The following is a 121,647-nucleotide window of genomic DNA, read 5'->3' on the forward strand; positions in this document are numbered from 1 at the left end:
CTCCAACGTGGAACAAGTTTGTGGAGAAATGACAGGCCAAAGAAAGCAGTTCCGGCCGGAACTTGAAAGGCAGCACCCACTGGCGGGTGAACAAGGGTAGGAAAGCTGGTTAGGAGGGTTATGTACCTTCCTTCAGCCAACTCCACACTGAGGGTGTCTAACGTCCCCAGCCACTGACTCAGTCCTTCCGAGGGGAGGGCAGGGGACTCGAGTATCTGCTGCCTTCAGCCCAAATGATCCTATTGCCAAAGTGGGGTGTTTGGGGTGGAAAGTTCCTCTATCCTTCACCTGGTAACTAGAATGGGCTTAGGTAACACATGTCCACAGCACACCGTGAGTGCACTTTTCATACGTTTCTACCTGCTGAGCCAGGGAACACAGGGTAGCCCCACACTTCTAGGTGCAAGAGACCACAGTGAACACATGATCCTGCCCAGATAGTTAACAGTATAACAACACAGGTGTGTCAGCTCTAATAGTAGGCTTCTGCTACACTACCTACTGGTGGGTGTCTCCTACAACTAGCAGTGGGTGAGTCCCACGGTACACCCAGGCAGCCCCCTCAGGAGCAGATGATGAAAGTCTTGGAGAAAAGAAAGCTGGATGGACATAGAGCCAGGTGTGAGGATGTGGTCAGGCAAACCAGGCTTCCAAAACTCACCATCCATGGAGCCTGCTAGTTTCTTAAAATGCCCAGAAACTTTGCCCCCAGGTGGCACAGCCGCCCAGGGGAGAGGGAGGAAAGCAAGTGAAAAACTTAAGTGAGCATTCTGGGTGTGGTCAGCGCTATGAAGGAAATGCCAGACTGGCTTGGGGGAGAGCTCCGATGTGGTGTGTGGCTATTCTGATCCTTATAGCATAGTACATGTGGTTTAAGGAAAATCAAAAAATAAAGACAGCCCTACTGGGCCTGGGTGGGTGTCTCCGACGTCCCTTTTCCTTCCCCTCCCACACTCCCAGGCGTGTCATGTATCCACAAGGTTGTGCAAAAGACAGGGTCTTTCTTGTTTTTTCCCCCATTTCACACGTCTTACTAACAGCAAGTCTGTGCCTCCGCCCTGAACCAGCAGGAGAGGGGTAGGGCTGCCCCAACCGAGCTGGATTTTAAATGACTTCACCATCCGCTTTTCATGCCCCCACTTTACTCGTGGGAAACGGAAGATTCCGTGATTTAGGGAAACTCCCAGTCCAGACGCGTTGGACTCATGCCTGGCCCCGCTTCTGACGGGACCGCTTGGAGCCTGCAGCGAGTCCTGTACGTGGAATCCCCAGGGTCCGAAGTTCCGGAGGCCTACGCCCCAGCCGGCCCTTTCGGGGGGCGCTGCGGTGTTCCGCACCCGCTGCACGCGGACGCCTGGAGCTACGAGGTCTTCGTGGAGGACCAGCCCGTCCACCTGCACGGCGTGCGACCTCCCGCGTCGCCCCTCCCCCCCGCGACGCCCGCTTACATCCCGCCACCCTCCATCATCTCCGTATCCCGCGCTTCCCGCGCCTGCTCTGCCGTCCCCTGAAGCCCCCGTACCCTCCCTAAACCCGTGCCCCTCCACGTCCAGGCCCAATTACCTGCGTGCCCCACCTTCTGTGCTCCCTTCCCCCGTCCTTCCGTGCACCCCGTTCACCCCACACCCTCGGTACTCCTGTCCCCAACGTCTTGCGCCCCTCTGAGGCCAACCCCCACGCCCACCCCTCCCCCACGCCACGTCCCCGCCCCCAGCAACCCCCTCCTCCCTCTATCCGCGCCCTGCCTCACCCTCCCGGGCACCCGTATATCCCTGGCGAAGGCACCTGTGAGCCCACCGGACCCCTCTGCTCTGGTCGTGCACCGGAAGCCCACCCTGGACCTGCCCTGCCAGGACTTTCCTCTCCCCATCACTGTTATTTTGTGTAACAACTTTATTGTGATAGAATTTTCTCATCATAAAAGTACAGCTGTTTCAAGAGCACATTTCAGTGATTTTTTTTTATTACTAAATCCACCAACATTACAATCCAAGTTTAGAACATTTCCTGATGTTCTAGCTGATTTTCAAATGTTAAACCAAGCTGACATTCCTAGGATAGAGCCCATTTGATCCATTTAGTCTGTTGCTAGATTCCGTTGGTTCAGATTTTCTTCAGGATTTTCACATCCATACTTCCGAGGATGTCACTCTGGTTTTCGCATGAGGTCTTCGTTTTCTTCTGCACTGTTTTCTGACATGTTTGTGAAGAATTGCAGTTTTTCCTCCACCGTTTTGTGGAATTCTCCACTGAAGACACTGATTCCATGCTTTTCTTTATAAGATTTTCAAATACTATTTAAATTTCTTTAATTAGTATGGGTCTGTTTAAATTTTCCATTTCTTGTGTAATTTTTGTCATTCCAGGAATTTGCCTATTTCATTTAAGTTGTCTAATTTTCTGGCATAAAATTCAAAGTATTTCCTCACCATCCTTTTAATTATTAAAAGGTTGGTAGTGATGTCTCCTCTTTCATTTGTAATCATGGTAATCTGTGCCTTTCATTTTTTTTTTCTTGGTCAGTAAAACTAACATTTTGTCAAATTTACCATATTTGCCATGTATAATGTGCACTTTTTTGCCCAAATTTGTGAGGGAAAAATAAGGATGCACATTATACATGGGTAGTACTAATTCCATATCTATATAAATGTTTTTAATTCTTTTATTTATGCTTATGAGTTAAAAGTGTAACTCTAGAAATCAATAACGATATCCATATGCAAAATAATACCCTGGAACATGATCATCGGTTTTGTTGAACTTGTGACGAACTTGCAACAATGAAGAGTTCTTGCCCCTCTATGATGTGTAAATATCATTAATTTGTTACCAGTACATAAAATTTCTTGTACCTTGTATCTGTTCTTGTGTTTTGTAATTATTTGTTACATAAAGTGTCTTGTACCATAATGTTAAAAATAAATGCTAAAATTCCTTTATAATATAAAAAACAAGTACATAAATGTAAACAAATAAAAATTTGAATTGAAAAATTAAAACAAAATATTTTTTCCCTGAAAGTTTGGGCCAGAAATGTGGGTGTGCATTATACACAGCAAAATACGGTATTATGACCTTTTCAAACAAAATTTTTAAAATTTCATTTGCCATTTTCTATTTTTTTTTTTTTATTTCAATGAGTTCCACCCTCATCTTTATTATATCCTTCTGTTTGCTTGTTTTGGGTTCAGGTTGCTCTTTCTTTTTTATTTTTCTTAAAGTTGAAGCTTAAGTTATTGATTTCAGATCTTCCTTCTGTTCTAACACAGGTATTTGCAGCTTTAAATTTTCCTATTACTTTTTTTTCTTCATTGTATTTCTTTTTTTTCCTTTTTGTTTTTCTTTTTTTTTAGTTTCAGGTGTACAAAACAATGCAATAGTTAGACATTTCTCCCTTCACAAAGTGATAACCCCCTCCCCCAATCTATTGCCCCCTCTGACATCCTATATACCTATTACAATTCCATTGACTCTATTCCCTGTGCTATACTCCATATCCTGTGACTATATATATTAAATTACAGTTGACATGCAATATTATTCAACTTCAGCTTCCGGTGTGCAGTGCAGTGGTCAAGCCTCTACTCCGTCCATGAAGTGGTCTCCCTAATAAGACATGTTCCCATCTGACAACCTACAAAATCTTTATGACATTATTGATTATATTCTCCAAACTCTCTTTCATGTCCCCATGGCAATATTGTACATAGTTACCAATTTATGCTGTCTAATCCTTTCCCCTTCTTCCTCATCCCCACCACCCTCCTTTCTAGCAACCATAAAATTTTCCTCTATATCTCTCATATTATTTCTGTTTACTTTGCTCATTTATTCACATCTTTAGATTCCACATATAAGTCAGATCATATGGTATTTGTCTTTCTCCAACTGACTTATTTCACTTAACATAATGTTCTCTAGGTCCATCTATATCATTGCAAATGGTAAGATTTCATTCTTTATAGCCGAGTAATACTCCATTGTATACATGTAACACAGTTTCTTAATCCAGTCATCTACCGATGAGCATTTCAGTTGTTTCCAAGTTTTGGCGATTGTAAATAGTGCTGCAATAAACATAGGGGTGCATATATTTTTTCGAATTAGTATCTTGGATTTTTCTGGATAGATTCCTAAGAGTGGAATTGCTGGGTCATAAGGTAGTTCCAGTTCCAGTTTTTTGAGATACCTCCATACAGATTTCCATAGTGGTTACACCAATCTGCAATCCCACCAACAGTGCACCAGGGTTCCCTTTTCTCCACAACCACACCAGCACTTACTGTTTGTTGATTTATTGATGAGAGCCATTTTGACTGAGGTGAGGTGGTATCTCATTGTGATTTTTATTTGCATTTCTCTAATGATTAGTGAGGTTGAGCATTTTTTCATGTCTGTTGGCCATCTGAATCTCCTCTTTAGAGAAATGTGTCTTCATGTCCTCTGACCATTTTTTAACTGGGTTGCTTGTTTTTTTGGTGTTGAGCTGAATGAGTGTTTTATAACTTTTGGATATTAACCCCTTATCAGATGTATCATTGACAGTTATCTTCTTCCATTCAGTAGGCTGCCTTTTTGTTTTATTGATGGTTTCCTTTGCTGTGAAAACAACTTTTAAGTTTGATGTAATCCTATATGTTTATTTTTTCTTTTACTTCTCTTGTCCAAGGGGATATATCAGTAAAAATATTACTCAGAGTAATGTCTGCAAAGTTACTCCCTGTATTTTCTTCTAGGAGTTTTATGGTTTTGGGTCTTACATTTAAGTCTTTAATCCTTTTTGAATTTGTTCTCATGTATGGCATAAGGAGGTGGTCCAGTTTCTTTTTTTGTTTTTCTTTGCATGCGTCAGTCCAGTTTTCCCAGTACCATTTATTAAATAGACTATCTTTACCCCAGTGTAAATTCTTGCTTCCATTGTCATAGATTAAATGACCATATAGGAATGGATTTAGTTCTGGGCTCTCTACTCTGTTCCATTGATCTATGTATCTGTTTTTATGCCAGTACCATACTGTTTTGATTATTATAGACTTGTAGTATGATTTGATGTTGGGTAGCATGATACCTCCCACTTTGTTCTTATTTCTCAAGATTGCTGTGGCTATTTGGGGTCTTTTATGGTGCCTTATAAATTTTAGGATTATATTTTCTATTTCTGAGAAAAATGTCATTGGTAGTTTGATAGGAATTTCATTGAATCTACCTATATAGCCTTAGGTAGTATGAACATTTTAACTATACTAATTTTTCCTATCCATGAACATGGTATGTGTTTCCATTTATTTGTATATTCTTTGATTTCTCTCTTCATGTCTTATAATTTTATGAGTACAGGTCTTTTACTTCTTTGGTTAAATTTATTCCAAGGTATTTTATTGTTTTAGAAGCAATTATAAATGGGATTGATTTCTTGATTTCTTCTTCTCATAGTTTATTATTGGTGTATACAAATGCAACTGATTTCTGAATATTAATTTTGTATCCTGCTAATTTACTAAATTCGTTTATCAGTTCTAATAGTTTTCTGGTGGAGTCCTTGGGGTTCTTTATATATAGTATCATGTCATCTGCATATAAAGATAATTTTACTTCCTCCTTTCCAATTTGGATGCCTTTTATTTCTATTTCTTGTCTGATTGCTATGGCTAGCACTTGTAGAACTATGTTGAATAGAAGTGGAGAAAGTGGGCAACTTTGTCTTGTTCCTGATCTTAAGGAGAAATTTTAGCCTTTCCCTGTTGAGTAAGATGTTAGCTGTGGGTTTATCATATATGGCCTTTATTATGTTGAGATATGATCCTTCTATTCCCACTTTACTAAGAGTTTTTATATTTATTATTGAAGGATACTTTTGCTAGTTATAAAATTCTTAGCCAGTTTTATTTTTCTTTTAGCTCTTTAAGTTTGTTATCCCAATGTCTTCTGCCCTGTACTGTTTTTGATGAGAAGTCAGCTGTTACTCTTATTGAGTTTCACTTGTGTGTGATAAGTTGTTTTTCTCTTGCTGCTTTCAATATTTTCTTTGTTTTTGGCTTTCATTAGATTGACAATAATGTGTCTAGGTATGGATCTCTTTGTGTACATCCTTTTGGAGTTCATTGAGTTTATTGGATGTTTATGTTAATGTCTTTCATAAAGTTTGGGGAACTTTTCGCCATTATTTCTTCAAATATTTTCAAACTTTTTCACTTTCTAGGACTCCTATTTACACATACTGGAGATGCAAAAAAAATGTATACAAGTGGACACTTTGATCAACATTGCTCAAGCAATAGTTTGCTATAATCAGAAGTCTTTGGACGTTGATGATAACCACTTTGAGCACCTCTTGTAAATGCAGAAGTCAAATTTGACTTGTATTCATCTTTTGTTATGGGTACCCATATGGGTATATGGGTAATATTGAGTATTACAATTTTAATACAGTTTTCCTTCCTGAAAATGTGTGTACATTTTTTGGACATATATATACATATGTAAAAAAAACTATACAAATATATAACTCACAAAACACTGTAAATACATCAAGATGAAATCTGAAAAAAATATTGAAGTAACTCACACAAAGAAGAGAACAAAAAGAAGAAAGAACAGAAAACAAATAAAATGACAAAGTTAAAATTAACCTAGTAAAATTACTTTAAATGTATATGGTGTAAACATACCAAGTAAAAAACAATGCAAACATTAATTTAAAAAAATCAGGAGTGTATATATTATTATAAGCTAAATTATACTTCATACTAAAGAAAATTACTAGAGACCAAGAAAAGCATCATGTAATGATGAAAGAATAAATCCACCAGGAAGATATAATGATTCTAAGTGTGTATTCATCAAACAACAGAAACTCAAAACATATGAAGCAAAAACTGAGTGAGCTCAAAGAAGAAATGTACAAGTCCACAATTATACTTGAGGATTTCAACACCCCTCTCTCACCAACTGATAGAATAATTAGACAAAAAAATCAGCAAGGATATAATCTAAACAACACGTTTCTACCAGCAGGATAAAATAACATGGATAGAACTCTCCACCCAACACCATCAGTACATGAAACATTCACCAATACAGATTATATCTAGAGATATAAATCAAACTGCAACAAAGTTTTAAAAATTGAAATTACTTAGTATATACTCTGATCACAATGGTATCAAGCTAGGAATCATAACAGAAAGGGAAGAGAAAATTCTGTAAACAAGTGGAAATCAAACAACACAGTTCTAAGTAATGCACAGGTTAAAGAAAATCTCAAAGGAAATAAATATATAAAACTAAATAAAAATAAAAATACCTGTAAACTTGCAGGATGCAGCTAATGAGTGCTGAGAATGGACTTTGTAACACTGAATGCTCAGATTAGGCAAGAGAAAATGTCTCAAATAAATACTCTAAATAACAATCAAAACAGTACAAAGGGTCTGGCTGTCGGTGACAGGTTTGTTAAGGGAGTTTAACTGTGACTTTGCATGCTTCCTTGACATTTGGAATTTGACAGTGAATTTGCTAATTTATTTTCCATATAAAACATTTATCTCATCTTTATGAACTGTGGACTTCATTTCTTTCATGCTGGCCTCTTTGGGGATTTACAAACTGACAGTGATTTTGGTAGAGCCTTTCCACTGGCCAAGGTCTTGCTATTTTCAGAGAACTGAACACATAATGAAACTATCCAGCCCTATCACCTCTGTGATTGCTCAAAAGCAATTAAGTGGTGTTCCTACATTTAGGAAATATTTATTAGGAATGTACCACATGCAAAGCACCAGAGAGGATTCGAAAGAAATGTGTGAGAGAGGCCCTACGGTGGTCGTGAAAAGGAAAATAGTTCTGGAGCAGCAGCATGCAGTGAAAGGTATCATATTTCCCAGAAAATAAGACCTAACCAGAAAATAAGCCCTAGCATGATTTTCCAGGATGCTCATAATATAAGCCCTACCCCCAAAATAAGCCCCAGTTAAGATCGTCAGCCAGATGGATGCATCATTGCAACACACGATGGACGTATTGAATTATAAAATAACAATATTAATATATAATTAAATATAAGTAAATATTATTGACATAAATACTTAAAGTAAATGAGAATATAAATTAAAATTAAGTGTTTGTAAATACCCAAGCGGGCACCTTGGACGAGAGGTAAACGCCTATGAAACAGATGAACTCGAGACTTATTGCCGAATGACCAATCGGAGTACAGACACAACGCACGGATAACGTGCTCACTTAATAACGAACGGACGTGGTTGTGTCTAATATGAATCTTCATAATTCAATGCGTCGTGTGTTGTAATGGACGTACTTAATGCACTCATGTGAAATAAAGAAACATTTTCTGAATTTTGTGCCTGCAATTTTTCGTCGCTTTTGTGTGGACCATCATTCTTAACTGTCATCATTTTTGTTGCCACTCCAATCTTGTAAGTCTTCAATTAACACTTAATTTAATGGTAGATTTAAAGGGAATAATATTTTGACCCCCCGCCAAGATGAGTGCAAAAAGAAAGAGCTATTCCATCGAGTACAAGAAAGGAATCGTGGAGGACTCCCGGGGCAAGAATCTTACGGCTTTCTGCAAAGAGAAGAAGTTGGATCTCCGAATGGTCCGAAAATGGCGAGCAGAGTACGATAACCTCAGTCAACAGGTGGATGAGGGAAATGCTAAGATGTACTAATGTGGATCAGGTTTGCAACCATTGTTTCCTGAGCCGGAAGACATCCTCTGTGAATGGATTGCTGACAGGAGAGCAAAGGCTTTGGTTGTGCGCAGACCTGATATTCAAGCATTTGCCCTTGCAATGGCACCGCAGTTAGAAATATCCCCCAGAAGAATTCAAAGCATCACAACACTGGCTGGATGGCTTCCTTCAGCGACATGAACTGTCTCTAAGAAGATCGACAACACTGTTCAAGCTGGAAGATACTGAAGTTATTAAACGTGCACTTGCGTTCAAGTCCTTTGTTGATGGCATCGACTTTTCTAAATACCAACTCTCCAACGTGATTGCTATGGGTGAAACTGCAGTGTTTATGGGCCAAGGATCTCAAACGACAATTGATCAGAGGGGTGCCTCGTCAATCTACATTTCTTCCACTGGTTATGAAAGTGCACGTGTTACCTGTATTTTGGCAATTCGTCTGGATGGAAAGAAAGCCCCACCTCTAATCATCACTAAGGGCAAGAAAGATAAGGTTGAACGTGTTTCAGGCATTTATGTTCTTGAAACCGATAAAGCCTGGTGCACACAAGCTGTTATAAGGAAGTGGGTAGATTTAACGCTGCCACTTGTCTTGTGAGGTGGCCAAAGAGGTCTGCTAGTCTGGGATTCAGGCAACACTCACTGTGCTAAAGACATGAAGAACTTCCTTGCAGAGAGAAGAATAGATCAAATAATGATTCCCTTAGGATTGACTGCCTGTCTCCAGACTCTTGATATTGCAATTAATAAGCCATTCAAAGGACCATTTGCTCATGGAAATCAATGACTACATTGAAAATAGAACAGAGAGAAATCAGCGTGGGAAATTTGTGAAGCCTGGCCTGCAAGAAGTCATAACTTGGGTGAAGAATTCATGGGATAAAATCACTGTCAATTGTGTTGCCAATGCACTACGAGCAGGCGACATGGGCAGGAAGTACTCCTTTAAGGAGAGCTCTATTGCTGGACATGAGAGATTGGGGCCAATCGTTCTACAGGAAATAGAGTCACAAGAAATTCAAGCCAGAATTCAGGGTTTTGAGAGTTATGACGATGTCCCAGAAGAAGATGACATGACTGTATTTGAATAAATGTAGATTTTTGTACATGAATAAATGTAGATTGTTGTACATGAAAAAATAAGACATCCCCTGGAAATAAGCCCTAATGCATCTTTTGGAACAAAAATTAATATAAGACCTGGTCTTATTTTCAGGGAAATAAGGTAAGTGAACTCAGTAAGTGGGATAGGAGATAAACATACAAAGTTAATTGTGTACGTGTATGCTAGCAATGAACATGTTGACACTGAAATTTAAAATGCAACATCATTTACAATTACTCAAAAAAATTGACTCTAACAAAATTTGTGATCTCTGTGCTAAATATTACAAAATTCTAATGAAAGAAATCGAAGACCTAAATGAATGGAGAGAATGTACCATGTTCATTCAATGGAAGATTGAACATAATAAAAGTGTCAGTTCTGCCCAAATTGATATACAGGTTTAATGCAATTCTTATCAAAATTCCAGCAACATATTTTTGTACATAAGATTAATCTAAAATTTATATGGAAAGGCAAAGGAACTAGAATAGCTAAACAACTTTGAAAGAGAAGAATAAAATGGGAGGAACTCTACCTGATATTAAGGCTTAGTACGTAGCTAAAATAATCAAGATTATGTGATAGTTGTGGAGAGATTGACACACATAGATCAGTTGTACAGAACAGAGAACACACAAACAGACCCACACGAATATGTTCAACTAATTTTTGACAAAAGTGCAAAAGCAGTGGAAGAAAAGTGTCTTTCCAACAATTGTTGGAGCAATTAGATATACATCAGCAAAAAACAAAACAAATAAACAAAAAAAGACCAAACTCAAAGTGCATCGTGGAATTAAATGTTAAATGTACTACTATAAATATACAGCCATGTTTTTAAAAAAGAAATCATAGGAGGAAATCTTCAGGATCTAGGGCTAAGCACAGAGTTCTTAGACTTGACCACAAAAGCATAATCCATAAAGAAAAAGTTGGCAAATTTGACTTCATAAAACTTAAAAACTTTTCAGGGCAACAAAAGTAAATATAAATATTGGACTATATCAAAATTAAAAAAGAAGTTGATGAAAAGAGTTCCATCAAAGGACAAAACCAACAAAGTGAAAAGCTATCCTATGGAACGGGGATAGATTACATATTTGAGAAGGGGTTAATATCCAGAACAGATAAAGAACTCCTACAACTCCACAGAAATAACAAAAATAACCCAATTAGAAAATGGACAAAGGATTTGAATAGATATTTTTCCAAAGATATACAAAAGACCAACAAATATATGAAAAGGTGCTCAACATCACTAATCATTAGGGAAATGCAAATCAAAACCACAGTGAGATAGCACCTCACAACCATCAGGATGGCTACCATTAAAAAAAATAGAAAGTAATAAATGTTGATGGATGTGGAGAAATAGGAACCGTTATACTCTGTTAGTGAGAATGTAAAATGGTGCAGCCACTATAGAAAACAGGGTGGTAGTTTCTCAAAAAATTAAAAATAAAATTACCATGTTATCCAAAAATCCCACGTTTGGATATATACTCAAAAGAATTTAAAGCAGGACCTCAAAGAGATATCTGCACACCTATGTTCAGTGCAGCATTATTCACAATAGTTTCTTGAAGTGGAAGCATCCCAAATGTCCACTGACAGATGAATGGATAAACAAAATGTGGTCTACACATGCAATGGGGTATTACTCAGCTTGAGAAAGGAAGGCAATTTTCACACATGCCACAACATAGATGAACTTTGGGGACATTATGCTAAATGAAATAAGCCAGACACAAAAAGATACAGTGTGATTCCATTTATATGAGGTGCGTAGGGTAGACAAATTCATGGAAACAGAAAGTAGAATGGCCGTTGACAGGGGCTGGGGAGCAGGAGAAATGGGAAGTTGTCGTTTAATGGGCACAGAGTTTTAGTTTTGCAAGTTGAGAAAGTCCCAGAAATGGCTGGTGGTGATGGTTGCACAACAATGTGCATATAATGAACAATATTGAACTTTACACTTAAAAGTGATGAATTTTGTGTCATATGTGTTTTACTACAATTATAAATGCTTTTGAAAATTAAAACTTTTGCTCTTCAAAACACTCTGCTAAGAGGAGGAAAAGACAGGCACAAAATGGGGCAAAATATTTGTGAGCCACATATCTGACAAAGGACTAGTATCTAGAACATGTACAGAACTCTCAAAACTCACAGTAAGTGAACAAACCATCCAATTAGAAAATGGGCAAAGGCATTTCACCCAGAGGAGATACAGATGGCAAATGGAACTACAGCGTTTGGTAGCAGGTGCACACCCGGGCGTTTGTCCCAGAGTAACAAAGACTTACGTTCACACAGAGATCTGTGCATGACTGTTTAGAGCAGCCTTATCTGAAATAGCCCAAAACTGAGAATGACCCAAATGCCCTTCAGTGGCAAATCGTTGTGCACCCACACTGTGAATATTACACACCGATAAAAAGGCATGACCCATTGACATATGTAACCACATTCATGAATTACCAGAGGAGCATGCTGAGTGAAAAAAGCCAATCTCGAAACATTACATACAGGAGTACTCTATTTATATAACATTCTTAAAGTGACATAACTATATAAATGTGAGACAGATTGTTGTTTGCCAGGGTGAAAAAGTGTTAAGGGTGGGAAGGAAGTGGGTGTGGTTGTAAAACAAAAAGGCAGGGTGGATGAGGGTAACATGAGGGATCTGCATAATGAGACACATGTTCTGTAGCTTGACTCTGTTACTTGCTATCCTGGCTTTCATATCACACTAGAGTTTTGCAAAATATTACCGTTGGGGATAAGTGGTACCTGAGCTTTCTCTGTATTATTTCTTTCAATTGCATGTGATTCAACAATGATCTCAAAATAAAAGCTTAATTGAAAAACCATGTGATACAACTGTTAAAAAATGCAGTGCATTTGATTTGATCCTTAGAAACAAGTTATCAATAAAATACTCGTAACACATAATGGAGGGACTTTGGGGCTGAGCCGGTTTCTCAGGCAGGGAAGAGGGCCACCCGAGTGAGATGGGAGGAGAATCATGGCAGGGACGAGTGATGGTGTGGCGTGGACCACACTACACAGTGCCAGGAGGGCGAGTCCTAAGTCGGGCTGTGAGGAGGACGGTGCGTCATGAGAAGCACTTGCACAGAGCCAAGAGCAGAGCACACAAAGAGAGCTGGGCTTGCAGGAAAGCAAGGCCAGCCTCAGCACAGACCCAGGAAAGCAGGTCACTTGAGGATCTGGACAAGGCATTGCCTCTGTGCAGCCCCAGCAAGTGTCTCTCAATGTCAGAGGCGGAGCTCAGCCCAACCTGCAGAATTTGATCTCAACAGGTTTAGATAGGGCATGTCATCCCAGCACACAGCACAGAGGAGGTCACCAAAGAAATGCATCCTCCAAAGACGAGGAGCTGTCTCACCTGGTCCCAGTACACAGAGCCAGGCTTGCTGTGGACGTGGCCAGCTGGGGCTGGGCGAGCGTGCAATGGAGAGGAAGGAGTGGACTCAGGCACAGGTGCCACCACAGGGCCCCTCCAGGGCTGAGACTGGAGGTGTGCTCACTGCGTCTCAGTAGGAGTGGCCAGGGCTACAGGCAGGTGCCCTGTGGAAGTTCTCCTCAGCAGAGAGCTCAGAGATAGTTCCTGGGGATAGTGGACTGTCCCCAAAGGGGACAGTGTTGGCGGGAGACCATTCCCAACAACAGCTGGAGTGAGAGTTGGTCGAGATGAAACAAGGCAGCACGTGCTCATGCAACCTCAGGACCGGTCCCTCTTCCCAAACAGGATTTCCTTTGTGAGCACCAGGGACCTCCCGCAGGAACCAGGTGGGGGAGAAGTGACTGTGGCTCAGGCTCCGACACCTTCCCTAGCTCGGAGCCCACCTGTCACCTCCCTCTGGGTGGCCTGGCTGGTCATTCACCAGGCTCCTTCTGCCTCAGATCGAGAAAGGACTGCAGTAACCCTTCCTGGAAGTCTCCAGAGTACCGGGCCAGGAAGGTGACCATGGGGACCAGGCTAATGGCTTTCAATCTATGCACCTCAGAGCTCAGGAGCCCTGGTGGAGATGCCTCAGAAGGTGGCCGGTGGGGTGAGGCCGAGGGACCAACTGTGCTAGTTTGCCTGGAACAGAGGGGCTTCTGTTTGGAAGCTGGGCACTCCAAGTGAGGCTGTCCTGACTGGCTCCTCCGCTGCATGAGCCAGGAGCGTCACTTTCACCCAGTGCACAGGAAAGGGCAGTTCTATTGCCTGGACAGCTCCCCCCGCCCCCATACCCCAGGAAGGTGCAGGGCCCTCGCTTTCCTTCCCAAAACAAAACTGAAACAAACACAGGACGCCTCACACTGTTCTGGTTTTTATTGGCGTGTCCGTGCATAGACTGAGTCTCAGGCGGGAGGCCAGGGGTGCGGCCCAGCAGGGCAGCCCTGCACACACACCAGCCGCAAAGCCAGGCACTCAGCGCACCTGGGCCAGGCTGTGCTTCTTGTACAGCAGCGCCCGCCGCTTCTCACGCTCGCGCACGAAGGCGCGCAGCCGCGCAGTGGGGAAGGTCACGGCCGAGGGCTGGGAGCTAGCTGGGCCCTCCTCAGTCAGCCATGGGCACTGCAGGCAGCTGGACGCGCACGGCCGACCCCTGGAACATAGGGGGTGTGAGCCGCGCTCTGGGAGCCAGATTGGGTGGCAGGGCGGAAAGGGGCGGGCGGGGCGGAGGACCGGACCACCTTACCAGGGGTGCACGCACAGCGTGCTCTGAAGGAAGGCCACGGCGCCACCGGACAGCCCCGCGTAGCAGCGGCTCAGCAGGATTAGCCCCTTCTGTAGGCCTTTCTGCAGGTCGCGCGTCCCCTCGCTGCTCACCGGGTACTCGCCGCTCAGCCTGCGCGGGTGGGAGGGTTCAGGGGACCCAGGTCACCCTCGGGTGGATGGAGGACACAGGGACCTGGGGTCACCCTCATGGATCCCAGCCCGCCCTCCTGCCCCACCCCCACCCCCGCGTGGAGGACTCACATGATGAACGCTGTCACGCCGATGGCCCAGATGTCGGTCTGCGGGACAGCACCCTGGCCCTCCAGGAGCTCCGGGGCTGGGGGATGAGGGGACACAGGTGAGTGGCTGGGTGTCCGCAGTGGAGGGGGCGGGAGGCAGAACTGGGGGAGAGGCTTGCTCCTGGCCCATCCCTCCCCCAGCTCAGGCCGAGTGTCTGCGCCCAGCGCACCCATCGTCTCCAGGTAGTCCTTGAACCTCTCTGTGGGCAGGACTCTCTCCTGGGCAAGGCTCTGGGCGTTGCCTAAGTCGACCACCTTGAGCAGGTTGTACTCGGTGACGATCATGTTCTCCGACCTGAGGTCCAGGTGCAAGATTCGCTGGGCGTGCAGGTACTGGGCGGCGCTCAGCATTTGCCACAGGTAGTCCTTCACCTCGGACTCCGAGTAGGAGGCCCTGGGGCACATGGGGAAGAGCTCGGCTCTGCTGTCCCGGTCTCCGCTGGGACCCCCCTCAGGCTCAGGCCTGCCGGTGGAGGCAGGAGATGAACCGCCTGCCCCGCCCCCTCCACAGCCGCGCATCCAGGCCAGGAAGCCCCTCACCGTTCCGCCAGGCAGGGGAGCAGCTCCGGTCCAGAGCACAGCTCCAAAATGAGGACCAAATGCCTGGGGCTGAGGTAGGCGGCCTGCAGCTGGGCCAGATGCGGGTGGCGCAGGCCCTTGAGGGCCTCGTACTCGCGCAGCACGGCAGTCCTGTCCTCTGGGCGGTAGGGGACGATCTTGGCTGCCAGCACGCGCCCGCTGGCCTTCTCCCGGCACTGCCGCACCACGCTGAAGCGGCCCCTGGTGAGAAAGCACAAGCCAGGCTTGTGCGGGTCCCTCCGGCCCCGGCCCTCCAGACCCCTCCCCACCATGCGCTATCCTGCAGGCCCTTCCCGCTCTCAGAGCATCAGGAAGGAACCCTCTGGGGGAAGGAGGGGGCACAGATGCAGGTGAGCAGCGCAGTGAGGGCATGCAGAGTCCATTGTTGGAGGCAGCTAGGGCACCTTCGGATCTGGGTCTGGAAGGCGAAGGTCTGTGTGCTGGGGAGGGGCTGGGCAGGCCGTGCAGGGCCGCTCTCCTCCTCAGAGGCTGTGGGAAAGGAACCAGTGATTGGGGGGCTTCCTGCAGCCCCAGCTCCCCACACCTTGTCTCCCATCACCCCTTCCCTGGCACCCTGACAAGGGGCCACTCTTTGAACCCACACTTAGCCTCTCATTCCTTGGACCTGAACAAACCTCCCCAGTAAGTATATGTTTTGGTGACGTGGCAGGACAATTCTGGAAGGACCACAGCCACCCGCCAGACCCTGAAGAGGCTCACCCAGGTGGCTGGGCCCTCCCAGGAGGACCTGCTCCGAGGGTCTGCTGTAGGGGCCCATGCCCGCCTTGCTGACGCATGCAGTCCGAAAGGCGTACGTGCCACCCCTTGAAAGTTTGCTGACCCGGTAGCAGCAATCAAAGATGTCCGAGGCCAGCGTGCTCCAGCTGCCACCTAGCCACACACAGCAGGTGAGGGGCAGCCCCAGTCCTCCCCAATCCACAGTCAGGGGGTGGGGGTGGGGTAGAGAGATCCATTCTTGAGGGAGGCTGCCCAGGAGTGAAGAAAGGGCTTATACTTCCCCCAAAGGTGCTGGGGATGCAGTGGGGGCCAGGTGCTTCCTGGGTCCACACAGGAGGCGAGGGCACAGGGGCAGGCCTACCTTCCAGGCTGCACTGCACGATGTAGGTCACGGGGCCATAGGATTCCACAGGCTTCCAGACCAGCAGCACCCCATCTGCATACACCTCCCCGATGTCTGGGCGCGGGGAGGACGAGGGCCGCTCTACAGGACCCACAGTCGGCTCTAAGTTGGGCTCCCAGGGGCTACCCATGCAGGTCTGCCCCTACCCCTGCCCCTGCTGCCATGCCCTCCCTCCCTTGGTCCCGTTGACTCAGGGGTCCTGTTCCGGTGCTGCCTGGTAGAGGGACCCAGTGCCTCTCTTGGGAGGGGCTTGCTTGGCTGGTGCCCCGCGGCTGGTGCCTGCACAGAAACCACGTGGGGTGGCCCTTGCTCGAAGCCCCCACCCACCCAGAGCAGGTTGGCCACCTGGGAGCTGGCCCCCGCTGGGGATCAGACCAGAGGTCCAAGAGCCAGGCCTGCAGGCCCCATTGGAAACCTGGGAGGAGGCGATGGCCTGGCATGATCCCGCTTCCTGTTCCCACTGAGGGCCCGGAGAGGCCCACGCACCTGCCTTCCGTAGGACAGCTGTGGTGGCCGCCATGCCCAATGCATTGTGCACGCTGCACGTGTACATGCCGAGGTCCTCAGCGGTCACCACCAAGATGGTCAGAAGGTGGAAGTTCTTGAGCGTGGAGGAGATGAGGAGGCGGCCGCTGCTCTCCAGGAGGACCCCGTCTACGGCAGAACACAGCGGGCCAGGGGCGGCTCTGATCACCTAGGCCCCACTCCCTGCCTGGGCTTGTTTCTCTCTGTATGTTGAGAGCCATGCCCTCAAGGAGCATCCCCTGCTTTCCCATCTCCACTCCCCCAGCACCAGGATAGCTCCTTACCTTTATTCCAGGTGGCCTGTGCAGCTGGCTGGGCTGAAACCTGGCAGGTGAGAGTCACAGACTGGCCCAGAACCACTGTCTCATCAACAAGCTCCCTTAGGAAGGATGGTGCTGGGGAAGGGAGGTGGGGTGATCCTTCAGAGATAACCCCTGGCTTGAGAGCATGACCCAGAAGTAGGAATACTGGAGGGTAGCCCACCTGCGCAGGCTCATCTTCAACCCTAGCACCTCCTTCAGGAAGGCCTCCAGGACTGCTCAGTCCTGACAACCAGGGAGCCGGAGCTCCCCATCTGGGGAGCCCCTTTAGGTGTGAGCTTTACCCCCCTGCTGGTGTGGGCTCTGTGGAGGGGCTCCCCTTCCCCACAGCCAGGTCCCCTGGGTAGCAGGGCGTCCCAGCCCCAGGCAGTGTGCCCACCTTGATCTCTGCTCTTCAGGCCTGACAGCTGGAAGGACGGTAGGCCTGCTTTTTTCCTGGGGGGTCCCTCCTTCTCCGAACCTGCAGGGAAGACAGGGCCATGGGAGGTCATGCCAAGAGGCTGGATCCTCTAGGCAGCCAGCCGCCTGGCACTGCCGGGGGGGACAGGAGGATGACTCCAGGGCCACCTGCCACCCACTGCCCGATTCCCATGTGGCAGAAAAGCCTGGATCCCAGGGGGCTTTGTTGGAAATGAGCTAAATCTGCTGTGGAGACCATCCCCTCACCAGCCTCTCAGCATTGGCCCATCCTGATGAGGGGCACCTTGGACAGGTAAGGTCAGCAGCCTGTGGGCGCAGGTACCCAAGGAGGTCTGGCCAAGGTGTAGGGTCGGAGAGGGTCTGGGTCACAAAGGCTAGCTAGGACTGTTCAATCCTCTTCACAGGAGTGTAACTCCTGAAGCTTCTCCAGGTCCCAACACTAGGTCTTAGATGCACTCGGGGAGGGGATAAGGCTGCGGAGGTGACCTTGGGAACAGAGGGCCCTGTGTGCCTGGGGTATGGCAGTGGTGGTGGTGGCTTCCTGCTTTAGGTGGGCTCCTGAGCTGTGGTTCCTGAATGTGAGTGCAAGATGCCCCAAGGTGCAGAGGTGGGACACCTGGCTGAGCCTAGAAGCCTAGGTGGGTGGGGGAGTCACCTTCAGGCCTGCCCCTCAGGAGGCGGGAGATGTGGGCCACCGTCGCCCTCACCCTGTGGCGTAGCCCCAGCTCGGCAGGCTCCTCCAGCAGTGCCTGCCTCCTGGGGAAGCGCAGGAGGCCCCTGGAGGGGGGCGACCACTTGCGCTTTCTGCTGCCCCCTGCCTCCCCGAGCAGGGCCTCCATGTCCTCTGGCTCCTCCGTGATCTCCAGACCAGCAGGCAGGCCCAGCATGCCCGGCCAGGACCACGTGGTCTCTGGGAGCTCGGCCAGCTCCTCCCCAGCCTCTGATGCAGGGGAGGGTGGTGGCTCTGGCTTAGGGACCTTCCTGAAGATCATGAATTCAAAGGGCAGGTATTTGATGTCATACAGGTCTGAGAGGTTGAGGTAGGCGGGCTCCACCTCCGATATATCTAGGGACACAGTATCGGCGGCCTCTGTGTCCCCCGACAGGTCCTGGATCTGCACCAGGGACACTAGGGAGCCCCCACTGAAATCTTCCCACGAGGTCAACTCTGGGGAGGCCCCTGGGGGAACCCTGCTGCCCTTGGGCAGGGGCACCACACTGGCCTTGGTGGTTGAGATCTGGGCCTCGGCCTCGTCCTGTTCCTCCAATGACTCAGAGGTGGCCCAGGCCATCCTGGCCCACAGGGGCCCCTGTCCCAGCATGCCTCCTGCATCCCCACCGAAGGCAAAGGTGCCATAGCCAGCTACCCCTGCATAGCCCCCTCTGTGCCCCAGGGAGAACTTCCACGAGGTCGCCTGCTCCTGAGGTGGAGGCAGGCTGGACGCAGACTCAGATGGCCTCTCTGTCTCCTGGGCTAGGTCCTCAGTGTCCATGGAGGGGCTAGGCTCTGTGCCTGCCAGTGAGGCTGGCCTTGGGGAACTGGAGGGTCTGGGCCTCCTGGGGAGAGGACTGGCCTTCAGCCACCTCTCAGAGCCTGGCTGGAGACTTCCTTGGGCTTGTGAGGAGGAAGCCTGGAGCTCCCCAGAGAGCAAGAGATTTGGGGGTGCCAAGAGGGCCTCTGGGCAGTGTCCCGGAGGAAAGGAACCAGGAGCTTGGGGTGCAACAGCCACGGAAGGGGCATAGCCTTCCTGGGGGGCAGGTCCCGATTGGGGGTGACAGAAAGAAGCCTGCAGCTTCCCACAGCTGTCCTGGGACAACCTCTCTTGTTCAGCAAAGACTGGGTCACCACCAGTAGATGGAAATAGCCTCAGCTTCTTCCGGGACTCCTCTGCTTGCTCTGTCTCCATGGCACCTGAGACCTCTCTGGGCTTGCACTCCCCTGGGGCTGCCTGGAGGTCCAAGGGGGTATTGGTGGGACATTGCCCCTCATGGCAAGCCTCTGTGGAGGGGCTGGCTGAACGTGGCTGGTCGAGGTCCAAGGAGCGGCTTCTCCCAGGGCCTCCATGGGAGCTGGTGCCAGGCAGCCGAAGGGCGGTCTCGAAGGAGGGCACTTTGGCCATCAGAGTGGCCTGTTCCTCCCGGGCAGCCTCCTCCTCCAGCACACGATGTTCTAGCAGCGGCTCACGCAGACCTGGCAGGGCACCCGCGAAGTAGCCACCTTTGAGCAGGTGCCTCCGGCGCATCGGCTGCCGCCTGCTGCCTGTGGCAGGGCCCCCACGCTCCGGGCCCTCGCCTGCCTGCTGGTAGAACAAACTGCGGATGACACTCTGCCGGGGTACGCAGCCCGGGGAGGCTGGCAGCTCTGTGCCCCTGGGCAATGCGGGCAGAGGTGCGGCCTCAACTGGCAGATAGGACTCGGCTTCCTCTGGCAGGCTGGCCGATGGCCGCAGGAAGCCTCGGGGGTGCAGAAGCGGGGAGTGGGTCACTGGGGAGGACGGTAGCGACTTGGCCCGAGCAAAGGGTGCCAGTTCATTGTCAGAGGAGGAGGAGCTGCTGGACGAGGCACTGGTGTCGCGGTGCAGGTGGCGGGCCACTCCAAGGGATGGGCTGTTGGGCGGGCCCTGGAGCAGCTCTGGGATGGAGCGCATCACCAGGATGGACTTGTAACTCATCAAGGAGCGCTGGAGGTATGGGATATAGGGGGCATCAGCCGGGTGCCCAAAGGGGCTACCCAGGAGATGAAGGGCATTAAAGCCCCCATCCTCGTCCCAGCACCCCAGGGCCCTGTCCTTGTGTTCCCTCCCGGCTCAAACACTGCATGTTCCGTGCAGTCCCACCCTGTCCCGTCAGCCCCTGCTCTAATCTACCAGGTCGGCTGGCCACAGCCAGCCCACCCATGGGGGTGATGGTGGAGGGAGGGGGTATTGGCTCACCTGCCAGCGGCTGCGGGCCAGGAGGAACTTGAGCTGCTTAGTGTTGATGAAGTAAGCCTCCTCTGCCGGCACAGACTTCTGCAGGACCCAGGTGAGAAAGCCACGTGGGAGGGAGACCCTAGTTGCTCCCTGTGGCCAAACAAGTCCCACCCCTCTTGGTCTCAGTTTCCCTCCCTGTGTGCCAGGCCTACCTGATTCAGCCTACTCACCAGGAACCAGGGATGGGTGAGGCACTGGGCTGCGCTGGGACGGGCTCTGGTGGGAAAAAAGGCAAGCTCAAGCCAAGGGTCAGTTGGGAATGGGGTGGGGGAGGACGTATGCACTTACCCTGGGGCCCTCTGCAGGGCGGCCATAATAAAATCCTGGGCATCGTGGCTGACGTGCATGGCCATTGGGCTGCTCCAGGACACCCGCCCCTCCAACACATTGAGGAGGGTCGCGCGGTCACTCTCACCGGCAAACGGGGATGAGCAGGTCAGGCTGAAAAGCATAGGGGGCAGTCTGGCCCTCAGACATGGCCACCGGTTTCTGCGTCCATGGAGGCAGGTCACCAGGCCAGGGAGGCCTGGGCCTCATGGGGTAGGTAGGGAGAGCCCTGACCGGGGAGGATCCCAGTGCCACTCACACCCAGCCCTGAGAATCCCAGCAGATCCAAGCTCAGCCTGGAGTGGGGATCTGGGCTTAGACTGAGGTGAGGATCTGGGGCTCAGCCTGGAATAGAGATCAAAGGTCAGCTCAGGGTGGGCACTGGGCTTAGCCTGAAGTGGGGAGCAGGGCTCCACCTATAGAGGAGATCCAGGCTCAGTCTGTTCTAGCAGTGTCCTCAGGGCAGCAGTAACTGTTATGAGTGGCCCCTGGACAAACAAGCAGACCCTTTGGGGAAACAGTGCTGTGCCATGTGACACAAAGAGCTCCTCTGGGACAGTGTGTGTGTGAAAAGCACTTGGCAGAAACTTCTTATCAGAGCTGGTTGTCACCAAAATAGCTGTCCCCCAAAATAGCTGTCTCTGAGCTGGGGCAAGCCCGTGGTGTGTGTGGCCTCCCATGGACCTGCAGGGTTGGCTTCCGAGGAAGCAGCTGATGAGAATGGGGGTCTGCTCACCTGAGGTAGGTGATGACTCCCATGGCCCTGCGGGAACAAAACCAGCAGTGAGCCACCCCAATCCTGGCCCACAGGTGAGGGGCTCAAGGGGGCAGTCAAGAGAGGAGAGGAGACAGAGAGTGAGTAGGTAGGCTGGCGTGGGGGCTGCGTCCCTGGGGGCCCGTCACTCACCAGATGTCAGAGGCCTCGCTCACTGGCATCTGCTCAATGACCTCAGGGGACACAAACTCAGGGGACCCATACTTGCTGTACTGTGGCTCTGCCAGGGTTATATGTTGGGCAAAGCCGAAGTCGCAGATTTTAATGTCTTCCCGAGCAGGATGCACCATCAGGATGTTGGGGGGCTGTTGGGCAGTTGGGGAGTAGGTGAGGCTGTACCCTAAGGAAGGGGGGGTACCCTAAGGAAGGGCTGTACCCTGGGGCTGCCAAGCCTGGGGAGTACTCAGGGCTACCCCACGGAGATAGGGGGCAGTGGGCTGCCCTGGGAACAGGTTTTGGTACCATTTGGGGACAGCCTCCACTCTATCAGCCACACCCCAGAAAGGTAGTGAGCTCCCCATCCCCCAAAGTGAGCAAGTCCTGACAGGGAAGCTGGAAGTGGTGGGCCTGTACCTTCCCAGCCTGCAGGCTCCAAGCTGCCGCCTGCCCCTCCCTGGTATGGGGGGCAAGTACCTTTATATCCAGGTGGAGAATGCCATGGCTGTGCAGGTAGTGCAGCCCCTCCACCAGCTGCTGGGTGTAGACCTTGACCTGTGGTGGCAAAGGCCTGGTGCTCAGGTGAGACAGCCAGCCTCAACCTCCCCCTCCGCTTCCCTCCCTGCCCCATTACCACTTGTGCTTCCACTCCCTCCAGACCTGGGATGGTCCATGGGCGGGCTATGTACAAACCCTCCCACTACGCGCCCCAATACCAGGGATTCCTCTGGGCCCGAAGGTGGGGAGGGTATGGGTGTGTGGCGTGGCCTGAGCAAAGCTGTCATCATGATGTCTCAGGAGCAGATGCGGGCTGGCCCACTGGCCAGGTGTGGGCTGGGAAGGGTAAGTGGTGAGACCCTAGGTCTGGGGGAGCTTTGAGAGCTGTCTGGGGTGCTGTGACACCCTGTGAAACCCTTGGGACCCCAGAAGATCTCTGAGCTGGAGTACACTGTGTGAAGGGGGGCTGTATTTGCTGGGACAAGTGGTCTGGGCAGGGGGTGCATGCAGGCCTGTTGTCACCTCAGCCTCTGTCACCACGCTCTTCTTAAACAGACGGTCCAGTAGCTCCTCTGATGAGCACCTGGGGCTCAGGTCAAGGAAAGCTCTGGGCTCTAGAACCCATCCGGCCCCACAGCCGAGGACAAGTTTTATCTTGGGGTGGTGCCTGGGGGTCCTTAGGGTTGAGGAGGGTGGGTGGGACACAGACCCTGAGCAGAAAGGCTGAGGCCACTGGCCAGCAGCAGAACTGGAGTGGAGGCATCCTCTTCCCTCTGCACAGACTTCCTCCCTCACCCCTCAACCCCCCACCCATCACAGGGCCAGGGGGCAGTGACTCGGGGAGGTGTGGGTGTGGTGAGCATACGTGACACCCAGACACTCGTGTCACTCGCAGTCAGGCAAAGAGTGGTGGGGTGAGAATCAGAACAGGCGGGGAAGGGGTGCCTCTCCTTGGAGCCCCAGCGCCTGAGGCCTTGGGCTGCTACATAAGCAGTCCGACCTCTTGCTGGAGAGGCCACGTGGCGCACGGGAGGGAGGGGCCCACCCCAGGCACGTTTTGAGCCCTTAGGGCCGAGGGCAGGATACAGCTCCAGGACGAGGATGAGGGTTTTACTGGTCTCGAACTGGTCCAGCAGAGCAGTGACCAGTGGGTGGCTCAGCGCGGCCAGCACGTCGCGCTCGCGGTACGCCTGGGCCCGCGTCCTCCTCCGAAGGGGAATGAATTTGGCGGCACAGGACATCTGATTGCCCTTGTGCTGCACCCTCTTCACGAAGCTGAACACGCCCCTGGGAAGAGGGGAGCCCACGCTGAACACCGGAGGCTGGACTCTGGGGAGGGGTGAAGGGAGACAGGGGTCCCGGGGGGTATGGGGGACGAGGGTGTCGGGTTTCCTGGCAGGGGGCGGTTCCTGGAGGGCAAAGCTGTGGGGGGCAGGTAATGGGAGGGGCTGCATGTGGGGGTAGAGGCTTCTCGGAGAGTGGAGTTCTGGGAGGGCAGTGGCTTGGGGGGGCGGGGACTCCTGGAGATAGGAGGGTACTTCGAGGGGCGGAAGCTCCGGGGGGGACATGTTGGGGGGATGGGGCCTTCCAGTAGGCCGGAGTTCTCCATGGGCGGAGTTGCTGGGCGGGCAATATTCCTGCGAGACGAGGGTTCTGGAAAGCAGGGGCTGAGGGGTTGGGAGGCTGGGCAGGGTTGGGGGGGAGAACAAACGGGCACTGAGAGGGCAGCTCCAGAGAGGTGGGGTTCCCAGGAGGCTGGGATTCCAGGGTAACTGGGGCTCCTGGGTCGGGGTCCCTGGGGGCTCCACGTTGTAGAAACTCCAGGAGGCCGGAGTTCCGGGGAGATACCTCCCAATCTCCTCCTTGACGTCGTAGAATGAATGCAGTTTCCTGCGATAGCTTTGCTTCTCCGAGTCCGGCTCACTGTCTTCTACAGTAAGGGAGCGATCAGCGGTCGGTGTGGACAAAGATGGCCTTCCGTCCCCCTGTGCCCCCATTTTGTACTGCTTGCAGGGGCAGCTCCTTGTGCCCGAGCTTCTGGGAGCCTGCAGGACCCCACGCCCGCGTGGAGCTGGGACCGGAGCCTGGGAGGGGTCCCCGGACTCACCCCCATGCACCAGCAGCTCCGCCTTGCACAGCACCTGGCCGCCAGCGTTTTGGGCTAGGCAGGTGTAGACCCCAGCATCTTGCTGGGCCACGTTCCTCAGCACCAGGGAGTAGGTGGTCCCGTCCTGCTGCTGACTGAGCCGCGTGCCATCCACCAGCTGGACGCTGTCCTGGAGACACAGGACGTGGGCCCGCCATCAGCCCAGCCCGGGAACAGGCACCACAGTTCACCCACCGCGCTTTCAGTAATGCCATGCCGTGCCTGGTGAGGGTTTCACACACTGCTCCTCCCAGCACTGGGTCCCCCACCCGCGCCTGTGCCGACCTTGTACCAGGTCACCCTGGGCTGCGGGTTGCCCTCGATGACCGCCTGGAACTGCGCAGTGCTGCCCCTCTCGGCCTGCACATCCTCGATGGTGACCTGCATGGATGGCGGTCCTGGGGGTGGAGGAGGGAGCCCGTGGGGAGGAGCCCAGACTGCGGCCTGCACCCCCCGCAGCCCGTCCTGCAATGAGTCTGTGAGCTGGAGCCTGCCCGGCGCCTCAGGTGAAGAGCAAAGCCCTCAGATGCACCCTAGGGTGACACAGCCCACCTGCCTTCCAAGGGAAGGCCACCCTCTCCTGACTGCCCAGGTCTGCCGCTCAGGAAGTGCTTTTTTCTGTCCAACCACGGTCTCTCCTGCTTGGTCATGCAGAAGACAGGTCATGCAGAGCATGCAAACTCGGGTTGTGAGAAGCTGCCCCCGCTGCCCTCCCACCCCTTCTAGTGACATCCCACTGAGGGCATGCAAGGATAGGGGGCAGCCGGGGACTGGCCACAGCAGGGCTGACACATGCCAGATGGCCCGTCTGTCCAAATGTCCCCCAGCCCCGGGGCACACACGTAGCCTACTTGCAGCACCCGAGTCGCTGGCCTGGTACACATATGTCCGGTGTGTGGTCTCTGTGAACACGTGGCTTTGGACATCCCAGAGCTCTGTGGCCCCTGTCCCTGGCCAGGCTGCGGCCTGCACCCTGGGGCAGTGCATGGAGTGAGTTGTTTGCTCTGCCACTCCACTTCTGGGGGTGGATACGAGCCTCGTAGTAAGATGGGATCCCTGCCCTATCCCCACCAGGGGGGTGCACCAGACTGTTTGGGAGGGGATGTACAGACGGGGCCCAGCTCGAGGTGTAGAGAGGCTCCCCCATATCTCTCAACCCAAGGGCAGCCCCTGCTCCCTGCGCTGCCCTTTGGCTGTGGTGGTGCTGGCAAGGAGCATTCTGGGGTGCTGTGAGCCCATCACTTACTCCTCCTGCCCTGCCCCCAATGTCCCGTTGTGGACTGCCCCGCCCAGAGTGCTGGGAAGGTTACCGGATGGGCACGATGTGTCCCTGAGCCTTGGTGGGGGGCCCCAAGTTCTGCTCCTGGCCCGTGTGGGGGAGGGGCTTCAGCACCTTCGAGGGCTCAGCTGGTGGGAGGCCAGGGCCTAGTGAGATGGAACCCAAGATAGGGCTGAGGGCTGTTCCTCATGGCATGGCCCCTGTGTCGCCCTCCAGGGCCCAGAGGGTGAGAGCACAGGCAGAGCAGGGGCGCCCCCAAGCCCTGGGCTCCTGCCACGCATGGGCACCTTCACCAGGGCACCCTCCTCTGGTCCTTATCCCTAGCCTGGGGATTAGGACCCCCCCATCTTGCTGTAGGATGCAGAGCGTCTGGGGGAGGGGTCCCGCCCTGCGGCAGCATCTGTAGGGCAAGGCATAGCTACTCCTCCCACTTCCCCTCTCCTCCCCTTCTTTCCCTCCCCTTCTTCCCCTACTTCCCTCTTCCTCCTCCTCCTCCTCCTCTTCCTCCTCCTCTTCGCCTGCACAGGAACCCCCCCACCCCCACCTAGTTTCACAGATGGGGTGACAGGCTGAGCGAGGGTTGGTCTTGCTCAGGGTCCCCAGTACATGGAGCCATCAGGATGTCAGGGTCCCCAGGGTTCTGCCAGTTTACCTCCATGGGGCATACACTGTGACCAAAGTTGGGGTCAGCAATGGGGGGAGGAGGAGGAGTCTGGAAGCAGGTAGTATTTTACAGTCAGCCCACTGTCGGGCCTCACCAGATTCCTCCACAACCTCAGTGCCTGGGGGCTGGGGGCTGGCCTCCTGGAGTGCCGGTGGTTCCCCCAGACTGGGGCTGGCTTGGTGCCCTGCAGAGGGTCCTGGCGCCTCAGGGCCCACCAGTGTCCTCGGGACAGGCATGATCTGGTTCATTTGCTCCAGGGCCACTGGGGGTAGGACGGCAGCATCTGTGGGAGAAGTGGGTCAGCATGGAAGGGTGAGGTGTCAGAGGTGGCCTGGGCCTGTGGAGAGGGCTCCAGGAAGCCCATCCCAGGCCTCAGAAATTCCCAGGTGAGCCAATCCCGGCTGCCCTACCCACCCACCCACCACTCCTCTCTCAGGAGGTATGGGAAGTACCTCCCTGGGGGTTCTCATCTGTCAGGGCAAGGCATGGTTACTCCTCCCTCTTCGCCTCTCCCCCAGGAAGTACGGGAGATCTCAGAGAGAAAGGGGCCTGGGTGCCGTGCCAGGGAGACTGTGTTCAGGGCAGTGAGCACACAGCCCCACCACCTGAGCTGGTGCCTAGATGCCTTCAGGAGAACATCGACTCCTTAGGGACAACTGGGCCTGGACACCCACTGTGTGCCCTGTCTGCCCCTCAGTTTCAGCTCATCCCATCCCTTCATCCTATGCTGGCTCCCCTGTGGCCCACTCCAGACCCCAGGCCCAGTGGACCCCGCCCCACGCTCTAGGGAAGCCTATAGACAGCCTGATGCTGAATCGGGCCTGGGGTTGTAAGGGGCATGGGCTCCTTTCCTGCTCTCCTATGGCAGCCCCTGCCCCTAGCCCAGCAGCTTTCTCCTTTCCACCTGAGGTCCTATCTGCCCTTCCCTCCAAGTGCAGCCTGGCCTGGCCCAGGCCACTGCACCCTCACCTGGCCCCTGCCCTGGCCTCCCATGAAGCGTCCGCCTCCCCCCTGGGAACTTCCAGACCCTCCCTTGTTAGCTCCCTGCCCTCAGTCCCTGTGCAGACCCATCCTCCACCTGGCTGTCAGGCCCAGGCAGCAACACGGGCCTCACGGCTGTGCCCAGGAATGCCCACTGCTCTGTTACCAGCAGGTCCCCCTGCCTAGAGCACCACCCCCCTTCCCGGCACCAGAACTCTCTCCATGGCTAAGGCATCCACCTTGTCCTTCCCCATACCAAGAGGTCAACAGGACCACACACACACACACACCCCGCCTTGTCTGTCCTGACACGAGCCCACTGCACGGGGGCAGGAAGACCTGCTCACCAGTGGCAGGCTGAGAGCCATCACTGTGGCTGGTCACACCATGTGTACCTGTGACCAGCCCCACAGCCCATGTGTGAGCAGGCTGGCCAGGTGAGCTGCCCTGCGTCCACCCAGGGACCCCAGGACAGGCCAGAACCCACCAGTGACTGCCCACTAGTTGTCCCCCAGGGCCAGGTCTAGAGGGCCCTCCTGTCCAAGTTACCAGAGAAGCAAGAAGGAGCAGAACACGGGGCGGGGGTGGTGGTGTGGGAGCCGGTTTATTATCATCATGGGACTGACTGATGGGGGTTGCCCACCCACAGACCCTGGCCCACCTACAGGGAAGGCCTGGGAGGTCTGCAGAGTGAGCCCCAGTGGGCCTCCTGGAGGCTAATAAGAAAAGCGTCCAGGGGGAAGATGTGGTCTTGGGGGAGCCCCCACAGAGAAGGTGGGGGCAGACTGGGCGCAAGGAGGGTCTATGCGGCCGTAAATGGGAGGACCGGCCCAGAGCTGGTCTACCAGTGGCTCTGCCAGCACTTGGTCGTCCAGACTACAGCCCTTCGAAGTGTCCTCAGCTGAAGACCCCACCCTGTGAGGTAGGAAGCGCTGTCTGGGCAGGAAGACGGGTAGCTGGAGCCCTGAGTTGCTGGAGAGTGAGGGGAGGGTCAGAGCATGTATGTCCCAGGGTGCTGGCTTCGTGCCCCAAACCCAGGGTGGCTGTGAAGGAGGTAGGTGCTGGTGCCAGGCAGGGTCCTAAGCCCCAAGGCCATGCCCCTCTCTGTTGCTCGTGCAGCCACAGCAGCCATCTCAGGGGTGTCCTGGCCCCGAGAGACCCTGCTTCAACCCCCAGCTGCCTGCACCCCCATGGTTTCAGCCTCAGCCTTGGGAGGGGCTGGGGCAGTCGTCCTCATCCGGTCGGATGTGCAGGGTGACCGGCTCACCCACTGTCCCAAAGCTGACTGTGTGGGTGGAAACCTCCGTTTTGAAGCTGCTCTGGCCACTGTCCGAAGAACGCTGGACCTGTGTGCAGAAGGGTGGCTTCCAGGACGCAGTGCCTCCAGGCCGAGCCTCCCGCACACAGAAGGAGACTGAGGGGCCGAGGTCCTGGGGCCTCGACCGAGCCGTCTCCCTGGGCAGGCAGCTGAAGAAGGCCGGCGGGCCTTGGGGTGCTGGTGGGCGCCCCACATTGAGCAGGATGGGCCGCCCCACGGTGGGCTCGCTGATCTCTCTCTGGAGCACTGAGACTTCACAGGGCGGGTCATCCGAAGCACTGGGCATAGCGATTCCGCAGCCGAAGGTCTCCCCTTCCTGGGGCACGTAATCCTCCAGGTCTGCCAGCGTCAACGCCCGGCCATCGTGCTTGAGGATCTTGGGGTCACAGCCCCAAAGGTCATGGGCACCCCGGGGCTCCTCCATCAGGTGGGCACTGCTCCCTTCCTCCAGGGGGGCCTCCTCTTCAGTGCCCTCTGGAGGGGACAGCTCAGGGGTCTCTGGCCCAGCGTCCACGTGGAAGATGAGGGGCTCGCCGAGGCTGTGCACAGCTCTGCCCTGGGCTGTGGGCTCCGGGGCCAGCAGCTTGTTGTTGGAATTGTTTGTGTTAGGGTCTCCTCTAGGGGTCCCACCAGGCAACGTGAAGAGAAGACCTGCTGAGCTGCTGGGCACCTCTCTGGCTGGAGACACGCCCCTTGGACCTGTTTTCTTCACCCGGACTTCAATGGTCTCCTCGACCTCTACCCACTTGGGCGGGAGCCCAGTGCCCCTGGGCACAGCTGGCATGTGAGCCCCGGGCTCTGTCACATACAGTGTGGGCACAGTGGGCCTCCAGCCTGGCTCCGCCGTGGGCCTTCGGGGCTGACCGGCTGCTGGTGAATATAGCAGCTCAGGGGGCGGCAGGCCTGCCCTGGGTGGGCTGCCAGGACGTCGGGAAGGCGAGCGGGAGGGAGACTTGCTGGGGGACCGGCGGCGGCCACGGGGGCTCTTCACCACGGTGGTGATGGTTTCCTCTCTGCGGGGAGGGGCCGAGAGGAGATGGCACAGAGACCCGCCGCCATCAACACATGCAGTGCCAGTGCGAGATCAGGTTAGTGGATCAGCAGGTAAATGGGGAAACTGCACAAATTCCTACACATGCGTTTGAGCCCAATCTCTGGAAGCCCCAGCCGGAGAACCAAAGAAACAAAGCGTAAAGCCTCATCTGGGCCACCTCGGGCTCTGGCATGCAGACCTCGAAACAAGAGCTGAGGCTTTGCGACATCACCCAGGTGCCTCCAACACCCAAACCGAGTCCAGTGTGCGATGTCCCTGTGGCCCAGTCGACCCTCTCTGCTCACAGCTGTCTTATGGTGAGGATGCCAGGCTTCCTCACAGAGCTAGGATGGCGTATACGGGGCACGGCCCTCCTTGTTCATCCTACCCGTGTTTTGTGCTTCGTATCATGGGGCGGGGGGTGCCCAGGGAGCTCTCAGAGGTCAGGCACATACCTACAGCCTGTGCTCCTGGTCTCTCGGTCTCGGGGGGTGAGGCTAGGCAAGGACAGCTGGCCCTGGCTTTGTGACCTCAGACAAGTCTTTCTCCCTCCTGAGTCCCATCTCCCAAAGTGGGGAGGGGGAAAGAAGAGGAGGCGGAGTCGCGAGGCCGTCTAAGGTGGGTATGTGTGGAGTACTGACCTTGGACCGTGCAGCAGCCCTGGGTGGATGGGGTTGAAAAAGGAGCAAAACTTGCCCGGGGCCAAGACCAGTCGGCCGGCCTGTCCTCTCCCACCCAGCGGCCCTGACCTGGCTGGGTGCTGAGGGTGAGACGAGCAGGGACAGGCTGAGTCACAGCCCTGCTGGGCCCCAGGGCCTGCATTTCCTCTTGGGCTCAGGCAGAGGAACTTGGCATACAGGCAGTGACACTCGGTACTGTTGCCAGTTGCCTGCCGTGACTCAGGCATTCTCTCTTTACAGCTCTGCTTCTGTCTAACTCAGGGCTCTATCCAGGGACAGTTAGTCTCAGGCCTGGGCCCAGAGATGCGTAGTTCACCTCAGGGTGCAGAGCAATGAGAGGTCCTGGCTCCTCCCATCCTCACCTGCCAAAGGCGGAATGCTCTCTCCAGCGAGGGGAAATTGAGGTTTGGACATGTAGCCTACTCAGGGCCACAGGCCTGCCTTCTTGCCTCACACCCAGTCTCAGGGGCATTAGGCATGTCCCTGGGTGGAGCCTGTCCGAATGTCGGGAACCTGGGTCAGGTCCCACTTGCTGGCCTCATGCTGCCCAAATCCCTGCGACGTACAGTGAGTCAGAACTGGGAAGCTAGATCACTCCTAAATGTCCCCACCCCACCCCACGCTGGGCTCACTGCTGCCCCTCTGAGAACACGCGGGCATCGTCTTCTGAGGCCACTGGTGCAGCACATGGGGCTGCCAGGTGGTTTCCTTCTGGTACCCCTGGCTCCCAAGTTCCACTCACTGCGCAGTGGGCCTTTGGTGGGGGTGCTGTGCCAGGCAGCTGCCTCTCAGTTCCTTAAGCTAAGGCGTCCACTCTTCCTTGCAAGGCGCTAGCTCCCTAAGCTTGGAATACACTGGACTTTAGGATGCCTTGAGTCACCTAGTCCAGCCTCCATAGGGAGGAGTCCTCTCTGATGCCTCCCCCAGGGGGCTGCCTGGCCTATCACCCATAGAGTGTGGATAACAACAATGCTCCCTTCATGGATGAAATGAGTTGATCTGTGTAAAGCTCCACCACAGTTACATGCCTCCTGGGATGGGGTGCTCACTGCTGCCTCAGGCAGCCTCATCTATTGTGGGGTGGCAACTTGCTTTGCGGGAGGAGGGAAGAAGTCAAGGAAGAGTTAGTTCAGGATCTTATCAAATGTCTGAAGATGGGATTCTCCAGCAACGTGACCAACTGCAGGCCCCTTAAGAGGTCTGAGGCCCCTGGGGAACTAAGAGTTTGCCCATCCTGGAGCTTCTCAGTCACCTGGCCTTAGGAAACCATAGTCTTCCTTGCCTACTGGCTTTTGCAAGCTCTCCCACCACACCCATCTACACACACCTCCTATTGGAAGTCCTCTCAGGTTATCCAGGTCACAACCAATCCTGCCTTCTGTGGGTTCACCTAGCTTTGGACTTCTTGTATTATTATTACCAACAACCATGTGCCTCGAAGGCACTGAGGGATGAAGAGGGGCAGTGGGCATGGCACTGGGGAAATGGGTCCTCGGCTGGCTTGCAATCACGAATGACTCTGAGGAACCTTCCTCTCTTCCCTGAACTTCAGTTTCTCCATCTTCCAAATGTGAGGGTTGGGCTTGGAGACCTCTGAAGGCTAGAACTGTGCTGTTCACTGTGGTGACACTATTTCAATTAAATGAGTGAAAATTAAATAAAATTTAAAATTCAGTCCTTCAGTCGCTCTAGACATATTCTAAATGCTCACTAGCCACATGGAGCTGTCGTGGGCAGTGTAAATGTGTAACATTTCCATCATGTAGAACTTCTGCTGGACTACAATGCCCTAGATCCTAGGATATTGAAGGTAAAATTCTGCCTCTAGCCCACTGTGGGACACAGCTCTCAGGCCCATATCCACCCTCACTGCTGTGACTCTGGGTCCAAGCCCTGGGTGAGACAGAGTAAGTGTACCCTGCTGAGGCAGTGAGCTGTGGAGAGGGCACTGAGACCCTGGAAGAGAAGCTGTGAAGTGTGAAGGTAGCCATGGTCCCAGGGAAGGTGAATTCCCTGGGAGTAAGGCGCTGGCAGTCTGTGTGGCGAGCAAAGGCGGTGAGGCCAGGTAGTCAGGCAAGCAGGTGGCCAGGCCACACGGTCAAGGTCCAGGGGTTAGTGGGCATGCAGGGGCCACTGCAGTCAGAAGGAGGGTTAGGAACACGCCTGCACTTACATGATGACGGTTTTCTTGGGGACTTTAGTCTCCTGTTCGGTGACTACAAAGAAAACAGTCGGAACAGCGAGGGTTACAGTTCAGCCAGCATTTGAGGCTGAGCTCTCTGAATGGCATGGCAGTGTAGTAACCTGCTCAGCTTAGGAGCGCTGGATCTGAGCCCTGCCTGGTCCTGGGCCCCTATGATGACTATCTCCTCATCTTTGAAGTGAAGGTCATTATGTCTGCCCTGAGTGGTAGGACAACAATGTGTGCCACCTGAGGGTCCTTGTGAGGGGCTTCAGGTGAGGAAGGGCCCTGCCAAAGCTGCCCATACAGAAATCCCAGCTTCTCCTTCAGCCATGTGACCGGGGAGCCCTGCGAATTTGTCAGGCCTAAAGTCTCATTTCTCAGACACCGAAACTGAGGCTGTGGCGGGGCTGCCGGGAGGGATGGCCTATGGCTGCACAGTGAGCCAGCAGCCAAACTGGGGCCAGGATGGCTGCTACCCATCTGAGAGAGGGACAGGGACAGGAAGGAAGGAAGGAAATCCTGAAGCCCAAAGGCACCTCTCCAGGGCAGAATGACTGGAGTCCTGGAGGTGGCACTTCTGAGCTCCATGGCACGAGACCATGAAGTCCTGTTGCAACCTGTGCACGTCTGAGCAAGGTTCTGAGCTCCAAGTGAGCTGGGAAACCTGAGTCTTCCCACAGGAGCATCTAGCTCTCCCTTCCCTGGAGGGACAGGTCCTGTCCCAGAGCCAGGATGGACTCATCTGGGACCAGGCAGCACCTACTCCCAACTGTCCTGAGGCCTTTTACTCTGCAGCTCCTGGCAGGGCCAGGCGTGGCACAGGGATGTCCTCCCAGTCCTGCCCGTCTGGACAGCAGCATTCTACCAGCTGCTAGCCCGCTCACATCTCAACGTCCCCTCACCATCCTGCAGGGAACTGAGGGAGGCCCAGAAAAGCTGCGTGGTGGGGCCCAGGGCACACAGCCTCCTGGCTTCTGGTCTGGGGGATTTTCTGCTTTGCTTCAGATTCACACACAGTAAGGCTTTCCCTTAGACAACCAAGAATATTTTAAACTTGTCTCCCATTATGTATAAGTGAATTCAATGTACTAGCTGCGTCTGTGTGGCACTCAGGAGCCACATTTACATATGCGTGTGTGTGTGTGTGTGTGCGCGTGCATGTGCATGCACAAAGATGTGTGTGCATTTGTGTGTTTGTGCAAACTGTTTCCTGGAGACAGGGCAGCCCAGTGGGAGACAAGGGGACCAGCCCAAATGCCCTGTGTGTTTAAACTAAGCCGGTGCAGAGCCAGCCAGCCTGGTGGTGGCCTGCAGGCAGGCTTGGTGCACAGAGCGGTTGGAGCACCAGGGCTCCGCCCCTCATTCTTCTTGACTGGGGCCTGTCCTGCTGCCCTTGGGGGTGGTGGCAGGCACCTGGGGCTGCTACACTCCTGGCATCTTTGTTCCTGACCGAACTGCTTCCTTACGGGCCCTGGGCCCCGGTGAGTACTGACGACCATGGGAAGGGTGGAGCCGTGCGAAGCAGGGCGCCCGGCCCAGCGCAGTTTCACAAGCGAGGGGCCAGTGCCCACCGCACAGGGCCGGCTGGCTGCGAGGCCACCGGGTTAAAGAAGAAGCAGCAGGACAAGGTTAGGAAGCGGGAGGCGGCGGGCTCCAACTCCAGGGTTTGCGAGGACTGGCCTTCTCCCCGCGTGAGGCACAACACCGTTTCTGGCAACAGTGGTCACCCTTCCTCTGGACCCCGTAGCCGTGGGATGTTGACAGGAAGAGACCCATCATGACAACGAAGTGAATGGCTCTGTAGGACATGCTTGTGTACAGCCAAGAGGGAGTGCCGTGGCCCCGGATCAGCACTTCCCGGGAGATGCCTGCGGCAGGAGTGGAGGTGCCAACGGAGACCACTGGGGCCTTCAGTGGGGACTGGCCCAGCCAGTGCTGGCAGCCCTCTTGGGGATGAGGAACAGGACCCTCGCCCACAAGGGAGGGAGGGGTCTCCGTGAGGGCCCTGGAGGGCCTCAAAGGCCCTGAGGCCAAAGTGCGGGCACCAGGTGGCCCAATTCTGTGAGGACCCAGATGGATGGTGGCACCTGACGGTGGTCCTGGGAGGGACTGGATCCAGCGGCCCAAGAAGCACAGAAACCAACTTTCAGAACTTGGGAGGACACATATTTCAACTGTTCCTACTATGGGGGTTGCTCCCCCAGGTGCTGGCCTAGCCTCTGCGTGCATGTTCCTGGGGGTGGGACGCTCCCCAGCTCCCCAGACAGCCCCCTTCCAGGTAGACAGCTCAGACTGGGGTGGCAGCCTGCCTCGTGAGCCCCCGAAGGCTGCTCTCCCGGACCGAGCAGGCCCAGACAGTTGCCAGGTGCCCTCCCCGCATCTTGGCCATCCCCAATGGGCCCAGCAGGGACCCTGGAGGCGCAGTGCGCATGGAGGGCTGAGGCATATTGCTGCCCTTCACCTCCAGGCCAGGAGCACAACTGTCCCTAAAAAGGCCCATTGTGCAACAGGGTCCTGTCCCTAGGACCCCAGGGTTGGCTGCAGGCCAGCCCCACCCAGTGCGGAGGCATTGGGCCCCTGACACTCACTCGCTCCCTCTCCCAGGAGCCAAGCTTGAATCACATCTACACTCGGCCCTTGAAAGGGGCCCCCTCTTCCCTGGAGTTGTCCTACTGTTCCTCTCATCCCTCCCATGAGGACTCACTGGTCGTTGCCTGGCAAGCTGCCCAGGCCTGGGTCTAGCCTTTATACGCACTCGGTCTTCGCCAGGATGGTGAGCAGGACGTGGGTCCCCAACTCCAGGATTGTCCCTGCAGCCTTGCTGGGGCTGTGAGTTCACGGCCCACCCTCCACTGGCTCACATGCTTGTGCTCCAGTCGGGGACTCTGCAGCCCCTCCACAGCCCTCAGTGTCCCTCCTCCAAAAGACATGCTCTGATTGGAAGGACTGATGATTTCCCCCCACCAGACCTTGCCCAGACGCATGGAAGGTCCAGCCAGGCTGAGGCCTCGTGGCTGCACCTACCTTCCACCACAGCAATGCGTTCCTGGCAGTGCTGCTCCTGGGCCCGAAGTGCTGGGCTCTGTATGGACAGCTCCACGCCGCCCCGCGTCGAGCCCAGCCGATTCACCAACTGCAGGACAAACAGCACAGGCCACTTAGAGCCTGCAGCTCCCCAGCGAACCTGGCTGGAGCTGGGGGGCCCGCACCAGGTGTGTCCCAGAACCCTAGAGCCTGGCCACAGGGTTCCAGCCCACCCATCACATCCCCACAGGGAACCAACCCAGCCCTGTCCAGGAGCTCCGGTGATGCTGGGGACATGCTATCCGCACTGTCCTATGTAGTGGCTTTGTGGGCCCTGAGAACTTGAAGTGGAACCAAATCTTTACCTAGAGTTAACTGATTTAAATTTCAGTCACAATGCCTACCCAGTAGTGACCGAATTGGACAGACTGGGTCCAAGCTGATTTGGGTCTATTTACCTCCCTGGGACCTGCCATGGAGCCAGACCCCACGTGGCTGGCAGCAGCATCATGGTGTGTGCAGAGCCACAGCCGGCACACACCTTCCCCAGGCCACCACGGGCTCCAGCGGGTCCAGTGGAGGACAGAGCAGACACCACTCAGCGCCCCTTTATGGAGTCCTGTTTTCTCATCATGGGTGGTAGGGGACCATGGGCCTGGTGCCCCTCTCTCATCGTGGGTGGTGGGTGACAGTTTCTTGGTGTTCCATCATGGACCCTGGGTGATCTGAACTTGGTGTCCCCTCTTTCATCACGCGTCATAGATGGTGCTGATACGGTTGGGTCCTTGACGCAAGCTCCCCACCCCTCCCCTGCACCCTCCTGCCTCACCTCGCACTCGTAGTAGCCCAGGTCCTGCTTGCTGGCTGCCCGGATCTCCAACACCAGCAGGCCGCTGCGTGGCTCACTCAGGGTCCGGTACTTGCCACCAGGTGTCAGCAGGGCCCCGTCCTTGTACCACCTGAAGTCAACTCGAGTGGTCAGGCAGGACCTGCCCAGATCCCCGGTGCACAGCACCCTCTCTCACTCACCCCAAAGATCCAGGTGACCTTACAGTGCCCACCCTTTTGGATGCCGCTGGCCAAATGTCCAGCCTGGCAATGTCCTCTTTGCTTCAGCGAGGGCTATCAGAACATGTTGGGTCCCCAAGAGGCCCACTTCTCATCAGAAAGGCCGTGCTTTTGTGTCCAGCCCACCCTAACCCAGTGAACATGCTGCCCACCCTCAATTTATAAGAAGAAGGGGTGGTGCTGAGGCAGACCCCCCCACCACCACTTCGTCTGCCCCGGCCCACCTTATCTGAGGGTGTGGGGTGCCTTCAATGGTGCAGGTAACCTGGGTGTCCTCTCCCTCCACAAAAGGCACCGCCCGGACCTTGTTCACAAACCGTGGGGGTACTGTCGGGGCCACGAGGGAGAGACACAGAGAGAGATGGGAAGAGATACAGAGAGAGACAGGGAGGGAAGGAGAGGGAGATAAAGAGATGGAAAGGTAGAGAGACAGAGGGACACAGACACAGAAAGAGGCAGTAGCAGGACCCTGTCCCTTCTGATGAGTTGAGCCCCCAGACCTGGGTCAGACATCCCACCACCCGCCAGCATCACCGCATGCCTGCAACCCCACGGGGGATGTGGTGTGGGGGCGTCCGGGTGCCTTACACCTAGCCTCCCTCCCAGGCTCACCCTGCACTAGTATCTTGCCCAGGGTGCTGGCATTGCCAGCAGCACTGGCTGCAAAGCACATGTACTGGCCAGAGTCGACACCGGTCAGGTTGTCCAGGATGAGGGTGCAGGAGCCGTCGGGGTCTTCGATGAGGATGTGGTGAGGGTCCACCTCCACTGGCTTCCCATCTGAAAAGGGAGGGCTGTCACGGAGGGCCCAGTGGGGACAAGAGGCTGTGCCCGCCTGGGGGTCACAGTCACAAGCCCAAGGGGCAGGCAAAACTGCCCACCTGTGGTCTAGCCAGCTAAGCTGACCCAGAGTCCTGGACCCTTATTCAGAACTTCATGTGCACAGCGTGGCCTCTGGAAGGCAGGCTCTTACCTGGAGGTAAGGACCAGGCTGGGGGCCTGAACCCCACAGAAGACATCCTGTTCAGACAACCAGACTCTAAGCCACCTCGCCATCAACTCTGTGACCCCGGGGACCTCCAAGGCACTGACCTGCTAGCAGACATGCCCGGATACCACCCATCTGTTCAATCACCCATCTGAATGCCTAACATCTGCAACTGTAATGTGGTTCTTTCTGGGGCCAGGGATGTGGAGATGTAAACCTTTCCCTTCGAAGAACTCTTTCCTGCATAAATACGTAAAATTTTATAGACGTACACTTTCCAACAGCTTTGCACGTGCTGGGCAATGTGGTTTAAATTACAATGGTTCCTAACCAGCATCTTGCTTTTGATTCACCAGGAACCTTAATGACTTTAAAATATACAAAAAAGCGCCTCCAGCCACCACTCCCTTTTTTTGCCCCCTTTGAACTGAGTTCCAGGAAAGTTATCACTCCCACGGTCTCCGCTGCTTCCTTCCCATTGGCTCCCAAACCCACTCCCCTGGGCTTTCACCTCCCACAAAACAGCTTCTAGTAAGGCTGCCAGGGACATCATCCATCCTACTGTCAGAAAACAGTTCTCCGTGCCCTCCTCGCACTCCTCTGGTCGTCCTGAGCATGACAGTGGTTCCTGGATCTCATGTAAGGAGCCGTCCGGAGATCAGGGCAGCAGGGCCAGAACCGCCTGACCCCTTTCGGCCCACAATGCACCTCTCTCTGGCGGACAGATGGGCAGATGCAGCAGAAGCAGCATAAAAGCCCAGCGCCTCCTAAAACTCAGGGTTCCTCTCTTGTGGTGCAACACACTGCATGCAGCAAGTGAGGGAAGAAGCTGTGCTTTCCTGTGACCAGCAAGTTTTGTCTCCGACCGACTAGAGTCTTGTGTCTGTGTCTGTGGAGCAAGGAATCATCTCAGAGCCTGCATGTCTTCTGATTTGCAGTTTGGCGACAAGAAAGGGACACTGTCAGAGACTGGGGTTCCAGAAGAGAAAGAAGGTGGCCAGTACCAGGACCTGAGGGAGGCCCATGGAACTCGATGGTGGATATGCCGAAACGGTGTGGTCGGCTGGGCGGCAGCAACGCCGCCCCACCTGCTGCCTGTGAACCGAGGAAAACGAAGCAGGTGGCTGCAGCCTTATGTACTGAGAGGGGGTCAGAGACAGACTCCGGGTCGTCGCCGTGGCTGGCTCACTCTCTTCGGAGCTGGGATGCTACGGGTTCAGCCTCAGGTCGCTGGCTCCCCAACTGTGTGGACAGAACCGCTGGCTTGTTTCGCAGCTAATCCACTGTCTTGCCTGCTGGGCCCCCGCCCGAGACCTCTCTGCTCTGCCTCTGGAGGGATCTGCCCTCAACTAGTGTGCCTTGTAACCAGCTTTGGTGCCAGAGCCTCTTGGCACAGGGCAGCTGGCTCCCCTTAAACACACTTCTCTTCCAGCACATGACTCAGACTTTAGCTGAAACAGTCTTTGGGGTGGACAGCGGAGACCTGACCGGCTGGCATGTCTTTACGTGAATCGCCTGTTCCACACTCACTGACTGAGCCGCTGGACTTGTCTGCCTTGCTCTCTGCTGTCTCTGCTCCTTCTGCGTTCAGGGGCCATTTCGCACGTACGGGCCTCTTCCGGAACACCAACAAACGCTTCAGCCCATGTTGGGCCATTGTCAACCCCGATGGGGAGGGGCGGGAGTGAGTGAGAACTGGGGGCATGAGGATGGACACTGAGCACGCACATGTACAGGGTTCTCTTGGAGATGACAGTAAAGGAGCCGATATATGCAGTGGGCCCTGGCGCAGGACACCTCCCTGCACAGGAAAAGCCTGCAAGAAGCCGTCGGTGGCTGGCATGCCAGCTTGTGGCACCCGGTGGCATCTAGAATGCTGGTGACAGCTGGAGGAGGTGGTCCACAGGGCCGTGTAAGTGTGTTCTGACAGGTGGCCCTGCCTCCTCAGAAACCTTGCTCACACCTCATGGAGAGAGGCTGGAGATGATACCACTGGCCAGGCCACTGAATGCCTTGCTAAGTGGTCACCGTTGTGCAAGCAAAGCCCCGGTAGCCGAGGGGGACAGAGCCCCAGAGAGCGCTGTGCTGTGGCTGTAATGTGAGGGGTCTCAGAGCTGAAACAGCGTCGGCAGCAGTGGTGATGCTACCTGGCTGAGGGTGTCAGCAAGCCCCGCACCTGACGTCGCTGAGCCGGGAAGCGGGTCTTGTTCCATCGCTGCCCCCAGCCCCTCCCGCCTCCCCCGGGCCTCCACTCCTTTAAGAGAAAAATTAGCAGGGGTGGGTGTTAGTCTCCCTGTCTGCTACACCAGGGACCTTGGGCAGGAGGACACGGACCTTCACAGCTCTGCGGGATTCAGGCACCTGGGTCGCACGATGGGATCTCCACAGGGCTCCTCGTGAGCAAGGATAATGTCACCTTGGGGCCAAGTGAGGGGATCCTGTGGCTCCTACCTCCTGGCCCTGATGCTTGATGTGTTTGGAACTCCCTGCCCCACATGTGGGGAGGTGGCCGTTGGAGCTTGTAACTGGCCGGGCCCAGCAGACTGTGCCTTCCCGGGTTGGTGTTCAGAACCCCATGGGGAAAAGGGGGTTCCAGGCTCCTGGATGACGTGAAGCATGCTGGGGCGACAGGAGAGGCTGTGTCCCAATTCAACGGCCCAGCACAGCCAGAGGACAGGACTGTCACTAGCCTGATCCAGTCTCAGCTCCTGTGGCTCCAGCTGGTGTAGACTGGGTGGCTGTCGTGGGTCCACTGCATCCAGGCAGTGACGTCTCTAATACACATCTCCAGTGCCCTCTGCTCCCTGCCGGCTGCCCCAGGGTGGGGGGGGTCAGCACGGGCCTCTGTCCCCGACACTCAGCTCCTCCTGTATGATGACATTTTGCCAGCTGGCAAGTCTGACTGCTGCCTGATGCTGCTCTTCCTGGCCAAGGTCGTTAAGTGCTCACTGACCTTGAGCTGTTGTGAATGGCTTGGCTGTTTGATTTGCCACTTAACAAACTATAGATGGGCTGATGGAAACCCTCCCCTGCCTTCCTTGGGGCGGTGAGGCACACTGCATGGGGTGGACCCCTGTCTTGTGGGTCAGTGCCTCCCGGAGCTATGATGCTGCTTTGGGTCTGCCAGCGGCCGGCTCTGGCCACACCCCATGGCCAAGTGTGTCATGTGTGCCACCTACAGTTTGATCACTGTGTCAACATGAGCTGACCGTGCAGCTGCCACTAGCTTCTTCCACTCACTGGACGCAGCTGTCCCAGACGGTTCATCCCTTCCAGGGTCTCCCAGATAATAGCCAGGGTGGAAGAGCCCAAGGACTGTCCAGCACAGTTGGGAACCTGGGATCCTTCCCTGACTGCCTGGGCAAGGTCCTTCTTTCCCCTCAGATGCAGCCGGCTGGCCAGCACATGCCCCTGGTGGCAGCTTGGCAGAAAGGGAGGGCCCGAGGGGCACAGAGTCACTTCTGGATGACTTCTATGAATGGGGTCCCTCGGAGCCTGCCCTCCAGGCAAAAGGTCTGGGTGAGGAGGGATGGCGGGAAGGATGGGCTGCGCGGCCTCTGTGCAGGGCAAAGCGGCTGGGAAGGGACTGCCGCAGACCCCAGAATGCGAGCCAGTGGCTTCCCTCCAGATGGAAGACCCCTGCAGCTCTCTCCAGATGCCACTGGGAACCAGATGTGGCATCCAGCAGGTCTGTCCTGTAACTCTGATCATGGGCCATAGGGATGGCCCCTCCTGCGTGTCCCAGCAACACGCCCCTACATGTCTTCTCCAGCCCCATCCTCTGCCCTTCTAAGTAAACAGATGCCCCTGACTGGCTGTGGACAAGCAGGACAGCAAAGACTGGTAGCCCTGGGATGCTTCCTCTAAACGCAGGATTCAACTTGGTTATTCATACTGAATTAGGGACTCAGAGGCCTACCCGTTAGCCCAAGTGTAAGCCCGCTCAGGTGCAGCTTACCTGCCAACCCGGCGGAGGCCTAGCTGCCAGCCGAGTCGACCCCTGACAAAGGTATCCTGACTTACCTGGAGGCCTGAACCACACCAGATGGTTTATGCTAGACTGATTTAACATGGCAGCTTTGGCTCACATGACATCAGGTTGACCTCTGAAGGGGTCGTGACTGAGGTCAGCCACGTGGGTCATCCATGACAATGTGCATGACTGCCAACAGAAACCCTGGACACCAAAGCTGGGTGAGAGTCCCTGGTTGACCACTCTCTGTGTGCTGTCACACATCAAAGCCAGGAGAACAGGTGCTATCCGCACAACTCCACAGGGTGGTGGGGACCCCTTCACCCCACCTGGACCCCACCCCTCACACCTCTTCCTTCTCACTGCAATAAACTGGAACCCTGAGGGGAGTGGCTCTGTTGAGTTCTGAGTCCTTCCAGTGAATCATAGAACCTGAAGGTGTTCGTGGGACCCCCAGCCTCGGTGTTAGAGCGAGGGTGCCCCCTGGGGATCCCAGAACTCTGCAGCTCCCATCACAGTCAGAACAAATCTGAGATCCCACCGCAGCCCTTATTCCTTGCTGTGCCTTATTGGTGCCCTGGGCTCCTGGCTGCCCCTTGGAGCCTTCCAACACGTCTGCCAGGCTACGTTTTCTCTGACTGGTGATCTTGCTCCTAACTTCACATTACTCATTTGTCTCTCTGCTGTCACTTTTCTCCTCCTCTAGAAGGTCAGCCCCTCGGACAGGGTCAATGCAGGGCCCCGTGTGTGCCCTGGTCAGTCTGTCTTTGGTTCGGGAGTGGGCAGCTGGAGCAGGAGGCCTGTCCCTCATGCTTGGCCTCTGACTAGGACCCACCCAGCTTGTGGCAAGGCCAGCATCCCTGCGCTCAGAGGCCTACCTTTGTACCAGCTGACAATGGGCTTCGGCGTGCCTGTCACACGACAGGCCAGCTTGACTGTTTCACCCAGTTCGGCCGTGCAGTCGGCCAGCTCTTCCTCGAAATCCGGGGGGCCTGGGGACACACATACATACCCAGGCCCTGAGTGCTTAGCTGTGCCCTCAGTGCACCCCTGGCAGGGACAGAAGCCCAATTGAGGGCATGGTTGTTACGGACACTGCCCTTTGCAACGTTGGAGGCAGGCTGGGTATTACTGGGGGGGAGGGGTGGGAAGTGTGGAGAGTAGGGTGTGTAGAAAGGGGAGCCTTGTTCCCATTCCAGGTGTGGAAGCAGACCCTTCATACCCTGAAGTCTGGGTGTCTGCCCTGTGGCGGGGACCCCTAAGTGAACCCCAAGTTTCACCCACTGTGGTCAGGACCAGCCCCGCACTCCAATTCAGCCCAACAAGAGGCTGAACTGACAGAGGGGAGAGTGAGCCATCTGCCCCAGGAGGCAGCCTTTTCCCTGGTGGCTGCCCAGGCAGGGGCAGGGGCCTGGGTGCCCCCACGCCAGACGGCTGAGCTAAAAGGTTCAGTTCCCATTTCTGGCCTTACTGCCAGGACCAGGCACTCACGCCAGATGGGCAGGGCCAGGCGCTGCTGGATGCCACAGATCTCCTTCACCCAGGCGTTCTTGGTGATGACAGTCCGCGCCTGCAGCAGGTACTTGCGCACTGAGTCCTCCCGCTCGTGCCACACCTCAAAGGCACGGTCATCGCCCTCCACCTGCTCATTCAGGTCGATGCTGCTCAGCTGTGGGTGGAGGACGAGGGCTGACCGTCTGAGATACGGCCAGAAGACCAGCCGAGGCCTCCTCCTGCCCACACGTCCTGCAGGGCCCCTCTGCCCACCTGGGACCCAGACACTGCCCACACACCTTCATCATGTTCCGGAACACGTAGCTGAAGGTGTCGGTGCGCGAGTCCCGCTTGGGCTTGCAGACCACCAGGTGGTGTCGGAACAGGAAGACGTGGCGGTGGTGGCCCTTCCAGGGCATGCGCGCGCCCGGCGCTCCCTCCCACACGACGAAGTGGCCCTGGGGGAATGGTGGGCACTCACTCAGCCTGGGAAGCAGCCCCCCACGGCCCCACGGCCCGCCCTGCATGGCATCCCCCAGACCTGGCGGATGGGCTCGCCCAGGGCCTCCAGGGTGCCCGGGTAGTTCTCCATGAGCGACACGTGCAGCTGGTTCTCGGCGCGCTGCGGCAGGGCCGACACCACCGCATAGGCCTGCTCCAGCAGTGCGCAGTTCTGCCGGTTCCGCGCCTTGTTGCGGATCAGCTCCTGGGGAGACAGCGAGTCAGGGGAGACTGCTAGCCATGGGACCCGTGGGGTGAGGGGCGAGGGGCAGCTACTGACCTTCAGCAGGGCCTGGTACTGCTGGACCCGCTGCACCGGCTGCTCCAGGAAGTGCTGTAGCGGTGGCGGGGGTGGCTGTGAGGGGTCGGCCGCAGACAGCACCTCCTCTGTGTATTTCTGCGGGAACAGAAGGGTGGGTTTCAGGGCAGGAGGACAAGGCCCTCAGATGGCCCACATCACCCAGGGTGTCACCCAGAGCCCAAGAGCACTCACACAGCCTTTACTCCCTGGGTGGGCCTCACCCACACCCCAGTGATGGCAGGTTACTCATGGGTGAGCAGAGCTTCAGGGCCTCTGCCTGCTTTGCTCACTAAGGCACGGCCCAGGGGCCTGGGCAGGCTATGGGGGCTGGGCAGGGTCAGGGGAGATGACCTTGCAGATGGGAGCCAGTGTTAGCCGGGAGAGAGAGGTACCTTGTAGAACTCCTGCACGGCCGTGCTGACCACCACCGACTCGGCCTGCACTCGGCCCACCAAGAACTCCAGATACTTCTCGAAGGCCGCCTGGTTCTTGATGAAGCACATGGCCACGTCATCATCTGTGTCACAGCTCTGTAGCTCCTGCAGGAAGCTGTGTGGAGGGAACGTCGTGAGGGCCAGCATCAGGACCCTACCCACAACCCATGATCCAGCCCTCCAGTTTGGGAGGAAACAGGTTCCTGCCAGGGCCTGGTCGCAGTGGCTCCTGGGGAGTGAGAAGGGAGTGTGTTGGGCTGCGGGGTATGCATGTGTGATGTTTGAGGGTGTGCACATGTGTGTAGGCATGCAAAGGAATGCATGCACATGTAGGCATGTGTGCACAAGTACATATGTGCCTATGTACCCCTGTGCCCACTCATGTAAGGGTATGCACAGGTGTGTGTGTGCCCATGGACATGGGCTACAGCAGGTGGGAGCATTGCAGGCACTTCCGTGGGTAAGCCAGCTGCACACGCCTATTTCTGGAGACAACTGTGTCCTCGTACAGGGTGTGGTGCACAACAGGTAAATCAAGTCAGCACCCCCGAGGCCCAGCCCTAGAGGTACACACAGGTGTGTGAGTGTGTGGAGTATGTGGTATGTGTCCACGCACACACACCTGGGGAGCAGCCTCGAGGCCCACCTGCCCACCCACCTGTTGTGGAAATTGCTGAGGTCCTGCACGTTGCGGAAGATGACGGCCTTCTGGCTGGCCACTGCAGTGGGCACGTGGGGACAGCTGTCCAGGTGCCGCATGTGGTGGCCCTGCAGGAACTGCAGGCTGCTAACGAAGGCCTGCTCGGAGCTCAGCAGCTCTTGGATGACAGAGCTGGGGGCAGAGGGTGAGGGGCCAGTTCCGCTGCTGAATGGGCACCTCCTCCCATGTGCAGCCTTGGGCCAGGGAGATGGTGGAGGAGGGCACCCCCACAAGGCCATCACACTGCATGAAGTCGTCAGGCAAAGACCCCAACTCCCCTACAGTCCCGGCCAGTGGCCCCTCACCTCAGCCGTGCCTTGTACTCATCCTCGGACACGGCCTCCCTGGGAAACTCAGGGGCCTCAGTGGGCCCCCACTCGGGTGACAGCTGATGAGGAACAAAGAGGGTTTTAGGTGGTGGGGTTTAGCCCTGCGGGGGTCTGGCTCCCATCCTCATGGGGGGACAATCCCAGGATGTACTCTCTGGCTGGCCAGCTACCTTGAGCCTTTTATCCAAGTAGGCAGGCGACACCCAGCCCTGCCGCGAGGGGCTGGACTTGGTGGGCTTGGTACGCACAAGCCAGCGAAGTGGGTGGGCTGAGTCCAGCACCTCCACGTACTGGCCCTCCCGTAGTGAGATGGCATCCTGCTCAGCCCCCAGGGGCAGGTAGTCAGCCGTGACCACGTAGATGTCAAAGATCTGGGGGGAGAGAATCTGAGTCAGACCCAGAAAGACACCAGCAGGGCCTCCCAAGGCCCCAAGCCACAAGACCCCTGGCATTAAGAAGCGAGGAAGAAACCATCCTGATATTCTGTGAAGTTCTAGAATAGGCACAACCAATCTCTGCTGATGGAAACCCTATTGAGGGGTGCTGGTGGGGCCACCCCAGAAGGTCACGGGGAAGCCTGGGTCATGGTGGTGATGTTGGCTGCTCAGGTGTGCACCCTCAGCCTCCAGCCTGCAACCCGAGGGCTCCCCATTTCCCACCCCATCCCCCTAACTCCTGTTCCCCTTTGCGGACTCCAGGCCCCCCCAGCCCCTTGTTCCCCCCACACGTATACCTCTCCCCGGGAGTCGCCATCCTCTGACTCAGAGGAGGAGTCCTGGACACTGGAGGAGGGGCGCGAGCGGCCATGCCGGGGGGATGCAGATGGGGTCTTGGATTCCTCATCACTGTCACCTCCAGGCACCTGCAACTTGGCTGGGGGCACAGGGATTGGGATACTGGGAAGGGCCAGCTCCTCTCCTGTGCCCCTCCCCACAGGTCTTCAGGGTGCAGGTGGGGAGGGCCCTGACGCTGGGTCACTGTCCCCCCAAGTCACACCCAGGACCTCGCTCTGGGCTGGCTCCTCACCTTGCGTGATCTTGGCCGACACCATCTCCGTGATCTGTGAGGTCAGCTTCTGCAGGAACTCCTCCGTGCCCACCTCAGCCAGGGACAGATGGCCATGGGCCTCAGCTGCCAGGGGCTCTCCTGGGGGCCAGACCCTAACTCAGCCAGCGAGCATTACAGACGAGCCTGAGCTCGGGGTTTCGGGGGAGATGGGGACACACAGGCTCAGGGCTGTGCTGCTGGAAGCAGAGAGGGCTGAGCAGGACGAGGAGCCTTCATGGCTCATGAGTATCTGAGCCAAGGTGTGACCGAGGCGCCACAAATGAAGGGAAGCAGGTCCTGGGCAGAGGGACAGTGGTTAGTCAGGGGACAGCAAGTAGCCAGCGTGGCTGCAGGGTGCTGGGCCTGCACAGCTAAAGGCTGACTGGGTAGAGGCCAGGGTAGAGGAGGAGCTTACAGTTGTTGGGGCCCAACAGGGTTTGTGCCTCTTCCATTCACATTGGCCATTTGGCAGCTGGTCTGTGAAGGGGCTTGGGGGTGGCACAGGGAGCTCAACCAGGCAGTGGGAGGTGAGGGAAGGATCTGGACACTGAAGGCAGGTGGCAGGGCCCAATTTATCTCCCGAGGGTGAGGAGCAGAGCCCAGCAGCTGGGATTAAGGGTGAATGAGGGCTGACTGTGTCGGGTCAGGGGGAGGGAACAAGAGTAGGTACAGGTCAGCTGACAAGTGATCTGAAGGTGGGCGATGGGCATCTGGGGTGCTCGGTTGTCTCCTCTCTACTTCTGTGCAGACTCAATATATTCAATAAAAATAGTTAAAAATACGCCCAGGTGCCAGGATGCCCCATACAGGTGGCCGGGAAGGGGCTGGACATGTGGGGGTCCTCACCCCATCCCTGACTTGGCAGCTGCCTGCCCCACTCCAGGGCTCCACACAGCCTGCTGGACATGAGTGCTGAGTCAAGGGCTGGCTGGCCTTGAAACGAACCAGGGCTCAGAATCAGGCCCACGAGGGGATGTGTGGGAGCCCTGGCCCACAGCGGGGTGAAGGGGCGTGCTGGGTGGTCTGGGGCCAGGCAGCCTAATCCTCACCGCACTCCGCATTGGGGCTTGGCCGTCCCACATCAGGGCTCGGCTGCCCGTGCTGGAGCAGACGTGTATCTGCCCAGCCCGTACCTTTTCTCTGCCCGGCAAGGTTGGCAAAATCTGCAGGTTCTGGCATCTGTGCAGAGATGGCTTGGGTCCTAAAGGGGGCAGGGGTCTCCTGAGGGCCTAGAATGGACCCACCACCCGCACCCTTGGGCAGGAAGAGCATGAGGAAACTTCTGACAGAAAGAGGATCTGGGAACAGCGGGCCGGGTGCCAGTCAGGCCCCAGGGAGCCCTCGCTTTTATAATGGGGAAACTGAGGCCCAGAGAGACAAGGGCTAGCCCAAACCACACTGCCTTCAAGGGGGAGAGCCAGCTGTGGTCCAGCACAGGCCTCCAGCAGTAGCATTGTCCTCCCAAGGGCCAGGGTCCCTATGACACCCCCAACCCCACTACCAGCTCTGGTACCGACCCTCACTCACCCCTGCAGGAAGGTGGAGATGAGGGCCTCCTTCACCCCCGTCGCTTCCCCTGTTGCCCCCACCTCCCTGGGCACTGTAAAGAGAACGGGTAACCACCAGAATGACAACCAGCCTGCTGAGCTGATTCTGGTGAGGACCCTGCCTGAGATGTCCGGGCCACCCTTACCAGGGGCCCTGGGCCTGTCCACCCAGAGCCCCGAGGAAGGGCTGTGCAGGGCATCCCAACTCAGCCCACAGCCAGCCCCCCAGTGCTGTGGGCAGCAATAGGTCTGCACTTCATGCACCAGCCCAGCCCACGAGGGGTTGAGCAGGGCTCATGGAGTCAGGGAGCTGCTCGAGGGTCTCAGCCTGCTGAGCAGAGCCCACAGGGTGGCGGGGAGCTGGCCCCAGGGGTGCTCCTGTCAGACGGGAGAGAGGTCTGGGGAGGGTCCCGGGGTGGGGGCGCATGTCCCCAGAAGGAGGCCCAGCCTCCTCCCATCCCCGCCAGGCCACTCGTGCTCACTTACGGCCAGAAACATGCAGGCTGGCAGAACAGAGGGCCTGGCCAGCAGCACTGGAAGCAATGCAAGTGTAGGTGCCCTGGTGCTGTCGGCCCACATCCAGCAGGACCAAGCTGTGCTGCTGGGCAGAGCTGGCTATCGTGTAGCCCGGCGTGTCCTGGCCGATCCACAGCACCCGCTCTGCCTCCTCCCGCAGCCAGTGCACAGCCGGGGTGGGCAGACCTGGGGCAAGAGTGGATGGCGGGCAGTCAGCCCCACACTGAGAAGGGGGCTCTGGGAGGGGGGGTTGCCTCTTCTCCTCCCTGGGGGTCCTGAATGGGCATAGGCTGCTCTAAGCCCTCCTGGGGTGGAGGGGTCCTGAGTGGGGGAGGGCTGCACTGAGCTTTCCTGGGTGTAGAGGTCCTGGGTGGGGGAGGGGCTGCTCTGAGCCTCCCTGGGGGTCCTCAGTGTGGAGCAGGATGCTTTACCTTCGACCTTCACAGAGAAAGTGATGCTGGAACCCTTCTTCACCTTCTTGGAGGTGAACTTCTCTAGGAATCGGGGTGGCACGAGCTGCTGCACATCTGGGGACACACAGGTGGCTGCTGGTGATTCATGGAGAGCCACAGCCCTGTGTGGTGGGTAGGCTCTGCCCCTCCTCTCAGGTTCCCTCCCCAACCTGGCTGGGTGGCCTCCCTGCAGTGTGTATCCTGCATTCCACCCTCTCTCCACTGGATGGGCGTACCCACAACACCTTGCTGGGCCTCCTGCTCTCCCCTTGCCCTTCTGGGCTTGGCTCACCTGTTGCTGGGCTTGGCTCACCTGCTGCTGGCTTCTCTTCTGGGTCATTGGGGCCTGAAAGGCAGGGAAGTCAGATCTGCAGGAAGAAGGTGCCTCCCGCTTGGGCCTGGGAACCTGCTCCCAGGGTAGGAGTCCCAAGGGTGGCCCGCTCACTCCTACACCCAGGACCTTCCAGAACCTGAGCAGGCATCTGCCCACCCACTACACTTCTACACATGGGGCAATGACCGCAGGCCCAGCCCAAGCCTGTTGACATCAGCCCCAGCACTCACCTTGAACCAGCAGCCGAGCAGATGAGTAGGCGGCGCCCACGGCATTGCTGATGTAGGCCGAGTACTGGCCAGCATCCTCACTAGTGACCGAGAGGACCTCCAAGGTGTGCAGCGTCTTCTTGTCCACTAAACGGATGTGCGCAGAAGTGGCCAGGGGCTGCCCATCTTTGAACCAGTAGAGGTGGGGTGCCGGGTAGCCTGGAGCCATAGGGGGAGTAGTCAGCACAGAGTCATTGCCCACTGGGCAGCATGCCTTCCATGTGGCCCAGGGAGGGGATTCCTGGAGATACCCTGGCCATGGTGACCACCCGACCTCTGCTGGCAGGAGGCAGCGCCTGGCCCTCCGGCCCTCCCCCCTCACCTTTCACCTTGAGCTGGAACTTGGCCAGGCGTGTGCCAGGGGCCACCTGGAGGTCTTTCAGCTCCTCTACCACCTGGGGCAGCTGCCCCTCCTCTGACGTAGACTCTGCGCCCTCCTGCTCACGGCTGGCAGGGGACAGAGAGGGGCAGTGTGATGTGGCCGGGTGAGGGGTCCAGGGCAGGGGTGGGGTCAGGCCGAGATGGCTTCTGAGGTCTCCTGTTAACATGCTGGACAGAAACTGTGTGGCCTGGGTAAAGCCTCCAGGACAGATAGTGTCAGTTCAAGCTGGCACAGCCATCCATCCCCCACTCCAGGCCCGGGACTGCCAGCCTTCTGGGCACTGCCCACCCCTGCATGGCCCCCACCTGGACAAGTAGCCTTGGGCGCTGAAGTAGGATGAGGTCTCCGTGGCATCTGCAGCAGTGTCGTAGTCGGTGCTGGTCACTGGGGATGGAGGGTGCAGCTGGAGCCAGGCCCGAGGCCCCTCTGCCCGGGCACAGCCCCACCCCAGAGGCCACCAGTTGTTCCTGGGAGCCACTTATCCTCCTGGCTCAGAAGTCACGGAGACACAGCTTCCCTGGGGCCCCTCCCTTCCCCCAGGCTGTTACTAACTACAAGACCCAACAAATTGTAAATACAGGGTGACTGTGGGCTTCATTAATGGCAGGCAGGGACTGTAGCAGCATCTTCCAGTTCCATCCCTCTAGGGAATGGGGATGATGTATCTGGGCCTCAAAACCCGTATCTGGAGACTTCCACTTGTAGCCACAATGGAGTAACAGAGACTGGATTGCCTTCTGCTATGGACTGGAGGTTTGTGCATCCCCCAAATTCATATGCTGAAACCTAACCCTAAGGTGATGGTATTTAGAAGTGGAACCTTTGGGAGGTGATTCAATCATGAAGATGGGGGCCTTCATGAATGGGGTTAATGCCTTTAGAAAAGGGACCCCACAGAGCTACTCCCACCATGTGAAGACATTGCGAGAAAGGGGCCAACTACCATTCCAGAGGACCCAAATGTGCTGGCACCCTGACCTCAGACTTCCAACCTCCAAAACTAAGAAATACATTTCTGTTGTCCATAAGCCAACAAGTCTATGGTTGTAGACTTTGTTGTAGCAGCCCGAACTAAGACACCCTCCCACCTGAGACAACCAAAACAAACAAAATACATGAAACAATGGTTGTGATGTTGTGATTTATAGTAAGAAATATGTATTTGGTCCTTGTACTGTTCCTGGCACAGAGCTCCTAAAACCCTTGGAATTTTCTGTGCTGAGGATAACTGTGTCTTGATATTCGTGATATGAACCCTTGTCAACCACCCCTGAGTTTATGTGAATGAAGTGATTTTGGAAAACCCCTAAGGATGGGGGCTGGTTGCCAAGGGAACCAACCATGTGATTAGAGGGTTAGAATTTTCAGTTCCTCTGGGGAAAGGAGAGGGGCTGGAGATTGAATCAATCACCAATGGCTGGTGATTTAATCAATGGTGCCTGTGTAATGAAGCTTCCATAAAAATCCAAAAGGATGGGGGTTCGGAGAGCTTCCGGGTTGGTGAACACATGGAGATGCTGGGAGAGTGGTGGGCTGAGAGAGGGCATGGAAGCCCCTTGCCCCTTCTCCATACCTCACCCTGTGCGTCTCTTCCATCTGGCTGCTCCTGGATTATATTGTTTATAATAAACCGGCAATCTAGTAAGTAACATGTTTCTCTGAGTTCTGTGAGCTGCTCTAGCAAATTAATGGACCCTAAAGAGGGGGTTGAGGGAACCGCTTATTTATAAGCCAGTCAGTCAGAAGCACAGGTGACACCTGGGTTCACCATTATCATCTGAAGAGGAGGGGGGCAGTCTTCTAGGACCCTCAACCTGTGGGGACTGATGCTATCTCCACAGAGGCAGTGTCAGAACTGAGTTAAATTTTAAGACACAGAGCTGGTGTCACAGAGTTGCTTGTTGTGGGGAAAACCCACACACATTGGAATTGGGTACAGAATCATCAGAATGGTTTTTGTCACTAAGCATTAAGCAAGTGTGGATGCTGAGAGAAAAAATACCTACTAAGGACTCCTGGTGGCTAACTGGGCTCAAACTTAAAAGCAGAGCCTAGCAGCCACTTCTAACGGGAGTCCTCTCATGCAAACCATGCTTCAGGTAGAGGCCTGTACTGAAGTATCTACAACTGAGCTATTTGCACTGAAAAAGGTTCCCTTCTTCACCACACTCCAAATTGGAGATTCCTGTTGGTGTTGAATTGACACCAGTGACCACTGGTTGACACAAGTAAGGACACATGGTGTTCACAATGTTTCTGCCATCTGAGCCAGTCCTCATAAATGAGTTCCTGGAATATTAGGACCAATAGGACTGAGGCTTTCCATGTCCAATCAGAGCTATGCAGCTATATTCCCCCATCAGCATCTTCACTGACCAATCAGAGAGGCTCCACTCTGGCCAATCAGGACAGTGCTTTTTTGACCAATCAAACTATGAGGGTTTGGAGTCCTCATTTGCATGAGAATAGACCAATGAAGGAACCAGAGGTGAGGACTTCTGTGTATATAAGTCAGCTTCCCTTAGGCCCAAAGCACACACTTTCCCTTTCCACCAAAGACTGAAGACTACACTGCCCAGCTGGAGCGAAAACACCAAAGATGTCTCACGGGGCCAGAGTGGAAAAGAACAGGCAGAGCAGACCACCTCACACCACATGGGTGCAGAGCAGAGCTATGTAGCATGCCGCTACCTAATTGAGCTGTAACACTATTGAGCTGCTCCATAGCTGTGATGTCCCGCAGCTATGCTGCATGACAGTTGAGCTGCTCGCACTGAATAGTGTCCTTCTTCATCACAGTCCAAACTGGGGATTCCTATTGGTATTGAATTGACACCAAGGACCATTGGTTAACACAGGTAAGAACAGTAATGCTTACCGAGGAAACAGGTGAGCCCTGTGATTGCTTCAGTTTCCAGGTCCAAGAGAGGAAACTGAGGCAGACCCAGGTAGATCCTGAGTTGAGGAGACAGAGGCAGCTAGAGTCCACAGGACAGGTAACCAGAGAAGAGGTAGCTATACAGAGTCCCTCCCTTGAGGATATAGCAGAGCATATACTCGCATGTGCATTTGATGAAAGAACCACCTGAGGACTAGAGGAAACAGTGCCAGAGGAGCACAAGAGCTGGGATGCCACCCGTTTCCACAGCCAGACTGGAAACACGATCTGGCTGTGGAATTGGGCAGAGTACTCAGGAACTCTCACCCCAGTAGAGGGAGACGATCAGCTCTGCATGAGCGCTGCTTTGCCCTCACCTAACAAATCACATGCCAGACCCCAAAGGACTGACTGCTTCCAAGGAAGTCACTGTTTCCAGAACATAGCTCAAGAAGACTTGTAGGAATACACAGCATCCAGCTCCCAGCAGGGCAGTGAGGACTCAGAATGTCAGGCACCCAGTCACAGATCACCAGACATGTGAGAAAGCAGGAAAACAGGAGCCACAATGTGGAGAATAAGCAATCAGAACTGACACGATGTTAGAACTGGCAGCAAAGGATATTAATGCAGGTATCACAATTGTAGTCTGTGTTTGAAAAGTTAAGTAGAGACGACATATAAAAAAGACTCAAGTAGAAGTTCTACAAATTAAAAAGACAGTGGACAAGACTAATAGCAGATTAGATATTAAAAAAAAACAGTGAACGTAAAGGCATAGCAATAGAAAAATCCAAAATGAAATGAACAGTAAAAAAATTTTAAAACTTAGCATATCGGTGAGCTGCACTATGGCTTCAAGTGGCCTGATATACGTGTAACTGAAGTCCCCAAATGAGGGGGAAAGGAAAACTACTTGAAGAAATAATGGCAAAACATTTTCCAAACTTACTGAAAACTATAAACCCCAAATTCCAAGAAGCTCAATTGACTGCAAACACAAGGATACATAGAGTGCACCACATAATATAATCAAGTTACTCAAAACCAGTCATAAAAAGAAAATCTTAAAAAGTATCCAGAGACCGTATTTGCAGAAATTGACAAGCTGATCCTAAAATTCGTAAGAAAATGCAAGAGACCCAGAATGTTCAAAACAGTCTTGAAAAATAACAAAGTTGGAGAACTAACACTTCTAGATTTCAAAACTTACTACAAAGCTACAGTAATCAAGAAAGTGTGGTAATGTCACGACAGACATTTAGATCAATGGAATGGAAGTGAGAGCCAGAAATAAACCCATACATTTAATGGAAATTAGTTTTGGACAAGAGTTCCAAGACACTTTTATGGGGAAAAATTAGTCTTTTCAACATGGTGCTGAGACAACTAAATTTCCACATGAAAAGAATGAATTTGAGCCCTTATCTTACACGCATACAAAATGAACTCAAAATGGACCAAAGACTTGAATGTAAGAGTTAAAACTATAAAACTTTTAGATGAAAGCATAGGTGTAAATTTTTATGACCTTGGATTAAGCAGTGAGCTCTTAGACACGACAACCAAAGCACAAGCAACCAAAGAAAAAGTAGATAAACTGGACTTCACCAAAATTAAAAACTCTTGTACATCATAGGACACCATCAAGAAAGTGAAAAGACAACCCACAGAAGAGGAGAAAATATTTAAAAATCACATATATGAGAAAGGTCTAGTACTCAGAAAAATGAAAAGAATTTTTACAACTCAAAATTAAAAGACAAATAACCCAATATAAAAATGGGCAAAGGATTTGAATAGATGTTTCGTCAAAGAAAACATGCAAGCACATGAAAAGATATCCAGAGTCAGTCATTACCACTAGGAAAATGCAGTTAAAACCTCACACCCACTAGGATGGTTATTAAGAAAATTAACATAAGAAGTGCTAGCAAGGATGCGGGGAAACTGGAACCCTCATGCATTGCTGGTAGGGATGAAAATGGTGCAGCTGCTGTGGAAAACAATTTGGAGACTGCTCTAAAAGTTAAAGACAAAATTACCATATTACCCAGTAATTCCACTCCTAGGTATGTATCCAAGAGAACTGAAAACATACATAAAAAACTTATACATGATTGTTCATACCAGCATTATTCATAATAGCCTGAGCAACCAATGGCTAAACATCATTCAATGAATGGATAAGAAATCCATATACAATGGAATATTTTTCAGCTATAGAAAGGAATGCAGTACTGATGTATGTTACCCTGGATGTACCTTGAAAACATGCTCAGTGACAGAAGCCAGACACAAAAGGCCACATATTGTGTGATTCCATATATATGAAATGTCCAGAATAGGCAAATCCACGGAGACAGAAAGTGGATTAGTGGTTTCCAGTGGCTGGGAGGGGGATGGAGAGTGACGACTAATGGGTATGGGGTTTCCCTTTGGGATGATGAAAATGTTCTAGAATTAGATGGTAGTGATGGTTGCACAATCTTGTGAATACACTAAAAACCACTGAATTGTACACTTTTAAATGGTAAATTTTATGGTGTGCAAACTTCTAAAAAATTTAATATCCCAATAGAAAAGACAAATTATGTGCAGAGAAACAAATACAAGAATGACACCATATTTCTCATTGGAAACAATGCAATTTAGTAGACAGTGGACCTATGTCTTTAAAGTATGGGAAGAAAATGCTGTCCTAGCAAAAATATCTTTCAAAAATGAAACCAAAATAAAGAAATTTTTTTTCAGACATATAAAAGCTGGAAGAATTCCAGCTTGCCCAGACTACAAAACATGTTCTAAAACATCCTTTGGGTTGAAAGAAAGTGACACCAGATGGAAATCTAGGCCCATACAACAGAGTGAAAAGCACGGAGATAGAGGTACATGGAGAAATATGTAAGATCTTGTCTTATTTAAGATAACTGACTTGTTATTGTGTTTTAAATAATTTTTTTTCTTTTTTATTTTGAGAGAACTGTAGATTCACATGGTGTTTTAAGAAACAATGCAAAGATCCCATATACCCTTCACTTAGTTTCTGGCAATGTTAACTTTCAACTATAAAAGGTGACATTGATCTGTCTGTTGACCTTCAGACTTCACAAATTTCACATGAACTTCATTGAGTGTTCATGCAATAAAATGCAATTTTATTACTGTTGCACATGACCACAATGTCTTCTTTTTCCTTGCTGAGTAATATTCCACAGAACACAGGCTAACCATTCACCTCTGAAGGACAGGTGGTGAATGATTACCAGTTTGGGGCTAATAGGAATAAAACTATTCTGAGCATTTACGTACAGGTTTTGTTATGAACTGAGCTTTCATTTCTCGGATAAACGCCCAATAAAACAATTGCTGGGTCACATGGTAGGTACATGATTAGTTCTGTAAAAACTGCCACACCGTGGTTCCAGAGTGGCTGCACAGTTCTGCACTCCCACCAGCAATGCACGGGGATCCCACTTCTCTGCACCCCTACCTACATATGGTGTCATCACCGTTTTTCAGGTTAGCCATCTGATAACGTACAGGGATGTCTCGCTGGGGTATGCATGTGCGTTTCCTGTCAGCTAATATGTAAAACATCTTCCATGTACTTATTGGCCGTGTATATCCTTTCCAATGAAATGTCTGGACACGCTCCTATTCTAATTAGATTTTTAAACAATTTTTGCTTTTAATATTGAGCATGCTTCTATATTTTAGATAAAGTTCTTTATAAGATATATAGTTTGCATATATTTTCTCCCAGTCTGTGGCATTTCACCCTCCACATCAGGTCTTTCTCGGAGCAAAAGTTTTTAACTCTGATGAGGTCCATTTTACAAAGTTTTCCTTTTACGGGTCAAATATAAAAAGGCCTTTCCTAGCTTTAGGTTTTATTTTTCTAAAGTCTTACAGTTTTATATTTTACAAATATGTAATCCATTTTGAGTTCATTTTCATATAAGGTCGAGGTTCTTTTTTTTTTGCTTATAAATGTCTAAATTACTCTGTTGAAGTTCTATCCTTCCTCCACTTAATTGCTTTTGTATTTTTGTCAAAAATCAGTTGGACATATTTGTAAGGATGATGGCATGGTCTTTGCTGCGATCATCCTCTATCCTGAGCTATCTAAGGGTCTCCCAGGCGTCACTTTGTTAGAATGAAAGGTGCTCCTACCTCCCTTGTCACTTAGGAATTCCAAGGAATTTAGGAGCTGTGAGCCAGGAACATATGAGATCTGACAGGTATTACTTATTGCCCACAGTGCCATTAACCACCTCTATGCCTGGGGGCCACATCCAAACGTTCCTGGGCCCCTCCCAGTACTGATGCTTCTCAAAGAGTTAAGGCCCCGCTCCAGGGGGTTCCCAGAGAGCTCTCCATGGGCCACAAGGCATTGAGACCCCAAATCTGGACCATCCCCCCACCCAGCCCTGCCGCTCCCAGCCAGGAGTCCCCGCACCACCCACCCTTGGCGGGCCACACTCACAGTCCACACGAAGCTCGGCCTTGGTGGAGGAGACACCCACACTGTTCTCAGCCAGGCAGCGGTAGACACCCATGTCTGCCGGCACCACGGCTGTGATGATGAGCTGGTGGCTGCCCTGCTGGTCGTCACTGATCATGTAGTGGTCATTCTCTTCCAGCACCCTCCCATCCTTGAACCAGCGCACACTGGGCACGGGCTGGCCCATCACCACACAGTCAAAGCTCACAGGGTACCCGTCCTGCACCTCCTGATTCTGCAGCTCAGTCAGGAACACTGGGGCTGGGAGGGATGGGCAGGGTGTGCGAGTTAGCCCCAGCCCCCCACTCCCAATTGTGACAGCTGCAGCGGGTCCCCCATGTGACCTGCGGGCCTCCATTCATGTGAGAGTGCTCACAGACGTGGTGGCTAAGCAGAACTCCATCTCTGCCTGCTGAGCTCCCCCTCCTCCCCATTCTCTAGGTCAGTCCTTCCTTTGTCAGCTTGGTTTCCAAGACATCCCGAGGCCAGAGGGACAGCAGAGGGAAGCGGGGAGGAGGAGAGGTGAAGAGGGGGGTGAAAGCTGTGTGGCTGGGAGTCCAGGGTTGGCAGCATGAGGGGCTCAGAACTGGAGAGGGGAGATTTCACGACATGACAACGTGGGTTATCAACACCCTTTCTGTCATTTCTAGGGACATGCAAATAAACAATGAGATGGCTTTTTAATTTTAGTTGCTGGAGTGGGAAATGGGGTTCAGACTGGGTCACATGGAACCCCGCATTTTATACAGGTTTCATGTCAAACTCTCATGGAGAAAAAGCCCCCAAACCAGAATTCCCATAGTGGGCTCACAGATGAGAACTCTTGAGAGGCTAGCTAGTAACAGGCAGAGACAGGGTGAAATGAGCTCTGTCCACCCCAAAGTCAGGGCTCTTCCCAGTTCAGTGGGAAGCATCTGAGCCCAGTTTAGCATCTGCCAAAGGCCAGAAACTGGAGCCCAGTCAACTCCTTGACCTTTCAGCTGACCCTGGTTACCCACCAGCATTGACCCTCCTCTCTTTCGCCCCACCCCATGCAGCTTGCAGACTCACCAGTCTCTGTGGTCAGCAAGCTTGGCAGTGGCTCTGGAGGCGCTGCAGGGACCAGGGACACCTTGGCGATGCGCATCTCCACGCCCCGGGGCCCCTGCTCTGACAGGCTGATGTCCACCCCGATGCCCAGTGTGCCAAACATCTCCCGGAAGCGGGTGGCTGCCTGGTGGGCCTCGGCCAGTGCCTCAAAGCGGATGCAGATCAAGTGCTCGTCCTCGCGGTACGTCTGCCAGTCCCCAGGCTCCTCGGTCTGCAGTGAGCCCTCATCCGCGCTCAGGAATATCTCCTCGTCTGAAACCTCCGCTGGGCCCTTGGTGCGGAAGAGACGGTGCAGCCTCCGGGCTGCCCGGCGGAAGGTGTCGTCGAGTTCACTGCTGGAGGAGCTCTCGGCCTCACTCTCTGTCCCGCTGACCACCACATGGGCGCTGTGGGCCACGTGGCCAAACTTGCTGCTCACCTGACAGGTGTAGTGACCGGCATCGGCACGGCCCAGGCCGGTGACCAGCAGAGAGCAGGTGCCATCCCCAAGCTGGTCAATGTGGTAGTGACGGCCGTCAGTCAGCTCCACACCATCTTTCAGCCAGCGAGCTTGCACATCTGCCTTGCTGGACACCACACACTCCAGACATAGGACGTCCCCGACTTGTGCCTCTGTGTCCCCAAATGTGCGGCGGAACACAGGCCCTTCCTGCTGCTTCATCTCCTTCCGCACCTTGTAGCCCTTGAACACAGCCTGGATCTTCATGGCTGCTTTGTCCAGGGATGGGTCACCCAGGTCCTCGGCACTCAGGCCTCCCAGAAGCGGGCACACTGCTGCTGGCTGCTCCTGCTGCTTCTGGGGCTTCCCAGAGGGGACTGCTGGGGCCCCAACCTGTGTGCATGGGTAAGGTGGGGAAACTGAGGCCCAGGTCTGGGAAAAGATGGACGGGGCATCCCGGGCCAGCTAGACTAGAGCCTGGCCTGTGCCCCAGCTCCACGCCTCACTCCTGCACACCACTCTGTCTCCATCTACTGGCAACTGCACTTCCTTCACTGAGGCTGGGTGCCTGACAGCTCCTGTTGTAACAAGGAGCAAACCCACCCTCCCTGAAATCACTTTACACAGTCACCCAAATGGAGACTCACAGGGTTGTGAGGAATACGTTGGCGAGGCCAGTTCTACTCTTTAACAAGGTTTTAACAACCAAGTTTTAACATGAGTGAGCGGTAGATAGTGGATGCGTGGATGTATAGGTGGGGGTATGAGCACAGGTAAGTAGATATGTGAACGGATGGATGGTGGTTGGAGGGATGACGGATGGACAGATGAGTGAATAGGTAGATAAGTAAATAAATGTATGGAGACATTATGAATGAATGGTGGATGGGTGGATAAATGGATGGCAGATTGATGGATGAATGTATGATGATGGACAGATGGACAGGGGATGGATGGATGGATGGGATGGTGGGAGGTAAATGCACGAATGGATAGATGGTGGATGGGTGGGTGGATGGGTAAATATGTGAATAAATGGATGGCGATAAACACAGGGTGCATAAATGGATGATGGATGGATGGTGGATGGATGGATAAAAGGATGGTAGGTGGATGGATGGATAAATGGAAGGCGATGGATGGACAGGAGGTAGATGGGTTGATGGGTGGAAAAATGGAGGACAGATGGATGAATGGATGATGTGTGGAGGGACGGTGACTTGATGGCGAAAATCTGAGATACCAAGGCCTCCTTTGCAGGCTAACCTGGAAAGCTCACCTTGCTGGCCAGTGGAGAGGTGCTGGGCCTCCCCGCCTTCTTGAGGTAAGTGACCAGAGAAGGAGTGCCTGCCCGGGATTCATCCTCAGAGCTGGTGTGTGAGAGGTCAGCCTCGCCGGTGCGTGCCAGCTCGTCAGCTGTGGAGTACTCCTCTGAGAGGTCCGGGGCCATCTCCTCTGCCTCTTGCCGCAGGCGCTGCAGGCGACCATCCTCCTCGGGCAACTCGCTGATTGAGTCTAGGGTGGGTTCACGGCTCATGCGGCGTTTCCGGGCCAGGACTTCCCACAGCAGGTGCAGGTCGCCTTCCTGGGCTGCTTCAGGGGGCAAGCTGGGCTGCATGGGAGCCTCATCCTCGGATCTTGGTTTCACTGCCACTGGGGACAGCAGGGTACTGGTCAACTGGGCAGGAACAGAGCCATGACCCAAGCTAGCCTGGGCTGCTGACTGTGGTCGCCCCCCATAGGACTCTGCTCTCTGCCTGGGCTCCAGAGAGCTCTTATGGCACTGTCTTTACGAGCTTTCACAGACTCTGTCTAGACCTCAGCTTCTGCTGGTCAGGCCAGGCCGCAGCCTACCTCCTGTGCAGAGGTCATGGGGAGGTGCAGAGTGCAGAGGGGAGGCAGCGCAGAGTGCAGGGGCTGGAAGACTTATGGGGTCAGAAGTGGGTACCAAGGGCTGCCATCGTCAGGATCCTGCTCAGGGAGGAGTGTGGCCTGAGATGCCAGTAACACGGGTCCTGACATGAGGCTGAGCTTCGCTGGGTCTGTGCACTTGCTCAGTAGGCCTCGCTCCCCTGGGCAGTTCCTCTGCGTGGAGGGCCACCCCCCCCCACCGGCATACCCCAGGGCTCACCCTCAGTCCTCCACCCCCTACACTGGACCCCAAGGAGGACGCACCGTGGAAGGTGGTGGCACCGGCAGAGGCGGGGTCCAGGGCCGGGCCACAGCGGTACTCGCCCTGGTCCTCGGCGGAAAAGCCCCGGATCACCAGGGTGTGCTGCCGACCCTGGCAGAGAACCTGAACGCGCCTGCTGGGCTGGATGCGCTCTGTTCCCTTCAGCCAAACCACCTCGCCTGCCTCAGCCACCTCGCACTCCAGACGCAGGTCCTCGCCGGCAGACACCTGCCGGCTCTCGGGGGCAGAGGACAAAAGGGTGGACTCCAGGGCCTCTGTTGGGAACAGCGGGTGGGGATGGGCACAACAGCAGGTGTGAAGCCCGGTCCTCCACTTAGAGAGGCCGGAAAGCTCCAGACCGGACCCCCGCCCTCATCCGCGTGAACCAGGGCGGCGACTCACCGAGCCTCACCGTCTGGGGCAGATGCACAGGCTCCCCAGCGCCCGCGGGGCCCACGGCCGCCACGCGGAAGCGGTAGGTCTCCCCAGGGGCCAGACCGTCCACCACGCACTCAGGCCCCGGCACCAGCTCGTGACACAGCCGCCACTCGCCGGTGGCAGCCGCCTTCATTTCCACACGGTAGCCGCAGAGGCCCCCGCCACCGTCGCTCGTGGGGGCCACCCAAGACAGCGTCACGGAGCGGCCGCTGCGCCCTACGACCTCGGCATCCTCCGGGGGGTCAGGGAGGCCTGCGCGGGGGCGTGGGGGTGTAGGCAGTCTGTGCAGCACCTCCCCAACCGCTGGGGTCTAATGCTGGGACCCAGTATGGGTGCGGGCAGACCACCCCCGGCCGGTGAGCCTCGGTCCCGAAGCTGCCCGCCTCAGGGAGCAAGGATCTCGCGTTTCGGTCACAGAGACTGTGAGCCCGAGCCCACCCAGGGTGGGGGACTCAGCCCCCAGCAGCCTCTGGGGCTGGAACCTCCCGCCCCTACCCCCGCCCCCCCCCAGAGCCCTGAATCTGAGCTGTAGCCCGTGGGCAAGCCACCCACCCAGCACGGTGAGCCGCGCAGACGCCACGGCATCGCGGGCGGCGAAGGTGACCTCGCCGGCGTGGTGAGGCTGGGCGCTGCGCAGCAGCAGAGCGTGGTGGCTGCCCTCGGCAGTGACCGTCCAGTCCGCGTCGTTCGGCTGCACTGCCGCCCCATTGATGTACCAGGTTGCCTCGCCCACCAGCACCGCTTCGCTGAGCGAGCAGCTGAAGTGGGCCTGCCCCCCGATCCGCACGACCTCGTCCCGCGGCGGCTCCAGGACTTCCAGGCGCCACCCTGCGGGGCGGGGCGGGGCCGGGGGCGTGAGCACGTGACGAGGGGTGGCCTCTCGGGGGCTTGGAGACCCCCCAACCACCCCTTCCGACTGCCCCCACCCTCCCACCACCTCCACGAAAAGGCAGCGGCCCAGCTCCGGCGGGAGGGGTCTCAGAGACCAACAGCCACACCCCTCCCCCCTCCCCCCCCAACCCCACTTCCAAGAAGCCCCACAATGCAGCGTTTCGTGAGAGGTTTGAGAGACTTGCGGGCCTCTTTTGGTCCCAGCTCCACCACCCGCTCCCTGCACCCGCTCCCTGCACCCCTTCAGCGTGGTATCCGCTGGGAAGGATGGAGAGACCGCAGGACACCCCGTACCTCTGACGGTGAGGAATGCTGATGTCACCACATGCCCCGCCAAGAAGGTCACCCTGCAGCTGTCCTGCAGCCGCAAGTTTTTGAGCAGCAGCAGGTGCCGCAGACCATTCTCGAAGTAGACCACTTCGGTGTTCTCAGAGGTGCCCACAGGCTCGTCATCCAGCAGCCAGGTGTGGGCTGCCACCTCCGGCTGGGACAGTTGGCACTCGAACAGCGCCTCGCCACCTTCTAGCGCCTCCACGTTCTCCAGGCCCTTCACCACCATGTTCTTGGCTTTGGGAGGGAGGGGTGGCTCAGTGCATAGGGTCCTCCTGCACCCAGATCCCCCCACAGTCACGTGGGAGAGCCCCCCCCCATGACATAAGGCTGGACAGAATGCAGCTGGCCACGTGGAGGGAGACCCATGGTGTTCACGTGGAGCCATCACGTGTGGCCTCCCAAGGCCCTGCCCACCTCCACACCATCACCACACTAGTGGCAGGTTGCGGGGGGGGGGGGTGTCCTCCCCATCTCACAGGTGAGAAGCCTCACAGATGTTCCCAAAACTTGCCAGAGCTCAAAACTGGCCTGAGACTTCCACCCCTTATCCTGGCTGCAGGTGGGGCTCTGCAGCCAGGATAAGGGGACATGGGCCCCTTTCCTCTGTTTCCCATTTAGCACTATCACACCTGCTGGGCTACTCCCCTCATTCACTAGGACCAGAGAGACCTCTGCCCTCATTCCCCAACCCTCTGGTTCTCTCCTCCATACAGTATGTGAGACTAATAAGCAGCCACATGTTTTTCAGGGAAGTCATGAACTCAGTGCCTGGCTGTGGCGGCTAGCCCCTCCCAGCACTGTTCCCACGACAGGCCATTGCACTGCAGGTATCTAGCCAAGAGGAGTGACAAGAGGGGACAGTGGAATGGGAATGGAGGGATGCCTGGGGGGCAGCAGGGAGTCAGGACAGCGGACTGAAGGATACAAGGGGCCAGGTGGTGAGGGCAAGCAGGAAAGGAGTGCCAGGGGCACAGGGCTGCCCTGGCTGCTGGGGAGGGTCTGGCCTGGATCCACAAGACAGCGAGGAGCCAGTACAGTCACTGAGCTGGAGGTCCAGGCCCATAGCCCCAACTGCTGTCCGGGCATCTGTCCCAAATGGAACCCACACAGCCCTGATGCTCCCTCCCAGCTCATCCAGAGCCCAAGCCTGTGCCTGCAGGCAGGTGCGTCTGCTCTGGACAGGGCACTGGGAAGTGAAGGGGTGAAGGTTGTGGGGAGGCATCTCAGAGCACAGCACCCCCCGGGCCATCCGCGTCCCTCTACCAGACCTCCTCCCACCCTGAGCTGCTTATGCCACAGACCAGACTCCCACCAGCCCCTTTCCTCCTCACGTTACAACTAACGGCGCCAACAAGGACTCAGGAGTCTGACCACCTCCTGCTCCAAAGGAATGATCAGGAGGGGTGGGCACCAGAGAGAAAGGCGGGCACAGTCACTGCTGGAGCTCACCTTCCTTAGTTCTCATCCAAGGATGTCACCACTGCTTTATTTGATAAAATCCTAGATTTTAAAGCAGCAGCCAGTCCCTGAGCACTTGCTGTCCCCACTTCCCTACACTGCTCCGTTCTCCATTCGGCCCTGCTCACGGCTGAAGGCTCTGCCCAGATGTCCATGAGGCCCACTGCTGTCCCTCCCTATAGCGCCTGTCACATTTTCCAGTGCACACGTCGGGTGTCGCAGTGAAGGGAGGGCTTTTTGCCTATTCCCTGCTGTGCTCCCAAGTACCAAAACATGTGTTCACAGAACTTAGTCATTGAACCAGTGAGTGAATGGAGGTGGGGGGTGGGGGGAACCTCAGGTAGCCAGTGGCTGGACTGGTCTCACCTACTTGTATCTGCTGTCCAACTTGGATGGCCCCCTGACAACTGTGTCCACCCTCGAGCTCACTCTCCACCAGGAGCTTTTCAGATTTTCCCAAAGGAGAAGTGGCCCCAGCCAAACAATGCCCCCTTCTACAGAGCGAGGCAGCCCAGTGTCCCCACTCTTGGTTGCCCAACAGCATATGCTTTCAGGGACATGGGGCTTGGCGAGCCCTCTAAGTGACTAGCCTGGGAAGGGGCAGAGCTGGGATCTGAGTCCCACCGAGGGCCCAGCCGACCCCAGGCCTATTCGCTCACTCACCCGGAAGCTACTTCCTTGCCTGCCTCTACCTCCCCAGTGCTTCAGATGCAGATTCTTTAGGTGCAGCCTCTGCCCAGGGTTTGTGTAGCCACCCTGTCCTATCAGGCTGCTTGAAGAGGGGCTGGGCGAGTGGGCTTCAGCAGGCTCCAGCTGCTGGGATCCTGTCTTTCTAGTCACCGTCACACAGCGCTGGATGTTACCACTTGCTGTTCCACCACGTGGCTCAGCTTGAGCCAGGGGGAAGCCTGCTGGGCCTGGGGCTGCCCACCGGGCGGCCTCACCTTGCACTTGCAGCAGGGCTACCACGCGGGTACCCGCGGCCTCACAAGAATAGATGCCACTGTCGCAGGGCAAGGCCGGCCTGAATGACAGCCTGGCCACGGTCCAGTCCTGCTCTATGACGACACGGTGCCCGTCGGCGCACACCTCCTGCTCGTCCATCTTCCACGTGGCCTGCACTGGCCTCGAGTACTGGCAGAGGAGCTCGGCCGGGCCGCCCTCCTCCACCGCCAGGTCCTGCATGGCACTGACCACCTCCACCGTGGGATCTGTCGGCCGACACGCCAGGCACGCGTCAGCCGGAGCAGTGTGGCCGGGGCCCACCCACCCTCTAAGGCCAGCATCAGCGGCTCAGCGGCAAGCAAGCGCAGCGCTGTGGCAGGAAAGGACCTCATGGTGGCGGCCCACGGCCTTTCATGAGGGGCAAGCCTCAACCCCACACGCCCCACTCATGGCAGTCCAGCTCCATCTGCTGGGCCCCTCCTGGCCCTTCTTGTTCTCTGAGCCCCCATCTCCCAGGGCCTGGAGCTCACATTGCCACAGCAGGGACACAACACCCTCTTCCTGAAAGGCTGGGAGTCCCCTCAGGGTCCACACCCTCTGCTAGGCACACAGCACCTCCAGTCCAACTTTTCCCTTCTCCAGGGGCCTCTTTGCCCCTCTGGGGGTCCCCTTTCCCATCTCTACCTGGCAAACTCCTAGTCAACAAATGGTTCACCCCTCAGACCCGGGGGAATCTCCACATTCATTCTGCATCAGTGCAGAGGAGGCCTATCGGCAGCCATGCCAGGGGACTCACACCAAGTGGCCATCCCAGGAAACCCGACATTCCCACTAGGAGGGCACGAAGGGGTTCCTGGAAGCCCACTGCCCTCCCCAATGGCTAACTCTTTCCCAGAAGAGCACATACTGACCCAACCCACAGTGGTAGAGGCAGCCTCAAGCAGGGACAGGGCGGGCCAGGTCAGGACTGGAAGGCTGCCCTCTGGGTGTGCACCTGATGTATATGCAGCCGCAGAGTGGTTGCCAGGTGGCAGTAATAGCCAGGGCTCCATAAGCAGGTGGACATGGGGTCGGCCTCCAGCTTCATGCTCTGAGACTGGTCTTCCTTCTCATCCATGAAGCAGGACTGCAGCCTGCCCTTACACTCACCCAAAGCACATGTGGAGTGATGCCAGTCCCTGAACTCCTGCCCCGGGAAGCATGCGGAAGCAGCAGGGACAGAAGCGCCAGTGTGGGCAGGGTCCCATTGGCTGGTACCTTTTACCAACAACTTGGCCGTGGAGACCAGAGGCCCTGCACGGTAGGTGATGGTGCCTGAGTCGGCAACCCCCAGGTCCGACAGCGTGAGGGAGTAGAAGGTCCCATCACGCACGCAGATGGCACTCTGGGGGCCGTCCTGCAGCAGGGTCCCATCCAGCCACCAGCGGGCCTCCAGCCCACCTGCACAGGACACCTCGCAGGAGAACGTGGCCACCTCCCCCGCAAAGACGTCCACGTTCTGCAAGCCACGTACCAGGCATGGTGCTGCCTCTGCACAAGAGGGCAACAGGAGGGCAGGCTTGGGGTGCCCTAGGACCACGGGACCACATCATGTACACCATTTGGGGGCTCCCTGGGGTTGGGGTCCAGAGATTCACCTAGGCCACCTGTCCCACTTTGCTCATGGAATGAGACATGCAGACCACTCACAGAAAGCCCGTGGAGAGCCAGCTCAGCCCCTCTGCCCCCACACGTCCCTCTGGAACATGCCTGGTTTCACCAAAATACATGGATGACATGACTGCACAGCCTCTTCAGAAGGCAGAACAGATAAACCCTAAGCCCCATGGCTACAATCTTTGTGGGGTGGGCTGTGAGGTAAGGAGGAGAGGCCATTGGGTTGCCACTGAGAAGGCAGGGCCTGTCTTAGGTACTGAGCCCTCTGTCTCTGTGGGTATGGAAACAGGTGCTTCTCCTGTGCCCAGAAGGCCATTTGTCCTGATGTACCCTATGGTCCCTCTGATCTTAAGATTCCAAAGCCCTAATGCCCGTGGCAATTGCTCCCTGCCCCATTACCCAGCAGGCCCCAACCCAGGGGCTTCCCAAATGCAGCTGCTGCCTGCTTTGCGCTCCCATACCTGTCCCAGCCAGGCCCTCCTCAGAAGCCCCCGATGCCCTTCCTGTGTGTGCACCACTGACACTCCAGCCCTAGCCCCCCCCGCTTGTCCCCACCCTCTTCCAAGAGTGCACATCTGATGGTCCCTGTCTGCTCCAGATCCATATTCCCATGTCCAGCACTGTTCCCAAACTGGCCCATACATCACCTACCAGGACACCCATTCAAACATCCCCATGCCCATGGCCCTCCCCTGAGGATATGGCCGGGTGTCTGCACCCAGGCTAGCTGGTGCAGGCTGGGGACACCTGGCTAACGGAGGTCAAGGTACAGCCCTCAGCAAGGCCCACAAGGCCCAGCCTAGCTCCATGTCCCCCTCACATATACCCACCCTGATGAACACACAGGCCCTTACCGGCCCAGCCCTGTTCAGGACACTGCTCCTCTCCCATCACTCAACTTGAGGCCTTTCCCAGCCCCTTAGGCCACAGAGCTGGCTAACATCCCCTGAACATCCCCTGAAGACTCAGGATATGGCTTTGTCTCCAGTGTCCAACGCCCCCATGGGATTGGAGCTCACCAAGAGCAGAGCTGCACCTGGCCCCTCTCGAGGTCTAGAACTTTGACAAGGTTAGGAGCTTAGAAGGTTTGTTCAATGGATGGATGGTGGATGGTGGATGGATGGGTGAACAGACAGATGGTTGGGTAGATGGATGATGGTAAATGAATAGATGGATGGATTGATGAATAGATAGTGGATGGATGGAAGGATGGATCACTGATAGATGAATGGTGGATGAATGGTACATGGTGGATGGGTGAATGATGGATGAATGGATGGTGGATGGATGGATGGATGGATGGATGGATGGATGATGGTGGGTGGATGGATGGATGGATGGATGGATGATGGTGGTGGATAGGTAGATAGTGGATCAATGAATGATGATAGATGGCAGGTGAATGATGGTGGAGGGATGAATGGATGGTGGATGGATGGATGAACAGGATGGATGGTAAACAGATGGTTAGAAGGATGGGACTAGCATGAGAACCAACAGTACGGCAGCAGGGGAGGAGCACTCAGGAATATCCAGATCTTCAGACAAGGTATAACCCAAGTTGGAGGTCCTTGAAATCCACTATACCCAAAACTATATACGTGTCACAGGTGTGCTAGTGCATAGTCACCTGGGAACCTTCCTACTGTGCATGTGTGTGTTAACATGACCTGTGTCATAGGAGTAGTCACATAAAGGGTAGCAGTGTGGAAAGCTTTGCTTTCACCTCAGGGTCCAGACTGCCGTGGCCAGGCTCCCCATCCCCCTCATGCAGAGAGCACTAACCCCACACAGGGATCCCCACACACACCAAAAGTCTCTTGAGCTGATCCTCACCAGCCTACCACAGTGCAAGCTCCAGTCCATAGCTTCAGCAGTCAGGGGTTGGAAAACTGACACCCAAGGCAAGCTCACTGCTTGGGTTTCTGGCCATACCATGCCCCAACAACTCCATGAGTAGGGACATGGGGACATCCCAAGCAGGTTGCTGGGTGTGGGAGGGGGCTGCCCACCTGTGACCTTCAGCTGGGCCTCTGAGCTACATGAGCCCACTTGGAAACTGATGGTTCCAGAATCCTCGAGGGTCACCTACGGGAGCAGAGATGGGGTCTCAGCCTGGCAGTCCATTGCAACTATTTCTGCTGGCAAGTCCCCAGCCCAAGGCAACTGGAGTTGGAACCTTCCCCTCCACACCCCTGGGAGCCTGTGGATGGAGGCAGGTCCCAGGGTCCCACCTTGTGGAGGGTGAGAGAGTGCAATGTGCCGTGCTCCACTGTGATGTCGTTCATCTCATTGGCCTGCAGGGGAACCCCTCCCAGGGCCCAGCGGACCTCCTGGCTGCAGGCTCTGGACAGCCGGCACTGGAAATGGGCATCTTGGCCCTCGCTGAGCTGCACATCCCGCAGGGGTTCCAGGATGGTCACATCGGGGGCTGTACCAGGGAAAGCATCGCATCAGCCTTGGCACCTGGGATGCCCCCCAGTTCTGGTGTCCACCCCCTACACCCCACCTCAATTCTGGCAGACAGACACAGGCAGGGCACCACTCACCCCTGATATCTCAGGCCCCCCCAGAACCACCTGTGCACAGAGCTACCTCCCGCCGGTTCCCCACCCCGAAAGCAGGGACCCTTGCAGTCTCTCTCCCCCTCAGCAGCGCCTGGCTGTTCCAGCTGTGGGTGTGGTGGCAGCTGCCCATGCCCACTACCTCTGACAGTGAGCTGGGCAGAGGACATGTGGAGGCCCACGTGGAAAGAGACGGTGCCTGCATCCTCTGGTGTCACGCCCTTCAGCCGCAGTGTGTGCGTGCGGCCACCCCGCACAGCCACCTCTGTCACCTCATTACTCTGCAATGGCAGGCCCTGGAGGCGCCACCCCACATCCGTGGCACCGGTGCGTGACACCTCGCAGCTGAACTCCACCTCCCCGTCAGCCTGCACCTCGGCGTCGAGCAGACCCCGCACTATGGTTACCTCCGGCTCTGGAGTGTGGGCGACAGGGACCCATTATGAAGCAGGACTGAACGCCCGGGTCAAGCTCCCACACCCGTCCTCCAGGGAGCCTTCTGGAGGCTCACACTGCTCTGCTGTCACCGCCTCCATCTGCCCCACACAGCATTCGTCACAGTTATCTACAAACATGGACCCCTCCCGTGACGCTGAGCTCCTGGGGGCAGAGACTGGACTGAGGGTGCCTCTGTTTAGAGGAAGTGACGAGGGGCTGCAGGGTGGTGAGCTGCCTCTGTCCATCCCCACCCTGTGGCTGGGACATTCAGGGAGGCCAGACCTTTGGACAGACAGGCAGGGGCTCAGAGAGGGCGGCCCAGGTCAGACTGACCCACCTAGCAGCTGGGGGCCGGAGGCAGCAGCCAGGGGACACAGCCTGTTTTCCTACTTTTGACAGGGAAGTGGTGCAGACACGAGAAGGGAGAGCTTGTAACCCCAGGGGCCTGAGAGCCACCCTGGAATAGCACCTGGCTAGAGGGCGTCGCCCAGGGTAGCTATAAGAGGAGTGGGTGCAGCAGGGAGGGCTCACCTCTGACCTTGACAGAGGCCAAGGTTTTCTGGCCACCCACCATGCAGGCATACTCGCCCGTGTCCTTGACCTCCAGCCCGTGGATCAGCAGCTCACACGTGGCCCCCTGGTAACGCATCTCGTACTTGGGGCCTGCACGCAGTTCTGTACCCTCTTTAAGCCACTGCACAGGAGCTCCGCGCTCCACCTTGCTCAGCTGGCAGCACAGTCGGGCCACGCCGCCCACTTCCTCCTCTGTGCCCTGCAGCTCAGTCTGGAACATGGGCCCGGGGGCTGGGGGCCAGGGGATGTTTAGAGGTGCTGTGCAAGGCCCCCTCTGCGGCACAGGGGCTGAGGGGCCTGGGGAGGGCAGGGACCATCCAGCAACTCACCACGGACTGAGAGGCTGGCAGTGCTCTGTGTGTGGCCCGTGTCACAGGTGTAGTGGCCAGCGTCCTCCCGTTCAGCGCCCAGCACCAGCAGCTCCACGACTGCACCGTCCTGTACCATCTGGTACTTAGCACAGGAGAAGAGCTGCAGCGAGCCCTTGCGCCACTCCACGCTGGCGCCTGCCCGGCTCAGCTCACAGCGCAGGTGGGCCGTCGCACCCTCCTCTACCTCCTGGGCCTGCAGCTCCTGCAGGAACTGCACGGGTGCAGCTGCAGTGTGGAAGGGGCATGGGGGAGGTGACTCAGGCCAGGTCCGCCCACCCAGCATCAGGAGAGTCCCTCAGATGGGTGAGACTGCAGCCCAGAGGGTCCCCCCACAGCAGACAGGGCCTGCGTGCAGGGCAGAGCTTTGGGGCCCACCTGTGACAGCGAGGGTGGCGCTTGTGGCCTGGGAGCCACAGGTGCAGGTGTACTCGCCGGCATCTTCCCTGCGCAGGTCCCGCAGTACCAGCTCCACTGTGCAGCCCCGCTGACGCAGCTCCCGGCGCTTGTCCGCCTGCAGCTCGAGCCCAGCCTTGCTCCAGACCACAGCACTGGGCTCCGACAGCTCACACCGAAGGGTGGCCAGACCGCCCTCCTCAGCCTGCAGGCTCCGTAGGGGTTCCCTGAATACCACCTGTGGGGCTGGGGGTGGGGGGGCAGAGGGGGGACAGAATCAGTCCCCACATCCAGGCAGAAGATGGCCCCCCACAAACCTAGACACCATATAGCCCCCACACCCAGCCAGGAGATAGGCCCCCACTCCTGACTCAGCAGGAGACACCCCCCACACCAAGGCAGGAGATGCCTATTCACACACCCAGCCAAGAGACGGCCCCACATACCATCATAAGAGGCAGACCCCCCCAAATCCAGGCAAGAGATAGGCCCCCCACACCCAGTCAGCTCTGCTGAGGCCAAGGTCAATCATGGCCTGCAGCTCCACCCCAGCAGCCTGGCTGCCCACAGGCCCCAGGAGACTGGGATGGGAGTGGGCGTCATGGGTTTGGGTCCACTTCAAGGAGATGGAGGAACCGTGTGGGAGCTGCAAGAGGAGCTCTGGATCAGAGCAGGCTAATCTCATGCCAGCCTTCGCCCTGGATTTCCATGGGCAGGACTGTCCCACCAGGTCATCAGGGTCAGGGGTCCTCTTAGACCCCTAGAATCCCTCAGATCCTGACTAAAGGCTGTGGAGAAGGAAAAAGTTGAGTGGATTAGGACAGGAAGATGGCTACAAGCTGTGATGCTTTTTCTAACATGAAGTCTGGCCACGAGTGGTCATTTGGGTTCAAACAGTACACAGACACCAGAACACTGGACAACATTTTGACAGGCAAGCACACAGAGGACAGAGAAACATAGCCCAAGGCACAGAGTAGAAGAGTACCCATGGGTACCTAGTGTGAGCACAAGAGACAAGGAGAGGAGGACAGGCACCCATTGAGTCCATATGGCCACACGAGGTCGTTACCCCTGACGGTCAGCGTGGCCGAGGTCCTCTCCTGCCCGCACACACACGAGTACTCTCCAGCGTCGGCCACAGCCAGGCCCCGGATCTCCAGCTCACACACGGCCCCGTCCTGCCTCAGGCTGACTCTGTCCCCAGCTCGGAGGGTCTCAGGCCCCTTCCTCCACTCCACGGGGGCCGGCTTGCTCAGCTCGCAGCGCAGTGTGGCCGTGGCCCCTTCTGTGACCTCCTCATTCCTCAGACCCTTTGTGAACTTAGCAGGCAGGGCTGGGGGTCAGAAAGACACAGACAAGATCACACATCTGAGCACATGGATGAGACAGGACGTGGACAGCACAGACAGGACATAAAATCCCTGTGGACACGAGCTACATGCTGGGTGTGCTTAGTACACGCTGTGGACTGTGGCTTCCTTCAGCTCAGCCAGTGAACAGCGTGGTTGTGGCCACTTTCACGGACTCCTCAGGCCTTGGGCTTTGTATGAAACTGGTGGACAGGGTTGGGAGAGTCGTATAAACACATGGAATATCAGATTCTATGCAGAACGTTGGGGCAGGACCTGCCAGAACAGAAGACGTGACACGGATTCCGACAGGACAATACGGCAAAACCAGTGGTGATATGAGGGGTGAAAAGTGGTTTAGATGCTGGTTTCTCATGATTTGTACAACAGCCCAGGAAGTGGAAGGAATTCTTGGAATTACAGGCAGAAGGTGACACTGAGAAGGGGAAGAGTACGTGGGATTACTGCAGACGGATGTCATGAAGTGAAAAATTGAACACTAAAGCACGGCTCAGGTTGGCCACACGAGGTCGTTACCCCTGACGGTCAGCGTGGCCGAGGTCCTCTCCTGCCCGCACACACACGAGTACTCCCCAGCGTCGGCCACAGCCAGGCCCCGGATCTCCAGCTCACACACAGCCCCGTCCTGCCTCAGGCTGACTCTGTCCCCAGCTCGGAGGGTCTCGGGCCCCTTCTTCCACTCCACGGGGGCCGGCTTGCTCAGCTCGCAGCGCAGTGTGGCCGTGGCCCCTTCCGTGCCCTGTTCCTTCTTTAGCTCCTTTGTGAACTTGGCGGGCAGGGCTAGGGGGTCAGAAGGCCCCAGAGAACATCAGACCGTCTGGAGAACTCTGTGTCTCAGACAAGCACATCCACAAGTCCCACACAAATTGCAAAAGGTCACAATGGGAAGAGAACGAATGCACAGATGGTGACACAGGCAAATAGAATGAGAGGAAGAGAGGAGACAAAGGACTGGACACGAACATCAGGACATCTGCTGGAGGGGAGATGGGAGCTGGGACACGCTCAGGGACCCCTGTTTGAGATACATAGTCACAGAGTGTACTGAGCAGAGGTGGTGACAAAATGACAATATGAAGACACCAAAGCACTGCTCCACATGCCACATGTGGTCTTTACCCCTGACGTTCAGCGTGGCCGAGGTCCTCTCCTGCCCGCACACACACGAGTACTCTCCAGCGTCGGCCACAGCCAGGCCCCGGATCTCCAGCTCACACACGGCCCCGTCCTGCCTCAGGCTGACTCTGTCCCCAGCTCGGAGGGTCTCGGGCCCCTTCCTCCACTCCACGGGGGCCGGCTTGCTCAGCTCGCAGCGCAGTGTGGCCGTGGCCCCTTCCGTGGCCTCCTTGCTCTTTAGCTCTTCGGTGAATTGAGCTGGCAAGGCTGCAGAGGGTCAGATGGACAGAAGCCATCAACCCATCTTGAGGATTTGTGGGCACAACGTGAACATTCAGGATGGATGTAGAAGCAGGAAGCATGGGGACATGGGACCGGCAGCCAGTGGGTATGTGACAGTGGGGTCTTTATGTGTTCTGCCTGCCAAGGTGCAGGGCAGCCTGGGATTGGCTTCATCCAGGCCTCTTGTCTTCTTACAGGTCATCTTGTCCTAACCACGACCCTTCACACTGGTAAGTGCTGACCTCTCCTTTATCCAGAGCTCCAAGCCAGGCTGCTCCAGGTCATAACCCACGCAGGCAACAACATGATGGACATGTCTCCCAGGAGAGACCCCAGGAGGCACCTGTAGTCATAACGTCCACTGCTCCATCATCATCCGTCACGTGTGCTCCCCATCCCAGGTGGGATATCCAACCAGCACTGTCCACACCTGGCGCACATGGGCTCACTGCATGCCATCTCTGCCCACACCAGGCCCCATCCCCTCCATCTCATGCTGTGGCCCCTTCCATGCCTTCCTCATTCCTCAGACACTTGGCGGGCAGGGCTGGGGCATTCAGAAGGACCCAGAGAACATCAGACTGTCTGGAGAATTTGGCTCCGGGGGTTGGGCATGGACACATGACAATGAAACACACCCTGGTGCAAATGAGGAATAAAGGTGTGGACACATGGACACAATGGTGTGGAGTATTGCCCGACTAGTGGGGAGACGAAGGAGCTGGGATTCTCAATGAGGTCCTCTTCCCAGGACAGACACAGGGAAAGGGCCAGTTTCAATGGATGTATGGACAGACATCTGCGCATCTTCTGTGGCCCGTCCTGCCTCAGACGGTATCTGATGCCAGATTTGAGGGCCCAGGCCTCTTTCCTCAACCTATCTGCCAGGCTGCTCAGCTCACAACACCTTGGCCATGGCCTCCCTGTGACTTGCTATTTCTGAGCAATCTGTGACCCTGATGGGTATGGCCAGGAAAAGATGACGTGGAAAAGGCTGCGGAATCTCTTCCACGAGTTTGCACTAGTGCCTCGGCCTGTAGCTCTTGAGGCCAGAGCCTGGGACAAACCAGGACTGACCTGGGCAGACCAGAGCAAGGTACACCTCAACCAGGAGGATCTAGGAGCCATTCTCCTCCTGGCTTGTCACCCTGCTACAGGTGTCCTTGGAATCCACACACTTCTAGAAGCAGTTCTCTTGGGCAGCCTATAGTTGGTCACCGGGGCCCTGGGCTCCTTGGCTGTTGGTTGAGTGATAGCCCTCTGAGCCCATACCTCTTTGGTCTCCCAGTGGGTCTGACCAGTGTAAGAGCCCAGGGACACCATGCTGGGACTCTGTACTCTGCATGCAGCTCAAGGAGTCAGGGTGGTGGCCTCTCCCCAAAGGTCTGAACGTTTGTGAACGTGACTGCCTGCCTGACCTTCAGAATCCTCTTCTTCACTGTCCACTTTGTTGCATGAGTGGGTTTGTCCAGGGCCCAGGACTGAAGCCCCTGCACACCTACAGAGGGGTCTTCCTCTGCTGCTTCTGAGACACCCCAGACCCTGCATGCCTTTATTGATGTTACACCTGGGACCCTCTCAGGACACGGGGGTAGCATTTTGTCTCTGTCCATCTGCTTCCCCTTCAAGAAGTGACCAGGACCTTACAAGGGCCCCTGAGGGCCCAGACTCCCTGCATGGGGACTTGACCTGCCGCAACGCCACCAACCACACCTCACCATGGCCAGATCCCGTCCTGGTTCCCCAGCTCTGAGGGTCTCAGGCCCCTTCTGCCACTCCATGAGGAAGCCTTGCTAAGTTCACAGTGCAGCATGGATATGGCACCTCCTGTGGCCTTCTCAGGCCTCAGGACTTTTGTGAATTTGGGGTCAGTGTTGGGGAAGGTCAGATGGACAGACCACTGGATGCTGCAACTTGCGGAGAAGGAAGAAGCCACAAATACCAAGCTGACAATCCACGTACCTTCCGGACGTGGAGTCCTGGGAACACCAGGCAGGACACCCACCCCACAAAGGGCCTGCTCCAATGTGAGAGGATACCACGTGCCCCCTACAGGGGTGCCCACACAACTGGCTGCTATCTCCCCACCCTAAGCCATGGGCCAGCCCACCTGCTCCAGCTGAGTGAGCCCTACCCCCACCCTCGGCCTGGGTTGTCATCTGAAAATCACCCCAGATCACCTAGCCACACCCAGATGAGCTCACTGCTGCTGTAGCCGAGACCAAAAGACCTGCCACAGACACAAGAAACAAAACTCCAAACCAGCGTGGATGCCCACCAACCCGCCATAGACACAATACATGGACCCCCTCCCCAGCATGGATACCCACCATCCCTTCCTGGCTAGGGCTGTGCTCCTCAACCCATCCCTCCCTGCCCCTCCATCTTCTCTAGTCCTAACCCACTTCTCATCTCCACACCCACCTCACGTCGACACCCACTCCACCTAAACTTCACCCTTCACACTCACCTCACCTCCATCTCACCCTCCACACCGGGCTCACCTCTCATGGCACCCACATGCTGGACAGTGGACCCAAGACCACCTCCATGGCTCTTTCATGGCCATGCTTGGGTCTGTCCCTCGACCATACTCCTGACATCCTTGCCTTGAGGGCCACACTTGGATCTCCTACCTAATCTCTGCTGGCACTGCCCCCTCGAGAGGACTGTATTCCACCATTTGTGTTGTGTGGCTGGCTGCCCTCCTCCTCTACCCCAGATGTGATCCCCGTGAAGGAGGGGATCCCCAGATCTCCGCTCTGTATTTGAGAGGGCCTCGCATAGGTACGTGCTGACACTCGGGCTGCAAGAAGGCAGGAGACACACAGAGAGGCAGAAATACCTACGCAGACGAGCATAGCGTAGCGAGGGGTCGTGCCCAAGCGCTCAGACACGGAGCTGCTGCTCCACGTGGCCACACGCAGTCTTTACCCTTGACGGTCAGCGTGGCCGAGGTCCTCTCCTGCCCGCACACACACGAGTACTCTCCAGCGTCGGCCACAGCCAGGCCCCGGATCTCCAGCTCACACACGGCCCCGTCCTGCCTCAGGCTGACTCTGTCCCCAGCTCGGAGGGTCTCGGGCCCCTTCCTCCACTCCACGGGGGCCGGCTTGCTCAGCTCGCAGCGCAGTGTGGCCGTGGCCCCTTCCGTGGCCTCCTTGCTTCTCAATCTTCCTATGAACTCAGCAGGCAGGGCTGTGGAGTGTCAAGCAGACAAGGGACCTCAGATTCTGTGCAGAACTTTGGAAGGCGGACCTGACAGGAGACATGACACAAACTCTGACAGGACAGTAGGACAAAACCAGTGGTGGCACAAGCACTGAGAAGTGGCTTAGATACTGGTTTCCTGGTTTTCACACAATGCCCTTGGAAGGCAAAAGGGATTCTCTGGAATTATGAGAAGAGGGTGACACTGAGACGGGGAGGAAACATGGAATTAGTGCAGATGGAAGTCAGTAATTGGACACCAAAACACGGCTCAGGTTGGCCACACGAGGTCGTTACCCCTGACGGTCAGCGTGGCCGAGGTCCTCTCCTGCCCACACACACACGAGTACTCTCCAGCGTCGGCCACAGCCAGGCCCCGGATCTCCAGCTCACACACGGCCCCGTCCTGCCTCAGGCTGACTCTGTCCCCAGCTCGGAGGGTCTCGGGCCCCTTCCTCCACTCCACGGGGGCCGGCTTGCTCAGCTCGCAGCGCAGTGTGGCCGTGGCCCCTTCCGTGGCCTCCTTGCTTCTCATTCTTCCTATGAACTCAGCAGGCAGGGCTGTGGAGTGTCAAAGACAGAGAACGTCATCCTTATCGTCTCACATGGGAGGAAAAGGGCCGCGTGTGTCACTTGGGCAAAGCAAGGGCACTCTTACCCTTCACGGTGAGTGTGGCTGAGGTGGTCTGATCACCGAGGCAGCAGGCATATTGCCCGCTGTCTTGGGGCCGCAGGTCCCGGACCACCAGCTCCAGCACGGCACCCTCCTGCCGTATACTGTACTTGCCTCCTGGCTGTAAAACCTCATCTCCACGGCGCCACTCCACGGCTGTAGCCACAGACGACAGTACACAGCGCAATGTGACGGCACCCCCTTCCAGCACCTCCATGTTCTTCAGCCCCTCCCGGAACTGCACCGGCCGTGCTGTGGAAGGCATGGGCTCAGCTCGTCCTCGCCCCTGCATCCCCCTGGGGACCCTCTACAGTTGAGGAGAGCTAGGGGCACCAGTGCACAGTGCAGGCAGGCCCGCCTCACCCTTTCTCTGTCACAGGCTAGTGACAGTGACCTTGAGAACTCTGCCCCTACAGGAGGGGAAGCCTACCAAAAGAACAAAGAAGGGTGCAGTGTCATGGGCTGCATTGTGTCCCTCTCAAATTCACACACGGAGCCCCAACCCCAAGGCCTCAGATGGGGCTGTACTTGGAGATGGAACCTTTAAAGAGGTTATTAAGGTGAAATGAGGTCACTAGGGTGGGCCCTAATACCATAGGACCGATGTTCCTATAAAAGGAGATTAGAACACAGACACACACAGAGGGATGACCATGTGAGGACACAGGGAAGAGATGGCCACCCACACATCAACAGGAGAGAGGCCTCAGGAGAACCAGTCCCGCCTGCACCTGAATCTCAGACTTCCAGCCTCCAGGACTGTGAGAAATAAGTGTCTGTTGTTTGAGCTGCCCCATATGTGGTATTTGTTACACAGCCTGAGCTGACTGAAACAGGTGGGAATGAGCCAAGCCCAGAGGGAAACAGAGTGACGTCAGAATACAAGACAAAGTCAGGAATAAAGCAGGAAAGAGGCTGCTGTTCAGGAGATGAACAGAGGGTGAGGGAGGCTCTGCCAGCAGGAGAGACCCAGAGACGGGGGAGGAGCAGTGAGAGGGACGGGCTGTGAAGAGGCAGAGACGGCCAGAGGGGGATGGAGACCACACACACACACACACACACACACACACACACACACACAGAGGGAGCCAGATAGGGTCTGAAGTCTCCCCTGCCCCGAGTAAGATGGGATGTGCGGGCATCCTGAGCATGGCTGGAGGCTGTCTGGCCCTGCCTGGGGGCTCACCGTGGACCCTGACGATGGAGCTGCTCCAGACACCCCCAGCCTCACACTTGTAGCGCCCACCGTCCTGCAGGGTAATGTCAGTGAGGATCAGCTGGGCCCGGCGGCCCTCGCGGCTCAACTGGCACCGGGCTGATGGCCGCAGGGCTTTCCCGTCCTTGGTCCAGTGCACGGGGCTGTCTGGGGCAACGGTCTCACAGACAAGGGCCAGATCCTCCCCCTCTATGACTGTGGCGTCCGTGAGCTCCCTGGAGAAGATGCTTGGCTTCTCTGGGGACAGAGAGGGAAGTACAGGGCACTTGGGGGCTCCTGCAGGAGAGGCTCCAGGTGTCGCTGCAGCCCAAGTGACACCCAGGCCAAGTACCCATCAGCCCACCTCAGGCTGGAGACACAGATAGGGCCCGTAAGGGTCAGGCCAGGCTCTGTGTGGTTCCCCACAACACAGAGGTGTGGCCAGGTCCCAGCCACGCTGGCTGTGGGATCATCTCTGCACACCAAGTGCAACAACTCATCAGGAAACAGCCACACCCAGCCTCCCAAGCCCACCCTCGGATCCAAGGTCCGTCACACGGCTCCTTCTCCATGAGCCCCAAGACCATGCTATACCCTCAGCCACACAGACTAGCCCCTGCTACAGCACTGGGCACACTGCCCACCTGTGACCCGCAGGGCAGCCGAGGACCGCTGGTCACCCACTTCGAAGTGTACAGTGCCCGAGTCCTTGAGTGCAAGCTCCCGTAGGGTGAGCACGTGGTAGCCACCAGGCTGGGCTTCGATCTCGTTGAGCTCATTGGCATACAGGGGAGTCTTGTCCAGGAACCAGTGGACAGGCCCGTAGTCAGCAGGGGACACGCGGCAGCTGAAGGTGGCTGAGGAGCCCTCCTGCACCTCGGTATCACGCAAGACCTCTGTGATGAGCACTCTCTGACCTGGGGGCAGGGCGGGCATGTCAAGACCCCGCCAAGGGAAACAGGGCATTCCCCCAGACCTGGGTTGGGCTCATGGCTGGAGTGAGCTGGTGACCATAATAGGTTCAGGATGACAAAATTCAGGAAACGGTAAGGAGGTCAGAGCTGAACTGACCAAAAGTATTTGTTTTAGGTCCATGCATAAGCCCCAGCCCCACTAGGTCCTTCCACAGAACACACAGTGACCCACAATGGGCCCTCTCTGAGCTGTGCTCCCCAAACGTCCATGCCGGGGCATTTGTCCCCAGAATCACGTAACGCGATAAAAGTGAACTGCCATCCTAAACTGCTTAACCATAGAGCTGGGAGGACTATGGGTGGAGCTGGGCCCCTTGCTAACTCTGTAGTCCTGATTTGCTGTGAAACTTTGTGGTAAGTTCCGGGGGAGGGATGCTAATAAAGAGAATAGCCATCTTGGAAAGGGGGCTGTTCTTCTTCACTTGGGCAGACGGTTGGCGCCCCGGGTTGGAGGTGGGCGTTCCCGCATTGCGGTGGTGGTTTTTGTTTCTTTTTCTTTTCCCGAATAAACCGCTCTTTTGGTGGATTTTCTGGAGAGTTATTTTTGCCAGTTGACAAATGCAACCCAATCTTGTATTAACAGAAGAAATCAGAGTGTGAAAATAGATGTGTGGCTATGTTAAAATTTAAATCTAATGCTTTTGGGGGTTTGATAACATGACTTGCTAGGACAAACTATTTTTTACTGCCAACTTAGGTCTGGGAACACCTAGAATTATATCATAAACACGGAGATGGGTGTGCACCAGATTCCTGCACATTCATGGGAGTCTTCAAGCCGCCAGCAGACACCAAGCACTGGACACCAGGTACCAGGCACTGGACACTGGGCGCCAGGCACTGAGCACTGGGCGCCAGCCACTGGATGCTGGACATTAGGCACTGGACACTAGCTACCAGACACTGGGCAGTGGATTCCAGGCACTGGACTCCAGGTGTGGATACCGGGCACCAGAAAGTATAGAGCGCACATCAGGAGGCAGATGGGGAATTCTCATTTGAGGAGCAACACACAGAGAAAAGGCATTGGCCATACCATGTGAGCGTTTTAAGTTTTGTAAAGAGCGTGTTTTGTTTCTGTGTGGTGCTGCATTAACTGACTTTTTGGTTAAGTGTAAGTACCCTCTTTATTAGCGAATGGAACGTCTACTACACTAAACGCTTTTACACCGAGCTCACTCGACTCATTGGAAACGAGAAAAAAAAACATGGAAAGCCTTCTTGTTATTCTTTTTCCTTTGGACAGACCTCCAGCTGACTCCACTTTGGACACTGGCCCTGGGGTCAGGAGGGCCGGGCTCACTCCTGCCAGGATGCCGCCATGCCCGACCACGCCAGGTAAAGCGCTAGTTTCCTTATCTGTGAGATGGAGACGGTGATGATCCTCATCCCGCCTGCCAGATACAAACTACTGCTCAAACATGGAGACCCCCACAGGCAGAAGATCCATGTGCAAATACACATGGAGATCATGCCTGGGGCCCAGGCACATGCCAGCACATAGGAGGAGTTCCAGAAACACAATGCAGTAATAAATGAGGGCTGCTGACTCATTCGCACAAGATCCAGCTGGGAGGGCCTCAGAGATGAGACCACCCACAGCAACGCCCTCACAGAGATAGGGAGACCGAGGCTGGGCTTGTCCAGGGTCTCCAAGTCTGCTTTAAACAGGGCTTACATTGGCCACACCACAGGCTCTGAAGTCCATGCAATGTGCTGGCCTCACCTTGCACCAGGAGCCGTGCCTGGGACTGCGCCTGGCCGATGTCACAGGTGTAGGTGTCACTGTCCACCTTCTCCAGGGCGCTGATGGTAAGCCTCAATGTCACGCCCTCCTGGCTGGGCATGTGCTTCCCTGAGGCGCGCAGCTCTAAGAGGCCTTTGCGCCAGGTCACCGCCGCCGCGGGGTGCTCTGTCCTACAGGTAAACGTGGCCGTGCCCTTCTCCCCCACCTCTAGATCAGCCAGCTCCTCGGTGAACCGGTTTGCCTTTTCTGGGGGAGAAGGCGAGGAAGGGTGGGGGTGAGGCCTGTAGACCCTGCACTGCCCCTCGGGACATGGGCAGTTAACCCCACCTGCCCACGCAACCTCAGGGACATGGCTGACCCTCTTCCCTCTGGGGTCCCTCCCTTTCCACCTGGGACAGCACAGCAGAGGCCCCGAGGGGGTCTTTCGGGGAGAGAGGTCATGGGGACTGCCCCAGAGTCTCATGGTTACCTTCTATGAGGAGGCTGGCTGTGCTCTTGGAAGCTTCTGTCTCGCACGTGTACTCGCCGGAATCCTTGAGCGAGGCTGCACGGATGACCAGCACAGCTCTCGTGCCCTCCGTGAGCAGATCGTACTTCTGACTCTTGCGAATGGCCTTCCCGTCCTTCAGCCAGCGCACCGTGGTGCCCGCCCGCGACAGCTCACAGCTCAGTACCGCATCCTTGCCTGCTGTGGCCCGCTGGTTCTCCAGCGGCTTTGTGATGTCTACCGGCCTCTCTGAAGGAAGCAGAGGCGGCCTGTGAGGACGGCCACAGCCATGCCAGGGGGGAGCGAAGGGCAGGCACTCACGAACTCTCAGGGTCTGGAGCCCAAGACCACAGACCTACAGCCCCAAACTCTGGAACCTCAGACCCAGGAGCCTCAGAGCCCTGGAATACAGGGACCCCCCACTGTCACAAGTCACTGGGGGCTCCCGGTATGTGAGGGAGAGATGAGACCACAGATGTTCTCAGCATCATGCAGAGCCCATGACTCAAAGTGTGGCCATGGCTGGTACCGACTGGGAACCGAGCTTCCCTGATCTGCACCAGTATCGGTGCTGGGAGCCTGCAGAACACCTAGGGTAGTTTCACTGGCTCAGTGACCACACGCTCTGGAGCTACCATGACAGTTGAAACATGAATGATAGACCAGAAACGCTGCTCCTGCCCAGAGAAAGGAAAGCCTTGACTGAGCCCCCAGATGACTAGAAACCCCCAGCACCCTGAAAGAAGCCTCTGGTCCTCCACCAGTGGCTGAGGGACACAGTCCCCGGAAGCACCCCCTGGAGGACTGCCCAGCCCAAAGCCTCACTGCAGGCTGCCTGGAAAGGGCCCAGGTGCAGCCTACTGAGATGCCCATCTGCCCAGGCTTGTGGTGCCCACCTCTGACGATGAGCGAGGCCTTGGAGGTGAGGCCCCTCACGGAAAAGAGAACCTCCCCGGCATCACCTGGCACCACCTCTCTCACAGCCAGGGTGTACTTGCGGCCCTGGCGTGTGGCCCGGAAGCGGCCCGAGGTGCCCACGGTCTTCCCGCCGACCATCCACACGGCTGTGTTGCCAGTGTCCTCATGTGACAGGATGCAGTCAAAGCTGCAGCTCTCACCCTCCAGCACCTCCACCGTCTTCAGCCTCTTGGTGATGCCCACATGCAGGTCTGCGGATCACAGGAGGTGACTGTCACGCTGGTCAGGCCTTGGATGCTTGCCCCTGAGACCAGTGCCATCGAGCCCTGTAGTGGGCTCCAAACACCCAGCCTCCACAGCTCCAGTCCTGGCGGGCCTGTTGCCCCTCAACAAATGCCCCCTTGGCTTCCCGCTGGCTGCACCCTGGTGTTTGGATGGCCAATAGCTGTGAGTTCCACCCAGGGCAGCTGACTTCCTGTCTGCTATAGACCAACAGGTAAAGAACAAAGCACCAGGGGTTGTCACCAGCTCACATACTCCAGAACAAAAAGGACAGGTGCTCAGAGTGAAGGAGCCATCTAGCGCGGGGGCAAACTCACTGTACCGCCCTGCCCCCCTTTCCAGTCTCATCTCAAACCCCTCCAGATGTCAGGGACCCACCACAGGGTCACAGGCAACAGGCCCGCCATGTACTTGGAGGGGAAGCAGGAGTAGTGGAGCTGAGCTAAGACAGTGGTGCACAGGGGAGGCCAGGCGACCACGTGGTTGGGGAACCAGGTCCAGGCTATGCTCCTGGCCTGGGAGCTCAGCCTCTTGCACTGTCTCCAGGAAACTCCACTGACAGGTCTCACACCTACCCACACACCTCCCCTGGTGCACAGTGAATGTCTCAGGTCTCTGTCAAAAATCAGCACCATGGGATTCCATCAGGCAGGGTCCCGTCCCTGGCTGTCCGCTGTCCCTGTCCACCTGCCTGCACCTGGACCTCTTAAGTACCATGTCAAGCCTGCTCCTCCCAGTTTGCCGGATCTCTCTGGGCTCAGCAGAGCAGCCCCGGCTTCAGAGGGGGCGGAGCCTAGGGGAGGTGGCCCCGCCCCAGCGCTTCGACCACGCCCCCACGCACCGTGCACACTGACACGCGCCCGTGTCTCCTCGTTGTCCAGGTGGCAGGTATACAGGCCGGCGTCGTCCCGGCTCAGGTCGTGCACCACTAGCCCGCGTGTGCCCGCCGTGTGCAGTAAGTCGTACTTGTCGCTGGGACCGAGCTCCACGCCGTCCTTGCGCCACACCACTCGAGCCTGAGGGTCTGAGACCTCACACTGCAGGGCCAGAGTGCCCCGCTCCTCTGCAGACACATCGTCCAGCGCCTTCAGAAACACCACGGGTTTCGCTGCGGGCAAGGTGTAGGCAGGTGAGTGAGGGAGCCGCTACCTCCGCCCGTGGGGACCCCTGGGCGGGGGCTCTCCAGGGACTACTCACTTCTAATTGCCAGTTGGGCAGAGGCCGTCACCTTGGGGGAAGAGGCGCACACGGTGCCCGCGTCCACCCGCCGGACCCGCTTCAGCACCAGAGTGTGGCGGCGGCCCTCGTGGGTGATCTCGTGGAAACTGTCGTTGTAGAGGGGCGTCCCGTTGAGCGACCACTCCACCTCCTCATCCTCGTGGGACAACTCACACGAGAAGCAGGCGCGGCCCTCCTCCATGGCCTCGGTGTCCTGCAGCGGCTGCGTCACCGTCACTTCCCGCGCTGCCAAGAGCACACTGGGAAGCTCAGCGCACGCCTCCGCCACCTCCCCCAGGACCCTCCCGGTGGCCTCGTATTCCCTCCCCCGCACCTTCCACGGTGACCTCGGCGCTGCTCTGGGCGCTGCCGGCCTGGCAGCGGTAGATGCCGGCGTCAGCAGGCGTGAGCCGCAGCACGCGCAGCTCCGCCATGTGACCCTCCAGACTCATCCTGAACTTGTCCGACGGTGCCAGGGGCGTGTCCTCCTTGTACCACTGCACCGCCTTGGGGGCCGGTTTAAAGTCGCAGGACAGGACGACTGACTGCAGCTCGCGCCCTGCCTTGGGCTCCAGCGGCCGCGTGAGCACGACGGGGATGTCTGCACCGAAGGGGAGAGAGCAGCGCTGTGGGGCAGGCCCGGCGGACGCAGAGCCCAGAAAGCTGCGGTTCCCCTGGCCCTGCGCCGCGTCTGCACGCACCCCTCCATCCGCGACCCGCCGGCTGGCTGCACGTGCGTACCTGAGACCACCAGGCGGGCGGTGGAGCGCGCCTTGCCGAGAGTGAAGTGCACCGGCCCGGACATGGTGGCGCAGGTGCGCCGCAGCGTCAGCCTGTGCACGGTGCCCTCCTGCTCCAAGCCCACGTCTGGCCCCGCCTGCAGCACTATCTTGCCCAGCAGCCACTTGGGCGGCCGAACCGATGGGATGGAGGTCTCGCACTCAAACCAGGCAGGGGCGGGCTCCATCACTGTCACGTCCTGCAGGCCCCGCATGATGGTGATGGATTGCTCTGTGGGTGAGGGGCCGGTCACAGAGCAGCCCCGCGGGAGGACCGCAGGCCACCCCTCCCCCAGGGTCCGTGTTTCTTCCTGTGAACAAACCCTCCCCCTCCATACGGTGCTCACATCCCCCCCATCTCACGCCGTGGCCCGACACCCCTAGTCAGGCCCTTTTCAGACCTTGCCCCCTCGAAGTGTCAGGGCCAATGGTAAAGGACGTAGTCCCTCCCCAGGCACAGGGGCCAGCTGACCGCCGGCCTTGCCCACACCTTCCACGAAGAACTGGGCACAGGTCTTCACATCGCCCGCATCACAGGTGTAAGTGTCCTCGTCCTCGGGCTGCACATCGTTGATGACCAGCTTGCGGTAAAGGCCATCGCTGACCATCTCGTACTTGGGCCCAGGCTGCAGTTCCACGCCACTCTTGTACCACCGCACCTGGGCGCTGGCCCGTGACATCTGGCACTCGAGTACACCCCGGTGCTTCTCCATGGCGATCTTGTCACGCAATGGGCGCAAGATGGACACTGGCAGCTCTGTGGGCGGGGCAGGGCGGGGCCGGGCAGCAGCTCAGCCTCCCTGAACTGGGGTGGGGGGGTGGGCTCTCTGCCTGTGTAGCTTCCAACAAGCCAGGCTGGACTGGGTGTCACCTTGAGAGCTGGGGGCCTCCTCATAAATTGACCACAAAGAAGGCAGGCACGCCCCGCCACGCCCCACCCACGTCATCCCGACTGGTCCTTGTCAGGCACAACCTCACCCCCCCACCTCTCTCCGCACCCCCCACCCCGCCACGTGTCCTCACCCAGGCCTGGCCTGCCCACCACACCATCTGTCTGCAGACCCTTCCTCCCTCATGCCTGGTGGCCACTCACTCCTGTCACCAAGTCCACCAGGTAAGACCAGGAGCTCACCTGCTGCCAGGGCCTCAACCCCTTCTCTCCAGGGCCTACTGCAGTCCCAGGAGGAAGAATTCACTGGTACCTCCATTTTAAACAAAGGTGGGATGCCTCCCCCAGACCCTTGTCTTCCTGCCTCCAAGGCAACACCCCTTTTCTCTTCTCTTGTGTTACCCCTACCCTGTCCCAGAGGGGCCTGGAGACTCTGCAGGCCTGTGTCTGGACACCTGGCACAGCATATGTGTGTGTTTTCACATGTTGTCCAACCAGCGCCCTCCCCTGAGACCCCCTCACCTCTCACTCGGAGCTGGGCTCGTGATTCTGCATTTTCAGCTACAAATCGAATTTCTCCTCCTTCTTCCGCCAGGACCCTTCGGTAGATGAGCGTGTATGTCCTTCCTGGGAATGGCAGACCACTCAGCAATGGGAGAGAGACCAGGGGGAGGGGGAGAGGCGCTCCCACAGCCCATCGCTGTTGTAGTCATACCTTCCTGGCGGATGCGTACATTGTCACTGGGCCGAACTTTAGTGCCCTCCCGGAACCACTGGGCAGGCACCTCGTCATGGGAGACCTCACAGGAGAAGGTGGCGCCCTCCTTTTCCATCACCTCCACGTCCTCCAGGGGTCTCACGATCTGGACATTGCGGCCTGGAGCAGCGAGGGAGGCCCTGCCACACCCTGATGCACAGAGCTGCCTGCCCCTCCCCCCGCCCCAGCTTGCTGAGGGTACAGAAGGGGGTGGGGCCACCTCTCTTGGGAGTGCCGGGGGAGCAGGACATCTTTGCTCTGGGCCCTCACTCCTACTCTGCCCAGCCCTCACCTTGTACCTTCACGGAGGCCGAGGTCTGAGCGTCGTGGGCGTCACACACGTACACGCCCTGGTCCCCAAGCACACACCGGTAAATGATGAGAGTCCGGCAGGCGCCCTGGGCCACCATGCCCACCATCTTGCCCACCTGCAGCTCCACATCGTCCTGTGGGGGGGATGTGACCCGGTCAGTCTCTTGGGCTGCCCACCCATTGGTCCCACTCCTGCCCACCCACTGTGGGTGGAAGGGGCAGAAGGGTAGGAGGGGAGGCACCTTCAGCCAGCGCACATCCACGTTGGGGCGCGACAGCTCACACTCTAGGATCACTTTGTCCTTCTCTGTGGCCACCACATCTTGTAGTGGACGGATGAACGTCACAGGCAGCTCTGGGGAGGCAGGAAGGGGAGGTGAGAGGCAGGTCCCACGGGTGCCCTCTAGGGCAGGGCCTGAGCTGGACAGAATCACTCAGCTGGTTCTAAGATCATGTGCTCCCTCCCCTCAGGATTCCACGTCCCTGTTCCCACCTGCCTTCCTGGGCCACCTTGGAGACTGGGGCGGTTGTGCTCTCTAGTGGGTCCCACCCCACTCCTGGGTCCCACCCACCCCGCCCCCCACGCACCAGTGACCATGAGCCGTGCGGACGTGTGCACGCCCTCGGCCTTGAAGGCAATGAGGCCTCCATCTTGCGGCTGCAGCCTGGACAGCGTGAGGGTGTGGACAGAACCTCGCACAGCCAGTTGGCATGTGGGCCCCGGCTGGAGCCGCAGACCATCGCGCGTCCAGCTGCCCTCTACATCGGCGTGCGACAGCTCCACCTCCAAGGTCACGGAGCCCTGCTCCCGCACCTCCACCTCCTGCAGGCCCTGCACGAGCCGGACCTGGCGCACTGCAGGGCAAATGCACGATGGGTGATCCACTGCATCCAGACCCTGGCCCTCTGGCCAGCACCCCCCACCTCCCCAGGAGGCCTCGGAGCTCAGTGTGGTGCCTGGAGGGGGACGCCCACTCTCACCTGCAGAACCTCCCTGCGTATGAGGCCCAACCCGGCCCTTCCTGCCCTCCCACATCCCCATGACTCCGCCCCTGGGAGCTGTCCCCTCCCTTTTGACTCCCTTCCCAGGCTAAAGTCTCCAGTGGGAGACCTATTCTCTTTCTTCTCTCCTGCCTTCCCCCCTTCCTTCCTCCCTCTCGCCTCCTTGGTGCAGACCCCAGGCCCAGCAGCTCCACAGCTCACTTTCCACGGTGAGCTTGGCCTGCGTCTTGTCGTCTGGCGTCTCGCAGCCATAGAAGCCGCGGTCAGCGAAACCCACACTGCGGAGGACCAAACAGTGACTTGTGCCCTCGGCGTAGATTGCCACGTTCTCGCCCGAGGCCAGGGCAACAGCGTTTCGCGTCCACTTGACCTCTGGCCAGGGCCTCGTCAGTTCCACCGCCATGGTCACAGAGCCCCACTCCTCCACCGTCTGCGGCTCCAGCTTCTTCTTGAACAGGACGGGAGCCTCTGGAGTCAGGGAAAAAGTGTTCACACAGCCACTGCCACTCAGGAACTCCAGGCACAAGGCTCCTGTCTGCGCCCCCCTCCACCACCCCAGCCAGCAGAGCGGCCCCCACCACATTCCGACCCCAAGCCCAGCAAGGTCCTGGCGGTACTCAGAGCCCAACTGCACACCTGCACAGGTACATTTTCATGGGAGGAAACAGATTTTAGGGGAGGAAACTATGACTCATGGGGCTTCTCCTTCAGCTCCCTCCCACCTCCTGCTCCCGTTCTTAACCCTGCCATGTCTCAGTGCCTGAAGCTCCTAAATGTGGCTGGTGACCAGCAGCCTCAGGACACAGAGAGCTAGTGAGACAAGCAGACTCAGCCCCCAGATCTGCTGCATCAGTGTCTCGGCTCTATCGAGGCCCTGGGAGCACCCACATTAAGTAAAACACGCTGGAGTGGACTTCCCAGTCCCAGGCTGTGCTATGACGACTCCAGAAGGTGAATCTGCCCACATTACTCACTTCCTCAAGAACCTGCAATGGCTCCCACTTACCCTCAGTGAAATCCTGGCTGCCCCCCCACCCCCCCACCCCCGACACAATCTGGCTTCAGCAAGCAGAGTATGCCCACCTCCTGCCTCTGTTTGCACTGGCTGCCAACTCCACTCCCTCCCACCTCACCATCCAAGGGCCTCAGCGTGGGACACTTCCTCCAGGAAGTCTTCACCCATTCTCAGGCCAGGCATGCAGTGCAGCTGTTTACTTTCTCCCTTTCAGAGCAAGTATCTGGCCCCTCGGTCCCACCTCAATCTTTTCTTTGTCCCCAGCAAATCCTGTGTCCCCTGAGGTAGCCAGACAGATGAGCTGGACACTAGGGAACAGCAGGAAGACAGCCGGAAACCAGCCCACCAGGGAGACGCCCAAACCCCCCGCCACCCCACACAGGCGCACCTCGGACCCGGAGGGCGGCCACGGATGTGACGCCCTCAGCCTCCGCGGTTATCTGGCCGGCGTCCTCCAGGACCAGGCCCAAGATGGTCAGGCTGTGACTGGCACCACTCTGTGAGATGACAAACTTCTCGCTGGGCTGAAGCTGGGCGCCGTCCCGAAACCATGTGACCACCGCGTCGCTGGGGGTCACCACGCACTGGAAGGTGGCCTCTCGGCCTTCCTCCGCGACCACAGCGCTCAGTCCGGATGTGAACTTGACCTCGCGGGGGACTGCGGACAGGAGCTCCGCTTCAGAGGTGGGCAGGATGAGCAAAGCCCCACCTGCAGACGCCATGGAAGGACACCTCCTCCTGCAAGCCTCCCAGGAACGCCCAGGCCCGCGCCCTAGCAGGGACTCCCCAGGTTGAGCGCGGCGGCCTTGTACCTCGGACAGAGAGTCTGGTGCTGGTGCGGTCATCGCGACTCTCGCACACGTACTCGCCAGCATCCTCCGCCCGCAGGCCCGACACCGTGAGTGAGCGCCGGGTCCCCTCGGCAGCCATCTGGAAGCGCTTGCCGGCCCGGAGCTGCGTGCTCCCGCAGCGCCACAGCACCTCGGCCTGTGCCGGGCTCAGCTCACAGGCCAGCGTTGCTGTGCCTCCCAGCTCCCCGACCACTGGCTCCAGGGGCCGGCAGAATTTGGCGGCCACCTCTGTGGGAGGGGAGGGCCGTCAGCTGGGAGGGGCTCAGCTCACGGGGACAGACTCTGCACTGAGCCCCACCCAGATCCACTCCCCCCGGACAACACCTGCACTCCCTCACGTAGACTCCAGTAGATGCGGGGTTCCCAGAGGACTGTGTGCGGACCACTGACCTTCTACCTGCACCGGGAAGTCCTGCCCTTCCGCGCCCACGCGGCAACTGTAGACTGCGCTGTCCAGGGTCTGCGCACCACGCACGGTCAGGGTGTGCGTGTCCCCGAGACTGGCTGTCTCATGCCGCTTGCTGCGACGAATCTCCACACCATCCTTGAACCACGTCACCGCAGCCACAGAGGGTGTGGCCAGAGTGGTGGTCAGGACGATATCTTCGTGTTCCCTGATCACCAGAGGCTCCTTCCGTCCGGGTCTCTCCAGGGCTGGGGGCTCATGCTCTGGCTCTGGGCGGGGGGAGGTCAGTCAGCATGAGAGCAGGAACCCTGATATCCCTGGCCTGGGGCCATGTGGTGGGAAAAGACCTGGAATGGGGCTGCCCCAAGTTCTAGTCCATCTTCAATAACCTGCTCATCCAGCCCTTGGCCCCTGCCTCCACTGAGCAGCCCAAGAGTGACAACAGCAGGGCCCCACACCACCTCATGGCCACCATCCAGGCTCCCAGGGGTCATGAAGAGTGGCCAGGAAGGGCCACAGCACAGACTTGGGGGCCACAAGCTCTGACCAAGAGCTTAGAGGCCTGGGTGCCTGCCCTTCCAGGGAAACGTGGCCCCATAAGCAGATACTGCAAGGACAGTGGGGGGCGATCTGGGGGCTGGGCCAACATTCCAGAAGGATGAAAGGAACAGGGCCAGAAAAAAAGCTGGCAAGGGCAGCCTGGGTGGCAGGACTCTGAGGACAAAGGCTGACAGGTGTGGAACAGTCTGAGTGCCTCCAGCAGCCAAGCAGGAGGGCTGACAAAGGGTGAGGGAAAGACCCCAGGATGGGGCCCAAGAGGGTATCTGTTGAGGACTGACCCAGGGGAGTATCTGTAAAGCAAGCTGGCTGTAGGATGGGGGACAAGAAGGCAAGGGCCACAGATGGGGATGGGGCAGCTCAGGACAAACACTGCAAGCAGGACTCTGAAACCCAGAGCTGTCATCAGCTGGGAGAGTTGGGACGCAGGCCCAGGATGTGCTTCTGAGCAGAAGCCAGCCCCCAGGGCTGACGTAATAACAGCTGGAGGTCAGGGCCCCAAGGCCAGAGATGGGGACCTAAGCTCAGGGAGGGCAAGGGCATCCAAGGCCAGAGGCCCCTTGGGTGAGGCTCCCCAGAGCAGAGCTGAGCTCCACAGCTGCCCAGGAGGACTTAAAACAGGAAATGTGTGCACTCCAGGACCCTGACAGAGAACAGGTATTTCCACAGACCTCAGGCATCAGCAGCCTACAGAAGCTTCTGTGATAGGTTTCATGCTGGGGAAGGTGGAAATGTGGCAAAGAGGAGCAGGAACCTGGGACAAGAGATGCTCAGAACATTCTGGACTACGGTCTGCAGCCAGCGTCCTCTGACCCAAAATCTTGGGAGAGGACAGAGCCCTGGGGCTAGACATGTCAGCAGAATCCAGCCCAGGTGCAACCACACCCATAGGACAGGTACAGACTTACAGAGAAGTGCCCATCCATTGATTGGTCAGGCACTTGTCCTCTTCCCCCAGCTGGCACCCACCTGTGACGTCCAGGCGGAAGGAGACCCTCTGGCCCCCGGCCTCGCAGCTGTACTCCCCGCTGTCCGCCTTCCCCGCCTGCTGCAGCACCAGACGCCGGGTGCAGCCCTTGGCCTCCATGCGCACTTTCGAGCTCCCACTCAGCTTCTTGCCATCCTTGTACCATGTCACCTCCGTCTGGGCCTGGGTCACCTCACAGCTCAGCGTGGCACTGGCGCCCGCCTCGGCCTGCACCTCACTGCGTGCCTGCTGCTCCTTGGAAAACACCACCGTGGGCTCTGGGGACAGGCAGGACACACAGGGTCAGAGACATCCTGTAATTCAGGAGGATAGTACTGGGGAGAGAAGGACTACACAGGGAGGTGGGAGGACTGGAAACTTATCCAGGCTCCGCACCAGCTGTGTGGACTGGAGAAGCCCCACCGCCTTCTCAGCAACAAGCAGCACCATCCATCTGCACATCCACCACTGCCCGTGGGCTGGTCCAGGGTGACGACGCTGTGAAAGGCTTCTCCTGAGCACACACCCTCTAGGAGACGGGCTGCGGGGCCATGAGGCACGCACGGGGCACAGGGCACCTCGCCTGGTGACGCAATCTTTCCCTGTGATTGTGCATGGAGTCTTCTCACTGCAGAGCAGCAGACTTCCTGAGGCTTCCCTCTTGCCTGCTCTCCGTGTCACCTGCTGGCACCCTGGGGGAATGACCTGTACCTCCCATGTCTGTCTCTTCCATGGTCCTGATGACCCACAAAGTGGAGGACTGTTTCTCATCTTTTTGGTCATTACTGTTTGTTCTTTTGTGATGTCATTACAAGGCTTCTGCCCAATTGTCAATAGCAAAGTCTGTCTTTTCCTTGTTCATTTTTAGAAGCTCTTATATATTGATTTTAGAGTTCTGACAATATTTTGTAAATACCCTCTCCATCTCTGTCACTGGCCTTTTCACCTTCTACGTGTCTTCTGATGATATAAAATTCTTAGTTTTAAAATAGACAAGTATGTCAATTTATCCTTTGTGGTTTGTGCACTTATATCCTGTTCAAGAAATATGTTATTACCCTGAGGTCATAAACAATCTGTATCATCTGCTACGAGTTTTTTTAAATCTTCACATTGGAGTCTCTAACCCTCCTGCAATTGATGTTTGTGTGTGGTGTGAGGGAGACATCCATTTTATTATAGAGAGATGATGGGTAGACAGATAGATACTTACATGGTCTTAGCACCATTTATGAAAAGGCCATCCTTTCTCTATACCACGCTAGCACTATGGGGAACAAAATGGAAAAGGTCTGTGTTGGAGTTCACTGTTCCACTCCTTGGTCTGTGTACGTATCCGTGCACTGAGACACACTTCCCGACTAGCTTTGTAATAAGCTGACATCTGGCAGGTAGAATGCTCTCACTTTGTTCCTCATGAAGCTTTGGCACCACTTGGCCCTCATGATCAACTTGCCAATTTCATACACCCACAAAAGACTCTTCCTTTGGATTTTGATTAGGAATGGACACCTTTGTGACTTCCATTCATTTAGATCTTCTCTACTATTTCCCTAAGATATTTGAGGTCCCCCTCAGAAGCCTTAAACTATTTTATTACACATGGAATTAGAAGCATGATACTTTTGACGCTATCGTAATTCTCTTAAAATATAATTTTCCAACTCTGGTGCTGGTATATAGACATACAAGTGTTTTCTGTGTCTTTTGTATGTGGCGATCTTCCTCAACTCTCCTACTCACTCTAAATGTTTAACTTCCTGATTTTCTGCACCAATTATTTATCATCTTGAAGTCCGCTTTTGCTTTATCTCAATTTTATGATTTTACATTATATTCCTCCTTACAAGGTGTACAATGTTGGACACGAGTTGTAAGTGAAGCCACTTGAAATGTTCCAAATAAAAAGAACAGCTTGCAAGGTTTCCCCTGAAACGTGATGCTTGCTTTTCTGTGTGTGTGGGGTCCCATATCAAGTCAAGTAACGATCCTTTTACTACTAGCTAACTTTATTAACATGAATGTATGCTACGTTTTATAAAATTCTTCTTCTGGATATGGTATAAAATTTTTATCAAACACTTTTACTCTGTATTTTTTAGGTTAAAACATGCCTTTTCTCTTTTAACTTCTTAATGTTATAGATTGTATTTTCCAATGTTGTGATGTTAAACCAACTTTGCATTCCTGGATTGAGACCTTAGTGGATCATGCTCTTCACATATCACTCTTCACATATCACACATATCACACAAAATATGCTCTTCACATATCACACATATCACACAAAATACTGTTTACTGTCAGTATTTTGTATGGGATTTTGGCATTGACATCCATAAGAGATAGGCCTATAATTTCAATTCTTTATACTTTCCTTGTCAGATTTTGGTTTAGCACTACACTAGCAACATTAAACTGAGTGAAAGAGTATATGTCCCTTTTGTATTCTCTAAAAGAATCTCTATGAACATAGATTGATTTATTTCCAGAATACTTGGTATAATATATTAGTAGAACCACTAAGTTTTTTATTTTGGTTCCATTTTTTTTTATTATGGTTCCATTTATTTAAAAGATTGTAAGATTATTCAATTTGTTTATTTCTTCTTGTGAACATGATATAGTTTTCTAAGAACTGAACAATTAGTCAAAACTTTTCAAATTTATGTGCATAAAATATCATATTCTATTAAAATAATGTGTCAAAATTACTCATAGTGGGCTTCTTGGTATCTCTCCACACCCACAAATCACCATATACCTATACAATCCAAATCATTACATGGTGAGACTTCAGGGTCAATGTGAGATCACAGCCCACCTCTATCTGAGGTTAACCTCTCTTAGCAAAAGGAAAATAAAGTTAGTTCACAGACGTCTCTGTGACCCACCCTGCGAGGGACAGACACATGAATCCGTGGGAAATGCTATGGAACAAATACCACTCTTCCTGTTAGCAGTTGCCACTGTAGGAATCCATCTCTAACGAAGTGCGCTGCTGTGGCATAAGCTCTTCATTCCCCTCCACGTCTAAATCTATACAACAGACTGTAAGAGGATTCCAACACAGAAGGTTCTAATAGGAAACAAGTGGAAACCAAGGCTTGCTTTTAAAAGAATGTTCCACACCTCACAGGTGACTAACACAGGTGCATACCCGCCAACCCTCTGCTCTGGGGTTACTTTGTACACACACTGCAGCGGAACAGGGAGCTCGATTGTGTGACACAGCAGTGCACTGATAACTTCTGCATCCCTGTCCGCGGAAGGAAGAGCATTCCAAAATGACTAACACTTTGCTGATCCAAACTTCACTTCTGACCTAATATCGAGTGTGATTGTGTAGCTAAAATTTCGCCTTATCCGGTACAAAGAAATAAAAATATCTCTGACTTCAGAGAATCCTCAGCAGTGCTAAGTTAGGGCTCCTGGGTTCTAGAATGCCCAAAAGGACATTCACATATCCTGAGGTGAGAGACAACTGTGCTACTTGAGAGGCAAGGGCCAGACAGAGCAAAATTCCTGACACCCAGTAATACCAGGAGCATAAATACATGGCCACAGCACTCAGGGTACACAACGTGCACCTCTTCCTTATGTACACACACTTTCAGCCTCCCCAGAAATCAGCCAAGAACACAGAGGTGGAAGATGAGAGGATGGGGGAGGTGAAGACATAACGTCTAATGCAAAGGCCACCAGGACTGTCACAGCCATAAGTCAGTCACGACATCCCCTCCAAAATAACTGACCTGTGACATCCATGTGGAAGGAGACCCGCTGGCCCCCGGCCTCGCAGCTGTACTCCCCGCTGTCCGCCTTCCCCGCCTGCTGCAGCACCAGACGCCGGGTGCAGCCCTTGGCCTCCATGCGCACTTTCGAGCTCCCACTCAGCTTCTTGCCATCCTTGTACCATGTCACCTCCGTCTGGGCCTGGGCCACCTCACAGCTCAGCGTGGCACTGGCGCCCGCCTCGGCCTGCACCTCACTGCGTGCCTGCTGCTCCTTGGCAAACACCACCGTGGGCTCTGGGGACGGAGAGGGACATGCATTCAGAGGCCTCAGCAGACCCAGCTCATGTTGCAGGACCCGGGGACCAAAACAGCTGAGGCAGGGCCGCTGGGCAATGAGCTCCACACAACAGCACACAACAGTTTCATCCCATGAGCGCACCGGATCGGCACGCTCTGGACCTGACGAGCGGAGGGCTGAGGGGTGCTGGTCCTCAAACTGTGACCACTTCCACACCTGCCTGATGCCTGGTCCTGGGGCTGGCACAGCCCACACCATCAGAGCCAGCTCTCCCTGCCCAGGGCCACCGCTCGCCCGGCCTGCCCTGCTCCCCACCTCCCTCCCACCATGCCCAGGCACAGGGCATCAAGAGCTGGATGGGAGCAGATGGGACATGCCCATCCACAGGCACCAGAGCCACACTTACGCCTTTGTCTGCCTGGGCCACGGAGGATGACACACGAGAGCAGGGTGCCAGGTGGGCCAATCAGAGCCACACCCACCTGTGGTCCTCCACTGTCCCTGGCCACTGCCCACCACAGCAGGACACACACCCAGCTCAGCTCAGCCCCACCGGGACTAATTGAAAGACCACCATGTGGCAGGCTATGAGCCAGTCACAACATCACCCACTCAAGGCTAAGTCACTCCCCTCCCCAGATAACTGACCTGTGACGTCCAGGCGGAAGGAGACCCGCTGGCCCCCGGCCTCGCAGCTGTACTCCCCGCTGTCCGCCTTCCCCGCCTGCTGCAGCACCAGACGCCGGGTGCAGCCCTTGGCCTCCATGCGCACTTTCGAGCTCCCACTCAGCTTCTTGCCATCCTTGTACCACGTCACGTCCGTGTGGGCCTGGGCCACCTCACAGCTCAGTGTGGCACTGGCGCCCGCCTCGGCCTGCACCTCACTGCGTGCCTGCTGCTCCTTGGCAAACACCACCGTGGGCTCTGGGGACAGGCAGGACGCACAGGGTCAGAGACACAAAGCTGGCACCAGACTGTGTAATAGGCACCAAAGCTTTAGAGTTCAGCAAATTTTCTCCTTGGAGCCATGCGCCTGTGGGGTATTAGTGCTGGTGTGGTGTTAGAATTGTGTTTACAAACGTATGTCTCTTGTCATGGAACCGCAAGTGTATGTTTGCAGGGTATTCTGACCAAGAACATCCTATAACTGGAGGAAGGTGGCCGAGGCTATTCTGGCACCTGTCACTGCCACTTCATTGTCTTTCCCATGTGATAGTCAGCTCTGGTGGGCAGGTGGGGTTGGTCACCCTTATATCCCTAGGGCTTGGCACATGGCTTGTCCTCCATAAACGAATCTACATTTTTCTAGGTACAATTCACATGTAAATTGAGCTAATCTACTTGTACATCTTAATGAGGTTCAGGCACCTATCCCCATGTCCCCAGACATAGCAACAAACAGAACATTTCCAGCTCCCCATTCACTGATGACACCCTTCCAAAAGTAACCGTCATCCTGACTTCTGTCACCAACAATTACTTTGGCCTGTTCTTTGATCTCACATGAATGAATCATGTTATGTATTCTTCCACTCAAGATAATGTCTGTCAGATCGACCATGTTGTTATACGGAGCAGCCATCTGTTCTTCTGTACAGATGTACAGGATTCTGTTGAATGACACCACCATTTATTTTTCCTTTTCCTCATGTGGTTCATTTGGGTTGTTTCCAATTTGGGGGTACGATAACTAAAGCTGCTATGAATACTCTTGTGTGTGTATATCTTTGGGGTCACGTGGGTAGGGACATAGGTAGGTCTGCATTGGGCTTTAATAGATATTTCCAAAGAGTATTCCAAAATGGTTGTACCAATTCACACTCCCACCAGCAGTGTGTGAGAGTTCTGGTTCTCCACATTCTTACCAACACCTGCTATCATCAGTTTTGTAAAGTTGTATATGTTCCATGAAACTCAAATGACTACGTAGGTTCCACGATGTAGATTCATTCATTCATTCATTCATTCATTCAATCATTCATTGACTCAACTAAAGTCACTGGAAGGCCCACAGTGTGCAGGCATTATGGTGGTGGCTGGGGTGCTACGGTGCTTGCCTTGTAATGGGGAGAGAAAGACAAGTGAACATAAATCATGACAACAGTGACATAATGCTATGCTGAGTGTTTTGATGAAATAAAACAGATGACATGCTATAGAGAAGCGCCTGATTGGTGACTTATATTCGAAGGTCAGAATAGACTTCACTAAGGAGTGACATTGAGGTGAACTGCTAAATGATAAAAGGGATTGAAACCCAGCAGAGACATTTTAACGGAGGTGAGAGTTAGGGCCAGGGCTCTCCTGCAGGGATAGGTATGAAGTGAGCAAGGAAGGTAAAAGGGAACTGCTCAGAGATGGGGCCACATGCAGAACCTGCTTTTCCCTCATGGCACTTCTGCTTTTGGGTATCGAGTGGCAATGAAAATCCAGCCAAGGGCTGCAACTAAGACGCAGGGAAACCAGTCATGCTGCTCAATTAGAGATTGAGCAGCCAAGTCTCCAGGGAAAAGGGACCACGTAGAATTGAGCCCCACACTCAGCCATATTCCCCTCGAGACATTTGATGAGTTTCAAAGCTGCATGGGGCAGGAGACTAAGAAGCCAAGCAGAAAACTTCTAGAAAGTAGAGTGGACTCTCAGCATCATGCATTATCAGGGAGACAAATATCAGAGTTGAGTGTCTGGGGGCGAGGGACCCCTATCCACACCCTGAGTCTCTGCAGGAACCCTTGAGGACGATGCCCAGGATTGGGGGCCAACCGGACATAGATGACCCTGATCAAAACTGCAACGTAATAATTAATGGTGAAAAACTGAAGCCCTCTGCTCTACGTTCAGGAACACGACAGGGCTGTCCCCTATCACCTCTGCTTTTCAACATAGTGTTGGAAGTCCTCGCCAGAGCAATCAGGCAAGAGAAAGAAATACAAGGTATCCGAATTGGGAATGAAGAAGTTAAAGTATCACTCTTTGCGGATGACATGATGCTATATACAGAAAACCCTAAAGACTCCACCAAAAAGCTATTAGAAACAATCAACGAATACAGTAAGTTGCTGGCTACAAAATCAACGTACAAAAGTCCACTGCATTCCTATATACTAACAATGAAATCTCAGAAAAAGAAACACAAAAAGCAATTCCTTCTGCAATTGCAGCAAAAAGAATAAAATACCTAGGAATAAACTTAACCAAGGATGTGAAGAACCTATATGCTATAAACTATAAGACATTTTTGAAAGAAATTCAAGAAGACACAAAGAAATGGAAAGACATTCCGCGTTCATGGCTTGGAAGAATCAACATAGTTAAAATGGCCATATTACCCAAAACCATATACAGATTTAATGCAATCCCCATCAAAATCCCAATGGCATTTTTTAAAGAAATAGAACAAAAGAAAAAAAACATCAGATTTGTTTGGAACCACAAAAGACCCTGAATAGCCAAAGCAATCTTAAGAAGAAAGAACAATACTGGAGGTAGCGTACTCTCTGACTTCAGCTTGTACTACAGGGCTACAATAATCAAAACAGCGTGGTATTGGCAGAGAAACAGACACAGAGACCAATAGAATAGAATTGAGAACCCGGAAATAAAACCACATAAATATGGACAGATAATTTTTGACAAAGAGGCTAAAAACATACAATGAAGGAAATATAGCCTCTTCAATAAATGGTGCTGGCAGAATTGGATAGCCACGTGCAAAAGAATGAAACTGGACTGCTATCTGTCACCATGTACCAAAATTAATTCAAAATGGATCAAAGACTTAAGCATAAGACCTGACACAATAGACTGCATAGAAGAAAACATAGGTACTAAACTTATGGACCTTGGGTTCAAAGAGCATTTTATGAATTTGACTCCAAAGGCAATGGAAGTAAAAGCTAAAATCAACGAATGGGACTATATGAAACTTAAAAGCTTCTGCACAGCAAAAGAAACCATCGACAAAATAAAGAGGTAACCACTGAATGGGAGAAGATTTTTGCAAACAGTGCCTCCGATAAGGGGCTAATATCCAAAATATACAAGGAACTCATTAAAGTCAACAACAAAGCAGCAAACAACCCAATTGAAAAATGGGCAGAGGACCTGAGGAGACATTTCTCCAAACAGGACATACAAATGGCAAATAGACATATGAAAAAACGCTCAACATCACTAATCATCAGAGAAATGCAGCAAATAAAAACCACAATGAGATATCACCTCACCCTAGTCAGAATGGCTATCATCAACAAGACAAATAGTAACAAGTGTTGGAGAAAAAGGAACCCTCATACACTGTTGGTGGGAATGCAGACTGGTGCAGCCGTTGTGGAAGGCAGTGTGGAGGTTCCGCAAAAAATTACGAATAGAATTACCATATGACCCAGCAATCCCTGTCCTGGGTATCTACCCAAAAAATCTGAAAACATTTATCCGTAAAGACACGTGTGCTCCAATGTTCATTGCAGCTTTCTTTACGGTGGCCAAGACATGGAAACAACCAAAATGTCCTTCGATAGATGAATGGATAAAGAAGCTGTGGTATATATACACAATGGAATACTATTCAGCGGTGAGAAAAGATGAAATAGGACCATTTGTGACAACATGGATGGATCTTGAGAGTATGATGCTAAGCGAAATAAGTCAGACAGAAAAAGCAGAGAACCATATGATTTCACTGATATGTGGTATATAAACCAAAAACAACAAAAGAACAAGACAAACAAATGAGAAACAAAAACTCATGGACACAGACAATAGTTTAGTGGTTACCAGAGGGTAAGGGGGCCGGGGGAAGGGTGATGAGGGTAAGGGGGATCAAATATATGGTGATGGAAGGAGAACTGACTCTGGGTGGTGAACACACAATGGGATTTATAGATGATGTAATCCAGAATTGTACACCTGAAATCTATGTAACTTTACTAACAATTGTCACCGCAATAAACTGTAATTAAAAAACTAAAAAACAAAACCGAAAAACCCAAAACAGTCATGAGGATGTAAAGTATGGCATAGGGAACAAAGTCAATAATATTATAATAACTAATGTCAGATGGGTACTAGACTTACTGAGGGAAATCACTTCATAAATTATATAAATGTCTAATCACTATGTTGTACACCTGAAACTAATACGCTGTATATCAACTGTTATTGAGAAATAAATTTTAAAAATAGCAGTTTCATAACCCCCATTTGAGATGCCTAGTCTACTTCAGAACTGAAACGCCCAACACAGCCATAGTGCCGGACACCAGGAACGCAACACGGGTTCTGAGAAGGCACTCGGAGTGCACAGTTGTGCCCCACTACACGGAAACACGACTGAGGTGTACAGGAACACCCCCTCACCCTTCCACATACCCCTCCCATGCAGTCTCACGTGGCCCAGCAACGGGTATGAAGTCTAATGAGAAAGCACCAGGGTCTCTAGAGTTATAATACCATTGATTCATCATCACCAAACAAGACTAAATTAGGATCCCCAAGAACTGATCTGTGATATCCTAACATTTGAAAACCCAAAGCACAGTCTTGAGATAATTCCAAGTATAACTGGAATTACATAATTGGCCAAAGTTTCCCTTTATCCTGGTTGAATGACTTAAACATCGCTCACTTAGCAGGAACCCTCCTTTGTGCTGGGTGAGGACATAATGTGATCTGCCAGCACTACCCAGGGGAGAGACATCTGGTCTCCCTCAGCACTATGCATCAAGCAGATCCAGGGTGCTAGACACCAAGGACCACCAGTGGGTTCTGAGCAGGTGCTGGGAAAATGAGACTAAGCTTCATTACATGGAAACACAACTCATGGTATACAAGAACAGCCTCTCTCCCTGCTGCAGACAAGCCTCCCTCCCTCCATGCTCCCAAACTTAGGTGTGAAAATGGGTGGTGGGTGAATGGGAGATGTCAAGGGATGAATTCTAATAAAAAGAGCAGCAGGGTCTGTCCTCCCTTCAATAAAGGCTAATAAGACACACCAAAGAACTGACCTGTGACGTCCATGTGGAAGGAGACCCGCTGGCCCCCGGCCTCGCAGCTGTACTCCCCGCTGTCCGCCTTCCCCGCCTGCTGCAGCACCAGACGCCGGGTGCAGCCCTTGGCCTCCATGCGCACTTTCGAGCTCCCACTCAGCTTCTTGCCATCCTTGTACCATGTCACCTCCGTCTGGGCCTGGGCCACCTCACAGCTCAGCGTGGCACTGGCGCCCGCCTCGGCCTGCACCTCACTGCGTGCCTGCTGCTCCTTGGCAAACACCACCGTGGGCTCTGGGGACGGAGAGGGACATGCATTCAGAGGCCTCAGCAGACCCAGCTCATGTTGCAGGACCCGGGGACCAAAACAGCTGAGGCAGGGCCGCTGGGCAATGAGCTCCACACAACAGCACACAACAGTTTCATCCCATGAGCGCACCGGATCGGCACGCTCTGGACCTGACGAGCGGAGGGCTGAGGGGTGCTGGTCCTCAAACTGTGACCACTTCCACACCTGCCTGATGCCTGGTCCTGGGGCTGGCACAGCCCACACCATCAGAGCCAGCTCTCCCTGCCCAGGGCCACCGCTCGCCCGGCCTGCCCTGCTCCCCACCTCCCTCCCACCATGCCCAGGCACAGGGCATCAAGAGCTGGATGGGAGCAGATGGGACATGCCCATCCACAGGCACCAGAGCCACACTTACGCCTTTGTCTGCCTGGGCCACGGAGGATGACACACGAGAGCAGGGTGCCAGGTGGGCCAATCAGAGCCACACCCACCTGTGGTCCTTCACTGTCCCTGGCCACTGCCCACCACAGCAGGACACACACCCAGCTCAGCTCAGCCCCACCGGGACTAATTGAAAGACCACCATGTGGCAGGCTATGAGCCAGTCACAACATCACCCACTCAAGGCTAAGTCACTCCCCTCCCCAGATAACTGACCTGTGACGTCCAGGCGGAAGGAGACCCGCTGGCCCCCGGCCTCGCAGCTGTACTCCCCGCTGTCCGCCTTCCCCGCCTGCTGTAGCACCAGACGCCGGGTGCAGCCCTTGGCCTCCATGCGCACTTTCGAGCTCCCACTCAGCTTCTTGCCATCCTTGTACCACGTCACGTCCGTGTGGGCCTGGGCCACCTCACAGCTCAGTGTGGCACTGGCGCCCGCCTCGGCCTGCACCTCACTGCGTGCCTGCTGCTCCTTGGCAAACACCACCGTGGGCTCTGGGGACAGGCAGGACGCACAGGGTCAGAGACACAAAGCTGGCACCAGACTGTGTAATAGGCACCAAAGCTTTAGAGTTCAGCAAATTTTCTCCTTGGAGCCATGCGCCTGTGGGGTATTAGTGCTGGTGTGGTGTTAGAATTGTGTTTACAAACGTATGTCTCTTGTCATGGAACCGCAAGTGTATGTTTGCAGGGTATTCTGACCAAGAACATCCTATAACTGGAGGAAGGTGGCCGAGGCTATTCTGGCACCTGTCACTGCCACTTCATTGTCTTTCCCATGTGATAGTCAGCTCTGGTGGGCAGGTGGGGTTGGTCACCCTTATATCCCTAGGGCTTGGCACATGGCTTGTCCTCCATAAACGAATCTATATTTTTCTAGGTACAATTCACATGTAAATTGAGCTAATCTACTTGTACATCTTAATGAGGTTCAGGCACCTATCCCCATGTCCCCAGACATAGCAACAAACAGAACATTTCCAGCTCCCCATTCACTGATGACACCCTTCCAAAAGTAACCGTCATCCTGACTTCTGTCACCAACAATTACTTTGGCCTGTTCTTTGATCTCACATGAATGAATCATGTTATGTATTCTTCCACTCAAGATAATGTCTGTCAGATCGACCATGTTGTTATACGGAGCAGCCATCTGTTCTTCTGTACAGATGTACAGGATTCTGTTGAATGACACCACCATTTATTTTTCCTTTTCCTCATGTGGTTCATTTGGGTTGTTTCCAATTTGGGGGTACGATAACTAAAGCTGCTATGAATACTCTTGTGTGTGTATATCTTTGGGGTCACGTGGGTAGGGACATAGGTAGGTCTGCATTGGGCTTTAATAGATATTTCCAAAGAGTATTCCAAAATGGTTGTACCAATTCACACTCCCACCAGCAGTGTGTGAGAGTTCTGGTTCTCCACATTCTTACCAACACCTGCTATCATCAGTTTTGTAAAGTTGTATATGTTCCATGAAACTCAAATGACTACGTAGGTTCCACGATGTAGATTCATTCATTCATTCATTCATTCATTCAATCATTCATTGACTCAACTAAAGTCACTGGAAGGCCCACAGTGTGCAGGCATTATGGTGGTGGCTGGGGTGCTACGGTGCTTGCCTTGTAATGGGGAGAGAAAGACAAGTGAACATAAATCATGACAACAGTGACATAATGCTATGCTGAGTGTTTTGATGAAATAAAACAGATGACATGCTATAGAGAAGCGCCTGATTGGTGACTTATATTCGAAGGTCAGAATAGACTTCACTAAGGAGTGACATTGAGGTGAACTGCTAAATGATAAAAGGGATTGAAACCCAGCAGAGACATTTTAACGGAGGTGAGAGTTAGGGCCAGGGCTCTCCTGCAGGGATAGGTATGAAGTGAGCAAGGAAGGTAAAAGGGAACTGCTCAGAGATGGGGCCACATGCAGAACCTGCTTTTCCCTCATGGCACTTCTGCTTTTGGGTATCGAGTGGCAATGAAAATCCAGCCAAGGGCTGCAACTAAGACGCAGGGAAACCAGTCATGCTGCTCAATTAGAGATTGAGCAGCCAAGTCTCCAGGGAAAAGGGACCACGTAGAATTGAGCCCCACACTCAGCCATATTCCCCTCGAGACATTTGATGAGTTTCAAAGCTGCATGGGGCAGGAGACTAAGAAGCCAAGCAGAAAACTTCTAGAAAGTAGAGTGGACTCTCAGCATCATGCATTATCAGGGAGACAAATATCAGAGTTGAGTGTCTGGGGGCGAGGGACCCCTATCCACACCCTGAGTCTCTGCAGGAACCCTTGAGGACGATGCCCAGGATTGGGGGCCAACCGGACATAGATGACCCTGATCAAAACTGCAACGTAATAATTAATGGTGAAAAACTGAAGCCCTCTGCTCTACGTTCAGGAACACGACAGGGCTGTCCCCTATCACCTCTGCTTTTCAACATAGTGTTGGAAGTCCTCGCCAGAGCAATCAGGCAAGAGAAAGAAATACAAGGTATCCGAATTGGGAATGAAGAAGTTAAAGTATCACTCTTTGCGGATGACATGATGCTATATACAGAAAACCCTAAAGACTCCACCAAAAAGCTATTAGAAACAATCAACGAATACAGTAAGTTGCTGGCTACAAAATCAACGTACAAAAGTCCACTGCATTCCTATATACTAACAATGAAATCTCAGAAAAAGAAACACAAAAAGCAATTCCTTCTGCAATTGCAGCAAAAAGAATAAAATACCTAGGAATAAACTTAACCAAGGATGTGAAGAACCTATATGCTATAAACTATAAGACATTTTTGAAAGAAATTCAAGAAGACACAAAGAAATGGAAAGACATTCCGCGTTCATGGCTTGGAAGAATCAACATAGTTAAAATGGCCATATTACCCAAAACCATATACAGATTTAATGCAATCCCCATCAAAATCCCAATGGCATTTTTTAAAGAAATAGAACAAAAGAAAAAAAACATCAGATTTGTTTGGAACCACAAAAGAGCCCGAATAGCCAAAGCAATCTTAAGAAGAAAGAACAATACTGGAGGTAGCGTACTCTCTGACTTCAGCTTGTACTACAGGGCTACAATAATCAAAACAGCGTGGTATTGGCAGAGAAACAGACACAGAGACCAATAGAATAGAATTGAGAACCCGGAAATAAAACCACATAAATATGGACAGATAATTTTTGACAAAGAGGCTAAAAACATACAATGAAGGAAATATAGCCTCTTCAATAAATGGTGCTGGCAGAATTGGATAGCCACGTGCAAAAGAATGAAACTGGACTGCTATCTGTCACCATGTACCAAAATTAATTCAAAATGGATCAAAGACTTAAGCATAAGACCTGACACAATAGACTGCATAGAAGAAAACATAGGTACTAAACTTATGGACCTTGGGTTCAAAGAGCATTTTATGAATTTGACTCCAAAGGCAATGGAAGTAAAAGCTAAAATCAACGAATGGGACTATATGAAACTTAAAAGCTTCTGCACAGCAAAAGAAACCATCGACAAAATAAAGAGGTAACCACTGAATGGGAGAAGATTTTTGCAAACAGTGCCTCCGATAAGGGGCTAATATCCAAAATATACAAGGAACTCATTAAAGTCAACAACAAAGCAGCAAACAACCCAATTGAAAAATGGGCAGAGGACCTGAGGAGACATTTCTCCAAACAGGACATACAAATGGCAAATAGACATATGAAAAAACGCTCAACATCACTAATCATCAGAGAAATGCAGCAAATAAAAACCACAATGAGATATCACCTCACCCTAGTCAGAATGGCTATCATCAACAAGACAAATAGTAACAAGTGTTGGAGAAAAAGGAACCCTCATACACTGTTGGTGGGAATGCAGACTGGTGCAGCCGTTGTGGAAGGCAGTGTGGAGGTTCCGCAAAAAATTACGAATAGAATTACCATATGACCCAGCAATCCCTGTCCTGGGTATCTACCCAAAAAATCTGAAAACATTTATCCGTAAAGACACGTGTGCTCCAATGTTCATTGCAGCTTTCTTTACGGTGGCCAAGACATGGAAACAACCAAAATGTCCTTCGATAGATGAATGGATAAAGAAGCTGTGGTATATATACACAATGGAATACTATTCAGCGGTGAGAAAAGATGAAATAGGACCATTTGTGACAACATGGATGGATCTTGAGAGTATGATGCTAAGCGAAATAAGTCAGACAGAAAAAGCAGAGAACCATATGATTTCACTGATATGTGGTATATAAACCAAAAACAACAAAAGAACAAGACAAACAAATGAGAAACAAAAACTCATGGACACAGACAATAGTTTAGTGGTTACCAGAGGGTAAGGGGGCCGGGGGAAGGGTGATGAGGGTAAGGGGGATCAAATATATGGTGATGGAAGGAGAACTGACTCTGGGTGGTGAACACACAATGGGATTTATAGATGATGTAATCCAGAATTGTACACCTGAAATCTATGTAACTTTACTAACAATTGTCACCGCAATAAACTGTAATTAAAAAACTAAAAAACAAAACCGAAAAACCCAAAACAGTCATGAGGATGTAAAGTATGGCATAGGGAACAAAGTCAATAATATTATAATAACTAATGTCAGATGGGTACTAGACTTACTGAGGGAAATCACTTCATAAATTATATAAATGTCTAATCACTATGTTGTACACCTGAAACTAATACGCTGTATATCAACTGTTATTGAGAAATAAATTTTAAAAATAGCAGTTTCATAACCCCCATTTGAGATGCCTAGTCTACTTCAGAACTGAAACGCCCAACACAGCCATAGTGCCGGACACCAGGAACGCAACACGGGTTCTGAGAAGGCACTCGGAGTGCACAGTTGTGCCCCACTACACGGAAACACGACTGAGGTGTACAGGAACACCCCCTCACCCTTCCACATACCCCTCCCATGCAGTCTCACGTGGCCCAGCAACGGGTATGAAGTCTAATGAGAAAGCACCAGGGTCTCTAGAGTTATAATACCATTGATTCATCATCACCAAACAAGACTAAATTAGGATCCCCAAGAACTGATCTGTGATATCCTAACATTTGAAAACCCAAAGCACAGTCTTGAGATAATTCCAAGTATAACTGGAATTACATAATTGGCCAAAGTTTCCCTTTATCCTGGTTGAATGACTTAAACATCGCTCACTTAGCAGGAACCCTCCTTTGTGCTGGGTGAGGACATAATGTGATCTGCCAGCACTACCCAGGGGAGAGACATCTGGTCTCCCTCAGCACTATGCATCAAGCAGATCCAGGGTGCTAGACACCAAGGACCACCAGTGGGTTCTGAGCAGGTGCTGGGAAAATGAGACTAAGCTTCATTACATGGAAACACAACTCATGGTATACAAGAACAGCCTCTCTCCCTGCTGCAGACAAGCCTCCCTCCCTCCATGCTCCCAAACTTAGGTGTGAAAATGGGTGGTGGGTGAATGGGAGATGTCAAGGGATGAATTCTAATAAAAAGAGCAGCAGGGTCTGTCCTCCCTTCAATAAAGGCTAATAAGACACACCAAAGAACTGACCTGTGACGTCCATGTGGAAGGAGACCCGCTGGCCCCCGGCCTCGCAGCTGTACTCCCCGCTGTCCGCCTTCCCCGCCTGCTGCAGCACCAGACGCCGGGTGCAGCCCTTGGCCTCCATGCGCACTTTCGAGCTCCCACTCAGCTTCTTGCCATCCTTGTACCATGTCACCTCCGTCTGGGCCTGGGCCACCTCACAGCTCAGCGTGGCACTGGCGCCCGCCTCGGCCTGCACCTCACTGCGTGCCTGCTGCTCCTTGGCAAACACCACCGTGGGCTCTGGGGACGGAGAGGGACATGCATTCAGAGGCCTCAGCAGACCCAGCTCATGTTGCAGGACCCGGGGACCAAAACAGCTGAGGCAGGGCCGCTGGGCAATGAGCTCCACACAACAGCACACAACAGTTTCATCCCATGAGCGCACCGGATCGGCACGCTCTGGACCTGACGAGCGGAGGGCTGAGGGGTGCTGGTCCTCAAACTGTGACCACTTCCACACCTGCCTGATGCCTGGTCCTGGGGCTGGCACAGCCCACACCATCAGAGCCAGCTCTCCCTGCCCAGGGCCACCGCTCGCCCGGCCTGCCCTGCTCCCCACCTCCCTCCCACCATGCCCAGGCACAGGGCATCAAGAGCTGGATGGGAGCAGATGGGACATGCCCATCCACAGGCACCAGAGCCACACTTACGCCTTTGTCTGCCTGGGCCACGGAGGATGACACACGAGAGCAGGGTGCCAGGTGGGCCAATCAGAGCCACACCCACCTGTGGTCCTTCACTGTCCCTGGCCACTGCCCACCACAGCAGGACACACACCCAGCTCAGCTCAGCCCCACCGGGACTAATTGAAAGACCACCATGTGGCAGGCTATGAGCCAGTCACAACATCACCCACTCAAGGCTAAGTCACTCCCCTCCCCAGATAACTGACCTGTGACGTCCAGGCGGAAGGAGACCCGCTGGCCCCCGGCCTCGCAGCTGTACTCCCCGCTGTCCGCCTTCCCCGCCTGCTGCAGCACCAGACGCCGGGTGCAGCCCTTGGCCTCCATGCGCACTTTCGAGCTCCCACTCAGCTTCTTGCCATCCTTGTACCACGTCACGTCCGTGTGGGCCTGGGCCACCTCACAGCTCAGTGTGGCACTGGCGCCTGCCTCGGCCTGCACCTCACTGCGTGCCTGCTGCTCCTTGGCAAACACCACCGTGGGCTCTGGGGACAGGCAGGACGCACAGGGTCAGAGACACAAAGCTGGCACCAGACTGTGTAATAGGCACCAAAGCTTTAGAGTTCAGCAAATTTTCTCCTTTGAGCCATGTGCCTCGTGGGGTATTAGTGCTGGTGTGGTGTTAGAATTGTGTTTACAAACGTATGTCTCTTGTCATGGAACCGCAAGTGTATGTTTGCAGGGTATTCTGACCAAGAACATCCTATAACTGGAGGAAGGTGGCCGAGGCTATTCTGGCACCTGTCACTGCCACTTCATTGTCTTTCCCATGTGATAGTCAGCTCTGGTGGGCAGGTGGGGTTGGTCACCCTTATATCCCTAGGGCTTGGCACATGGCTTGTCCTCCATAAACGAATCTACATTTTTCTAGGTACAATTCACATGTAAATTGAGCTAATCTACTTGTACATCTTAATGAGGTTCAGGCACCTATCCCCATGTCCCCAGACATAGCAACAAACAGAACATTTCCAGCTCCCCATTCACTGATGACACCCTTCCAAAAGTAACCGTCATCCTGACTTCTGTCACCAACAATTACTTTGGCCTGTTCTTTGATCTCACATGAATGAATCATGTTATGTATTCTTCCACTCAAGATAATGTCTGTCAGATCGACCATGTTGTTATACGGAGCAGCCATCTGTTCTTCTGTACAGATGTACAGGATTCTGTTGAATGACACCACCATTTATTTTTCCTTTTCCTCATGTGGTTCATTTGGGTTGTTTCCAATTTGGGGGTACGATAACTAAAGCTGCTATGAATACTCTTGTGTGTGTATATCTTTGGGGTCACGTGGGTAGGGACATAGGTAGGTCTGCATTGGGCTTTAATAGATATTTCCAAAGAGTATTCCAAAATGGTTGTACCAATTCACACTCCCACCAGCAGTGTGTGAGAGTTCTGGTTCTCCACATTCTTACCAACACCTGCTATCATCAGTTTTGTAAAGTTGTATATGTTCCATGAAACTCAAATGACTACGTAGGTTCCACGATGTAGATTCATTCATTCATTCATTCATTCATTCAATCATTCATTGACTCAACTAAAGTCACTGGAAGGCCCACAGTGTGCAGGCATTATGGTGGTGGCTGGGGTGCTACGGTGCTTGCCTTGTAATGGGGAGAGAAAGACAAGTGAACATAAATCATGACAACAGTGACATAATGCTATGCTGAGTGTTTTGATGAAATAAAACAGATGACATGCTATAGAGAAGCGCCTGATTGGTGACTTATATTCGAAGGTCAGAATAGACTTCACTAAGGAGTGACATTGAGGTGAACTGCTAAATGATAAAAGGGATTGAAACCCAGCAGAGACATTTTAACGGAGGTGAGAGTTAGGGCCAGGGCTCTCCTGCAGGGATAGGTATGAAGTGAGCAAGGAAGGTAAAAGGGAACTGCTCAGAGATGGGGCCACATGCAGAACCTGCTTTTCCCTCATGGCACTTCTGCTTTTGGGTATCGAGTGGCAATGAAAATCCAGCCAAGGGCTGCAACTAAGACGCAGGGAAACCAGTCATGCTGCTCAATTAGAGATTGAGCAGCCAAGTCTCCAGGGAAAAGGGACCACGTAGAATTGAGCCCCACACTCAGCCATATTCCCCTCGAGACATTTGATGAGTTTCAAAGCTGCATGGGGCAGGAGACTAAGAAGCCAAGCAGAAAACTTCTAGAAAGTAGAGTGGACTCTCAGCATCATGCATTATCAGGGAGACAAATATCAGAGTTGAGTGTCTGGGGGCGAGGGACCCCTATCCACACCCTGAGTCTCTGCAGGAACCCTTGAGGACGATGCCCAGGATTGGGGGCCAACCGGACATAGATGACCCTGATCAAAACTGCAACGTAATAATTAATGGTGAAAAACTGAAGCCCTCTGCTCTACGTTCAGGAACACGACAGGGCTGTCCCCTATCACCTCTGCTTTTCAACATAGTGTTGGAAGTCCTCGCCAGAGCAATCAGGCAAGAGAAAGAAATACAAGGTATCCGAATTGGGAATGAAGAAGTTAAAGTATCACTCTTTGCGGATGACATGATGCTATATACAGAAAACCCTAAAGACTCCACCAAAAAGCTATTAGAAACAATCAACGAATACAGTAAGTTGCTGGCTACAAAATCAACGTACAAAAGTCCACTGCATTCCTATATACTAACAATGAAATCTCAGAAAAAGAAACACAAAAAGCAATTCCTTCTGCAATTGCAGCAAAAAGAATAAAATACCTAGGAATAAACTTAACCAAGGATGTGAAGAACCTATATGCTATAAACTATAAGACATTTTTGAAAGAAATTCAAGAAGACACAAAGAAATGGAAAGACATTCCGCGTTCATGGCTTGGAAGAATCAACATAGTTAAAATGGCCATATTACCCAAAACCATATACAGATTTAATGCAATCCCCATCAAAATCCCAATGGCATTTTTTAAAGAAATAGAACAAAAGAAAAAAAACATCAGATTTGTTTGGAACCACAAAAGAGCCCGAATAGCCAAAGCAATCTTAAGAAGAAAGAACAATACTGGAGGTAGCGTACTCTCTGACTTCAGCTTGTACTACAGGGCTACAATAATCAAAACAGCGTGGTATTGGCAGAGAAACAGACACAGAGACCAATAGAATAGAATTGAGAACCCGGAAATAAAACCACATAAATATGGACAGATAATTTTTGACAAAGAGGCTAAAAACATACAATGAAGGAAATATAGCCTCTTCAATAAATGGTGCTGGCAGAATTGGATAGCCACGTGCAAAAGAATGAAACTGGACTGCTATCTGTCACCATGTACCAAAATTAATTCAAAATGGATCAAAGACTTAAGCATAAGACCTGACACAATAGACTGCATAGAAGAAAACATAGGTACTAAACTTATGGACCTTGGGTTCAAAGAGCATTTTATGAATTTGACTCCAAAGGCAATGGAAGTAAAAGCTAAAATCAACGAATGGGACTATATGAAACTTAAAAGCTTCTGCACAGCAAAAGAAACCATCGACAAAATAAAGAGGTAACCACTGAATGGGAGAAGATTTTTGCAAACAGTGCCTCCGATAAGGGGCTAATATCCAAAATATACAAGGAACTCATTAAAGTCAACAACAAAGCAGCAAACAACCCAATTGAAAAATGGGCAGAGGACCTGAGGAGACATTTCTCCAAACAGGACATACAAATGGCAAATAGACATATGAAAAAACGCTCAACATCACTAATCATCAGAGAAATGCAGCAAATAAAAACCACAATGAGATATCACCTCACCCTAGTCAGAATGGCTATCATCAACAAGACAAATAGTAACAAGTGTTGGAGAAAAAGGAACCCTCATACACTGTTGGTGGGAATGCAGACTGGTGCAGCCGTTGTGGAAGGCAGTGTGGAGGTTCCGCAAAAAATTACGAATAGAATTACCATATGACCCAGCAATCCCTGTCCTGGGTATCTACCCAAAAAATCTGAAAACATTTATCCGTAAAGACACGTGTGCTCCAATGTTCATTGCAGCTTTCTTTACGGTGGCCAAGACATGGAAACAACCAAAATGTCCTTCGATAGATGAATGGATAAAGAAGCTGTGGTATATATACACAATGGAATACTATTCAGCGGTGAGAAAAGATGAAATAGGACCATTTGTGACAACATGGATGGATCTTGAGAGTATGATGCTAAGCGAAATAAGTCAGACAGAAAAAGCAGAGAACCATATGATTTCACTGATATGTGGTATATAAGCCAAAAACAACAAAAGAACAAGACAAACAAATGAGAAACAAAAACTCATGGACACAGACAATAGTTTAGTGGTTACCAGAGGGTAAGGGGGCCGGGGGAAGGGTGATGAGGGTAAGGGGGATCAAATATATGGTGATGGAAGGAGAACTGACTCTGGGTGGTGAACACACAATGGGATTTATAGATGATGTAATCCAGAATTGTACACCTGAAATCTATGTAACTTTACTAACAATTGTCACCGCAATAAACTGTAATTAAAAAACTAAAAAACAAAACCGAAAAACCCAAAACAGTCATGAGGATGTAAAGTATGGCATAGGGAACAAAGTCAATAATATTATAATAACTAATGTCAGATGGGTACTAGACTTACTGAGGGAAATCACTTCATAAATTATATAAATGTCTAATCACTATGTTGTACACCTGAAACTAATACGCTGTATATCAACTGTTATTGAGAAATAAATTTTAAAAATAGCAGTTTCATAACCCCCATTTGAGATGCCTAGTCTACTTCAGAACTGAAACGCCCAACACAGCCATAGTGCCGGACACCAGGAACGCAACACGGGTTCTGAGAAGGCACTCGGAGTGCACAGTTGTGCCCCACTACACGGAAACACGACTGAGGTGTACAGGAACACCCCCTCACCCTTCCACATACCCCTCCCATGCAGTCTCACGTGGCCCAGCAACGGGTATGAAGTCTAATGAGAAAGCACCAGGGTCTCTAGAGTTATAATACCATTGATTCATCATCACCAAACAAGACTAAATTAGGATCCCCAAGAACTGATCTGTGATATCCTAACATTTGAAAACCCAAAGCACAGTCTTGAGATAATTCCAAGTATAACTGGAATTACATAATTGGCCAAAGTTTCCCTTTATCCTGGTTGAATGACTTAAACATCGCTCACTTAGCAGGAACCCTCCTTTGTGCTGGGTGAGGACATAATGTGATCTGCCAGCACTACCCAGGGGAGAGACATCTGGTCTCCCTCAGCACTATGCATCAAGCAGATCCAGGGTGCTAGACACCAAGGACCACCAGTGGGTTCTGAGCAGGTGCTGGGAAAATGAGACTAAGCTTCATTACATGGAAACACAACTCATGGTATACAAGAACAGCCTCTCTCCCTGCTGCAGACAAGCCTCCCTCCCTCCATGCTCCCAAACTTAGGTGTGAAAATGGGTGGTGGGTGAATGGGAGATGTCAAGGGATGAATTCTAATAAAAAGAGCAGCAGGGTCTGTCCTCCCTTCAATAAAGGCTAATAAGACACACCAAAGAACTGACCTGTGACGTCCATGTGGAAGGAGACCCGCTGGCCCCCGGCCTCGCAGCTGTACTCCCCGCTGTCCGCCTTCCCCGCCTGCTGCAGCACCAGACGCCGGGTGCAGCCCTTGGCCTCCATGCGCACTTTCGAGCTCCCACTCAGCTTCTTGCCATCCTTGTACCATGTCACCTCCGTCTGGGCCTGGGCCACCTCACAGCTCAGCGTGGCACTGGCGCCCGCCTCGGCCTGCACCTCACTGCGTGCCTGCTGCTCCTTGGCAAACACCACCGTGGGCTCTGGGGACGGAGAGGGACATGCATTCAGAGGCCTCAGCAGACCCAGCTCATGTTGCAGGACCCGGGGACCAAAACAGCTGAGGCAGGGCCGCTGGGCAATGAGCTCCACACAACAGCACACAACAGTTTCATCCCATGAGCGCACCGGATCGGCACGCTCTGGACCTGACGAGCGGAGGGCTGAGGGGTGCTGGTCCTCAAACTGTGACCACTTCCACACCTGCCTGATGCCTGGTCCTGGGGCTGGCACAGCCCACACCATCAGAGCCAGCTCTCCCTGCCCAGGGCCACCGCTCGCCCGGCCTGCCCTGCTCCCCACCTCCCTCCCACCATGCCCAGGCACAGGGCATCAAGAGCTGGATGGGAGCAGATGGGACATGCCCATCCACAGGCACCAGAGCCACACTTACGCCTTTGTCTGCCTGGGCCACGGAGGATGACACACGAGAGCAGGGTGCCAGGTGGGCCAATCAGAGCCACACCCACCTGTGGTCCTCCACTGTCCCTGGCCACTGCCCACCACAGCAGGACACACACCCAGCTCAGCTCAGCCCCACCGGGACTAATTGAAAGACCACCATGTGGCAGGCTATGAGCCAGTCACAACATCACCCACTCAAGGCTAAGTCACTCCCCTCCCCAGATAACTGACCTGTGACGTCCAGGCGGAAGGAGACCCGCTGGCCCCCGGCCTCGCAGCTGTACTCCCCGCTGTCCGCCTTCCCCGCCTGCTGCAGCACCAGACGCCGGGTGCAGCCCTTGGCCTCCATGCGCACTTTCGAGCTCCCACTCAGCTTCTTGCCATCCTTGTACCACGTCACGTCCGTGTGGGCCTGGGCCACCTCACAGCTCAGTGTGGCACTGGCGCCCGCCTCGGCCTGCACCTCACTGCGTGCCTGCTGCTCCTTGGCAAACACCACCGTGGGCTCTGGGGACAGGCAGGACGCACAGGGTCAGAGACACAAAGCTGGCACCAGACTGTGTAATAGGCACCAAAGCTTTAGAGTTCAGCAAATTTTCTCCTTGGAGCCATGCGCCTGTGGGGTATTAGTGCTGGTGTGGTGTTAGAATTGTGTTTACAAACGTATGTCTCTTGTCATGGAACCGCAAGTGTATGTTTGCAGGGTATTCTGACCAAGAACATCCTATAACTGGAGGAAGGTGGCCGAGGCTATTCTGGCACCTGTCACTGCCACTTCATTGTCTTTCCCATGTGATAGTCAGCTCTGGTGGGCAGGTGGGGTTGGTCACCCTTATATCCCTAGGGCTTGGCACATGGCTTGTCCTCCATAAACGAATCTACATTTTTCTAGGTACAATTCACATGTAAATTGAGCTAATCTACTTGTACATCTTAATGAGGTTCAGGCACCTATCCCCATGTCCCCAGACATAGCAACAAACAGAACATTTCCAGCTCCCCATTCACTGATGACACCCTTCCAAAAGTAACCGTCATCCTGACTTCTGTCACCAACAATTACTTTGGCCTGTTCTTTGATCTCACATGAATGAATCATGTTATGTATTCTTCCACTCAAGATAATGTCTGTCAGATCGACCATGTTGTTATACGGAGCAGCCATCTGTTCTTCTGTACAGATGTACAGGATTCTGTTGAATGACACCACCATTTATTTTTCCTTTTCCTCATGTGGTTCATTTGGGTTGTTTCCAATTTGGGGGTACGATAACTAAAGCTGCTATGAATACTCTTGTGTGTGTATATCTTTGGGGTCACGTGGGTAGGGACATAGGTAGGTCTGCATTGGGCTTTAATAGATATTTCCAAAGAGTATTCCAAAATGGTTGTACCAATTCACACTCCCACCAGCAGTGTGTGAGAGTTCTGGTTCTCCACATTCTTACCAACACCTGCTATCATCAGTTTTGTAAAGTTGTATATGTTCCATGAAACTCAAATGACTACGTAGGTTCCACGATGTAGATTCATTCATTCATTCATTCATTCATTCAATCATTCATTGACTCAACTAAAGTCACTGGAAGGCCCACAGTGTGCAGGCATTATGGTGGTGGCTGGGGTGCTACGGTGCTTGCCTTGTAATGGGGAGAGAAAGACAAGTGAACATAAATCATGACAACAGTGACATAATGCTATGCTGAGTGTTTTGATGAAATAAAACAGATGACATGCTATAGAGAAGCGCCTGATTGGTGACTTATATTCGAAGGTCAGAATAGACTTCACTAAGGAGTGACATTGAGGTGAACTGCTAAATGATAAAAGGGATTGAAACCCAGCAGAGACATTTTAACGGAGGTGAGAGTTAGGGCCAGGGCTCTCCTGCAGGGATAGGTATGAAGTGAGCAAGGAAGGTAAAAGGGAACTGCTCAGAGATGGGGCCACATGCAGAACCTGCTTTTCCCTCATGGCACTTCTGCTTTTGGGTATCGAGTGGCAATGAAAATCCAGCCAAGGGCTGCAACTAAGACGCAGGGAAACCAGTCATGCTGCTCAATTAGAGATTGAGCAGCCAAGTCTCCAGGGAAAAGGGACCACGTAGAATTGAGCCCCACACTCAGCCATATTCCCCTCGAGACATTTGATGAGTTTCAAAGCTGCATGGGGCAGGAGACTAAGAAGCCAAGCAGAAAACTTCTAGAAAGTAGAGTGGACTCTCAGCATCATGCATTATCAGGGAGACAAATATCAGAGTTGAGTGTCTGGGGGCGAGGGACCCCTATCCACACCCTGAGTCTCTGCAGGAACCCTTGAGGACGATGCCCAGGATTGGGGGCCAACCGGACATAGATGACCCTGATCAAAACTGCAACGTAATAATTAATGGTGAAAAACTGAAGCCCTCTGCTCTACGTTCAGGAACACGACAGGGCTGTCCCCTATCACCTCTGCTTTTCAACATAGTGTTGGAAGTCCTCGCCAGAGCAATCAGGCAAGAGAAAGAAATACAAGGTATCCGAATTGGGAATGAAGAAGTTAAAGTATCACTCTTTGCGGATGACATGATGCTATATACAGAAAACCCTAAAGACTCCACCAAAAAGCTATTAGAAACAATCAACGAATACAGTAAGTTGCTGGCTACAAAATCAACGTACAAAAGTCCACTGCATTCCTATATACTAACAATGAAATCTCAGAAAAAGAAACACAAAAAGCAATTCCTTCTGCAATTGCAGCAAAAAGAATAAAATACCTAGGAATAAACTTAACCAAGGATGTGAAGAACCTATATGCTATAAACTATAAGACATTTTTGAAAGAAATTCAAGAAGACACAAAGAAATGGAAAGACATTCCGCGTTCATGGCTTGGAAGAATCAACATAGTTAAAATGGCCATATTACCCAAAACCATATACAGATTTAATGCAATCCCCATCAAAATCCCAATGGCATTTTTTAAAGAAATAGAACAAAAGAAAAAAAACATCAGATTTGTTTGGAACCACAAAAGAGCCCGAATAGCCAAAGCAATCTTAAGAAGAAAGAACAATACTGGAGGTAGCGTACTCTCTGACTTCAGCTTGTACTACAGGGCTACAATAATCAAAACAGCGTGGTATTGGCAGAGAAACAGACACAGAGACCAATAGAATAGAATTGAGAACCCGGAAATAAAACCACATAAATATGGACAGATAATTTTTGACAAAGAGGCTAAAAACATACAATGAAGGAAATATAGCCTCTTCAATAAATGGTGCTGGCAGAATTGGATAGCCACGTGCAAAAGAATGAAACTGGACTGCTATCTGTCACCATGTACCAAAATTAATTCAAAATGGATCAAAGACTTAAGCATAAGACCTGACACAATAGACTGCATAGAAGAAAACATAGGTACTAAACTTATGGACCTTGGGTTCAAAGAGCATTTTATGAATTTGACTCCAAAGGCAATGGAAGTAAAAGCTAAAATCAACGAATGGGACTATATGAAACTTAAAAGCTTCTGCACAGCAAAAGAAACCATCGACAAAATAAAGAGGTAACCACTGAATGGGAGAAGATTTTTGCAAACAGTGCCTCCGATAAGGGGCTAATATCCAAAATATACAAGGAACTCATTAAAGTCAACAACAAAGCAGCAAACAACCCAATTGAAAAATGGGCAGAGGACCTGAGGAGACATTTCTCCAAACAGGACATACAAATGGCAAATAGACATATGAAAAAACGCTCAACATCACTAATCATCAGAGAAATGCAGCAAATAAAAACCACAATGAGATATCACCTCACCCTAGTCAGAATGGCTATCATCAACAAGACAAATAGTAACAAGTGTTGGAGAAAAAGGAACCCTCATACACTGTTGGTGGGAATGCAGACTGGTGCAGCCGTTGTGGAAGGCAGTGTGGAGGTTCCGCAAAAAATTACGAATAGAATTACCATATGACCCAGCAATCCCTGTCCTGGGTATCTACCCAAAAAATCTGAAAACATTTATCCGTAAAGACACGTGTGCTCCAATGTTCATTGCAGCTTTCTTTACGGTGGCCAAGACATGGAAACAACCAAAATGTCCTTCGATAGATGAATGGATAAAGAAGCTGTGGTATATATACACAATGGAATACTATTCAGCGGTGAGAAAAGATGAAATAGGACCATTTGTGACAACATGGATGGATCTTGAGAGTATGATGCTAAGCGAAATAAGTCAGACAGAAAAAGCAGAGAACCATATGATTTCACTGATATGTGGTATATAAGCCAAAAACAACAAAAGAACAAGACAAACAAATGAGAAACAAAAACTCATGGACACAGACAATAGTTTAGTGGTTACCAGAGGGTAAGGGGGCCGGGGGAAGGGTGATGAGGGTAAGGGGGATCAAATATATGGTGATGGAAGGAGAACTGACTCTGGGTGGTGAACACACAATGGGATTTATAGATGATGTAATCCAGAATTGTACACCTGAAATCTATGTAACTTTACTAACAATTGTCACCGCAATAAACCGTAATTAAAAAACTAAAAAACAAAACCGAAAAACCCAAAACAGTCATGAGGATGTAAAGTATGGCATAGGGAACAAAGTCAATAATATTATAATAACTAATGTCAGATGGGTACTAGACTTACTGAGGGAAATCACTTCATAAATTATATAAATGTCTAATCACTATGTTGTACACCTGAAACTAATACGCTGTATATCAACTGTTATTGAGAAATAAATTTTAAAAATAGCAGTTTCATAACCCCCATTTGAGATGCCTAGTCTACTTCAGAACTGAAACGCCCAACACAGCCATAGTGCCGGACACCAGGAACGCAACACGGGTTCTGAGAAGGCACTCGGAGTGCACAGTTGTGCCCCACTACACGGAAACACGACTGAGGTGTACAGGAACACCCCCTCACCCTTCCACATACCCCTCCCATGCAGTCTCACGTGGCCCAGCAACGGGTATGAAGTCTAATGAGAAAGCACCAGGGTCTCTAGAGTTATAATACCATTGATTCATCATCACCAAACAAGACTAAATTAGGATCCCCAAGAACTGATCTGTGATATCCTAACATTTGAAAACCCAAAGCACAGTCTTGAGATAATTCCAAGTATAACTGGAATTACATAATTGGCCAAAGTTTCCCTTTATCCTGGTTGAATGACTTAAACATCGCTCACTTAGCAGGAACCCTCCTTTGTGCTGGGTGAGGACATAATGTGATCTGCCAGCACTACCCAGGGGAGAGACATCTGGTCTCCCTCAGCACTATGCATCAAGCAGATCCAGGGTGCTAGACACCAAGGACCACCAGTGGGTTCTGAGCAGGTGCTGGGAAAATGAGACTAAGCTTCATTACATGGAAACACCAACTCATGGTATACAAGAACAGCCTCTCTCCCTGCTGCAGACAAGCCTCCCTCCCTCCATGCTCCCAAACTTAGGTGTGAAAATGGGTGGTGGGTGAATGGGAGATGTCAAGGGATGAATTCTAATAAAAAGAGCAGCAGGGTCTGTCCTCCCTTCAATAAAGGCTAATAAGACACACCAAAGAACTGACCTGTGACGTCCATGTGGAAGGAGACCCGCTGGCCCCCGGCCTCGCAGCTGTACTCCCCGCTGTCCGCCTTCCCCGCCTGCTGCAGCACCAGACGCCGGGTGCAGCCCTTGGCCTCCATGCGCACTTTCGAGCTCCCACTCAGCTTCTTGCCATCCTTGTACCATGTCACCTCCGTCTGGGCCTGGGCCACCTCACAGCTCAGCGTGGCACTGGCGCCCGCCTCGGCCTGCACCTCACTGCGTGCCTGCTGCTCCTTGGCAAACACCACCGTGGGCTCTGGGGACGGAGAGGGACATGCATTCAGAGGCCTCAGCAGACCCAGCTCATGTTGCAGGACCCGGGGACCAAAACAGCTGAGGCAGGGCCGCTGGGCAATGAG

General features: G+C 53.8%; 2 protein-coding genes across 2 annotated transcripts; both read right to left on the reverse strand.

Moving 5' to 3' along the window:
- Positions 1 to 14,146: 14,146 nt before the first annotated feature.
- LOC308491917 (obscurin-like) lies at positions 14,147 to 21,393 on the reverse strand. Its single transcript, XM_081036117.1, has 15 exons — positions 21,102 to 21,393; positions 20,984 to 21,029; positions 20,775 to 20,852; positions 18,497 to 20,522; positions 17,801 to 17,881; positions 17,386 to 17,496; positions 17,063 to 17,230; positions 16,535 to 16,657; positions 16,156 to 16,326; positions 15,840 to 15,924; positions 15,397 to 15,636; positions 15,027 to 15,250; positions 14,819 to 14,894; positions 14,538 to 14,687; positions 14,147 to 14,444 (listed from the first exon to the last, which is right to left on the reverse strand). The coding sequence occupies exons 1-15, from the start codon at positions 21,263 to 21,265 to the stop codon at positions 14,267 to 14,269; spliced, it is 3,921 nt and encodes a 1,306-aa protein (XP_080892243.1). The 5' UTR covers positions 21,266 to 21,393; the 3' UTR covers positions 14,147 to 14,266.
- A 6,826-nt stretch (positions 21,394 to 28,219) lies between these two features.
- On the reverse strand, positions 28,220 to 93,104 carry OBSCN (obscurin, cytoskeletal calmodulin and titin-interacting RhoGEF; the record flags this gene model as incomplete). Its single annotated transcript, XM_081036186.1, has 64 exons — positions 28,220 to 29,970; positions 32,844 to 32,886; positions 35,880 to 35,988; positions 36,709 to 36,838; positions 37,172 to 37,274; positions 37,560 to 37,727; positions 42,787 to 42,900; positions 43,400 to 43,577; positions 43,702 to 43,860; positions 43,944 to 44,108; positions 44,184 to 44,300; positions 44,597 to 44,753; positions 45,297 to 45,470; positions 45,644 to 45,726; positions 45,838 to 46,038; positions 46,401 to 46,540; positions 46,694 to 46,813; positions 47,848 to 47,915; positions 48,242 to 48,314; positions 48,748 to 48,963; positions 49,209 to 49,304; positions 49,543 to 49,575; positions 49,794 to 49,991; positions 50,155 to 50,279; positions 50,520 to 50,598; positions 57,582 to 57,860; positions 58,650 to 59,520; positions 60,407 to 60,780; positions 61,303 to 61,575; positions 61,703 to 61,990; positions 62,291 to 62,566; positions 62,924 to 63,196; positions 69,034 to 69,109; positions 69,256 to 69,452; positions 69,728 to 70,000; positions 70,555 to 70,827; positions 70,926 to 71,192; positions 71,343 to 71,606; positions 72,433 to 72,696; positions 73,250 to 73,513; positions 73,853 to 74,116; positions 77,066 to 77,329; positions 77,639 to 77,902; positions 78,000 to 78,266; positions 79,201 to 79,467; positions 79,854 to 80,126; positions 81,910 to 82,176; positions 82,400 to 82,666; positions 83,314 to 83,586; positions 84,459 to 84,725; positions 84,815 to 85,081; positions 85,170 to 85,436; positions 85,577 to 85,846; positions 86,105 to 86,371; positions 87,026 to 87,130; positions 87,553 to 87,706; positions 87,815 to 87,927; positions 88,161 to 88,427; positions 88,776 to 89,042; positions 89,978 to 90,247; positions 90,402 to 90,668; positions 90,831 to 91,115; positions 92,374 to 92,649; positions 93,083 to 93,104. The coding sequence occupies 64 exons, from the start codon at positions 93,102 to 93,104 to the stop codon at positions 28,842 to 28,844; spliced, it is 14,460 nt and encodes a 4,819-aa protein (XP_080892312.1). The 3' UTR covers positions 28,220 to 28,841.
- Between the last annotated feature and the right edge of the window lie 28,543 nt (positions 93,105 to 121,647).

The sequence above is a fragment of the Rhinolophus hipposideros genome (assembly GCF_964194185.1).
Source record: "Rhinolophus hipposideros genome assembly, chromosome: 23".
Lineage (NCBI taxonomy): Eukaryota > Metazoa > Chordata > Mammalia > Chiroptera > Rhinolophidae > Rhinolophus > Rhinolophus hipposideros.

What these genes read in the sequence shown, in the direction of transcription:
- LOC308491917 (XM_081036117.1), bottom strand. Translation starts at nt 21,265, where the DNA reads ATGCTTTTCAGCCTGACCTGCTCATCCCCGTTTGCCGGTGAGAGTGAC. An exon ending in CCTGAAGAGCAGAGATCAAG is followed by an intron (nt 17,497 to 17,800) that starts GTGGGCACACTG and finishes TCCCTTCCCCAG; the next exon opens with CACCATCCTTCCTAAGGGAG. An exon ending in TTCCAGACCCAGATCCGAAG is followed by an intron (nt 15,637 to 15,839) that starts GTGCCCTAGCTG and finishes CTTTCTCACCAG; the next exon opens with GGGCCGCTTCAGCGTGGTGC.